Source organism: Eleginops maclovinus, chromosome 20 (genome assembly GCF_036324505.1).
Source record: "Eleginops maclovinus isolate JMC-PN-2008 ecotype Puerto Natales chromosome 20, JC_Emac_rtc_rv5, whole genome shotgun sequence".
NCBI classification, from domain to species: domain Eukaryota; kingdom Metazoa; phylum Chordata; class Actinopteri; order Perciformes; family Eleginopidae; genus Eleginops; species Eleginops maclovinus.
Window position 1 is genome coordinate 8649068 of NC_086368.1, and position 116284 is coordinate 8765351.

Sequence of the window (116284 nt, forward strand, 5' to 3'; positions counted from 1 at the left end):
CTGGAATGGATTTAAATGGGTTTGTTAGCAGCTGTTGACATGACAAACATGTTTTCCTAACGACATTTGGCAGTAAACTGACGTTTTGTTGTGATATTTTGACATACTTACAACGTTGGCTGTACACAGAACGTTGCATAAGTTCAGTGACCTTACCTAAGCTTCACTTTTGTGTATCTTCTATGAAATCAGTTTATAATGCCAATATGGATTTAAGATGACTTTCCTTACCCTTAAAAGCTCAGTTTGCTGTCTTCGTAAGGTTGCCTCTCTTTTTTTTCAACTGTTTTAAAAAAAAAAAAAGTCTTCCACTTTCAGCCTAACTCAGTGGGATTTTGTTTTTACACAATGTTGCCCATCTACGCTTTACATGTACTCGTGGGACTTTCTGTGAGTCATAAACATCAAAACACCCCTACCTACTAACAGGCTTACACTTCAATATTTTTCAGTGTCTTAACAGTTTAGCCTCTTTGCTGCATAAATCCTCCAGCTGCACAAAACCACATCTTATACACCAAAGTGAGTGTGCCCCCACAACAATGTCTCATGTTTGTTTTCCTTGATTTAATGGTCGCAGTTTCATGCAGCTTATATTTATCTTCACTGTCTAAATGTTAGCTTGGATCTTTATGAACTCATTTATCTTCTGGGGTCTTGGAGAGGAGATTGTAAGCAACATGTAAGAGATCATCATTGGAAAATATCTCGAGGCAAACACTAACTTTGAATATCAACTTTAAAAACAACAACGGCAGATGTATAATTTCAGAGTTTGGATAAAGTAAACTGTCATGTTTGGCAAGAAAAGCCAACCCTTAACACTTATGGAGGATCATTTTATAATTCAGTTCATGTGTCATTTTTAGAAGGAGAAGTTACTTCACAGAAAGAGGAAATTTAAAACTAGAAAACTGATTTTGGATACAGGCACATTTCGATGTAAATTATTACATTTATTGCCAAAACTAATATTGCTTAACTTTTTAAACAAGCTGGCAAACACATGAAGTCTCAGTTCATCACAGTTAGACCTTTTGTGTCTTAATATGTATCACTCGAGGACTAGTTCCTTGGAAACCGGAGCAGTAAAAATGGCAAAATATGGTGCTACAAATTCAAACCCGTCGGCTTTTAAAAGATAGCTTGCTTAAGGGAACTTTGTTTATTGCTCAGGTATGAACCATTAGAGCGAACTTTGTTTATTGCTCAGGCCTGAACTATCAGAGCCTCAGATAGCTAATTGTAAGCTAATGCCTGAGTGATGGATGGCTTTAATAACTTCACAGAGCTCTGGATGTGTTGCACTAGGCGAGCTCTTCTGTTATTCATTAGGTACCTAGGTGTGATCGTGAGTGTGCTGCAGGGCGCCATAACAACAGCAGGAACAGGTAATCAATCTCCTGTTATCTATCCCTGTGCCACTTCCTTAATCCTGAATTTATACAGAAAGAGTCAGGTAAGAGCTCTTAGATTTCATTTTGGTGATAATACAATCACATAAAGTGCAGTCATTTTAAAATACACTGTGCATCCATCTAGGGCTGATTGGAAGTAGGGTGCTTGTTTGCTGCAGTGCATGACAGTGATAGTATGCCTAAGGCGAGAATGGGTGATATTTGAGCAATTCACATACGTCAGAATACCTGAAACGTGCACAGAACACCAACTTAGGGTGCTCTGTCAAACAGGAATCTGAAGAGCTGCAGCCTGCATATAAATAACCATGTGTGAGAAAATGCGTGCTCCTTTTATTGTTTTCACAGCAACAATGTACATGCTTGACTAAAAATAAACCAAACATGTTTTACAATCCTCCTCCAGAGCATGGAAAAGCTAAATGGCATTTGTTCTGTTTTGTTATCAGGGTGTTTTCTGCACAGGAAACGTCACTCTGCTGAGAAAAGAAAGACTTTTCCAGTGCTGTTGTGACGTCATAGGTCAGGAGCTGCAGCCTGAGACAACTCTTGCCTTATCTGTGTCCTTTAGGCAGTAACACCAGCGACTGAACACAAAAGATAAATTGTTGGAGTTGAGTGGCTGCATTCATGAATCTGTTTATGTTGAGTCATCATCTCTGCTGGTGTGTTGGCTGCATTTGATATGTGAGCGTACAGCGGACGTATAAACACAAGCACATATTGTACATTGCTCAGGGACAGCACACATGGCTGCTTGTGCCACTGCAGTAAACAACCTCATGCTTTTACAGTACAGATTCACGGCATAATATATTTCCGCAATCCTGATATAGGCTAGAATTGATCATTTCATATCTTGATAAAAATATACATCACGATTAAGCAAGTTTTTTGGTCAGTAAAACTAAAATTATTTGAATAAAAATGATATATAATAATGAAAAAATGTAAAATAATCTCCTGCTAAAGCTTTTTTGTGTGAATTGAATATTAAATAATAAAAATGAATTTAAATAGTTACTGTTGAATTAACAATATAATTTTCAATTGAAATTACTGGGAGAAAATCTGATATATATTTCCATAATATTTAGTTATCACATTACATGTAATCTAGAAACAAAACCGTGTTCTTCAAAATAAATTCCATTAATTAAATTCAGGTCAGCATGTGCTTGTTATTTTTGATTTACACACTGTAATCGTCTATAAAGATATGAATTCAGCACAATTGGACATTAAAATAAAAAGGTAAAAGATCATATTGAATGGTCGGCCGGCCCGTGTGCAACCAGTTGAGATAATGTTGGATCTGAAGGAGCTGTACTGTTTCAAATGGTTGTAGTAAGCGTGGTCATGTTTAGCTTTGGAAGCGTGGAGAAACTGGGATGTTTTCCCAACCTCAGTGCTCTCCTTCTGGATTCACAAAGAGCGGGTCAACTGATGGCTTGACGCCTGAAGAGGAAGTCTTTTTTGCTGTGGTTACTGTCCGTGTCATTTCTCTGTGACAATGAGGTTACGACCCTGAGAAGCAGAAGTAGTATTTCAACGGAAACACAGTTCCAATCACAGAGGTCCTCTTACTTGTCACACAGAATATGATGCTCAGATTGTTTGGCATGTAGTCTTTAATTTCGGTTCCTCTGTGGTCTGAAACCACATCTTGCCCCTGCATCTGTTTGGCTCGCCACGGCGGCTAACTGAGCCACCTCTCCTCTAATGCAAATGTGTTTACTGCCATCTTACGTCAAACCCGCCTATAAATCACTCTTCAATCCACTAAGTCTTGCCAGCTTCATGCCTTTACACTATGCCTTTTTTTCCTTTGATTACATTCTTGTCCTGCTCTCATTTTTCCTTTCAGAAACAAACGGTCAAACACTGAGCGCTGCAGTATGTGCAGCACCCAATCCCAAACACAAACCCGCTCCAAGTTATTCTTGGAGGAATGCCCCTGCACTACAAATAATCGTCTGGTTTGTAGGATCAGTGACGAATTACTGACGCATGATTGTGGTTTACAGCCTCTCTCAAAGACCGCCGCCTTGCGTGGCTTCCAAGAATCGTGGGATTGTGACCCCTCATAGTATCAGCTTTGGAAAGATATCTTCACGCCTTGCGGGACACAATGGGATTTTCACAAACTAGCATTGACCAAAGGCTATTGTTATGGTACTTCCATCGTTTTAATCTCTAAGGGCTCGCAGATGCCACTTGTTGTGAGGACTCCTCAGTCATTTTAGCAGATGTTACTCCACACTGCGTTCACTTTACTCAATGGCAACATGTCACGACAGGCTGCTGACTAAAGATCTTTAGAAGTTGCATTTCCTAGTTCCAGACAATGTAGATCAGGATATGGAAAGGGAAATAATAAATCAGGAACCAAATTCCATTGAAGAAATCACAAAATATCGTTAACAGGAAAGGGATGGCAGCGTTGTCACTTGAGCGGGGATTCGGCACAGGGGGGGGGGGTCAATCTGTGTGGCAACATGCAAGCACATCTGCACAGACCCCAAAGCCAGGAAAGTTTGCAAAAACAGTGATTGTGTGCTGAGGAATGTGTGTGTTCGACAACAACACTGGTTTGTGCCAGTGAATACCGTCGTTTGTTCTGCATTGTGGGCCTCGAAGCAGACCACATGATTAAATCGTAGCCCTGTGTATTGTATAAAAGTCGTTATTGCACGATATTGTATTTTGTACCTCTACTGTGACATGTCTTCATGCTTTAATGTTCAAAAAGCTCTTTATTTTTCTCATACTGCCTGTTCTGCAACGCCTCTTTCCACGCCCTGTCTGAAACCAGAGCCCAGTCTGCTCTGATTGGTTTCGCTGGTCGGCTCTGTTGTGTTTGCCTATCAGCCTATCAAGTAAAATGTGTTGGAAAGCTATCTAATAGAAACGTGAGTGTTACATAGTGATATCATTATGTGACTGAAATAAACAATGGAGTCTAATGGTGGCGTTTCAGGCAGGGGGGGAGTTTGTGCGAGAGAAACTCACTCTGGAGGGAACTTTCGGATTTTTCCCTCCAGACCATTTATATGCACTAAAATCTAGATTATATTACACACTACAGGAGAGGGAAAGCCCCAAAAAGAACAACAGGTCCCCTTTAACTTTACGAGATGACAAAAAGTTACAGATACAAATTGAAATATCATGAAAGAAATCCCAATCGGCCTCCCCCATCCTACCACTCTTGCCATTCCACAAATATTAGAGATAATGTTTGTCTCCAGGATTCTTGGTCTTACTTGTACGATATAATGGTAAAGGGGATGTCATACGTCTCGAGCCCTGGACTGATACCTGCAGTATTAAAGATTGTTGTGACATCCCAACACACTCCCTAAAATCTGAGTTAAAAATAATGTACTTGTCTAATGCAAACAGGACAGTGGGATCTGCATTTGAATGTATAAATGTCTCAGTAACATCCAGCATCAAAGCATTTAAGTATTGTGTAATCTGAGCTACGGAATCACAACTGGCTGATATCCGGGATATCCAGGATCCTAAAGGTAAATAAACATAGTAATTAAAGGCAAATGCAAACAGACAAATAGACATAACCTCCATGTTTTGTAACAGCACACCACCTACAACACCCTTTAATGAGGTGTGGGTTAAACACTGATGGAGAACCACTGTAGTGTGTGTGTGTGTGTACGCGTGTAGAAAGAAACGTCAATAACCCCATTAAGGTCTTTGTGCTCTCAGCTATAGGTCATTCGAAGTCATTTATATAATTGCAACAATTGGTTTGCCTTTTACTTCTCCCCTTCTCCCTCCCCTCTGTATCCCTCACCATTTTAGTCCTCCATCTTTTGTCCCAACAGTCCTTTTATAAGCCGATAATGTGACCTGGCTGGCCTGGGGCTAGGTTTAACACAGTTTGAATACAGTAACAGAAGAAGCGTCTGTGTTATTTTATGTGGTGTATGGGTGTTTCAGTACAGATAAGATCAGTACCCTCCTTGTTGTGTTCCTGGGGCTGATTTATTGGTATCTTGTGTGATGCTTAATAAGAATCTGGTGTGCCTGGAATTCTCTGAAATGCTTGCGATTTTCCCCTGTGTGATATTTATGTGGGGCATAAAGTGTGAATCTGTCACTGGATTGTGTTTGCAAGAAATCTATCTTCATCAAGTAAACATTGATGTTCAGCCACTGGTGTGACCCTGTGGAGGTTAAAGGGGCCCTGTTATGCTTTTTTAGGTTTTCCTGTAGTGTGTTATATATGTTTTTTTAGCATGTAAATGGTCAGCAAAAGGTTAAATCCCAGATTTCTCTCCTACATACTCCCCCACTGCTTGAAACGCCTTGATGGTCTCCAATTGTTTAATTCCATAACATAATGACACTATTTTGAACATTAAAGCATGGAGACATGTCACAGTACAGGCACTAAATACAAATATAAACCTGAAAAGGAGCATAATAGCGCCACTTCTACATGGGAAATTGTAAGCCAGAGCATGAAGGTAAATGTCCAGAAGGAGAGAGTGAGATAGATACTGTAGTCATGAGTAGCCTCTACACTGTATTACATGGGTGTTGAGCAACCAGTCCGCAGTGAGCTGTGTCTCCGTCAGGCTGCAGACAGCTGAGGTTAATTATTACCTTCTTTACAGAGCTGTGCTGTAAGAGAATCAGATGTAAACATGTTTCCCTAGTGTCTCATGTTTCAGTTAAATAAACTTTTGTATTTATTTGAACCAAGATCAATAATATGTTTGATCATCAGAATTACAGGTTTCAGTAGACACTTCAACAGTGGCCAGAATCATTTTTCTTTTATGACCTTTGCTACCTTTGGAATAATATAAAATAGAATAGAAAAAATATTGAATATGAAATATAGGGGTGAAATAATAAAACGTATATCACCCCTATATTAAATAATAATAAAAGATGTATACAAACATAAGAAGGTAAAGTTAAAATGTGCACCATTTACTCCAATATATAACAACAATAAATATGTGAAAATGGGTAAATATAGTAACAACATATAAAGTGGTGTACAACATAAATGTACAGTAGAATGAAAATAAAATAAAATGTGATTAAAACATTCATAGACATAGGAAGTTAAAATATATGGGTCCAATAAAAAATCATAAAATATTTATATAGAGGTAGAGTAAAAATGTGCCCATCTTGCTACAATATATAAAAATACAGTAACTCCTCCAGTGTGGACATCAAATGTATAAGAACCTGCTTACCGATTTTATGTTAGCATTTCAATTAGTTTGCGTCTTTTAAACGTATACTTTTTTTATCATACATTTATTAAAATCCTCTCGATACACTCACTCTTAATGCAGCTCTAACTGCTTGCCTTTAATGAGTAAACATGTAAAATGCCTTGTTTGCATCATGTGTCAGCGGCTGTGTGGGTGAAGGGTTAAACTGGAGAAGAGCTGCCTATCAGGTAACGGTTGCCAGGGGCAGCGACTACAAGCATGTAGTGGGAGGAGGATGTGTTTCACGGGCTCCTCCCCCGAGTGTAACATGTCCTATAGAAAGGACACTGGGAGTGAACTACAAACTGTGAAGCTCCCTCCCCAAATCTAAGTGAAACCATATTGGGGAATGCACTCACACACAATCAATCCCGCACATTTTGCCTAAGTCATGTAAATTGCTCAACTCAGAGCTCCTTCCTGTTTTTCCGCTAGTGCCGTCTTCTCTCGTGCAGTGTTTGGCTGGGCAGGAAGTCCAGAAAAAAGTTTGCCCAGGAAGAGTTGCAAATCTTTTAAAGAGGAAAAGCAGACCCCAGAGGAATTCTCACAAGGACTTTCGTGAGGACGTTGTTTGCTTGTGTTGAGACGTTTGAAACTAGAGTGGTATCTGCCCTACGCCATGGGGGCTGTGAGAGGTGTTGTTGGGGTTGAAGGGAGTGGACAAGTGCTTTTGAAAGGAGAGGACTGACACACTGTTTGCATATTGACTCAGTTGTTTGAGCGGAAGTGCTCCAACCATACAAACCAAATTCCTGCTGATGGATTTTAGAGGGAAACATTGCCCTGAAGCTTCAGACACTGCTGAGGAATAGACACTCTCACACACACATCAGGAGAGGGAGAGGAGAGGGGCCAGAAGAAGAGACATGGAGGCACTGAGAGAATCTTTTCTGAATTTGACTTTTCAGATGTCATCCTATAAGAGAGCCACGCTGGATGAGGAGGACCTGGTGGACTCCACCGCTGACGACATCTACCCATCATCACCCATGCAGGTAAACTATCAAACTGCTGTATTATAAAACAAAAGTAAAATAACACTGCTGTCCTAACTTTTTGAGAAAAATGTAAACTTCTAAATGGGCTTTGATTGCAGATGACAACACGTATTGTAGGTGCAGTCAGACACAAAAGCAGACACTACTGGGTTTAACGTCTGCCGTCAACTTGTGTGATGTCATCTGTAGACTTCTGATGTAATATAAAGCTTCTTGCTTTTTCTTGTTTGATTTTTTTACAAAATTCTCTTCAAACAGACTTTATGCAGCCGAGCCTCTGTTGTGTAGTTCATCGTAGAGAATGTATTCTTTCACTATTAATATGTGGAAACTAGTCACTTATCTTATATATGTTGTATAAGTAACTGCTGATTAACATATTATTTCCATAGCAGGTATTTATGGTTTTAAAGTAGATTTGTGAAATGATTTGCTCTGGGAACACTCTGTAATATACAATCAGTGCCCTTTCTTTCACTTCTGCACCTCAGAATAAGCACATCGTTTAGCACATACTTTATTTGACCAAAAGTATACAGAGCTCAAACAACGTGCTTGAATATAAGCATCCCTCCTATCATTATTATGCCGTGGTTTTTCGGGATAGTAAATGGGATTTTGAAATACTACTTTTGGAAATGGCAAGGGATAAGCAGGGGGATTTTCACATGCACCCACAACACAGTTTAGGTCCAAACCAACCCAACTTTCTGAGCTCCAAGACATTAACAAGCCATTGTGGCTTTTGACATTTGATTTAGTCACATTCAGTTTAAATGTTGAACTCTAATCTAAGCTAATAGCAGTAAATCGGATCCTTATATATACACTAATTGACTTCCACAGGATGTAAGTGAGGTCCACGATCTGGCATTTATTTACAGCGGGGACATTTTAAGACCGGCCAAAGTGCTGAACGCGCCCTCTGAGAGATTTGTGAAGTGGCCCTTGGAATAATTCCTGTAAGAAATGAACTCCCTTTACAGCCTTAACTTGAGCAATATTCTCTAGGAAAAAAAAACTGTAGCAGGGAGTGCTGGTTTTTAAAGCCACTGCACCAATCATTTACCAAAAAATGTTCTGCAGCTGACTCTCTAGCTTATTACTTTTTCATGTTTTCCTGAGAAGCTTCAGAGCAGAACATCTTTAAACTGGTACCTGTTGTTTTACAGTGTTTACTTGTCACAAACAACAAAGCAGGCGTGGCTCACCAGGAATATTGTGTCATATTATAATCCAGAGCAGAAGCAAAATATCTTTCACAAGTGCATGTCATACTAGAAGTCAGGAAACAATAGAAGAATGTGTAACCTTTTCTGTCTAGAAGGGTTGGAAGCGCCGCCAGGGTGAAGCCATTGTGCTTGGAAATAAAACCTGTCATCAAGTCCTCGAGAAGCGGTTTGTCTATAGACAATATTTTCCGCACAGCATTAATTCAACAAAGGAACGCTATTAGGAGTGTGTGTTTATGTGATTTAAAACCATTTTATGTCCTCTAACCATGCTTAAAATGATTATATTTGACTTAAAGGATTCGTTGGAGCTCCTTAAATGTTTTGTTGTGTTCTGTATGTGCAGGTGACACTTCTGCACGGCCGTACTCCCACATGTTGGCCAGATAGGACACAGACAGAGCGGAGGCTGCTGTTTTTAGTGTGTTTCATGTCTGTAGGCATGTTCATATCGCTCATCATGACTGGGGTCTTCTACAAACAGAGTGAGTTCCAATTTCGATGTAAACCCAATGCTACTGTGACATATCCTGAAGAGAAACACCAGTGGTCTCTGTGAAGTAGCCTTAGAAGGGGAATGTTTTAAAAGTATATTGTCAAATCAAAACACAAAGAAGCACACATTTCTGAAAGAAAGAATATCAAAAAGTAAAAGGAGAGTAGTTCAAAAGAATATTTCCAAATTTGGGGAAATACGCCTATTCGCTTTTGCCAAGATATGAGAAGGTTAAAACCACTCTCACCTCAGTCTGTCCATAAAAATAGAAATCTATCTGCTAATAGCCGCTTCGCTAAGCTTGGAAAGTAAGCTTGAAACGGTATAAAACAAAGGAACAAAACAACCAGTCCTTTTTTTAAAGCAATACATTATTTTGCGTTTAATCAGTACAAAAACTTGAAAAAAATATAAATGTACTGGAAATATTTCTTAGCCAAGGAGGAGAAATGTTTTGTATCAGATTGTGCTACCTGTGGACAGAGCTATGCTAGCTGTTCCCCCTGTTTACAGTCTTTATGCTAGGCTAAGCTAAGTTAACCCTACAGTCTTTATGTTAGGCTAGGCCAAGCTAAGCTAGGCTAAGCTAGGCTATCCCTCTGTTATCAGCAGCTACACAGTAGCTACACATTAACTGAAAAAGCATAAGAGTATCATCATTTTTTATACAACTGTCTGCAAGAAAGGCACATTTATCAAATGTCAAACTATTCCTTAAAAGGGTATCGCCTTTTTTAATAATTATTAGGTTGTGTCTGTTAAGCTACTTAATAAACAAAATAAGAATACAAAAGGTGTCCCAAGGTATCACACAGAAGTGCTCAGGGCATTTTCACATCCATCTATCCAGATTGAAACTACAGGGCTGTGCTATTTAATACAGTATATGTGCTTTATGATTATTTATTTTTAGACACCTTCAGCTAAGCTACCTAAAAAAAAAAATCTCTAAATCTCTCCCTTGAGCTTGTTCATTACGGAAAAAGGACTTGTGGATTTACCATCACATCCAGGCGGGGTCTCGTCTGTGCTTGTTTCCTCAAATTTACCTAGGGAAACCTAATGCGACTTCCTCCCATTCAGAACCCCATGTCGGGTCACACTTTGAAATAATATGAGGAACAAGGATGAATTCTCCTCGGGGTACTAAACTCATCGCTGCTCTTAACATTGTCTCCGGATCTGTTATTTACCTTATATGGACAGATGGGGAAAGTCTTTACAGTAAGTCCAGTATTAGAGTTTAGTGGTCCCTGGAGTTGTTGGAGCACTGGCACTTCTCTAAACACTTTGGATGGTTTTGTAAAGCTTGTTTGTGTTTGAACCTTATAAAGTAACACAGAGCTGCCAAAAGCGTCTGTGCTTCCCATCTAATAGCTTTTGCTTAACAATATTTTACACAATACAGATATAGGGCAATCACATTTATTACGAGCCGGTAAAGACCTTGTAAAAACAAAGTGGCTGAATTTTTTTTTTTTAAACATCCAAATGAATTCATCCAGCATCACAGACTTTCACTACCTTTTACCATTTAAAGGGGCCTTCTTTCTTGTTTTATGTGTTTTCCCATTTCTGTAGTCTGTTATATACAGTGTTGGGAAAGTTACTTAAAAAAGTAATTAGTTATAGTTACTCACTACTTGTTCCAAAAAGTAACTGAGTTAGTAACTGAATTACTCTATAATAAAAGTAACTAGTTACCACGGAAAGTAACTATTTGCTTTACTGTAAAAAAAAGTTGCTACAACGGATGTCCACAAAGTCTTCCCTCCTGGACATAATTTACACTTTACATGCAAGTTCTTGCCTTTTGACCTCAATTAATTTGAAGTAGTGCTTATATCTCCACTTTGAAAATGCCAACTTTTCATCGGATTTCTCCGGACTCGCCATTTCTGCTGCTTCCTCGTGTGTGTGTGTGTGTGTGTGTGTGTGTGTGTGTGTGTGTGTGTGTGTGTGTGTGTGTGTGTGTGTGTGTGTGTGTGTGTGTGTGTGTGTGTGTGTGTGTGTGTGTGTGTGTGTGTGTGTGTGTGTGTGTGTGTGTGTGTGTGTGTGTGTGTGTGTGTGTGTGTGTGTGCCTCTCGCATCCTGGCCTGTGTGTAAAAACATTGGCTCCGATTGGCTACCATGAAACATGACTCTGCCTTAGCCAATCATAAATAGCTTATCTCGTTGTTAACCCACCTGGTCTCCTCACTAGCAGTTTGTGTGAACGCACCCCAACCCTCGGATGAAAACAGGCTACGGGTAGTTTATTCAATCAATTCATAGTAACGCAGTGCATTTAACATTCAGTAATGGTAACGGCGTTGTAACGATTAAAACAGTAATTAGTTAGATTACTCCGTTACTGAAAAAAGAAAGGCGTTATTCCCAACACTGGTTATATAGCTATTAGTGCATGTAAATGGGAAAAATCCCAAATTTGCCTCCAGAGGGAGTTTTTGTCCAAAACACCTGAAACGCCTCCATTGTTTACTTCCATAACTTAATGACATCACTATGCAATACTCACACTTCTATTGACTAGCGCTGAAACATATTGTTCGTGAAAGGATTTATCACAATAGAGCCGCCCAGCCAACCAATCAGAGCAGACTGGGCTCTGGTTTCAGACAGATGTTAAAAAGAGGTGCTGTAGCACAGGCAGTATGAGACAAATAAAGACCTTTTTGAACATTAAAGCATGGAAACATGTCGCAGCAGAGGCACAAAATACAAATATGAACCTGAGCATTATATGCCCCTTTAAAATAACAATCAGTTGTTAGTAGTTCACGTGTGACATTGCCTTGTAAAAAGAAAATACCTCACTTTTCAGCTTATTCTTTCGCAAAGATTTCTACTAGAAGAGATATTCCCTCCAGGTTATTTATCTTCTCTGGTAATTAATAATAATAGTTTCCAGATGGAAACTCACATGACTTACCAAGAAATGTTTACCCGCTGTGGTCCTTAGAAACCAAAGAGTTTATAAATTAATTATCTATAAAGTAAACATGTTTTTATTTTTTCTTTCCTCCTGCAGCTCACCCTGGCTTGTGTCTATCAGAGTCCTGCGTTACTGTGGCCAGTGCAGTGATGGGGGCCCTGGATCGAACCGTGGACCCCTGTCATGACTTCTACAACTTTGCTTGCGGGGGCTGGGTGAAGAGCAACCCCCTGCCTGAAGGCAAGTCACGCTGGGGACCTTTCAGCAACCTCTGGGAGCACAACATGCTTGTGATGAAGCATTTGTTAGGTAAGAGGCTTTGTTTGAGTGGGCTCACTGCCTTCTCCCCAGGCAGTGGTGTGATGAGTTTTTCTTCTCTGGCTCATTGTGCACAGCTGGGGAGACTGGCTTGCCTTTCACTCATGTAATGGATTTGACTTCTTTTATTGGGCAGAAAACACAACGATAAAAGATCTGAGTAAGTCCGAGGAGAAGGCACAGAGATATTATCAGGCCTGCATGAATGAGAAAAAGATTGAAGAATTAGGAGCAAAGCCATTACAGGAGCTTATCAGCCAGGTATGTTTCATTTTACTAAAGCATTAAACACTTTATCATATCAAGAGGTCTCTGAACCTCTGCCTTAACATTTCCTTTTTCAGTTAGGAGGATGGTCCCTGACCGGAGACTGGGACAAGGACAACTTCCAGGAAGTTTTGCGTATGGTGTCAGCCAACTTTCGCACCTCGCCGTTCTTCACAGTGTTTGTCAGCACTGACTCCAAAAACTCCAACAGTAACATCATCCAGGTGAGAGGGACCCGGGCTTAAATTATTTGAATGTATAGAAAATGATATATTTACATCTCAGAAAAGGGCTTCTTCACTAAAACCTTTCACCACATTCTTTTAAACTGGCATTCATCATTACATCTAAAGCTGCACAGCACTCCCACTTTCAAATTGTGATAACAACAACATATGTGTAGTATGTTGTAATTTATCATATTCTTGTATTTTGTATTTTAACATTTCTTGAAAACTTTTTTTTAATTGTATAATAGTTTTTGTAATAGTTCTATATTTCTATCAATCTCTACTCTAATCAATCAATCAATCAATCAATCAATCAATCAAAGTTTATTTATATAGCCCAATACCATACATTTTGCATCTGCCTCATTTGTCATTTGTGACTTTACAATTTGTACAGAATATTAATATGTATACGTCACCCTCTGTCCTTGGTCCCTCACATCGGACAAGAAAAAACTTCCAAAGAAACCCCGCAGTAAATGGGGTTGATTTTATCCTCTTACTACTACAACTATAAATAATAATAATCATAATAATACAAAGGTAAATTCCCACCACCTACTTCTACAGAATTCCCTCTAGTAGATTAGATTAAATACAGTTTATTAATCCCAAATAGGGAAGTTATTTTGTTACAGAAGCATGTAAAAGGCATTGCACATGAATAAAAAAAACATATGTCTATACATATTAACAATTAATAAGAGAAAAAAGATATGTATCTATCTAGCGAGTACACAGTATGAAATATATACAGAATAAGATGGAATATAATAGAACTAATATACTAATACCAATCCACTCATTGTCCCAGTGGCCCCGGTTTGACACAAGAGTTCATTCCTCTGCAGGGTGTCATGAAAACGCAACAAATAGCACAGATATGATCTTTGGCAAGCTTCTTCTTTGAGCCTGCATACTGGCAGCGCAGGAATGAAAACAGAAGGTTAATTGTGAGGAGTTGAGATGGAGGCTGATCTGTATGTCATAAATGTTTTTTCTAAAATCTAGGTGGATCAGTCCAGCCTGGGGCTACCTTCACGGGATTACTACCTCAACAAAACAGCAAATGAAAAGGTACTTGTGGGAAAATTGCTTGTTTTACAGTGGCTACAAAGTTTGACTGTAAAAGTAAAGGATATTAAAGCTCATAATTACAAGATCTGGAATTCATGCAATGACAATAAAAAACTGGTTATTAAGCTCATCCAAATATTTGAAAAGATGGATATAGTAAAAGAGAAATATTTCAGCCGCAGGGTGGAAAACAACTCTGCATAGTAGCTTGTGTTTGCATAGATTAGGATTACTTTCCTTATTGATTTTTCTCTCACACCCCTTGTCTCCCTACCTCCACCCCTTTGCAATGCCTGCTTTGACTTACAGTATCTGTCAGCATACCTCAACTTCCTGGTGGAATTGGGGATTCTTCTTGGTGGCTCCGAAGAGACTTCTTCGGCACTGATGCATGAGATCGTGGACTTTGAAACCACCCTGGCCAACGTCACAGTCCCTCAGGACGAGAGACGAGATGAGGAGCTCATCTACCATAAGATGGAGGCCAAAGATCTCACGGTGAGCAATCCCCCAGATTAATCAAGAGTATTCAGATCTTTAAAGGGGCCCTATTATGTGTTTTGGGGTTTTCCCTTTATTGTAGTGTGTTATACCGGTTGTTGTGCATGTCAATGTTCTTCAAAGGCCTAATTGGTTAATTGGACTCCTTTGTTTAATTCTGTAACATAGTGACAACACATTAAACATGACAGGCTAAGGGGCGGGACAGCTCTAAGCGTTTAACCAATCACAACAGAGCCAGCCAGCTAACCAATCAGAGCAGACTGAGCTCTGGTTTCAGACAGAGGGTGAAAAGAGGTGCTGCAGCACAGGCAGCATGAGAAAAATAAAGAGCTTTTTGAGCATTAAAGAATATAAACAGTGGAGGCACAAAATACAAATATGAACCTGAAAATTAGCATAATAGAGCCCCTTTAAGATAATATATTATATAAACGATGATAAAAAGTCAAAAGCTAAGTTATGCGATAATATAAATGTAAATATTCATATTCATTGCAAAAACTATACTTTGTCTCAGTGTTTGTGTTTTACCTCTGTTTGCAGACTCTAGTTCCTGCAGTGGACTGGATGCCATATCTCACAGAAGTTTTTGCTCCTGTGCCACTCAACGAGTCAGAGCCAATAGTTGTTTATGCCGAAGAATACCTCAAGCAAGTTTCGGACCTCATACTCAAAACAAATAAAAGGTCAGATATTGTATAAGCTTTTATAGTTGTATGCATCAAGTACAGTTTACATGTAACAATGTCTGTTTATATAATATTCACTTGCATAAATCCTCCAACCTAAAGGCTCTTTGGTAAGCAATCACGCAGACCGAAGGCAACTAAACAATGGATTTGATATTTCTTTTTTCAGCCTCCTCAACAACTACATGATAATGAAGGTGGTGAGGAAGATGGTGTCCATTTTGGACCAAAGGTTCCAGGATGCAGAGCAGCGCTTCCTCGAGGTCATGTACGGGACAAAGAAGGTGAGACATTAAATTAAGGTGTTTTACAGTCACTGTAATCAAGTATGACACAGATATATTTAGAAGTGATTCTAATCTAGATCATGTATTTTTAGCATGTTTGTAAACTAGATACTATCTGTAGGTCAATTGCGGTTTTGTCATTATCGTTCTGCTTTTAGAAGCCGCGTTTATGCTGACAGGGTAAAGGGCCCAGAGCCAAACCACTAACTTTTTGGAAAACTCTTCTCTTGACTTCTTGTTCTTGTGTGTTTGGCACTCTGCAAATACTTTTTTACTGAATGCAGGAAAAGGAAAATTAGTGCCAACTGAGAAGAAACATTTTCCCTTCATTATGACAAGCTTTAACAAGAACTGTAAACTATCAATCAGTGTTTTTATGGCTAACTGTATTAAACTATATTGTATTTCTTAATCCAATCAAACCTGATTTGTTGCATATATGAGTGACTGTGTGCTTTCTCTGGAAACAATGTCTCCATCAATTTTCATTGGAGCTACTCTCTACCAAATAAATAGTTAAAAAAAAAACAACTCAAAGCAAGGTCTATGTATTTTCCTGTTGTTGGAACATTGTTTCTGGACAGAAATGTTGCTGTCGAATAGAGCACCACAAATTATTTTCAGCTTTATTGTGTTAGGGCGAAAGCAACACTCATTGAGACCATTACCATAATTCCACAGTTAATCATCTGATATGATCCATGTTGCAAGATGCAACTACAATTTGAATAACTTTATATTACACTTTAAATGTGTGAACTGAGATTTAAAAGGTGCCATGTTATGCTTTTTGGGGTTTTCCCTTTTCTGTAGTCTGTTATATAGGTTTTAGTACATGTAAATGTCAATGGTCTGCAAAGTCAAAAATCCCAAAGTTCCCATCAGAGGGAGTTTCTCTCTCACACTCCCCCCGCCTGATGCCATCAATGGACTCTTTTGTTTACTTTTTTAGTACTTTACGTTGTGATATCACGACATAACACTTCCTCTTCTATATTTGCTCCAACACATTGTACGTTGCTACATCTCTAAGCAGTTGACCAATCACAATCACAGGCAATCTGAGAAAAATAATGACCTTTTTGAACATTAAAGCATGTAAACATGTCACAGTAGAGGCACAAAATACAAATATTACCTGAAATTAAGCAAAATAAGGCCCCTTTAATTAGACACGTAGTCAAAGATATTTAGACTTGATCCATATCCTGTCTTAGTGTACATTTAAAATGACTATGCAATATCCTGTTCCCCTGACATTGTTTTAAAATAGGGTTAAGTTGTTAAAACAAACCCAAGCTCTCTATGTATGTCCGTTTTATGTGCGAGTGCCGCTGAGTCTCCGTTTTCCATCTGTGCCTATGTGAACGCATTTACAATTTCTTGTTGCTTGCTCAGAATGCTCCTCATTTCCTCACTCTGACCTTGTTTCCTCTTTATCTATGTATACATACATCCCAATTTGTCCTTGTCCTTCCTTTCACGTGATAATCACTTATTCACATGGGGATTTTTTCTTACATGCAGTAAATAAATTAGCTGTTTGTGTGTGAGATTGTGAATCATTGTTTTAATATAAAGACACATATAGGTAATAAACACAAAGAAAAAAAGCAATAATCAACATGCTTGATTTTCAGGATATTCCTAGAAGTTGTGGCCACACAATATCTTTTAGATATAGAATGTGCACATTAATAAGCACATTTTCAGTCTCAGAAAAATACAAGTTGCTGAGGTGCTACAACCATTTTTAAGTATATTTTTTCTACAAAATAACAACATTGTGAACCACACATAAAAGAAAACAAGTAAATGACGTGTAGAGCAATGTCAATGTAAAGTTGCGCATTAAGTGAAACTGCTCATTTCAAATGAGTCCCTAACTCATTTCCTCAGTCATGAGTGTAAATGACATTAAGGGTGTTGCCATTTTTGACACAAAAAAACAAAAAAACAGCACACAGTCCTTTAGAAAGAACACTTTGTCTTTCAGCCCACAGAAAGATAACAACCTTTTGTAAGATGTATCTTCTTATCTACACAATGGCTCCTCTGTGTTACATCATTGGATACATGTCTATTTAAAAAAAGTTGGTTATGGTTTATGTTTTATGTTACATATGTCCCAAAAGCATAAAAAAAACGATTCTGATGTCGTTCTGTTTTGACATCTAGAAAAACTACTCTATGACCAATACTAACGTCTTTATTACCAATTTCAAGGATATATTAAAAGAGAAATATTTCAGGTCCCCACTTTACATATAGGGATAAAAATCTAAATACATGCTTATCCAGTTTAGAGTCATAGGGGGCCCCTACCCCAGCATGCACTGTGCTTGAAGCTGGAACAGATCGACTCGGTCACCATCTTTCACACGTCTTTGCAGGAGAAATATCTAGTATTAGACTGCGTTGTCTCAGGTGTTTACCATAATGCTTTTGTTTCACTACTGTTTCACCACAGTTCTCTCCACCTACACATGAAGCCCCATAGCGACATGTTGATCGTGGGAAGTGTAGACAGTGACTAAGAAAGTGGCTCAAAAAAATGTGACACACTACATTAAAATTTCAGACTGAAAGGAAATTCCAAAGAGTTGTATCTTCACTTCTCTGATGATGCAATTTTCCTTAATGTATCTTGACTTGTTGATCTTGTGTTGCAGAGCTGCACTCCACGCTGGAAGCTGTGCGTCAGCGACACAGACAGCGCCCTGGGCTTTGCCCTAGGAGCCATGTTTGTCAAAGACACTTTTGCCGAAGACAGCAAGGCCATTGTAAGCATTTCAAAGTCCTCCCCTCAGAAAAGCTGCTCCTGCTGTGTGAGATGATTTGACTCTCTTTTGTCTCTTCTGTGCTCCAGGCTGAGGATATGGTTGCAGGTATTAAATGGGCGTTTGAGGACAGCCTGAAGGATGTGAGTTGGATGGATTCGGAGACAAAAAAAGCAGCCAAAGAAAAGGTAGGAGAAGAATGAAGTTGTTTATTCACTTCTCCAAAAATGTGTCCAACTCCTGCTTCAGGGAGCCATTAACATCTGAATGAGTTCTGTTGTTGTGTGCTGCAGTGGGTGGAAATACAGTACTGCCACCTGCTGTAAAAATGTGTCTCATACAGTTTTTATTTATTTACCACAGGCAGATGCAATATACAACATGGTTGGATACCCAGAGTTCATCATGAATGCCACAAAGCTGGACAAAGTGTTCAATGATGTAGGTAAATGGGGAGGTGTATCATCCTGTTACTTTTGTTTATCACATAATATCTCACTAAAACAGAAAATTATCCCATCTGATTCCTCTCTTTTAGTTTGAGGTGGTGAAAGAACTCTACTTCCAAAATGTAATGCAGTACTACAACTTCTCAGCCCGAGTGACTGCAGACCAGCTGAGGAAAACTCCCAACAGAAACCAGTGAGTTGCCCCTGGTTACCCTCAACCGCCCCCCTCCCAGCCCGGCCAGAGACGAGGCTGCACGCTCCGTCAGGGGCACATTCCCATTATACTGACTCAGCAGAATAATGCTGCCATCCACAAAAAGTTCCCAGGCAACTGACTTCTCTCCGCTGACCTGATCCCTGTCTCTAATTAGGCTGACGAGGGTTCCCATGTATTTCAATCTGATCTGCAGTCAGCCTGGCACTGTAGCGAGGGAAAAAAATCAATATTCTGAATTTGTTGTGACCTTGATGTCAGCCTCACATCTTGGTCCTGTGTGTTCCTTACAGGTGGAGCATGACCCCTCCGACCGTGAATGCATATTACAACCCAACGAAGAATGAGATGGTTCTGCCTGCAGGGATCCTCCAGGCTCCGTTTTACAGTCGTTCCTGGCCTAAGTACGTCTTCTGCATCCCATTTCAGGCTCAATAAATCATGCTGGATGGATTTAAGTAGAATAGTATAGAAAACAGGTAGAGAACTGTTTTTACTTCACAGAAAGCAGAATACAATGAACTTGTTATTAAAACAAAAGTGAAGTATTAATCCGCACTATTAAAATGCACTCTCCACAGGACATGGCCTTTAAACATGTGTCTTGTGGTGTGCAGCAGTTGAAAAATGGTAATCAGACTGATTTGCCATTCTGTTTGACTTCATTGATTATTCTTTTGTTGAATATTTATTGATTTGATTCAATTTGAATTGCCGATATGAGATAAGGGGAACACAGAATCCATAGATGGCAAAACAAAATAGAACCAAACAAACTTTTACACAGATTAAATTACACAATATAAATTGTAAGTGCTGGTGTGTAGATTTGTTTTACATTTGCACATACCATGCTAGTTGTTTTCTCCTGTTAACAGCCTTTATGCTAAGCCAGCTGTTTTCTGGCTGCAGCTTCATATTGATCCAACTGATATCAATCTTCTTATCTAACTGGCTATAAACAATGTCAAAAATGTTTCCTCAGACACAGTTGCTTTAACCATCTTTGTTGTACATGCATACATGTTGAAATGTAGTTATTATGGGTTATAAAGGTATGATTTTTATGGTTTTACAGAGCCCTCAATTTTGGTGGAATTGGCGTCGTAATGGGACATGAACTGACACATGCTTTTGATGACCAAGGTTGGTGAAAGGCTTCCATGTTTAACTGTTTTGACATTTCAACACATGACAAATAACAACTCAATGTCTGTATGCGTGATTCGGCAGAGAATACAGTTATAATTCACACTTCTTTTTTTTTTTAAAGGTAGGGAGTACGACAAGGATGGAAACCTGCGTCCCTGGTGGAAGAATTCATCTGTAGAGGCCTTCAAGAAGCAGACACATTGCATGGTGGAGCAATATGGAAATTACAGCATCAACAAAGAGCCTCTGAATGGAAGGCACACCCTGGGAGAGAACATCGCTGACAACGGTGGACTCAAGGCTGCCTACAAGGTCTGATATCTTATAGGAAGCATGATTAAAGGGGCCATATTATGCTCATTTTCAGGTTTCATAATTGTTGTTTTTGTGCCTCGACTGTGACATGTTAACATGCTTTAATGTTAAAAAGGTCTTTATTTTTCTCATATTGCTTGTGATGCTTCTCCTATTTTCAACCTCTGTCTGAAACCAGAGCCCAGTCTGCTCTGACTGGTTAGCTGGCGGGTTCTGTTGTGATTGTTTACCTGCTAAGAGATGAAACCTGAAAGAGCATGCTAGGGCCTATTTAATGTTTTCTGTTTCTGACTTTCATTCCCTGCTGGAGACAAACAATGAAATGCTGGTGCAAGGGAGAATTTAAATTAAGTATGATTTATTATTATTTATTTTGTTAAGGTCAGACCGCTGCTGTTATGTTTACTACAGCAACATTGACAGATTGCATGTTCAAAAGGTCAGAAATCTTACCAGACGGATCCGATATTTATCCCCTGCATTAGTTTATTCTTCAAGGCCGTTGTGGGTCACATCCATTCATCTGTATTGGAAAAAGCAACTTGCCTGGTTTACTGTGAAGCCTGGAAATGCAACAGGTGGCTAAGAGTGGCCTTGTCAGCCTCTGGTTACTTCTTCACATGCAGACATTCTTTCCATGTAATGAAAGGTCATGAGCTGTGAAGCAGAGGAGCAAATCATATGGAAGCATAAGCAGCCTGCATTATGTGGTACATGTAACCCAGAGGGAATTAACCCTGTTGATCTTCTTCTTCCCCTCGGTCTATCATTTTACATTTTTACACTAGCAAAAATAGGGACTGCATGCTCTTAACATGATCATTTCTTTTTATTCAAAGGCTTATGTGAACTGGGTCAAAAAGAACGGTGAAGAGGCCACGCTGCCTGCACTTGGGATGACGAACGATCAGCTATTTTTTGTAGGATTTGCCCAGGTTTGTATCCCTTGTATTATTTCCTCCGACTTAATAGTGCTAATATTACTGCTGGTTTAACAACATCTCTTAACCCTCCTCTCCAGAGACGTTTTAAGAGATGAAATCTCTTCTATAAATAACAATTTGTGGTTAATCTGATGGGGTTTTAGAGGAATCTACACCCTCTCCCTCCCAAAAATCCATAGTGTATAAATATGCAAATATTATTCAAATGTCTGTTGTGTACATGTAAAACGTGGATTCAAGATGGGCACAAACAAACTTTCTTCCTTTGCAAATAATTGTGATAAAAGCCTACATAAATATGCAAGGCAGGAAAATCTTTCACAATAAATTCAAATTAATAACTTCAACCTAACCTGAAGAAGTCCAAACTCTTTATAAATCTTCTTACAATTTTCCATAAAAAAAGGGTTAGGCGCAAACATTAATCCCTAATTTTGTGTCTCTGTGTCCTTTACCTTTCCTGCAGGTATGGTGCTCTGTCAGGACACCCGAAAGCTCACATGAAGGCGTCATCACAGATCCTCACAGTCCATCAAGATTCAGAGTCATCGGCACCATCTCCAATTCACAAGAATTCTCAAAGCACTTTGGCTGCAAAGCAGACGCTCCTATGAACCCTAAACACAAGTGTGAGCTTTGGTGATGTTTATCAGCAAGGAGAAAAATGGACGTTGGGGAGAAAGGAATGACAAAGTCTCTATGGAAATGGAACGCAAGAACCACTGAAAGTCCTACTGCCTTGCCACTTAATGCTTATCAGGATCCTTATCAGGACAGAATGTGCCTGCTTTGCACTGAGGATTGCAATCTTCGGTGCTTCTCCAAAAGAACTGTTGGTTTAAGCAAGCAGCTTTCCCTGAATTAAATGTAACTATGAATGCGCTTTTTGAACACTGGAATCCCCAAAAATGGTTACAGAAAATGGGGGTATCACTTTCAAATTTTGTTGACTGCCTGTTTTTGACTTGTGGTGATGAATAAGCAAAGTGCTGTTTCTTTTTCCTGTAACTCTTCACTGCTTAGATCTTCTGCCATTTATTTTTACTGTGTTTTATTTATGTTCACAATTTTTTTATATGAAAGTGGACCAGGGACCTGCAAGATTTTTAATCTGATGAAACGTAAAGTTCTACATGTTAATTAAGAATGTTATATGTTTTAACTACAGCAACTGTTAAACCATTGTAAAACTTAATTAAAAAATGTTTGTGTACAATCTGGTCAAACGGTTACATTTTATAGAGATACTGACATGGTTTTGTGTTCCGTTGCTGCTTTTCTTCATGCAGAATTTATGGTCATATAGGCTTAACAATGATTTAAGAGTAAGCGTTTGTCACAAATTATTTTGTATAGTAAAACCAATCTTAAAAACATTTGTTTGTCGGTTGTGTACTTTTCTTTTTTTGCTTGAGCGTACATCCAAATTTTTTTTGCACAGAGATGTGTAACTAGATTCATAAAGACGAGTACCCCCTGCCCCAGATTACCCAAAATAATAAATTACAGTAAATCGGTTATTGTCTTTCTGATTCTCAGATGCGAAGCAGTCAGAAGAACGATAGATGGCGCTAATAACACACACATCCTTACAGTCCTGCTGCTAGTGCAGAGTACAGTCTTACAACTATACCGTGTAAATAGCTAAATACTGAAGGATTTTATCCATGCATACACACTAATTGCTGAAATATTGTGCAAGTTGATGTGATAATTACTAAAATGATTTAGCTATTTAGCAATGCTCAATGTTGTTATATTTCATATTTGTAATATAATGTTAAGATCTAAATTGAGGACTTGCAAAACAAGATATAGATCTTGCAATATATATATACAAAAAGACCAAAGAGGTAATTCAAACACATTTTGGACACATGAGCCATGCTTGTTATCTGTATGTGGTTGTAGGTTAGTTGATTAGCCGAGCGAATCCGTAACTGGCCGAGAATTGCCGAATCATCTGTCCTGCCCGGACTGCTGGAAGCGGCCGCAACGCCATGTTGGCGAAGTCTCTCATCTCTGTGAGGAAAAAATGATAGAAAAAATACGCGCCGAGAAGAAAAGGTAGATCGCCAACGGGGATAGAAGATCGTGGCGATTATTTATTTTTGAAATAAACGGAACCGAGCCGGATCCGCGGAGGTTCCGGACGGACGAGGGAGGCTAAACCTCCCACCGTCCCCATGAATAGCACCGCTGATCCGAACAGCGACTTTCCATGAAAAAAAGACGTTTGTGTTGCTATTCGAGCTTCGTTATACCAGTTCGTTAAAGGGATTTGGGGCCTGCTTCAAAAATCTGCTACGCTTGCTCTATGTATGCAAGCTAGGCGTTGTTTGTATCAGTATTTATTAAGGTGTTGTTTTTATTTGTTGATTTTTTGCGATGAGTTTACCACCGAAAGTGGTCCCCAAAACCGCCGCTGTCGCAGTTAGCGGACCTGGAAGTGGCCCCTCTCCGTCGAGCCAACTGCGGGCTACCCTGACCTCCGTGTCTCTGCCGCCGGGAGCCCCAACAGCTCCTCAACCCGGTGCTGTACCGCCACCTCAGTATCCTTTCACTTTGGTAACATGGACATGTTTGTGATGTTGTGCATTTCAGTCCTATTTTAAAACAGTAGCACGCACACTGCTTATTTTATAAGCGGCAGATAACAGGTTTGATGCAGGGATGATGGTTTCGTTTGGAGGGAGCTGGGATGGGAGGGGACAATTAGCTAGCTAAGTCTGCTAACGTTAGCTTATCAAGCCGGTTATTAAAGCTAACGGAAATGTCAGGTTGGATTTTGGGAGTTCACGCTACACTATCGTTTCTATTTACGTTTGTGGTTTAATAAAGCTGTCACTCAAATATGGTGAGAAACAGCCAAATATAGACTAAGTGACATTAATGGGTGTAGAAAAGATCCATCACCGGCAAGCTATAAGGCTTTCCACACCGGTTACCGGCTTTGTTCAGTTACCGTTGCTGGCTAGCAAGGTGCGGTAGCCTAGTTACCCTGCCAGCAAGCTAAGTTTATGGTAGCCATCATGGCTAGAAATTGTACAAGTCAGAGAATGCAAGCAGTAAATCTTCATCTTCAGCTTTGCAAGGGGCTCATGTTAGCCTGTACAGGGCACGGTTTGTGGGAATTACACCCGCTTTACATTTAACATGAATTTAGCATCTAAAGAGGTGCTCCTATGCACCTCAACAGGCCTGTCAGTGTTTGGGCCGGTGAGCTCTCATTATGACAGCATGTATAAACTAGCAGTTAGAAATGAGCTTGACAGTGAAGTAACATATAGTTTGATATTAGCAGTGTGTTTACATTATCAGGTAATACAATTGGGTTATCCCAGAAATACGTCTCCAAATATAATGTAGTTCAGTTTTCAGTGAATCACACTTTAAGGGTTGTGGGTTTGCAATGTCATTGCCCCAAAATACACCTTTTAATTTTGAGTTTACATAGTGATACACTCAATGTGGTTATGTCACCTCCTGTTTTATTTACAATATGGTGGCAAAAGTGAGAGAGAGGATTAGGTTGACATCTCCTGTCTTGTCAAAGGCAGAGAGATATGTCTTTTGTGATCTGACAGCATCTGTTGTGGTTCGGGTTGAGGGTTGTGATGTCTCAACCTGATTTCCTGCCACCCAGGATTACAGCCGCCCTATATGTCTGACATCTGCAAGGGGCAGTAAGTAGCTGGTTATGGCAGGTGGCAGTATGGAACTGTCTTGCTTAAAGTGTGTTTTTGATTTGTTTGGGGGCTAGCTGAGCAACTCAAGCACAACACAGAAGATAATAGTCTCTGTAAGTGTTGTGCTGTGTCCTGTTTTGACTCATGACATTTGCTTAACCAACTTTTAGATGTGTAATGTGAATGCCTATCAGTTTAGTACAGAACTGAACCCTCTGCATTTTCTCAATGGATGCATTGTTTGGCTGGCATAGAAATACATAATAATGATAATACAAATGGTAAATACACCTTTTTAAGGAAGAGAAATCACACCTTGAATGTATTTTTTTATGTGGCTTTTTAGTTTTTTATGAACTCTGGAGGAAGTGCTGACTTTTGATCTCTAAAATGTTGTTGCTGTTAAATAAACAGGGGCAAACCAATGGTAGACAGCATTAGACAGCCATATAGTGAATAAGATGGTTGCATTCATTATTGTTTTTTAAAATGGGATTAGATTACAGATTAGTTAATCCGTCCTTTATACTACATTTGACAGAATACATTGGTTGGGAGTTGTATCATAATTCATGAACACCATACAAATTAATTGTAAAATGTTCAATACTTGGTGTATAGGACATCACATCCCCACATAAAGCATAAAGGGGAGTGAGGCAAATGCACACGGCAAACTAATCTTCACCTAGCTTATGTACTTTTAATTTAATTCAATGCAACAGCCATGCAAATACATACTACTTTTACAAAGTGAATCAATATTAGTTTGGTTTTTGAATAGGTATTGTTTTTATGTTCAATAGCAGTGCTGCTCAACATTCAGAGTGAGCTTTTCGGGCGCTGTTGAATTGTATTGAATTTTATTAAATGCTAAATTGTTGAATGCCATTAACTATGTTAAGAAAAGTAATACAAGTATATATATTTTTTATTATGTTACTATCTGTGCAGAATTAAGAGTTACCAGAATTACTTTTATTTATTTATTTTAGATAAAGTTGCAATTGTATGACTTGAACTGGGCCTTCAATGTCACTACCATGTCCCCATGATAGTCCCTGGACCCTGTTTTAGACAGCACTGCATTTGATTTCATGTATTACTTTGTCATACATGAAAACAGGCCCTCTGAGTGTCGCCACTTGTCTGACTCCTCACTCTCTCCAGACCTCAGAGGTCAGGACTCTGGGAGCATGTTACGCTCTGTCTGGCCTGGGCTCCTAATGTATGGGAATTCCCACTTGGAGGATGTTGGCGTGTGTGTATATGGAGTCCTGAGATGCACAGGGGTCCAGAGAAGCAAGGTGGTGAGGCTTGTATGTATGCAGTGCTGGGGGGGAGTTTGTTTGTGTTCCTGGTTGCCAGAGAAACACCCAGCGCATGCGTCTGCTGTTGCACTTGTCAAACAATGGCAGTGCTGCTTAGCATTCAGAGCGAGAGGCCAAGGTGGCGCTTCCCACCATCTGCCAACAAAGGCCCAGGTCACCCAGCCTGCCTTAGCCCCCCCTTATTTCCTTCCATCCCCCCACAGCTCACCTCACCCCATTGCTCGCCCAGCTGAGAAATCTGAGGGCTTCTCCCCATTTTCCCCATCCTCGCCGCCTCTCTCAATCCCCTCAGCTTTCATGGTACAGCACTTTCATCTCTCTTTGAAGGTGCTAGCTCCGTTTTCTTTCTCACAACTTTGCAAGTTCTTTTTTCAATGTTCAAATGTTTCCTTATGGTTTCTGTTTGGACAAAAGGTATTTGTCAATAAAAAGCAGTGAATTTTAATTTAACCTGCCAGCCAGGCATACATTCACAGCCAGTGTTCATGTTGCTATCCCACTACGTAATGTTGGTACCCAGCTGGCTGGTCACACAGCACTGTAGTCATGTATTTTAGGACAGGTGTGTGCAGCCGCGTGAGAAGATATTCTCATGAGCATACTCACTTTTGGATGTTATAAATAAACTGCTGAGTTGTTATGAGCCAGCATACATGACTGTTCTCTCCAGAGAGGGAGTGGCCAGTCGAGAAAAGACATTCTGCTCACTGTCAGAGATCTCCCAGGATTTGTGTCTGAAGTGACATAAACACATCATTGCTACTGTTATATTAATCTATCTTGGATCAACGCCTATTTTTTCTCTAGAAAAGGCTTTTTCAAAATACAATTACTTACTTGTCGTTGAAAAAAAACAACTATATTTTTCTGTTTTACTGACCTTGCTTTCAACTGCTCTTATAATCGTCAGTATTTGCAGTGATCTCTTTGTTTGGAGATCCATCCCACCCACACCAAGATGCTGTGAGGTCCATGGTCGAGTTGAGAATGTTCACATCCATTTGTCAGCAAGTAGTGCTACAACATTTGCCAATACAGTGCGAATACTTGTGTTGTCGGAGAAAGAATTTATGCTTTACTTTTAAAAAATGTACAAATGCAATATTGCATCTACTGTTACAATTCACTGCAGCAAAACAGCTTGATTTGTGTGCACTGGTCGTCAAGTTGGCAAACCGTTCTGTCAGCTGTCCTCGTTCTGTTCTTGTTGATATTCATTTCAGTACATGGTTGGCACTTTTTGAAAAAAGAAAACATATTAAAACTTTAATTCCTACTTAGGTACTGTTTGTTAGAACTGATCAGTTTCTAAAAACTGGCTGTTTTTGTTATTGGATGGGTCCGCATTGTAGCACTGGCTAGTACTTCTGGTGTTTCATTATTAACATTACCCAGGCAATATATATTTCTGGCTGCTGTTTCTGACTGCTGACCTGTAATTCATCCTCCGCTGCAGTGTCTCAAAGCACATTTTTAATTTCATAGGCAGTATGTTTTGGATTCTGTAAATTATCTTTATTTTATTATTTTTTTATTTCGAAATAAGATGACTTGTGACTGCTAAACAAAAGGCCAGGTGTCATTGGCTATGGCTGCTGTCTAAATAACAGGAAATCATTTTCACGTTTTAACAAAACCTGCCAGTGTTTCAGAGAAGCAACAGGGGGTAATAAGGGAATCCATCTCAGACCTACCTTACCTTAGCTTAGCTTAGCTTAGCTTAGCTTACCTTACCTTACCTTACCTTACCTTACCTTACCTTACCTTACCTACTGTTACTGTGTTAGGTTTAAAGATTTGTGTATTTCCCCTGTCTTTATTTTTACTTATGATTAATCTCCTGATTCTCTTACTGATACATTTTTTGGTCTATAAAAGTGACCATAAGTAATGAAAAATATCCCTCTCATTTTTCTCATCTCTTTCTTTGAATATCATCACCTCTTGAAATAATTTTCTCGTGTCGGAAGCCAAAACTAATCAGTTTAATATGATATACAACAGAAAAATATCCATATTTCATAGGATGAAAACAGCAATTCCATTTTTAACAATTAATTATTTTTAAAATAGTTTGCATTTACTCTCTGTTGATTGACTAATTGGCTCGTTGACCAATCAATGCAGCTCTAGCTTTTAAGTCATTGAAACTAAGAATGAGTTGCAACTTGAATTTACCCATTTAGCAGTGGAATGGCATACAAATCAACTTTATTTACCAATGTAAGGATATGTTTTTAATTATGGTGAATATTTGTTCTGTATCTACCTCCTTTTTTAAAGTACAGACTGTAAACCTGTTTCCTTTTTATTTTAAAACCAAATCCATTTTTACTTGAGATTTATTTTTTGTAGAGTTGGAGTTGAACCCACCAACCTACCATGTATCATACTGTAGTGAAAGAGCAGCCTCAGCTAAAACAGGCAGGCAGTAAGAGCTTTGTGTGTGTTTGTGTGTGCAGTGGCCAGTGGGCCATCAGGGAGCAGGAGGGTTTGTGTCTGCACCATCTGGGCCGTCTCTGCTTACTTCCTGTGACTCCACTCTGAACCCACTGCTCTGAGGTTTCCAGGTAGCCTGTGTCATCTAAAGGAGGCGTGGTATTTGCTGCATTTAGAAAGTGTTAGTATATAGCAGCGCACATATTATTGTTTGATGAGTTGATATTTACCTACAGAGCGACTAACTTTGCAAAAACAGAGCTCACCTGTCACTCTGACCCTCTGCTGCCTCTTTTTATTGGACGTTCCTTGTGATTCATTCAGGGAAATTGTTGCAAAATACACAGCTGTAATTCATTGATGGTAGGAGTAATGGCAGATTACAGTTTATTGAGCCGTATCATCCTCAGGATCACACCCCTGTTATTTGTGAGGCTGTATTTCCTCTTGTCTTCCCCCTTCTCCCCCCCTTACACACACTCAGCACATTAGTGGCATTACAGTAAGCTTATGATGAAGCAGTAGCTAAAGCAGAAAGCAGACCCCCCCCCCCCCTTCCCTAAATGAGGCTTACAGGTCAATGTTGAATCAAGGGCCAAGGGTGATTGGTTAAAGCTACTTTATGATCTCCTTAGAGAAGCAGCAGGATTGTTTTTTATTAGGTTCTGGTGGGAGACTTGTTTTAGAATAATATGTACCTTGTCAACAATTAACTACACAGAAGCCTAGTCTTGTTGAAGAGTAAATGCAGGTGGTTTTCCAAATGTATTTAAACATTTAGAAACCTGCTCACAGTGTCAAAAGGAATATGAGCTCCTCTGATTATAAAGGTGCCTAATGTGCTTTTTTGGGGGTGGGGGTTCCCTCTCCTGTAGCCTTCATAGTCTAAAATCCTCCAAGTTCCGTTCAGAGGGAGTTCCTCTCACACACACTGAAACGCTTCAATTGTATTACTTTCTTCACGTCGGTGACATAGTTACATCACTATGTAACACATGGATCCTATTAGGGATGCACCGATTGCAAAAATGTCTGCCGATAACGATGTTAAGAATAACATTTTTGCCGATACTGATGCCGATGGCCGATGTTTTACTATGTAAACTGTAATGGTAGCACAATGCAGAATAAGGCAGCCTATCCCTTTAAGAGAGAGAGAGTGGGGGATACGTGTGTGCATGTGTAAGCGCGAGAGAGAAGTTGAGCGAGCCATAGTAAGTTTCTGGAAGTTAATGGGAGTAGCTGCAAGTATAACAAAGTCACAAATATATACGACGGCCTCCCAAGAACACTGAAGAATGGATTTCATTTACCGATCCTCCAGACACCCGGTACACGGGGCAGAAGTCCTGCAGCATGCGCAGAGGAGAGGAGACGCCCCCCCGAATGACTTTAAAGTTACGGGAGACCTACAGTCACTGTTCTAATCCTTTAAAATGATGCCCTGACTTCAGATTTGGTCCGTCAGATTTAAAAACAACGACGCTAATGCAAATTCTCCCGGTCACGTAGCAAAACATAAACATCGGCGACTGCCATCGGTGATGTCACCTTATTTCACCGATGTGCCGATGGTGGTAAATAGGACTAACATCTGCCGATGTCTCACCGATGTATCGGTGCATTCCTAGATCCTATGGCTAGCACTCCAACAAATTGTACGTGATGCGCTAAGAGGCGGGACATTTCTAAGCTGTTGAACAAACACAACAGAGCCGACCAGCTAACCAATCAGAGCAGACTGGGCTCTGGTTTCAGACATAGGGTGAAAAGAGGTGCTGCAGTATGAGAAAAATAAAGACCTTTTTGGACATTAAAGCATGGAGACATGTTGAAATAGACATAATACAATGATGAAACCTGAACATTTGCATAGTATGGCCCCTTTAACTAACTAGTATCCTTGAGGTTTGGCAATTATAGGATTAGGTACCTTCAGCCCTCTGTTCTGTACACTGCGTTTCTTCTCAGTCTCAGCGAAGGGGTCAAATGTGAAGCTCACCATTTATGTAATGTTGTTCAATTGGATGTCGCAGGTAATTGTACAGCCCCACTGATGCTCTTATTCCCTGAAGCGGTGTCCCTGTTGTGATTCTTTAAGTTGACATTGTGGTCGCCTCCTCTCCTCAGGCAGAAAATGAATGGAGATCAAACTAATGACTAATATCTAATTAGTGCGTTCAGCCACTTTCATGGTTGGGCCGGATACATGCATAAGAGCTTGACTGAAAAGCCTCCATCGGGTTTACATGCCCACCTACGTGGACAGCTTGACACCAATGATCCTCAGGACATTTAGTTTTCACAGCGTGATCAAGCAGTACAGTACAAACTGCAAAGATAAACAAATAATTCAATGGTAAAAGTTTGTCATAATGGCATAATTGGACGTTCACTCATGCTAACTGTCAATTTGTGAACCTACACAGAGAGTAGTTGCCCAAATAAAAAATGCTATTAAATTAAAAATGCAAATATATCAAAGTGAGATGTAGCTTCAGTTTGTGTGCAACACCTTTTTAGGATCACGAACAGAATTATTTTGCAAGTTGTCCAGAAGGATAACAAAACTGGATTCTTTTTTTTTGCTGAGAAATTAAATACCTTCGTGTCTTTAACATATTAACCTGCTTTGTAAATATTTATGTTTGTTTAGCGTCTGCTTTTGAGTTTCCCCCAAAACATGATATGAAAAGACTATTCCAGCTAAAGACCCAAGACACGTTTTCAAATATAATGTAGACTAGCAATTTAAAGGGGCCCCATTTTGCTAATTTCCAGGTCGTTATTTGGGATTTTTGATTCTACTGTGACATGTTTACATGCTTTAATGTTTAAAAAGCTCTGTTTTCCTCATACTGCCTGTGCTGCAGCACCTTTTTTCACCCTCTGTCTGAAACCAGAGCCCAGTCTGCTCTGATTGGTTAGTTGGTTGGCTCTGTTGTGATTGGTCGACTGCCTAGAGATGTGTCAGAAATGTCCCACGCCTTAGCTTATCATGTACAATGTTTTTGAGCGCTAGTGTTGCATAATGATGTCATTATGTTGCATAAGTAAACAAATTCCAATGTATGTGTTTTAGGCAGGGAGGGTGTGTGGGAGAGAAACTCCCTTTAGAGGGAACTTTGGGAGTTAAGCCTTTGCAGATCGTTCACATGCTCTAAAATCTAAAGAACACATTACAGGAAAGTTTCTGCCGGAATCCCTGGAAGATTTACTTGCTTTATCTTACCTGGTCTATTTTTTCTTTTGCTTTGCCATGGTTAACAACAGACCCCCTCCTCTTTCATTCCAGTTGGATTTGAGATTGTTGCTCCAGAAAGTTAAGCCTGGGAGTTTATATTTCCCGACACAGTTTCCACACAGAGATCATGTACAGCGGACAGATCAGGTTGCCTCACTTGTTGATGCCCCCCCACCTTTCTGTGACATTCACTGTCTGTCACCCACCAGATCTAGGTCAAGAATCATTTACAGGTGAATATATCATTCCCTCACCTGCTTTGTGGCAATTGATGTACCACAGTAAGATTGTTCAGATCATCACATAAAAATATATCCAACGAGTAGAAGATTTATTTAAGTGTTTCTGGTGATATCACTCTTTTCTTAAATGTCTCCTGTCCTGCACTTTAGGAAAAACAAAGCATCAAAATTGTATATTCTGTGTCTCCCATAACACAGTATTATTCTACTCCTCCTCACCTAGACTGCCATGTCACTGTAAGGAGACAGCTCCTCTAATTACTCCTAATTCTGTGTATGTATACTGGGTGTGTGTGGAGGTGGGTGTGTTGTCATTCTAAATTCCTAATAATAATGCCCCCTGCTGCACTTCTGCTTTTTGGGATAGCAGCCCTCTTTTCTAAAGTTTTTTTTATATATCCTTCTCTCCCTCTTGTGTTGTCGGTTAGGAGTAGCGATGCTGGCAGGGGGCCAAGACAGATGACGGCCCCTGCAGGCAAGAGCAGAGTAAACTTGCTTAAAGGGCCAGTTTACTCCATCAGGAACTGGTCTTTGGATAAGCCAGGGGGGTGCTGTGTTCGATCATTCCTGTAACCTACGATGTGACATTCACACCCACTTAACGGCCTGATTGGCCAGATGCACAGAGGTTAGAGAGAACGCTGGGTTCCTTTTCAGCACTCTTGTTTTAAAAAAAATGTTTTACAACAAGCTGTTCCTGGCACTTTTCATGTGAGATCAACACTGCATTTCTTCCTGGAGAAACTGTCTGAAAAATATGGGCTGATGTCCCAATTTTTGACCACATTGCATCTCCCCCTTATGACAGCTGGCTTTTCACTCTTGAGTTAGGTCATTCTCAACAACAAAAAACACTTTGGATAGTGTGCGCAGACACATGTCGCACAACCAACTTTTTCTCTAGCATGACCCTTCCCTCAGGGGGGAAAGAGGAGGCGTGATTTGAGTGAAAGGAAGAAAGCCAGACGTTCAGTTTCCCTTAAACCATGTGACTGTGTGTGTGAGAGACGTTCTGTCACAGACAACTGCCTGAGCAGGTTACTAACCACAGGGCTTCCTACTTCTATGTGGCTATTAGACATTCCCTCTTTTGTCTCCCTAAACATCTGAGAGATCACTCCCATGTGAGTCTCATTATTGCACGTTTCAGAAGCCCTAAAGAAAGTTGTCTTCAGTTCTGCTTTCTGTTCAAACAGAGCCCATTGTAATAATGACAGTATTATGGGTTTCTACAACTGTTGTGACATATGTTTTTGACCCTACTATTCCACTTCAAAACTGATGTTTGTACCATTATTTTTTCTATTGATTTGCACTTGGCTTATCTGCTGCTGTCCATCTGCCTGAAGTGGTCCAGAAATCCATTTCACATTTTCCCTTTCACACTTGCAAAATGGTGAAGGTACACTGTGTGCTCTCAGAGATGGGGCATTTTTGGGCAGGGTGGGGTGGGGTGGGTTGGTTGGGGGATCTTTGAAATCAGATCCGTAAGAGCTTGAGGAAAGCCCTTTGGATCTGAATCAGCTATATGTATAGCATGAAATCATAGAAATGTACGAAGAAAGTTTTCCCAAATAGGGGAAACTTCTACACATACTAAATCAAGTCCCTTCATGTTGAGTCAGTAATATTTAGATTTAATGTAAGGAAGGAAGGACATTTGGGTACCACTTTACAATAAGACTACCCTTATAAAGGATTCCTGAAGGGTTTATAATTAGGTTATTAATTAGGTTGCAAACACTTTTAATCATTAAGAACCATTTATAAACCAGCTCTCATACACCGACACAGGCTCACTATTTGGCTAGATGACTAAGCCTTATATTGGCTACTTTGGTCTTCTTCATCAGCCAACGTCCTTGGTGTCTGTTGTTCACTGAGTTGATTCTCCCCCTATCCATCTTGATGTTTCTTGGCATCTCTCAGTTGCCCTGTTTATTTCTTGTCTTATAGAAAGGTATTAATGATTTATAAAGTGTTCACAACCTAATTAATAAATTAATTACAAATTATTCGTAAACCCTTTATAAGGGTAGTCTTATTATTGTTTTGATCTCTTATCATGACTTCATGAAATATGACATGCATCCATTATCTGAGCATATCTTTTATCTATCCAAGAGATCTATCAGTGTCCAGTTGAGTTTTCTTGAACGCACCTCTCTCCAGAATCCCTCGGGTTCAGCCATCTCTGGACGACCGGATCTTCCCAACACAGCCCGGAGTCGCTGCAGTCTACAGTGTGAGTCCCTGCACACAGCCCCTCTCCCAAACCTATCAACCGGTACGCTGCAGTGCATGCACAAAGAAATACACACTCCAGATACAGAATACACACACGCAGGGACTTATATCTAGAGTATGGACTGAATGTAGTAAACGCTTGACTGTAAAAACACACACACAGTTGCCAGATTATTAGGTTCACCTGGATACAACTGGCTTATGCAACACTTCCCTTTTATAAAGGTTGCAATGTTTGTTTGAAGTGTTTATTAGAGATGTTTATTTATGGTAATATTTGGAGCTTACCGAGAGGTGTTCTAATATTTAGTCCACTCTCATTGATATAAATAGGGCATGCTAAATATTAGAACCTCCTCTCACAGAACAGTATAACCATGATAATTATGCCCTGATGTAGGCTTCATGCCACTCCCAAAAACATCAACGTATGAGGTGATTCTTTTGCTGTTTTTGACCTGACCACAGAGCGCCACAGACATTGCTGTATTTTTGAGGCAGAGCGCCCAACTGAAGTTCAGTGCAGGAGAAAACCACCAGTTTCCTCCTAAGAACATTGTAACCTTTATGAAGGTAGGATTTATTGCATTCGTTTTCAAAGTGTAAACCCCTTAAAGTGTACCTGATGAACTAGCAGCCGAATGTGTGTTGACTTTAAATATGTCTTTGCAGTTTGGTAGCATGCAAGATGACAGTGCCTGTAAAAGTTATTTTATATTTGATGGGTTTTTTTTACATTGTGTCACATATTTTAAAGGATAAACAAATCCCTGCAAGAGGGTGAATAGCTTTTACAGGCACTGTCATCATGCATCTGTGGGGGGGTTTATTTATTGCGTAAAGAAGAAGGCATGCTTGTTAAGACATTATACTGTGACCTGACTGTTGGGGAAATGTGTTACCTCAGGAGACCTTTGCCATTCACCGTCTCCCTCCAGGGGTTTATTAACATGTCCTGTATCATGGTCTTCGTCGTCGCTTGTGTTGTATTTGTATATTGTTGAAAAGGGACTATTTTTTTTAAGCCACAGAAGAAAAAACAACCCATTTCCTCTGAAATGTTATCCTTGGCTGAACCATTCATGTCTCGTCAGTGACCAGCCGCACCTACTGTATCTCCCTAAAGACCAAAACAAACCTGAAATAGCCTCATCCCTTCCCTCAGAGGACACAGTCACCATCTGGCAGTGGGCATTATGCTGTGATAAGAGTCATGCTGTTTGCAGACCCCGGGCTTCTCCTCTGATCAGCCACATGTGCGTTTATCTTTGTAAGATAATGATTAGTGGGAACCCCACATTAAATGTTTACGACCTAAATTAGAAGAAAGGAATATTGATTTTTCCTTTCACTACACATTTTATTGATTTTCTTTTTTTCTCCGCAAAATGAACTGAGCTGGCCCAATAAATATGGTGCTCACTGAGAATTCCTCCACATTTAAATACTAACATCGTAGTGGTCATTTCTAGGGAAAATATTGGCTAGTGTGTGTTTGATAGCCCTGTGCTGATGTTTTATCTCTTATTAACTTTGTAGCATACTGTAGAATTGCCACTTTGGTTAAGATTTACTAAGATAAGAATGACTTTATTAATCCCAGACTGGGACATTTTGGTTATTTGACACCACAAAGATGTTTTCACTTTGTGGTGTATAGCTGCAAATAGAACAAGAATAATGTATGCCTATAGAGTTAGATTGCCCACTGGAAACACCGCAGGTTTTAGGAGATTTTCTACCTCAGGAAGTCCGTTTGAAAAGCGATAGGCTGCAACAATGATGACACTGGTAGAAATAAATCCCATGGCATGAAACGGTTGTTCTCTGCAGTGGATGTAGGGCTTGTACACTCTGTCCCCCCTCCCCCCCCCTCTCCTTTCATGTACAGCTCCTATACAGCCACTTTGCCTCCCTTCCCCCACCCCATCACTCTGTATGTCCTCAGAATCACTCACTGGCCTGAAGCAGTGCAGGCTCCTCCCCTGGCAACAGCAGCTAGATTAGTTGCTTCATCCCAGGTCATCTGAGGGAAGTGGGCCACACATAGTATATGGAGAGAAGCAAAATTGATCCTATAGAATCTATGTGAAATAGTGTTCAGTAGATTTGAATATAATGCATTTTAAGGTGAAAGAAACATCAGTTTTGGCGTTGGAAAAGCCTTAATAGCTTTAATAAATTGTAAAGAAAAAAAAAGTCTGGCTGGAGAGAACTGTGGACTGCCCAGCTTTTGTGTGTGTGTGTGTGTGTGTGTGTGTGTGTGTGTGTGTGTGTGTGTGTGTGTGTGTGTGTGTGTGTGTGTGTGTGTGTGTGTGTGTGTGTGTGTGTGTGTGTGTGTGTGTGTGTGTGTGTGTGTGTGTGTGTGTGTGTGTGTGTGTGTGTGTGTGTGTGTGTGTGTGTGTGTGTGTGTGTGTGTGTGTGTGTGTGTGTGTGTGTGTGTGTGTCTTGCTGCAGAAACAAGCAGCACCTGCAGTGTTGCCAGCCAACAGCTGCAGCAGCCAGGGCCCATCCCGCTACACCACAGAGTCCAATCTCATCTCTTCCTCCTGATACTGCTCCCCCCCAGGCTGGCAATGAACGCCTTTGAGCTCTTTGTTGGCCCATATTGATGAGACTTGTTCGAATGACTCAGTTGTATCCATTGTATCCGAAGGGCACTTAATTTATCACACATGAGTTGGATCGTGATATGATGGCTTGACCCAGTTGTGCCATATGAGGCCCAGGCATCATTGCGCCGCATAGTTGGACACAGCAGGCTGCAGGAGGCCAGAGGGTCTCCGCCAACCCTTTGCAGACTCCAAAATCACTCCCCAGCACAGGTCCTCACCTCTGCACACATACAGGGGCTAATCCTGGAGCTTTAGCTTCATTGACATTCCTCAGCAGGAGAGAGGAATAATGACCTGTGGAATTTATCTTCCTCCTCTGCATCAGTGCATGTGTGTATGACATAATGTCTTGTTTTGCGTGTCTGTATACATGACCTGAGTATTTTATGGCATACAGGTACCCAGGCACGCTGGCCCTCCTTACACTGCTCATGACATCACAAAGGGACACCCTAACTTGGCGGGCACACCACCCGGTCATGCCCACTCCCCAGCACTCACTCAGGTATCCCTACCCACAGCTTCCCAATATCGCTACCCCAAGGGCTGGGAGGCAGGCGGAGGGGTGAGTTTATCAGTGTGTCCGCCTTCACCCTCTCTGCATGCTCATGATTGATCTGTTTGCTTATCTTTTTAAGACTTTCATCATTAGTATTTATTTTTACCCAATATTATCACATCATGACAAACATATACACACAGATAGTGTTCTTAACTTATCCAAATACATTTAGTTGGGTTTTTTTATTTATCAAAATGTGTCAAATTTGAATAAATGGAACACTTTTTGGAAATGATAGCATTTTTTTTAAGAATGATGTAACAAAACTTTATTTTATAACTTCCAATTCGACTTATCTCCTATTTTGAAATAATGCTGTCAGCTAGAATATTGTTGTCCCGACCCCTTCTCTGTCTAATTTCTTCAGCTTCACTTTATCAGCTTTTTACATGTATTATTTTGTTTGTCCTTTCCATCAACCCTTTCACTTTCAATACAACAGTTAGCCGTGTGTGCATGATTGCCTTGTTTTAATGCAATTCAGATGGAGGTATGATATAAACAAAGACACATTCTGATAGAATAATAATAGCAGATCTAATAGAATAGATCTCTGCACTGGTGCCCATAGACATGCATCGTCTGTATTCTTCATACAGAGTGCAAACCCAGCATGCATGTGGCAAAATGGAGGTAAATCAAGGTTACTGCTGCAGGGCTGATTCATATGGACCACCATGTTTAAATATATGTATGTGACCTGTTAAGATTAAAACTACGGGAGGAGAGCAGATCAGCTGGGGGATTAACACTGGTTTGAACCCAGTACCCTCTTGTACTTGTACCTGTGTGGTTGTAATACTAACCTGCAGGAAGTAATGTTTTGATGTATGAGCCAACTTTAACTGATTTTAATGTCAGATACTTTGTACCCAAGTAAATCAGGTTGTTTGAGGTTATGATGTATGATCAGTTTGCTCAACCCAAATCATTTTTTTACATGTTGGAGACAATTATATTTATATTTTATTGAATATTCCATCCACTGCACTATTATGTATATAATATCCTGCTTTATATTTTGCTAACTTCAATAGTGTTTACTTGTCTGACAGTTTATATATTATTTATCCTCTTAGTTAACTGTGTATGCATATATATAATTCCGGTTTATTTTAATTTTTTAGTATTGTTTATTTTTTAGAATTGTTCTATTATGTGCAATGACTTGTATTGTTTATGATGCTGCAACACAAACATTTCCCCGTCAGGGATTAATAAAGTCTTTCTTATCTTATCTTATTAATGCACCTGCAGCTAAAAGAGGTCCTCTGCTAAACTTTAGCGCCATCAGTTTACCATAATTAAAGCATTGTCGTGTTTAGTCCTCAGTTATTTGGGTAGAAAAGTGTAAAATAATTCATCAGGATTGGGAATACGTTAACAGGGGATGTAGGTGTATCCATGTTTATACTACCCGAGGTTAAGGGCAGAAGCATAGTGATTAACCTGGATTTAGGTAAGATTATTGACTGGATGTTATGGATTTGCGGGATTACAGCCATGATCCCAGGCTGACCTTTACATCATAGAAATTGAACACAAGAAATACATGAATATCAGGACACCTATTTCAAGATTTAAAAAATATATAGTAATTACAATTAGACATGGTTGGGGGCAGGTAAGGGTTAAGGTAAATGGGATTTCCTTCTCTTGCCATAACTAAGGTGAGACCCATACACATGCAATGGAGATAGAATACGGCAATGAAAAAACACAGTGGGCTAAAACACAACAAATAAATCAAGGCTGAACCTGATCACAAGAAAGATGAACTGAACTTTTTCTTTGGTTAAGGCCGCTTTATATCCTCTGCGTAAGCTTACGCAAAAACTAAATGAAACAAACAGTTAAATCGAAAGCTCGATTCCTTGTCAAACAAACAGCTGCTGTGATGTTGTCCTCTGAGTCACACGTCGACTCAGTGACTCAGCTTCCCTGAAAGTATGTGAAACTGTTTGTTCCACTTCACCGTTATAGCCTAATGACCTACTGCCTCACCTTAAAGCAGCTCTCGTATCCCTCTCCCCAGCCTTCTATAGATAGTCCTGCCACCACAAACTTAAATTATCACCGCCAAACCAGCAGCAGCTTAGAGACGAGTAAGCAGATCTGCTTAAACCCACCTCTGCCTAGCCCCACTGCTCACTAGATCAGGAATAAAGCAACACAGGATTGTTTAGGGTACCAATTATCTTTATGCAGCACATAAACCCCAGCTGGGAACATACCAGTAACATCCACAGTACGTAAGTGTTGCTTGTAACAGTGAAATGTCTTAATGAAATGATGTTTTTGGTCTGTGTCTAACAAACGGTGTCCTCCTCTGTCTGTGTTTTCCTAACAGTCTCCATACAACCCTGGACAGAATGCTGGTTCCGCCCCTCTAGTGTATTCTCCCCAGACGCAGCCAATGAATGCACAGCCACAAAGTCGCCCGGTGAGTGTCCCTCTGCTGTTTGGGCTTTGCTGTGGCTTTAATTGAAACATGGGAGATGTCATTGACTTACTGATGGATGCCCGTGGTGTTTAGCTGCCACAAAAAGCTTGAGAATGTTGAACAATCTCAATCTGCTCCTGTCAGTGAAGCATGAGCTGTACCTTTTTTATTGAGATTCGTAAAATATAATGGAATATGTCCCACACCTGAAACTTGTGCTTGTGTAATATTGTGCTTCTTAAATATATAAGTAAAAATATATTACATAGTATTATTCATGTTTTAATAAGCCCACTTTTCAAATAAATAGTCAATTAAAGTTGAAAATGTTCTAACAAATCTTAGTCGACAAAAAAATAGCCCAATAGCTCGATTGCATATCAAGCTTGAAATGTGCCCTTCAGTTTTCTTGAAGCGTATTCAAGTATCAAGCATAATTGACCTATATTTGATTTATTTTGCTAACCTATAACTTTACTTATGAGGCACTATACTTCAACTCTTGTGAGCGGCCCTGCTTTGTATGGTTTTTCTGTATGTGACCCTTAGTGAAAAAAGTTTGGACACCCTTGCCTTATAGACTTGTTGTGGTGTGTGGTTTGAACCATTGGTAAACACTGGTGTAATCCTTTCCCCATGTTACACAATTTAAAAGTTAAAAAGTCAGAATCCCTGTCTTCATTTCACTTTACACTGTCTGAATTTGTTTCATGTAATGCCATGAAAACACCTTTTAGGAAACCTCACACCACAAGTAAGACATTTTGAATATGATATTTACTTTGCCAGCATTCTCTGTGCTCAGACACCTATTGAGCATTATTTATTCATCTTGCCTGGCTCCTGCCCAGCCCCCCATCAGCAGAGCACGGCTACCCAGACCTCAGGAGTCTTGTTTTAAGCCGTGTGGTTACAATGGGAAGATTCCTACATAGGAAATGGGACATTATTTGAATCCCACTACAGTATACAGCACAGCATACAGATTACGGTTTGCATATCATAATATTTAAACAAATATCTGCATCTCGCACCAGGTGACTTGTGTGGTTTTTGTTCTGTATTTACCAGCCTAATCGCTCATCTTATGTGTCTCTCTTATGCTCTGTCTTTCTCCCTGCTTTGCCATCACTGCTTCAATCTCCTTGCTGGACCTCTCCTCCCTCCCCACACCAGTTTGCCACGGGCCCTCGACCAACCCACCATCAGGTAATTTACCCCCGCTGAAGGCCCCTCCTGCTCCCTCTCTTGCATCATCATCATCAAAGCCGTTCTTTGCTGGTACCTGCTGGCTAAAGGGCTGTTTACGGGACGTCTGCCATTCCTTAAATATAAAAAGAAGTCTCCCATTTGAAAAAGTGTCTTGGATACAGTTAAAGAGGTTTTAATTATCATGGTTTTTTTCTGAGCGTGCTGCTATTTAACCAACATCTCCAGCCAGGTGCACGGAGCAGTTTCCTGGCGGGTGGGCTTCTTGCATTATTCATGTTTATTTTTACAGTGAGATTGATCCGAGTTCATTTCCAAGAATTGAGATGGTGTTTTATAGTCTTTTCGGTTTCAGATGTAATGAAGCTTAAGCATGTCTTTGGGCTTTTAGTGGAACAGGTTCTCCTTGTATTCACAGGATGTTTATGATTGGGATTCTCCTAAACTTCTTTACAGCTTATACATTTGCCTCAAGGCCCTTTTACATGATGATTTAAATATTGATCTTACATTCAAACAAAGAGGAAATGACTAGTCTGAGAAATAATAAGTAGAAACTTAATTATTGGAAAAAATAATGCACTTTTCAGGATAAAGAGTGCTTTCAATTGCATGTACCGCGAACACACCTAACTACTACCTTGAGTAAATGGTCTTAGACCTCTGCAGGCCACTTCTATGCAGCGTCATTACTGTGTAAGTGTCTCAAGAGAGGACAGCGAGTCAGGTAGTAGAGCCATCATTTGCAATTATTTGATTTTTGTAATGATATTTGGTTGTGATAACATCCTCATGAGTCTTATTTGTTACCCGTTATTACACCAAGGTACTGAAATGAAATTGGCTGTTTTAGTGTTGATCTTTAGGCCAGAATTGTGTGTCTAGGTTTTTCGAAAACTACATCTGCAAGCCACATTCCAGATGGTCCTGATAATTGGTCTTAAAATACTGAACAATTTTAAAACTATAGTATAATCAAGTGGTGGTAGAGGTAGAAAGCTCCCGCCACTGTTCATGGCTGACACGTCTGTGAATTCAACTCTGTTTCCTGTTAGGCATCTGACACCGTGTGAACCAATGGCATTAGATTATGAAAGGCCTGTTAATGTGTTCATGTCTGCCCGTGGTTTATTTATACTCTCACCTTGTGGATGCTAAGAGTTGCTGACATTCAGTACATGTTACTTCCTGTTATCTTTTGTGCTTGTTTATTAATACCGTGATGTTTCACGCCGCTGCCAAGTTTAAATTGATGTTACTCCCACACCAAGATGTTCCTTTTGTTACTTGTTGTCTAACATCCTCACCTTCTGGATGCTTCTGTGCAGACAGCATTTTAACAGACTATTAATAGTGTCGTGTCAAAGTGTGTTGGGTGTGTTTGCCCTTGCGAGTTTGTACGCACACATACAAGTGCATGCTCTGGCTGTCACAAACTGGCGCTGGGATCACTTGTGCCACCACGGAAGTGGATTCGGAAAGCCGATGAAGCCAAACAGTAGCCTTTTATACCAATGGTGAAAACAGCCATTGTCCCTCTGAAATGCACTCGATGCACAGAAAAGGCTACAGGGAGATCAGAACATTCATTCATTTGGCTTAAACATAAGTTCGTCTTCAAACAAGGCTCATCATTATTAAAAGCTAAGCCCTCCACTTACAGTATGCATGAACCTGACGTTTTGGGATTTCAATCACAGCTTTTGTTTGCGTGTGAACCAAAAGGTCACCGCAAGTGGTTATCACACTAAAACAAACAAGTGTTTTTGTATCCAGAGAGCTATTCAGAGTGTAAATAACACTATGAAGTGTTTTCTCTTGGTTTGCCCCAAGTAGCAGAAGTTTCATATAATCATCCGCTTAACATTTTCATTCATCTTTACATGTGGCATACAGGCCCTGATGTAGACATTGTTTCAACTCGGAAAATCAGAGTAACTTCGCCATGATAAAACCTGCTTCAATCCTGTACGCTGGCAGTATTTGTAGTCAACGTTTCATATTGTTTACTCTGTAACATCAAGCTGGAGAAAGATACAAATGGTGGTTTCGTCTTAAATTAGTTTTAAAGGCGCCCTGTTATGTTAATGTTTCATAATTGTATTTTGTGCCTCTACTGTGACATGTCTCCATGCTTTAATGTTCAAAAAGCTCTTTATTTTTCACATACTGCCTGTGCTGCAGCACCTCTTTTCACCCTCTGTCTCAAACCACAGCACAGTCTGCTCTAATTGGTCAGCTGGCTGCCTCTGTTTTGGTGAACCGCTTAGAGATGTCCCGCCCCTTAGCCTAGCACGTACTGTGTATTGGAAGTGCGAGTGTTACATAGTGATATCATAATGGTACAGGAGTGAGGAAAGGAGCCCAATGGAGGCGTTTCGGGGGGGAGAAACCCCCTTTGGGATTTTAGCCTTTGCTGACCATTTACATGCACTCAAACCTTTATAAGACACTACAGGAAATGTCAAACTCCAAAAAGGAGCAGTGGTTTATTTCATACATTTGAGCTGAGAAGGGTCAGAGATGTGATACCTCTCAGCTCCCTTAGTTATGTAGGTGTCTGTACCACCCCCCTCCCTGGAAAAGAACACTTTGTGGCGTAGAAGCTGCACGATTTGAGAAAAGGAATACCAGTGGGAGGTAAAGTGTGTGTTTGGGTGAGAGAGGATTTTGTGGATGGAGGATATAAGTGCAACCATGCATGTTATGTCAGGGTGGCAAATGCTGAGGTGACATTTTCACTGAAGCTTTTTTCCACTTTACCACCCATCCCCAAGGACACACTTTTCTATTGTTCGAGATATTCTTGCCAATCAAAGTGGCTCAGGACCAGTTTCCGTGTCAGGTGGAGGGAAATAACAGTTTCCTGCCTTGATGTGTATGTGGGTTACGGATGGCCTCCTTGTGTTTGTATCGAGTCACCAGTATCAGTCTCCCATTGGCTTTTTCTCTCTTTCTTGCTTTCAATACTCAAGGGAGGATTCAGGCCCATCCAGGTAACATTAACCTCTGTTTTTACAGTCTCCCTGCAGACCTGCATGGCATGATGAGGATCATCCTCAAATGATCCCTTCCCTCCTGACTTTTATCCCCATGCACCCCCCTCATCTTCACCACAGTGAATGCTCCGTAGAGAGGTCATTTTATCATCATTATTTTGTGTCTTTTATGTGGAGGATCATTAATGCACCTTCATCATTCTGTAGTTTTTCCTCCATTCATTACTCATCTTTAATTAGCTTGCACAACCTAATGAACAGCATGCGGAATGCGAGAGATATTCTGTATCACATGTACTAAGAAAGTGCCTGTTTAAAATGTGTTTTTTTGTATTCCAATTGGAGGTATGTATGGTTTCAGTGTTGCTGGAGAGCACTCTTATTGTTTCGGCGATTTCTTTCAGCCCAAGTTACAAAGCGCTTTTTTTTTGTTGACGGTGTTGGAAAGTTGTTTTGTCTGTGGACTCATATTTCTTGCTTTGCCAGCAAATCTACTGAGACTGTCTTTTGGGTAATGAACAGCTTCCTGGTCCTTTCCCAAATGTCCAAAGGGCTATTTGCAATAAAGCCATTAAACCTGATTTATTATGTTAAAAGTGATTTCCCTCCTGGGTGTTTTTAGACGGGTTTACAGCGTTGTTTATTCTCTCTCACTGCAGCCCGATGTGACTGTGCTTATGGGATATTCCCGGCATGAGCCCTTAGTTGCCTGGAAGTCAGCCAGCTGTTGGTAGAAGTCTTTCTTTAGGTGCGTCCAAACACAGAACCTGCCTAATAATACACTTTTTAACTCATTGTGACGTGCTGTATTAAAAAGTAGCTACAGTCAGTGTGTGAGGCTGGAGAAAAGGCCATATTGCTGCCTGATGAAGAGAGCCATGCTGTGTGTTGTCACACATTCAGTACAACTGCGAAGTTGGCCAAGCTGCTCACACACACATAAAAAGGTATTCAAAGCCATTCAGCTGGCCAAGAGTTTTTATTTTATTTTCTACAGCTGTGCTGCTTGTTTACAGTCGGCAGGCTGGCCACAATAATACAAATAAAAGAGGTAGCTGTGTGTAAATGAGCCTTTAGTTGTGTTCCTCACGAGCACTTTCATCATTGTATGAATGTCGACTTGTAGTATAAAGTGCTTTATTGGAAGACTGTTACATTATTTAAAAAACAGATCTTACAGTGAAGCAATAACAGGCATGGGATATCCAGCCTTGTTGTTAATAAGGTAACAGGGAAGAGAAAGATTAGCCAACAGACCAGTGAAATTAGGAGAGATTATAGCTAAAGGATGTGTTTCAGCCTGACATTTCGAGTATCAACCGAGCTTGCCTCCCAAATATTCAGCTGGAGATTATCCCAGAGCAGGGCAGCTGTGTGGGCAAGGGCTTGACCACCAAGAGTTGTTATTAGATCGAGGAATGGTTACCCGCTTTGAGGGAATGTAAAGGGGATGATTAAGTGTATGGAGAAATAAAGCTGGATATAGTTGAAGGAGCCACTCCATTAAAAGCCTTTAAAGGTAAGGAGGAGGGATTTGAGATCAGCTCTTGCATGAAGTGGTTAATGCAGAGGAATCGTCACCGGTGTTTGTGTCAGCTGCATTTGGGACCAGTTAGAAACCTTTTGTTCCTTGGATAACTGGTAGCTTGTGTGTAGCCTGGCTTTTGAATCTTTTGTTGCTTAACTATTAGGTTCTCAAGGTGTTTAAATTTACCAGAAACATCCCTTAACAACAATACAGTGTTCTGCAGCTAGTCTCCATTCAGTTCGTGAAACACCACCACACCTCAGGGATCAACCTTTTATGTCAGCTTCCCTCCCACCTTTATTAATGGTAATATCAAGAAAATAACCTCCATGATGAATACAGGGCAATTCTGATAACTGTTTAGTTTCACGGCTTATGTGCTCTCCTTTTTAATTTAATGATGCTTTTAAGGCTTCTGTTTAGTCCATCAGATGCTTGTAGGAGGAACTATTGAGTGGTGCTCCCTGCTTTGTCCCTGTCATTTATCTGATTCATGATAGTGCTTGCCAGTTACAATATAACATGTTAGGTGTTTAGTAAAGCAAATCATGGTGGAAATAAAGATTAAAAAGGCATTAAATTCTAGTATAAAATTGTTCATGGCAGTCTAAAAATCACTCTGCCTTTCATCCTTCAGTCTGAATCAGTGTAGAGGAAGTCGTGGTGCTGGGGCTCTTTTTTCCTTCCTTTTTTTTAAGCTGCTGATGGAAACCAGGACTGTCTCACTGAGAAATGTGTAAGCCAAATGGTGGAGACATTTAGAAAAAAACAGTACCCGTTTGTATTTTAGATAAAGGATGGCAGCGAGTGGAAATGAGACGGATGCCTCCGGGATAGCGCTTAATGTCTTTTTGTTGTTCCTCTGTGTTTTTTTCACATGTTGCCTTCAGTTTTTCCAGAGGACTCAGATGCAGACTGCGAGGCCCACCATCCCTACAAACACTCCCTCCATACGGCCCGGCTCACAGACGCCTACAGCGGCTGTCTACCCCACCAACCAACCCATCATGATGACCATGGCACCCATGCCTTTCCCCTCCCCACAGGCTGCTCAGTACTACATCCCACAGGTGACACAGGCAGACTGGGTCTTAAAATTACATTTACTCCTATACTTCAGTCTCAAAAAAAGTGTTATTTTTTATTTATTATGATGAACACAGATTCTGAACATTAGAATTAACAAAAACTATAATTTCACAGATGCTTTAGCCGTTTTAATGATTTGGATTTTACGGAGTAACTAGGAAGAAAATGTTCTTTGGCTGCAGCTGTTACTGGTTAGATTGAACAGATTGAAGTGCAATATTTGAAGAAATTATTTTTGTTAATATGAAGGGTCCGACATTTAACAGTTAACTCATAACCACTCATTTCTAGAATGTTACTGCACTTGGCCAAGAAATAGTCTAGAACAGAACCCATATCAAACCACAATCAGAGGGTTTACACTTCAATTATGATACAACATTAAACAACAGGATACTATTATGTGATAATTAAGCTTTATGAGTCCTGTCTGGCAGATTTTATTATGTTTTAAAAACGGATAGCTATATCCCCAATCTCTTGTTTTTGTGCTATGCTAAGCTAACCATAGGCATCACATCCACCAGGTATGAGAGTGGTGTAATATAAACGTAGCACAGGAAACAGACCTATTCATTCCTCAGTTCCTGCTAAGGTTATGTCTGCTATTGGATGTATAAAAGCCTTTTTGTTTGAATAATTCATTAAATTCTATTTAGACTTAAATTAAGAAAACATCCTCTAATTGAACTTCTGTTAAGCACCTGCAAATATATATTTTTCTGTGCGAGAAAATCCTCTCTGGCTGCTGCTGGTATGGGTTAGATTTGACAGAATTCTAGGAACAACGTTCATATCATTTGTCCACAAAGGATTTTTAAAAAACGGCAGATCTAAAATCTTGCAGAAGGATGATTATGCAAATGTGAGGGGAAAAAAAGATTTCACAGATTGCAAAAGAGAGCAGTTTCTAAAGTGTAGTTTGGATCAGTGTGTGATGATGTGTTGAGCTGTCCCTCTCTCCTTGCAGTATCGCCACAGTACGCCCTATGTGGGACCCCCTCAGCAGTATTCTGTACAGCCTCCGGGGTCCGGAACCTTCTATCCTGGGCCGGGGCCAGGGGAGTACCCTTCCCCATATCGTGAGTCATTAATTTAGCACTGCATACATCAAGTACTATTCCTAAGTCACATTTAGTATCTGAATTTACCACAAAGTTTATCAGCCTTGTTTATCCAAAGCGGTGGAGTGTTGTACTAATATCCTTTTTCTCCTCTTTCCTTTTCTGCATTCAGACCCCCTCAGGTACCACCCGCCTGTCTCACCCTCGGTTCCTGCTCCCGTCCCCACAGCTGGTCCCCAGTACTACCCTGGACAGCCTGTGTACCCCCCCTCACCCCCCATCATAGTGCCTACACCACAGCAACCTCCACCAACCAAGCGTGAGAAGAAAACAGTGAGTACCTCAGTAGTTCTTTAAGTCGGAACATATTTTTCCAAAAAATGTTTTATTGCATTAGACCCTCTGAACCTCCGGCAATCGTCAAATGTTGAATCTTTTAAAAAAGAAGGAAAGTCCCAGGGTAAAAAGGGGGTAAAGCCTTTCAACAGATGCCTTTATTGTGGTTAAATTCTAAAAAGCAAGACAATGCTTGCACATGTTATAGTGGATAACATCAAATCAAACTTTATCTGTATAGCCCAATATCACAAACCGCGTTTGTCTCAGTGGGCTTTACAGATTAAAAACAAACAAAAACATTGTAAACGATGGAGTTACAGCAAAATGGGAAGACAAGATAGTGTGAGTAATACAAATAAAAATAGACATAAGGATAAAAACAAAAGACAATAAAAATGCCTAAAACATTCAAATTATTTAAATTAAGTGCCATCAAAATAACATAAAATGAATCCCATAAAATGCCAGCTCTAACTGAAGGCTGGGATATTGGTGATATGAACCAACTATTTCATGTTTCCTACCAAAAAGCAAGTATAAGAAAAATACAAAATGATCTGTGTTACTAATATAATCTTATCTTCTCTGAAGGACGATTAAGAAGCTGGTCTGTAGCCTCTGTGATCATGATTCCCATCAGAAAAAATGTACATTTTCTAAGTTCAAAAGAGCTCTTGAGAGACGTATTGATTCAGAATTCAAATAGTTTGTATGACTCATTTGCAGATTTCCTCGCCTGCTCTTTTATTCGCTCTAGCTAAACAGCTGGATGATATAGATAAGATTGGTCCCAAATTGGGACAGTATTTGGTTAAAGCAGCATAAAATAAACATAATTAGAAAATAAACATTTAAAAAATAGAAGTATAACGGAACTAAAGAGTACAAAATATACAAGTTGACCATGATAGCATATTAAATTATATATAAATATAAAATGGACTGTAGGAAGTTGTGAAGTTATAAGAGAAACTATGGGGCAGTGAGTTCTCCTCCAGCCAGAGATCAGTTGTTGTGGCAGATGGCAGTTGATGCACAAAATTGTCCGTGTTGTGTCCTGTTTTAAAAGTCCCAAAGCTGACTTGTGGCCCCTCATATTAAATCACATATTGACCTTATCAACATTAAAACAGATGGATTAAAATGTGCATATGCAGGTTTTTTGCTATTGGTTCAGTTAAAACACACATCATTTCTCTTTGTATGTTCTCTGGTGAATTACTTTTTTTATTTGGATGTCAGTGACCCGTTTCTTTTCCTAAAAATAGAACACCCCAGGCTCTGGTTAGTGTAAACTGCTGCAGAGAACTCTAACGTATCTGACGCAGGGTCCCTCTCAAACTAGCATGCTTTAGTGGGTTTTGTTTTTTCTGTGCCATTGTCCTCCCAGATCCGTATCCGTGACCCCAACCAGGGCGGCAGGGACATCACAGACGAGATCATGGCAGGGGGTTCAGGGAGCAGGAATTCAACGCCTCCGGTCGGCCGCCCCTCCTCCACCCCGACACCCCCACAGGTATGGCTCTCTGACACGCTCAGATACTGTAGTTACAGTTAGTGAAGCATTGAGAGCAGCTGAATAGACTGAGCTGAGAGGAGAAGGTGTCTCATGTTGCAGTGTGAGCTCCAATCCTCTCCACCACGTGTTTCACATACAGGATTCAGCCTGTGTGTCTTTAATTTATGCAGCCATCTTGCCTTCTCATAAGTAGTTCATGGTGGCTTTGAGTCCAGAACATGCCTCTGGACTTCACAACATCTTAAAGCACTTGTCTTATTGGTTCTATTACTGTGTTTATATTCTGAAGCAGTCTTGTGTTTTCCCTGTCATATGTTCCTGGGACTTTTCAGCTAAAAATGCCTTAAGAATAATAAAAAAAGAGGGATTTCATTAACATGCATACAACTTATGTTTAGACATACAGGCTGGTAACATGACCACTTAACTCTCTTACAAAAGACTGGTGCAGGGATGACGTATTTGTGTAGGCCGACCCGGAAGTAAGCTGCGCATGGGTTCCCTCGACTAAAAAGCAATGGATTTCTCCATAGGATTTTGGAATATTGTAAAAAATCAGATCTGTGGAAAACGAACCTGTTTGATAAGTGCACGTTTTGTTCAGCAGGATAATCTCTACATGTCTACCCTACTTTTATCATTTTCTAATCATAAATCTAATCGCCAGAAGCAAAATGCTAACGTTATGCTATAAAGGAACTACAGACGAGTACAGTAGGGTTGCAGGGCTTCAACGTCACGCCAACTTAAGATCCTTTCAATTGACTTTCGCCCGCTTGCATGTTTTAACAAAGCTTTTCCTTTTAGCCACACTGAATTGAACTGGAATTCATGGCTGTTTCAATTACCAGTATCAGTCAAACTTAGCTGGAGTGTTTACGTGTTCGGCGTAATGACGTACAACATCCTCGACATCTTCTGTCCTATTCAGCCACTTCTTAACAACCATCATTTTTCAGACACGTAAACTCTTCAAAAATCACCATTTTGTTCTAATGTCGTAGAACAAAACGTGATCCGTCTCTTCAATTTGTGTCAACCACAGACCTTATTTCAAGCTATTTTCCAAAATCCTACGGAGAAATCCCACTGACTTGGGAACTGGAGGTGGTCAAATGCTAACTCACTTCCGGGTTTTAGGACTCGTTCCTGCACCACTCTATAGCTGTTCTAATCCTACACCTGCTTCCTTTCTATCTCTGTTTTACTTACTGCATATGTTCTGTATGTATCTCCTGCGTCCTCTTCAGAATCCTGTCAAATGTATTTCATATCCATTCTGTTCTTTAAGAAAAAAAAAGCCCTCCCGCCCCAATTAGATGTGTAAAATGGAATCCAGCAGGGCTCTGGGTCAAATTACAGAACTTGGAAACCAATGCACTATTGCTATTGGCACATTGTAAAAGCCCAAATCAAACAGCTTCCTTGGATTCTGAAGAAGGACGCTGTGCCTTCTTCCTCCCTGTGTCCTCCTGTGGATGTTAACAGTCTTTCCTCTCTCTCTCTGTCTTTTTGTGCCCCTTTTGATTTATTTCCCTCTCTATCTTCTCTACGCTCCTCTTCCTTTGCATCGTTCTGAGCCGTTCCCCTCCTCCTGCTATTCCTCCCACATTGATCTTTATTTTTTTGTCTTCCATCTCTGTCCTCTGAATCCATCCCCCACCCCATCGGGCTCCTTGTTTTCTGCTTTAAATCCTGCTTGTTTGTTTATTTGTTTGTGTGCATGCTTGCCTCCACATCTGGGCCTGTCTCTGGTTTTCTGTGTTGCTAGTTTTTATGGCCGCACCCTCATTATCCTCACATTTTCTACCTCAAATCGCAGCAGCAGCAGCCGAGCAGCAGCCAGACTCCAGAGCAGCCGCAGTCGCAGCCTCCTCTGCCGCAGCAGGCCCATCCTGGGGGCTACGCGCTGGAGCCCCTGCAGCCGCCGCAGCCACTACAGCCACAGCAGCCGCCAACCACTGCGGCTGCAGACACCAAACCAGGGCCAGGTCTGCACCAACATCCCCCCCTTCCTTTAAAACATCCTTACAATATGCTACCAATTCATTTTTAACTTTGTTTTTATGTTTAAATAGTACAAATATGGCATTAGACCATCAGTAATATTGGTCTATTTATTGCTGAGTCATTCCCCTCCATCGCAGGTTATGTCTTAGGTTTCATTTTAGTCCTCATGTGGAGCAGCCACTCCAGTAACCGTCACTATTGCATAAACAATGATTTCCAAACACATGCTTTGTATCAGTTTTCTTTTCCCCAGAACACACTGCACTTCAAATGCTTTCACTTTCACTTCTCTCACAAATCAGAGTCCTGGCAGCTGGGCTCCCTGTTTGTCCATTTGTTAGCTGGAACATTCAACAAGCATTTTTTTAAGGAAAGGTTTTGGAACCAGTTCTATGATGTCTATGTCGGTACCACTTTACAATAAGACTACCCTTATAAAGGGTTTAAGAATAGTTTGTAATTAATTTATTAATTAGGTTGTGGACACTTTATAAATCATTAATATGCGTTTATAAGACAAGAGATAAACAGGGCAACTCTGACTGGTTGCTTGTAAAATGGTGAGCCCACATTTATCTGTACTGCTAAGCCTTATATTGGCTACTTAGCTTACTTCGATGCCAGAAGTAAGAATCAACTCAGTGAACAACAGATACCAAGATGTTGGCTGATGAAGAAGACGAAGTGAGCTAGGTAGCCAATATAAGGCTGAGTCATCTTGCCAAATAGTGCGCCTGTGTTGGTGTATGAAAACTATGTTAGAACTGGTTTATAGATGATTAATATAGTGTGTACAACCTAATTATAAACGCTTTATGAATCCTTTGTAAGGGTAGTCTTATTGTAAAGTGTTTTTGTTGTTGTTTGGATGGTTTGGTTTATGAACTTAATACCGCACCTTTACACATTTCATCTGCTTAAAGAGACTTAAATATTTGTTTTTCTGAACTGTTCTCCTCCCAGATGATACGCCAAAACTAGAGCCAGTAGTCCAGAAGTCTTCCTCGCCCGGGTTTGTGCAGCCTGAAGCACCCGTAGAGAGACTCGAGGCCAAAGCTCCTGCAACTGAGCCCTCTTCTACCGTCGAACCAGAGCTTCCCTCCCCTGCTTTGATGAGTGCCCCCGTCACTCTCTCTCTTTCAGTGGCCAACAACAGCGAGCGTGCCCCCGCCAAGGAATCCACTGCATCAGCCTCTTCTCCCTCCCCCTCGATGGGGGAGCACAAGCCACCTCAGTCTCCCAACACAGACAAGCCTCTCTCCGACGCCCTACGGACTCCGGCGGCCTCGCCAGCGCCGGCCCCCAAGGCTCTGAACGGCCTTGCAGACTCCGGTGCCGAGCTGGACGCACCGGCCCGTGAGCCTTCTGTCCTGCCTTCAGCTGCACCCCAACCCTCGGCCCCCGCTTACAGAGAGGCCCCTTCCTCCGACGCTGTGCCCTCTGACGTGAGGCCAGAGGCGCCCGTTGCTGCTGCGCTCGCCCCAATGGCCCCTGTGGCTGTGGTGCCAGTCACCCTGAACTCAAGCCCAGCCCCAGCTTTGCCAGTTTCGCTGCCCCCCGGCCTTCCGCCTCTAGTGCAGGCCACAACAGAGGCGGATCAGCCAAGCAAGAGTGTAGACACTAAAGACCTCGTCCCCAGAGCAGGGACGGAAGCACACGGAGGTATTACGGACAGCAACACAGAGTCCCAGCAACAAGCGCTCAGCAGGAAGAGTCCCACTACAGGTACTGAGCTCACTGCAGTCTTTTTGTTCTCTGGATCAGTCTGTTGTGCTTTACCTGCAACAAAGGAGCAATGACTCTTTGGAATGAGTGTTTATTTGGCCAGAATCCAGCCTAAAAGGAGATGCTGTTTTAAAAGAACAATACTTGTTTTATGGCATTATGCCAAACAGCATTAATTGCTCCTATAATTTATGCTTTTTTTTTTACTGAACAGCCATAAAGCAAAAACTGTTTCAAATACACAGCTCTGGAAAAAATGAAGAGACCACTCCAAATGTTTCTTAAATCTCAATTTCTGTTGAATTTAACTCAAAGACAAACCTATAAATACTAAAACCAGAGAAAATGATAACTACTCCAATAATCTGTCGGTATATCGACAGAAAAATATTGAGCAATTTTTTTTATAATAGATTAATTGTTTCAGTCATAATTTATTGAAACTGGTAAAAAGAAAATAGCATATTGTTTCTAGTTCCCACATATGAATTGAAAAGACTTTCTCCTTTAACATCGTAAAATTCATATTTGGGGTATTTTTGACAAGCCACGTTGTCAAAAAATATAATTTAGCTATTGGACGTTTTTTTGACAATGAATCAATAAATCATACAAACAATCTGCAGATATCACTAATGAAAATAATCCTTAGTTGCAGCCCTAGTTCTATGATTATTTTCTCATGTCTGTATTTTTATCTGCCAAGAAAATAACACCATTTGAAACCAAATAATAGTTAACAGTTAATATTTTTGTGAACAACTGTTTTGGTTTGTAAATTGTTCCACAGAGTTGTGAGTGCACCCTGGTTCACAAACATGTCACAGGAAGTAGCTCAGAGTCGGCTGCAGAGCGACACCTGACAAACAGGTTGAGCAGAAAGGTCTCGGGATCATCAGTGCTTGTTGACTCGCTGAACTGAACTCCTGTCACGGGACAAAAAGGGGGGCATCAGCAGTGACCCAAAGTTCAGTTGGTTAAGGTTTGAGCTCTACAGTATAGCGAAGGTTGTCATATAGCTTTCTTAGTTTGACCCTTCAAAATCATGAGAAATCACCTGTTCTTGCCATTTAAACTCCCAACTAATGTATTCCTATTTAGTTTATCAATGTCTTATTTGAGCCCAGAAGTTTGAAATTGAAAAAAGCGGAATAGCATACATCAAAAATTGCAAATTTTAAATGGAAGGAGAAAGGAGGTTTGTCTGTGTCATTTCAGATGTCCTGGAAATCGCCTTAAAACACATATTTTGATTAATCTCTCTCTGCTTTGTAAAACAAGTATTTTTAAATAATGTTAAATATTTGTTTCAGTTTGGTCAGAGGTGGGTGAGGTTAATCATGTTAATGTAGTCCTCATACAGTGACTATGTATGATATGCCTTTTTCTGGCTTTCCTCATATAAATAAATATACCCAATATACATCACCCAGAATTAAAAGCAACCTAACATATTTCCTTATACTGACAAAAATAAATCTGGCATATCATTGCTTTTTAAACACAAATTTCCTTTTAAAATCCAATGCGGTTGTGTTGTTTGGCTGATTGTTTGCTCCCGCTTTTGTATTGCAGTAAATCAGACTGCTTCTGCTATACCAAAGACCTGGAGGAAACCAAATGAAGGGATCTCTGCTGTAGACGCACCCCAGAAGGAGGAAGAGGTAAGAAAAGAGGCCGATAACGTGTGAGAAAGACTCTAAATTTAGCAAGTATTCAAATTCTATACATACTCTGAACTTAAATTATCTGAAAGTTTACATCATTTCACCTTCAAATGTTGACAACAGTCCTGTGAAATGATCATTTCGTGAGATTTTGTCATGTTTTTTAAACAGTGGATATATCATTTTCCGAACAAAGCTTTTTACAATTCCTCAAAAGTATCTGAGGATCAGCACAGAGAGGGGGAAAGAGAGAGTAAAGAAAGGCACAAAGTGGGCAATAGCTCAAGTGTGTGTGTGTGTGTGTGTGTGTGTGTATGTGTGTATGTGTATGTGTGTGTGTGTGTGTGTGTGTGTGTGTGTGTGTGTGTGTGTGTGTGTGGCGGGGGGGGGGGGTGTGCAGACTTAAATGACTTTGGGGTGTTGTTATTCGAGAGCAACAGCGAGGGGTTATCTATCATCTTCATCGCTCACCCAGCCCGCTGTATGTAAAAATCCAGCTCTTTCCCGCTCTCGTTTCCTCTGCTTTATTGTTCGGTCCCTGGCTTGTTGCTGTGGGAAACATTTCACACCGCCACAAACCCATGTCCCAGACTTTCAAATGAGCTCTTTTAGGCCGCAATGAAAAAGCACCATAATGTTATTTTATGTAGAAATACCAAAAAATAAAACATAGCCACCTGCATTTCAATATCTGAGGTTTATTCTGTGTTTATCCAACTTAAAGCCTCACAATTCAAATAGTTACTCAACATGTTTTACCTATACGGTGAAGCTGGCTTAACAATGGATAACATTGATAAGAATATTCCTTTTTTTGATGCTTTAATGGTGTTTCTGTGTAGATAATATTTCATATAAGGACAGTGGACAGTTGACGGCTCTGCACCACTGGTGGTACCGCTGGCTGCAACAGGCTTATTGGTGCTGCTATTTTCTCGCCTCTGTGTTTTGTTTGTACCTGACATTCCTGCCCCCTCTGCTTTTATTCATTCATCCTTCATTTTCCACTCCTGTATTTGCACCCATTCTTCATGTGTCCACCTGTGTCTGTCTGCAGACGACCTCTTGCAGCTCTAAACGGCTGATTGTCCACTTCTATGTGCAGATAATGTGCTGCAAATACATTTCATATAGCTGACGCTGTTAACCAAATAGTCTCACAATATAACGGTGCAAGAATGAGTCCTAAAACCCAGAAAAGAGATTTTCACATTTTTTTACGACTTAAAATACGTCTAATTTTCCAATTTGTGAATATCCGAAGCTACTTTGTGCAATTAGCTAACAAGAGACTAAACAACTAAACAAAATCACGCCATTACAAGTCGCCATCATGTTAGCGGTGGTGATGGACAGCCCTGCAACATGACGTAGTTCATTCACAGCCAAACGTTAGCTTTTTAATTCTGCCAATTGCATTACGTGGAGGTGGAGGTAATATATGGAGATTATCCTGCTGAGTAAAATGTGTTAAGTTTTATAAACGTGTGTTTACCACAGAGCTTTATAACCAAAATTCAATGGTAAAACCCCATGGCTTTCTGTCCAGGGACTCCTTGCAATGCTATTCCCCTGTTTGGCCGAAACACTACTCTATAACTAAAAGCAATAATAACAATACACATTTTAGGATAACAAGAATCCGACCAATACAATAGCTTCAACTAAGACAAACAATTTTTGAGTGCAACCACCTTTTCCCTTTTAATTTTAATGGGTAATGTGCAGTTGAAATTGGTCTGTTTTCAGTCATGTGTAGTTTCTGCTGTCCTGATATCAACAGGGGGCTCATTTCAACATTTAGGAGCCAGGCAATGAGGCAAAGTGAACAGGCTGGGGCGAGAGCCAGGGGACAGCAACTGTTTAGCTGTTAGGAGTTTAATATCTTACTTAATCATAATAAAGCAGCAAATAAAAATCCCAAAACTGAATCTCGCCTCCACACAGGACGAGCCCCGGCCGGTGGAGCATCCTGCTGCGGAGCAGGTCCTGCTCTCGGCCCCTCTGAGCTGCAGCCCGGTGCCCCTTCCAGCAGTCCTCACCTCCACCCTTGCTCCAGCTCCTGCCAGCAGCCCTGAGGCTGACGAGAAGCCCGCCGCCCCCGAGGAGAATGGTGAGGCCGACATGGAGCCCATGAGGAACGGGGCGGGTCACACCTCGGAGACGGAGAGCAGCGACGGTGGAGCCACCCCCGCTGACAAGGAGAACTCCACAGGGGCCCTACAGGACATAGAAGGTTAGAGAGGAAACGCCTTTACTTTAAAATGCAATGATTACAATTTTAAGCCAAACTTTCTTTGCCTTTTTCAGAACTTTTAAATCCAGGAGTTGCTCTCATTATCCTCAGTTCAGTCTCATATGTGTATGTGTTTGTTATCTGTCTGTTTTTCTCACTCCCTGCTCGGTGGTCCAGACCTCGCAGAGTCCAGTGGGAAGCGTCAGTATAACAGGGACTTCCTGTTGGGCTTCCAGTTCATGCCTGCCTGCATACAAAAGCCTGAGGGTCTCCCACCCATCAGCGACGTGGTGCTGGACAAGGTGAGAGAGCTGGTTGCTGCAGATAAATCCATGAAATAGTCAGACCCCATTGTCCATAACCTCAGAGGGCCCAATTTAAAAAACCTTTGAAGTCCAATACAAAACATACATTATGTGGTTTCCGCTTCTGAGTTTTAAAGATTAGCTGCACTTTTTAATTGTTTGGATCATTACAATTTCTATTTCATTTGGTTTTTCGGACAACACTAGCAGTTTTAAAATCCACCTCAGGCTCTGGAAAAATGTGTCATCATTTTCTGATGGTTTTAAAGAAGAAGCGATTAAGCTATTAAATTATATATGGTATGAATTACTAATGAAACCAGTCACAAGTTTAAGTCCTAGTTCTGAATAAACTCCCTGAAACAGGGTTCTTTGTCTGTTGCTCATAGCAACAGGCAGTGTTTGACTTTGTTAGCTTGTGTGCACCGGATCAAAGATACAGCACACAGAGTTGAGTTCATTCCTCTGATCCACACATACGTATGGGTGGAGCATATGGCTCACTGAAATGCTGTTTTGATTAAAATCCCATTGCTATTATGTCACTCTTGGCAGTGTTAAGAGTGCTTGCCCCTCCCCCACCTCTCCAAAAAAGAACAAGCACCAGACCAGTGATGTACAATCCCAAAGTCTGGTTTTGTCTGAGGGTAGCAAGTGAAATCTCTCTGGGAAAAGAGCGCAGAGGAAGTCAAGGACAGCTGAAAGACAAAGAGCTGGATTTGTTCTTCTCTCCTCCCCCACAACTATCTGCCTCTCTCTCCCTCCTGCGTTCCTTTCTTCCTTCCTTCCCCTCCACATCTGGTTCTGACTTCTCTCTCTGAATGGCCTGCTGGTCCCGCCAAGCATGATTTATAAAATGTATCCCCAGTACAGTGAAAAATCATAAACCAAAAGCTGTTAATGTAGTATCAATGTCATTACTACGTGTCACCTTTAAAGGACCACTGAGTTAGAAACACACACACACACACACACACACACACACACACACACACACTTGCCAGGCAGAATCCTTTCACCCTATTGCCACACTTATTAGGATCACTGCTCCCCCTGCTGTTCAACTCGTCATATATATGTTTGTGTGTGTGTGTGATGATGTAGTGTGTATGTTTTGTGTCCTGCAGATTAACCAAAACAAGTTGCCCTCCAGAGCGGTGGAATCCAGGGTGATTTCCAGAGGACCCGATTTCACACCTGCCTTTGCAGATTTTGGCCGGCAGATGACCGGAGGACGAGGCGCTGCAGTGAGTCTCACACACACACACACACACACACACACACACACACACACACACACACACACACACACACACACACACACACACATTCTTAAGCAGCCACAGGCTATCTTTAATTCAAACACATTCGATGTTTTAACAAATCCTCATCTTTAATTGACAGCTTGTTGAGTACGTGGGGGGTAAATTGAATGATACCACAAGTCTTTCAGACGTTAAACTCCTTAAAATATTAAAAAGGCAATCCTAAAAGAGAATAATGGGTTACAATTTGAATTATTTGTTCCTGTTGGTAATTAAGCAAACATCCATAAATGTTCTTTAACTGATTCCACTCTTAACACTGTTTTGCTTTTATCAGAAAGATTTGTTTGAATAGAATAAGTCTAATCGATTGTGGAAACGCGTTTTAGGTGTTACATTTAGTTTTCTGTTCTTCTGGACAAAGCAGGATCCATTTAATCAAAGCCGAGGTCCTATTTCAAAAATGTCATGAGAGAATTCTTGGATAATGTTGTTAATTGTTGTATAAATTACCAGGAACGGTCAGCTACTGCTTTTTAGAGTTATATTTTGTTGGTTTTCATTACACAATGTGTTATTGGACAAAATTGTGTAGTCGGGAACTAGTATCGCAAATGACTCTGCCGCGCTGTTTCCTCTCATTGCTTCCACAGCCTATGAGCGTTGGGGCCCGGCGGCCTCCACCAAGGAAGATCATCATGCACGTGCCGGTTAATGATGAAATTCAGCTGAAAAAATCCGAGAACGCATGGAAGCCTGGCATGAAGAGGCCAGAAGCCGTTGTAGATGATCCTGAGGTGCAAAACACACAGGTACAAATATACACAAACACACACTAAAGACACACAAAAGAGGAGCTTCTGCACCAGACTTTGACTCTGACAAACAAATCATAAAAAGCAATTGATAAAAGAGCGTTTCATAATTTAAAATTGTAACAGAATAAATTGTTTGGTCAACAGTTCAGTTGTAAATACTGTTATTATATTGGTTAGGAAACAACTTAAAGACACCCTATTCTGCTTTTTGGGGTTTTCCATTTCCTGTAGTGTGTTTATATAGGTTTCAGTGGATGTGAATGGTCTGCAAGATTCACGCCAAAGTTGCTCTCCCAATAACACAGTGACATCACTTTGTAACTCTAGATAGCTAGACAGATAGATAGATGGATGAATGGATGGATGGATGGATGCATAGATAGATAGGTACTTTAGGTATATGATTTTTTTGCATTGCGGCAACATAAAGACAAGACATTGTACATTACAATAGCAATAAAGTAGCATTTTAAAAAAAGTACTAAATATACATGTCGGACTAAAAATGTACACAAAATATAAACGAAACAAAATATAAAACAGGATATTATATATACATTAAGTATGTAAGGATTAAACTCTAGTGCTTCTATTGGCTAATGCTCCAACACATTGTACGTGATAGGCTAAGGAGTGTTCTTCTAACATCTCTAAACGGTTGACTAATCAGAACAGACCGGCCAGGTAACCAACCGATCAGAGCAGTCTGGGCTCTGGTTTCAGGCAGAGGTGCTGCAGCACAGGCAGTATGAGGAAAAAAAAGACCGTATTGAACATTAGAGCATGGAGACATGTCGCAGTAGAGGCAAAAAACACAATGTGAACTTGAAAATGAATGTAATCGAGCCCCTTTAACATAATAAGTTATGGGGAGCAATATGCATTTAATAAAATGGTTTCAAAGATTTCCATCTTAAGCGGCTTTATACTGAGATTGTTTTTAATCATAAGCCAAAGAGAATCGTAAACTAAAATGATTGATTGATGTCGTTGTCATTCCCCTCAGGAGCTCTTCAAGAAGGTCCGCAGCATCCTGAACAAGCTGACGCCACAGAAGTTCAACCAGCTGATGAAGCAGGTGACGGACCTGACCATCGACACAGAGGAGCGACTGAAAGGAGTCATCGACCTGGTGTTTGAGAAGGCCATCGACGAGCCCAGCTTCTCCGTGGCCTACGGCAACATGTGCCGCTGCCTCGCCACGGTAAGCAGGTCATTGTTAGGGTGGAGAAGCAGATAGGAAGAGAAACTATAGTCTTACCTCAACTAAGGTTCATTCAAGGGGGGCAGTTAAGTACAACATAAGCAAACTTTGTAAATCCAACAGACTGTGCAGTTTATGTTGTGGCTGCATCTAAAAAGCAATCCAATTTGCATCTCAATGTTCAGTCAACGAGTCTCTAAATGTTTCGGCTGCAAGCAGATCGAAGGGTTTAGATTTATATCAGCCAGATGCAACATAATGCTGTGCAATAAAACACAGTTCAATACAATGTGATGACAGAGTGGCAACATTATCATTTTTTGATGAGCTGCAAAAAAGAAAGCGTAAGATATGGTCCTCAACTGTCTTCAATAGAGGGAGGGGAAAAGAAGGCTTGTTCTGTTGTTACATTTTTTGTAAGTCAAGGTTAATATGTTCAAGGTCCCTTATTATTATAGTCTTTTTCAACAATATATCATAGGTCTCACTGGTACCCTAACTACACTATATAGGGCTTTATATAATTCTTTACAGTGTACATTCAAGTCACTTTTCACATAGCGGGACTAAACCTTTAACCATGTTTAACTTGTGTTTACACTTCTGTCCCCGTGCAGCTCAAGGTGCCCATGACGGACAAACCTAACACCACAGTGAACTTCCGCAAGCTGCTGCTAAACCGCTGCCAGAAGGAGTTTGAGAAAGACAAGGTGGACGACGTGGTGTTCGAGAGGAAGCAGAAAGAGCTGGACTCTGCTGCATCGGTGTGTGCTCCATGAATAACTCTAGTGTGAAATCCCATTTCATGCCGTCCCAAAGCGTTCTCAGTGCGGGGGAAACTCTGGCAGAGAGGTTTTGTGAATAACTTGCAGGGTAAGCATTTCTTGAATGTTCCCCTCAGACGACAGAGCGCGAGCGGCTGCAGGAGGAGCTGGAGGAAGCCAAGGACAAGGCCCGGAGGCGCTCCATCGGCAACATCCGCTTCATCGGGGAGCTCTTCAAGCTCAAGATGTTGACGGAGGCCATCATGCACGACTGTGTTGTCAAGCTGCTGAAGAACCACGACGAGGAGTCTTTGGAGTGTCTCTGCAGGTTGCTCACCACCATCGGGAAGGACCTGGACTTTGAGAAGGCCAAGGTGAGCAGGAGAAGATAGATGATTTATTATCAACAATTCAGTGAGAAAACTTAGTTCTGCTTTGTTTAGTTTTCTGTTGGTTGATGGAAGATTTTTACATTGTGAACACTATAAAGGCGTACTTTTGGTATATTAAATCCTATAAAGTGTGGTCATAAATCATCTTGTCCTTAAGATGAGTTTCATAAAGTTAAAAGGAAGATGTGCCTTTTTTTCTCGTGGATGTTCAATCAGTGTTGATTGAAGCAATACATTCTTCGTAATACATTATTGACCATGAAATCTGAATTTGCAGCTGTTGAATCTTTTTGTTTTGTTTAACAGAAAGCTAGTAAGTTGCAGCCAAAAGCGAACATGGTGTCCCAAAGTTTGAGCTCAGAGGAAGTGATGAACAAGGATACATATTACAGTTTGTTGGCTGACTTAGAGAGTCAGCTGTGTTTATTCAAGCAAGAGGAAATGCAGCGGAGAGAGGCTGCATTAGAATGAACTGTGTATAGAGTGGGATAACAAATTTTTGTAGTCCAACCCGGAAGTAAGCTGTGCATGGGTTCCCTCGACAAAAAAAGCAATGCAATTTCTCCGTAGGATTTTGGAATATTTAAAAAAATCTGATCTGTGGAAAACGAACCTGTTTGATAAATCCACGTTTTGTTCCGTCGGATAATCTCCACATGTCTACTCTACTTTTATAATTTTCATCAGGGTTGCAGGACTTCAATGTTGTCTAAAACTACAATGTTAAAAAACGAAATTGTAAAAAAAACAGATTATAAATTGTACAAGTTGAAGCGTTTGTTTTAATAGTTTGCAAGAGCACAGGTACTTGCTTTCAAGCAGAACAGGGGCAAACAAACTTAGCGGGAGTGTTTACGTGTTCGGCGGAATGACGTACAACGTCCTCGACAACTTCTGTAGTCCTATTCAGCCACTTGTTAACAACCTTCGTTTTTCAGTTACGTAAACTCTTAAAAAATCACCAGTGGGGGGGCACACTGCTGATCAGTTAATGTCGTAGAACAAACCATGATCCGTCTCTTAAGTTTGTGTCAACCACAGACCTTATTTCAAGCTATTTTCCAAAATCCTACGGAGAAATCCCGGAGACGAAGGAAAAATGCTAACACACTTCCAGGTTTTAGGACTCGTTCCTGCACCACTCTATGTGTATACTGCTAATGGGAACCCTTTTGGCTTCTTGTGCATGATGCATCATGGTACATGTAGGCACTGATTCACAAGCAGGATAATTCAGCTTTCTTGGTCAATTTAGCACACACTGAGGAATCCATTACTTCAGTTCACTGCATTTAATGTCAACACTGATTGGACAACGTCAAAAAAAGTGGGGGATTTTCCTTTTAATGTGGTCACTTTTAAACATTGACTGTTTTAATGTCAGGCCATCAAAGTGAATTGTCTGTACATTGTTTGAGTTTTAGTTCCAGTGTATTCTTGAGCAGCGAAGCCTCCGCTCCGAGTTACAAGCTGACCAATCGGTCAGTTCAGTGACACAATGTGGAAATCCCTGAAACAGCAAATTAAATAGAGAGAAAAACGTTCATGTCTCACAGTAACCTCTTCTGTCTCTATCGCCAGCCTCGCATGGATCAGTATTTCAACCAGATGGAAAAAATCGTCAAGGAGAGGAAGACGTCATCTCGGATACGGTTTATGTTACAGGACATTATAGACCTGAGATTGGTGAGTGTGTGTGTGTGTGTGTTGGTGAGTGTGTGAGTGTGTGTGTGTGTGTGTGTGTGTGTGTGTGTGTGTGTGTGTGTGTGTGTGTGTGTGTGTGTGTGTGTGTGTGTGTGTGTGTGTGTGTGTGTGTGTGTGTGTGTGTGTGTGTGTGTGTGTGTGTGTGTGTGTGTGTGTGTGAGCTTTGTTTATGTTCAGGTCAACTCTGGTTCACGATGAATTTTCCCACAGAGGTTTGTTACATTGATCTCTCCGACCTCCTGGAACTTGATATTGAGTATTCTGCACATATTCTGCTAAATGGAGTTCTACTACGCCTCTTGTTATTGAATTTCAACACCTTTTCAGGAAGATTGATGGGTAAAAATAACTGTTTAGAAAAATACACTGTAGAACCTCTTACAGCCGAGACCTGTTATGCTTTTGAGGTATTTCCCTTTCCTGTAGTGTTTTATAATAATAATTATAATACACTTTTTTCATATAGCACCTTTCATGCTTTACAGAGTATGACTGAAAAAAAACTATAAAAAGTGAGGTAAATAATTAAAAACAGTATAAACAAACGAAGAGTTATATCACAGAACCATAAAACAATAAAACATGAACAGTGATAATACAAAAATTATAATTGCCCCAAATAAAAAGCCAAATTATAAAGATAGGTTTTTAATTTTTTTTTAAATTCCAAGATCCAAGAGTTCTAAGATCCAAAGGGAGGCTGTTCCACAGTTTGGGGCCATGAAAACAGAAAGTAGCCCCCCCAGTCGTCTTCTTGTAGTGTACTGTAGGTACTTCTAAAAGTAAAACATTGGAGGATCTGAGTGTCCTTGCAGGTTGATATAATGAGACATTCACTTACATATGTTGGGGTAAGGTTATGTAAAGCCTTTAAAATCAGATCTGAAAGATACCGGTAACCGGTGCAATGATGAATGAACAGGTGAAATGTGGTCTCTTTTTTTGTGTTTGTTAAAATCCTGGCAGCAGCATTCTGAACTAATTACCATTTCTTTAAGGATTTTAGGGAGACCAGTAAAAAAAAGATTTGCAATCGGCCAAGCGACTAGTAATAAAAGCATGATCACCCGTTTCAGCAGCATTTTGAGTTAAAAATGCTCTGATCCTGGCAATGTTCCATAAAATGGCTTAGAAAATTAAGATGACAGTCTTAAATTACCCCCAGATTTGTAACTTGAGTTATATATAGGTTTCAGTGCATGTTAATGGTTTGCAAAGGCTCCCACACAAATGTCTTTTGTGGACATTGTATTAAATATGTTCTAGTAAATTATCTGTAAAAGCAGTTTGTTTAATGTATAATGTTAAATTAAGAAAACAAAGCTGCATGAATTTTAGCTACAGCGGGACATTGTGTGTTAGGCAAGGCAAGTTTATTCATATTTCGGCAGTTCAAAGTGCTTTACAAAAAATACATTAAGAGCATTAAGAAATAGTGCAGGGGAAACATATTATAAAACAGCATTTAAAAACAGTTATTAAAAAGCAAAGAGAATAAAATAAACACAAGACAGGCACAGATAAAAGTTACATTGCAGCGCTAGGTAGTTCAATTAAAAGCAGCGGCGAAAAGAAAAGTCTTCAGCCTGGATTTAAAAGTAGTAAGAGTTGCAGAGGACCTGCAGGGTTCTGGGAGTTTGTTCCAGATATTTGGAGCATAATGACTGAACACTGCTTCTCCATGTTTAGTTCTGACTCTGGGGACAGAAAGCAGACCCATCCCAGAAGAACTGAGACTCCTGGGTGGCTCATAATTTAGCAGTAGATCAGTAATGTATTTTGTACCTTACATCTGATGCATTGTTTCTCCATATGTCACAATATTCATATTTGTTGTCCTGATCAGTTCAAATAAAGCATGGGTATTTCCTGGGAAAAGACAAACAGATCAAAAAGAGCACATACATTGACCCGTTTAGTATCGTGTGAACGTGTAGAGTGGTGCAGGAACGCGTCCTAAAACCAGGAAGTGAGTTAGCATTTGACCACTTCCGGTTCCCTTGTCTCAGTCAATGGGATTCCATAGGATTTTGGAAAAATAGCTTGAAATAAGTCTGTGGTTGACACAAATTTAAGAGACGGATCACGTTTTGTTCTGCGACATTAAAAACATCAGCAGTGATACGTCATCCCTGCACCACGCCATTTACATTAGAGAAACACCTGCATTGTAATTCTCCGACATTAACAAACACAGGCTGTTTGATTCAATGTCCCTGTCTCGCTGTCATCACAGTTTGAAGCCCTGCTGTGCTGCAGTCTGAACATCAGCATTCTGCAATGAAACGCATATTAATAACAAATGAAGGGTTTAAGTCTCTCAGTCACTTCAGATCATTGGCTCATTCATCAGTCCTTGAATTCAGATTATTCCTCTGCACTCCTTATTTCTGAGCTGATATATCTTCTAGGATTGTACAACCATTCACCTCTGGCTGGCCAACAACTCTCAGCTCCATAGCCTCGCTTTGTTAACTGGACCATAACATTCACACTTTATACACACTTTACATTTATATTTAACTTAATATTCCATTCATTGCACTATTATGAATATAATATCCTGCTTTATATTTAGTTAACTTCAGTAGTGTTTACTTGTCTGACATTTTATAGATTATTTATCATCTTGGTTAACTGTATATACTGCTCCGGAGAAAATGAACAGACCTCTCCACATTTTTCTTAAACCTTTATCTCTACATGTATGGCAGCCATTCCAGTGTCTGCTGAATTCCAACACAGAGAAATATTGTCAGTAGTCTCTAGAATAAATTAAAACAAAATGATAATTGTTTTAACTCAAAGACTATGAATAGTAAAACCTGAGAAACTGATAATGCTGCAGGGGTCTCTTAATTTTTTCAGAGCTGTATATATTTTCTCTAATGCTGGGTAATTTTAATTTCTATTTTGAGATGTCTATACTTTGAATTGTTTATTTCTCCTTTTTAATTTCTAATTGTATGGTTTTATGCTGCTGTAACACAAAAATGTCCCAGTGTGGGATTAATAAAGTAATTCCTATCTTATCTTATAAACCCTACATCCCTCGATGTTTAAGGAAATGACATTTGAAATGGCTCTGATCAGGAAAAGGAAATGCTGGAAGCTACTGAATCTGACACTCCTGTTCATTATTCTTCAGCACAACTGGGTGTCCAGGAGAGCCGACCAGGGCCCCAAAACCATCGAGCAGATCCACAAAGAGGCAAAGATCGAGGAGCAGGAGGAGCAGAGGAAAGTGCAGCAGCAGCTTCTCTCCAAGGACACCAAGAGACGGACAGGTCAGCCCCACTCCAAATCCTCTTTAAGGCTTACAGTCCTATCGGCACGGTTACAGTGAGTCAGGAAGCCTGCTAACACACAGACCCATTTCCTGTCCATGCAGCCTGCAGAGAGGCTATTGTGCCCAACAGCATAACCCCCCCCACTCCCTCCCATCTGTTAGCCCGGCCTTTTAATATTTCATCATGTTCAGCACGCAAGGGTCAAAAGCGTGGCTCTGTCAGCTGTCAGCAGACTTTCAATGAATAAAAATGCTATTAGATCATCATCACTGATTTTGATTTAATTAAATATAATATAACCGAAGTCCTGATTATACTGAATTATCTTTTTATTTTTCTACAATTTACTCATGGAATATACTTTTAGAACATGGGATGTGCTTGATTTGTGATTGAAAATGAACACATTCTAACAAAAGGACGGGGCGTTTTCTGGGAAATATATATTTTCTTCCGCCAAAATTAATTTGCAGAGGCACCATAAAGAAGGTGATAATGTCTATTAAAAAATCTTAGATATTATCATACCAGCGTTATATAGGTGGGGAATCTGGTTTAAACCATCTCAATCTTTCTTTTAAAAAGTATCTTGTTTTCATATTTGTGGATATTGAATTTCAAAGCCCCAAAACAAGATTCTCCAAAAAACACGTTTTTTGTCACAAATTCTGTATAAATATAATCAACAAAGCATATTTACTTTAGGAAAGACCGGGCAAAAAAATTCCAATTCATTTTAAAACTGTTTTACATATCTAATGTGTGTTTTTTCTTTCCTCGTAGATCCAAGAGATCAGAGAGAGCAGAGAGAGCAGCGGGATCCCCGCGTGCCGAGGGAAGAGACCTGGAACACTGTGCCCATGACCAAGAACAGCAGGACCATCGACCCCACCAAGATCCCAAAGATCTCCAAGGTGACACCAGCTGCTTCTTTTTTACAAATGATTCAGAGAGTAGGACAAACACACCTCTCTTCTAACATCTGTTCACTTTGATGTGTCAGGGGAATTATAAACTCATCAAATCCATCAACACTTGAACAGAAACAGTCTTGATGTGGATTTTTTATCCACAGTCTTGGTTGAATGTTGTTAGGTCTACCTTGTAATTTAATTGAATCTTTGCGCTTGTTCTTCGTGTCCTGACAAGTTGGACTCAACTTTCATCCAGTGTTTTTCCACTCCTGCACCAGTGGTTGTTGTTGATCTTGCAGTAGAAAAGTGTCTGTACACAGCAGATAAGTGTTTATACAGCACCAAGAGGAATCCTGTGGCTCATCATGTGTACTCAAACACTGTCCCTGCCCTCATCTGATCTACATTATTGTGGTTTGTGTTCAGTAATGCTCTCTCCCTCTGCTGGAATTATGATGTACTGCTCTGTAAACAAGACCTCCCCCTGCAGGAGGGATTTGACCATGCTGTCGGTGTTAGTCAGACTCAGGGAAACGCTCATTTCGCTAATCCTGTCTGACAAATTATGTTATATGTTGCATATTACTGACTGCATCTTATTTGTTTTTGAGTAATATCTTGAATCAGAGTAACTGGTGTACCCAAGAGGAGTTCAGTCAACAAAAAGCAAGCATGGTCACCGAGCAAGCGCACTGCATATATCAGGGATTCATGTTGAGGCAGATTGTGGGGATAAGGTATCACATGCAGTCACTATTTACCAGTGTTGGGCAAGTTACAGTACATATTACTGATTACTGTCTTTTTAAAGTTATAAGTTACATTACATTATTGCTGTCTCTGAACTGTGATGCGTTACCCTACTTTAGCGTTACTTTGAATTACTTTCACCAAAATAACTGCAAAAGTAGGGCTTTCAATGCTAAAATGTAGTTTATAGCAGCTCATTAATTAAAGCTATCTATCTATTGATCTGGCAGTACATGCTGAAAATTAGGAAAAGAGCTAGAAATTATACTCATGCTCTGTTTAAGTGGGCTGAATAATACTTGATACCGGTAACATTATGTCTCTGTTAGTTATTAATAACATGTTAGTGGAGCCTCTGCGCGGCCCTGTAACCTGCTGCATATGAACGAGTCTCTATGGCAACGTTAGCTCACCTTGTCACGCGATGGTTGTGAATTCTTAGAAACAAAACACCACATCATTTAGGGATAAACTGTGTGTTAACTGCGTTACTGAGAATTGTAACGGGTATTATATTACCCACATTTCTAAACTAATGCGTTATATTACTGCGTTACAGCAAAAAGCAATACATTACTGTAACTCTGTTACTTTTGAAACGCGTTACACCCAACACCGTTATTTAGACACTAATGAGTATTATTTAAGTCAGGCATAATCATCAAGACAATCTTGTAGGGTTATGTCTGTCATGTATCGTGTCTGAAATGTTTCTCCGTTTGCTGTCAGTTTTCCACGTCTGCTTGCAGCCCGTTCTTAAATGACTCTCTTCTGCAGCCTCAGATGGATGAAAAGATCCAGCTCGGCCCCCGGGCTCAAGTCACGTGGGTGAAGGGCAGCAGTGGAGGAGCCAAGGCCAGTGACTCAGGTAAGATTATCTCAATCGAGACCACAGTGGCTCCAAGCATTGCAGTAGCAGGAACTGAAACTGTACAGGCCAGAAAAGACTGTGAGTATAATTTATATAAATAGTTTATAACAAAGTGAGGTGTGTTTTGAACTGTGACTCAGAGGTGCCATTTTAAATATCCTTCATCTCTCACTCTCTGCTCAGATGTCGATGTTGAGTGGTTCAACATGCATCACAATTTGAGTTTTAATCATTGTAAACTTCTTTAAAATAATGCTAATTGGGCATTAAACCTCAGTTTTTCCAACTATAGATTAAATTAAAAGAGTTTGTTCGTGTTATTATAGATTATAGACGCACCTTGCCTGAATGCGAGGTTAAGATGTCCTAACAAAATGTGACTGAGTGTAGCTGTCAGGTGTGTCGCCGTCTGTTGTTTTTTTGTGTTGTGGTTTGTTGCTTGTATAATGTATGTCTACTGTGTGCAGTGCTGTGAAAATGAATTTCCCCCTGGGGACAATACATCTAAATCTAAAATATCTAATTTAAAATATCAACTCAGGAGATTTTTCTTCTCCTCTGGATTATATCTTTCAAATGACACATTCAGTCAATAATCCAGGCTCGTTACGGTTTAATTGTTTGCATTGGTTTCATATTATCTCTTTATAACAGAACTATCACGGACGGCTGGCCTCAATCGTTACTCTGCGCTGCAGTCCACTCCTTCCCCTCAACCCTCCACCACTCCTCCACAGAACACAGACTTTGAATCCAGGAAAACTCTGGGAAGGTAAAGATCATCATCAATCACCTCTTGGAATCGGCTTCTGTGTATTTCTGAAGGTTCCCCCTGATACAGAAACATCCTGAGTGGTTCCTTTTTTGTCTCCCAGCAGTCGCAGCAGTGTGGGGAGAGACCGCGGTGAGAAGCCCCTGATCTCCACCCCTCCACCGTCACGGCCTGGACCCTTCAGCAGGGGAGGCAGTTCCAAGGAGCTGATGGAGAGTCCAACCCCAGAGGAGCCGCGGAGAGAGCGGGAGAGAGAGGGAGCCGAGCCCCGGAGACCAAGCATCACCGAGGACAAAACGGAGCCGGAGCGCAGCCGAGTCAGAGAGCCTGGTGAGGGATAGTGCTGCGTTTTATATCCCAAAATCCTGGATGTTAGTTAGCATTTCACCCAATTTAGAATTACATACATAAAGTTCTATAGTCAAATGTAAGATAGAACGAATATTGTGGTTTAAGCTATTTTAAAACTGTTCTTATCAATGTTAACTTTTATTTTGCATTACTTATAAAAAAGTATTTACTTTGGGATCTAGCTACAATTTTAACTACTTTCCAATCAGTTATTCTGTAATACTATAAAGGGTTTTTTTCTAGAAAAATCTAGTACGAGGGCCCTAACGTCACTTCTGGCCAAATTACGGCCCCGCCCACATTCCAGTGAAAATAATGCATCGGAAAATAATAGTTTCTTAATGTCTTAAAGCTGCTGAGTCGTATATCTTGCACCGCAAACAACAAATAAATCCAGAGTTACAGTTTCTTTATGTCCTCTACAGAAAGAAGGACTTAAACATTTTACGGGGAAAATCTGCATTTTTGTATGAGGGTGCACACCGACAGTTAGAGGGCGCAGCGCCCCTGTTTCCTGGTTTAGACAAAACCTGGCTATACAAATCTGGTACAATGTATTTGATATCAATTTCTAATATGATCATAATTGACAATATCAACCTCTTGGATTTCTGTTTGCAAACTGTAAACTGCTTAAATGTCATGAGGAAATCTAAATTTTAACACTCACTTGTAAAACACATGTAAATTCATTTATTAGCAACTGCAAGGTTGAAAACAAAAGGTCAATCCGTACGACATATCAATAAGTTGTTTTTTAATAAGCTTTGGATATTATGAGTTTTATTTAATTTAGTTACAGAATATTTTTTAGAGCAGACTTATAATAAGGCTTATAATCTGTGATGATTATACTTAAAATAATCTAAATAGACTCAGAAATGTGTCAAAGAGAGAAGATCAGACCTGGATCTTCATGTGTCTCTCTCCTCAGACAGACACTGTTTTTACTGATTGTTTTTTTTCGGTCATCAGTGAAAGCTGAGCCAGTGGTCCTGACTCCGGACCGACCTGCTCTCTCTGAGGAGGAGATCGAGAGGAAGTCCAAGGCCATCATCGACGAGTTCCTGCACATAAACGACTACAAGGTACTGAGATTCACAAGATGGATCCAACAGTAGATCCCTGTTTAGTATTTTTGATGTGCATTAACAAACTTAAGAAGGATGTTAATGAGGAATCAATGATTGCTTCTTCTCAGCCAGATAAGAATTCCAAAGCATGTAATGTTTCTGTCCCCCTACACACATTCTGAATCACATTTCTTTGCTTCCCGCAGGAGGCTGTGCAGTGTGTGGACGAGCTGGACCTGAGCTCCCAGCTGCATGTGTTTGTGCGCGTCGGGGTGGAGTCCACGCTGGAGCGCAGTCAGATAACCCGGGACCACATGGGCCAGCTCCTCTTCCTCTTGCTGCAGCGCGGCACCCTGCCCAGAGCCCAGTTCCTCAAAGGGTCAGTTTACCCACTCCTAATGCCCTCCACATCACATTCAAGAACATACTATGAACACGGCTTTATCATTAACTCTTTAGAAGTTCTCTTTCGTTATTGTGTCAGTGTCAGTTTTTTTTCAGTCTCACTTCCTGCTTCATCAGCAGACTTCATTGACATTGTTTTCATCCCTTCAGCCGTTAGGGATTTCTGTTTTTCATCCAGCCAACGAACACCTCTCGTTGGTTTCCTCTCAAAGTATCCCTTATCACTAATTCAAACTCCTGTTTTGTCTGTATTGTTGTCTTGCCTGCAACCTTCCAACAGGAGATTGAAAGAGCTGTTCAGTCTTTTGTTGAAAGTCTACTACAAAAAAAAAAGTAAACTTGCATTTAAATGTTTTCACTAAAGGTGTTCACCTGGGATTTTTAAAATCTGTCTGAAATGTCTTACTGATGTTATCACTTGATGGTGGTTTTCCATTAGAAACATATTGATTAGGAACATAGTGTAATTCACGTGTAAACTTATAGGATGCTGCAAACAGTTGTTTTGCTCATCTATATAAATGGGTTTATAAATGACTCTGTAATCTTAAAATAAATTTAAGGTTAGCTGTTGTTTTGATAATGTAAATCAGTTTATCCAAATTTGAACAGCTCTGTAAAACTTAAAAGTGTATATCTGACATGATTTAAAATGAATTTGAATATAGATCAACATATTGTTGGTTCTTAAATATAATAAATGGTGTATTTTAGCAGCTTGGTGTTTAATTTGTGGTGATACTGACAAGATTTACTTCCAGTTGTCACTTCCCAGAGTACAGCAACAGTAATATAATATTTGATATATATAAATATTTTTTGTTTTAGGTTTGCGGACATGCTGGAGCAGGCGGACGACATGGCCATCGACATTCCCCACATCTGGCTGTACCTGGCCGAGCTGCTCAGCCCAGTGCTGAAGGAGGGGGGCTTCTCTATGAGAGAGCTCTTTAGGTAAGTCATTCACTCGATGCTAAAGGAGAAAATATCATACAAATGAACTCAAATGTGGTGCATTTGCTCAGGAAAATGTGACCAGTGTGGCTTGGGGAAGGAAGTAGCTGAGATTGTTTTACTGTGTTTAACATCACAGTTCCTTTGATCATTATTTTTCCTTAATGAACAAAATGACTTAGTTGATGTCTTTTGGGACACTCTTGTTTATGTTATGGTTTCCTGTGTTCATTTCCCAGATACATTTTAGGCTTGTTTTTGGAGACCTTTATAGTTTGAACAGGAATTTGGAGTTGCACCCTATAATATATTAAGTGTCCTAATGTGTTATTTGACTTTCCCATTCTTCTGTATCAGGTATGATTGCATTTAATCTGTGGTCTTGGTTTGTTCACAGTGAATTAAGCAAACCTTTGCTTCCTGTGGGAAGAGCTGGGATCTTAATTTCTGAAATACTGCACATACTATGCAAACAAATGGTAAGCAACACCTTATTTTCAATTGTGTAATTTTGTTACCTGCTTTCATTGTAAAACCATTAGATTATAGATGGCGGCAGTGGCTCAGTCTGTAGGGACCTCGGCTTTGAACCTGAAGGGTTGCCGGTTCACGTCCCGAGCAGAAACAAAAAAATACGGAGTGTGGCTTGCTACTGGAGAGATGTCAGTTCACCTCCTGGGACCTGCCAAGGTGCCCTTGAGCAAGGCACCTAACCCCCAACTGCTCCCTGGCGCCGGCGAGACTGGCAGCCTTCGCTCTGGCACCTCTCCAGATGCATTTGCATGTGTGCAACCTACAAAAAGAACTTGTGTGTGTGTACTAGAGTTTGTACCTACCAGTGTGTGGTTAATGTATGCATGTAAAACACAGAGTGAAAACTGAATTTCCCCCTAGGGGGATTAATAAAGGATCATCTTATCGTATAATCAATAGCTTTATTGTAGTAAGGTGTGTCCACAGTTAATAGATCATTCATGTATCATTCACTCATACTTTTTTGTTATACTGCAATGGATTTCTGCCGTTTGGATTTGTAGCATACTTTGGCACATTTGGCTCTGCTTGTCCTGGACACCAGACCACCAGAATGAGAGGAGTTGTTTCAGAGAACAGATGTGCGATGTTGTCTGTTCTCATCTCCACAGAGCCATAGGACTGTGGGTTCTTTGTGGAGGGAATCTGGCCTCAACTGGACCGACTTCCTGCCAGAGGGGGAGGACGTCCAGGCTTTCATCTCACAACAGGTTGGTTCTGGTATAATTAAAATTTTGCTGTGTGAGTTGGGGTTTGAATAATATACATTTTGAGATTTCAACGTGTTACAAAGTTTCATGTCTTAAAAAAAAAAAAAGTTTTTAAATACCAAATTATAATAAACAGTACATAAATACATTTAATTAAAGTAAAACAGGAAGAAATAGAATAACAAACATTAGCTGAAAAACGGATGTCATAGCATAATATCGCATCGCCCATTATATTTGCCAAACAAACAAACACAACCTTGCCACCCACCGACCCTTTTTCCACAAACTGACACACACACACACACACACACACACACACACACACACGCACACACACACACACACACACTGAAAGACATGCGACAGACGAGCTTCAGATGGTGTTTCCTAAGATGTTTGGATGCTGGGTGATTTGATTTTTATGGCTCCATGCATTTATACTGTAGATATAGACTTGCTGCTGTTTACTGTTTTTATTGCTATTTTAGTTCATTTTGTTTTATAATTTCTTCTAATTAAAAAGTAAAAAAATAAAAGAAATTAAATTCCTGTACACTTTTCTGCTGCAACAAAAATAATTTCCTAATTATTCCAAATAGTTTGTCCATATTACTGTCTTCAGAAATTGTTCTTTCAATGTTTCATTAACATTTTCAATTTTTGAAGAGTGTTTAAAAAAAAAAAAACCTACATTCAAGAAATATCAATATTTTATTAAGTCATTAAACATCATGTTTCTTAATGGTATTGTATCACAAAAATGCTCCACATTACACTCCCACCCCCTTCTCCATCGTTTCTCCTCCACTTTCTTTTTCCATTTCATGATCTTGTTTTCTTTTTTTTTGGCCCTTTCCCATCACATGGATGTACTCTTGTCTTAATACAGAAACTCCAGTTTGTTCTGTCGGATGGCTCCAGTCTGGAGACGGCTCTGTCTGGAAGGATCTACTCTCCTGAGGAGCTGAGTCAGCAACTGGAGAGACTCCTTCTGGAGGACATGGCCAGTGACGAGCAGATCTTTGACTGGGTAGAGGTAAAAGAAGTGACACAAAAATAAACTAAACCTTAAATGATCAGAGGGGTCACTTTTGCTGTAACGTTGTACGTTTCCACACTGCGTGACTAATAAAGGAACTCGAATTCTGATTATCAATGACTTATAGAACTCTAGCAATGATCATTTTCATAGGCAGTTTTCAAAGCCATGTGAAACTGTATGTGTGTGTTTTGCCTATCTCCCCCAGGCAAACCTAGATGACTCTCAGATGAGCTCATCTCCCTTCCTGAGGGCTCTGATGACAGCTGTGTGTAAGGCAGCAGTGAAAGGTAAGCACTCCACCACCTGGAGGAGAGACTCGACTAATTTCTAAAAAATGGCACCGCTGATTGCCATATTTACTCTCTGCCAAACGTGCGCTCACTCTGCCTCTTGCTTCACCGAACAGATGATAACACCAACTGTCGAGTGGACACGGCCATCATCCAGAGGAGATTGCCTGTATTACTCAAGTACCTTAACTCAGACACTGAGCGACAGCTGCAAGCACTTTATGCACTTCAGATGCTGATCGTCGCCCTCGATCAGCCTCCAAGTAAGTGCTGCGTCTCCGCTTCATTAGGAGTAAACTAAGATTTATATTTCTTCAGTTGAGTTCTTTCAGTAGTTTTTCCAGTTATCATTCAAATACACATAATAAATACAAATTGTAGCCATCACATTTTAAGTTACCTCAAACCATATCAATTCTATTTTGAGCAAAAATGTTATAACACCCTAAAATGAAAGAATACAACTTAACATAAAGCCCCGAAAAAATTAAGAGACCACTCCGAATTTTTGTTAAATCTTTATCTCTACATGTATGGCAGCGATTCCAGTGTCTGTTGAATTCCAACACAGAGAAAGGGTTGTCAGTAGTTTGTAGAATAAAGAGACTAAGAAACATACAACTCAAAGACATACCTATAAATAGTAAAACCGGAGAAACTGATAATGCTGCAGTGGTCTCTTAATTTATTCCGGGGCTGTATATGTGTATAATAATCCCTCACCACACTAGTGTTCATAACTGGTTTTTTTATAGTTGGTCATCATCTATTAGACCGTTTCAAATTAATTCTGTTTACTGTTATATACATTTGTTCTGATCATTTTGTAAAAAAAATTAAAAACCCTCTTAGTTCATATTGGCTCACTATTGCAACAACTTCTGGATACAGTCTGGAAGCATCTTGTTTTTTTACTTAACACATTGTGCAGTTTTAACGTCAACATCGGCAGGATGCCTCCACTTGATTTTTTGAATTCATGGTATACAGATGTTCAGGGGGGTTACTGCAGCAGAATGGAAAGTAATGTTTAAGATAGCCTCATCTCAACTCATCAATCATTTTCAGTGCAAAGAAAATGGTTGGTTCTCATTTTTTTAACAAAAACTATGACTGGATTTGCTGGTCAACAAACTTTTTTCCATGACGAGACGCCGCTGACTTCATTTTACACTAATTGTGACTCTGTCATCAAGCATATTGTTATTTGAGACTAAATATTTGCAAGTGAAAATTATTATAATGCAACACTTTGAGTTTCTACGTAACAGTGAGAATGAACACTGTCAGGAGTAATCCGATTTATATTTTTTTATAAATTTAAAGCTAACGATGACAACAACAGGGCTTTGTAGAAAGACAAGTTGATATTCGGGTTTCACTAGATTGACCGTAATGAACTGTAAATCTTTACCTAAAACTGAAAAAACAAAAGTACGTATCTTTCATTGAAAAGAATATACAAAAATATTTGTTTTTCACTTTTCTCCAAAATGGCCCGACTTTTAACAAAACTTCTTCAACTTAAAAAAATAAAAACAGGATGAGGTTGAATATTACGAACAAAATCAGATTTACAGAAGATTAAGACAAGTAGCTGACAAAGTTAACACCACTGATCTCTTTTTGTTGCAGACCTTCTCCGGATGTTCTTTGACTGTCTGTATGACGAGGACGTGATCTCGGAGGACGCTTTCTACAAGTGGGAGACGAGCAAAGACCCTGCTGAGCAGCAGGGGAAGGGAGTGGCCCTGAAGTCTGTTACGGCCTTCTTCACCTGGCTGCGGGAAGCAGAGGAGGAGTCGGAAGATAATTGACGAGGGACCTAACCGGGGGGGGGGGGGGTGGTTTAGGGCGTAGAAGAACTGCATACTTACAGCAGAACAAACAAACTTTCAAAATGGGTGTATGGGCAGGACGACATGTTTCACGGCTGGAATTTTTTTCTGCGGTACGGTTCTGAAACATGCCGCCATTTTGAGTTTGGATTCCAATGGCGGAAGCACTAAATACCTGTATTATACATAGAAAATATTTTTGTTTTAAATTTTAACTTACGTTTGTTTTGTTACTTTTTAAGAAAAGACTTAAAAGATACATAGGTTCCGGACTCTTTAATTTATTATTTTTTTAAGGACTGCAAATACGAAAGTTATTTAACATTTGCAGATGCTCACAAATGAGAACAACAACAGAAATAACGATATAATTAATTATAATAACAAAATAATAATTGTGAAATAAATAGCCTCCCTGGATTCCGCACTGTTTGGTTTAAAACAGGGTCAACAAAATTATTTTGGGATGAAGGGGAAGCGGAGATAAACAAGGAGTGGATGCACAGAAACTATTAACGTTGTCCGTGTTTGACGTTTCCAGGTCAAAAGTCTTCTCCTAACAAGCAGAAAGTGTTTCCCTCAGCCTTGGCTTGCTCTACGTTGATATGTACATACGCCTCATGAGAGGTTTGAGGTATGCATTCAGGAAGCGATGCAAGTCTGTCCACAGAACTGTCAAAACAAACGCAGATGAACAAACCAGATACATTCAAATGAATCGAGCAAAAAATGCAACATTAAAAGCAAATGGCCAGGGTCGCTCAACGTGAAATGCTTGTAATACTTCAAACTACAGAGCAGATAAAAACTTGTAAATACATTAAAGACAAAAAAGGTATTTAAAAGTTGATTGTCATGATTTGTTCTTTTCATTGTTGGTGTTAAATGGTATATGTTGATATATTTGTTTCTTTTAGTCCCTGTGATACAAATGAATCTGTGCTTTTGTTTTTTCCCTTTTTGGACAGCCACTCCATACACTGATTTGATCTGCTGAGCCTTTAAAGCATCAATTGTTTTAAATGATTTACCTCACTATGAGCTTTTAAATACTTGTGGCACATGTTTTTGGCATGCATTAGCTCACAATGACATCTCACTAGATGTTGTGTAGACCCAGTTGAGTATAGCATTTATATTCATAATATGCAAGTAGTTACATGCTTATCTGATTAGCAAATGTGTCCTAACCGGTCTCGGGAGAATTGTCTTGGCAGTATTTTACTTTTTTTGGATCACAGATGAATTATTTTAAGGTACCCCAAGCAAACATGGTGACTGAAACTGACAAGTGACACAACATTCCAGCTTCACAATTGAAATTATTTGCGGATAAAAATTGGTAAATTAGTTAAACATGAAAATAAGTTACTCCACTTATGGTCCGAATTTAAACTACAAATAATGAGTGGGGTTGTACTTAAGAGTACTGAAGTATACTTATACTACTTATAGTATAAGCAATACTTTTCTGTGTTTTTTCATTAAGGGCTTGATTCAAAACTGTCCATAATGCTGAAAGGATTTTCTAATGTTTTAATGTCTGTTTTACGCCTAATTTGTGACTAATGGTATTCATAAGAGGAGTTGCATTCCTCTTCATTTGAACTTGGTTTATTTTGGATAAATACATCTCCCATGAGTCTTTGCCATGTACAACTATCCAAAACATTATGAGAGCTGTAGTTTTTAATACAGTAAGTAAATAATTGATTTATCTTGATTTAAATTAAGTGTGCTCGAATTATATTAAACTGTACGATAGAAAATGTCGAGTTAACTCAAAATATGGAAGTAATACTTCGTTGTCGATTTGTTTTTAAGCTAGCCTCGTTGAGAAAGTCAAACAAATGTAAGCGTTAATGACGGCGGCCATGACAGTTGGGACCTTTACGTGCTTCTGCGTGACGCTGCGTGACCAACGGTCTTTGGGGCGGGACTCGTAAACAGAAATCTAAATAAAGGATCGTGCAGAATTTTCTTCAAAGTAACACACTTTTTCTCCACTAGTAAAAGGTAAGTTGTGTTTGCGTTATGATACGTTACTAGCTCAATGTGTGTTTGCACGGTGGCGAAGCTGTAGAAAAAAGTAGGCCGGTTTTTGTTCCTACATGCAACTGAAATGAATTTTATCTGCCTTGTGCGACGCCATTACTCTGTGTAAATACCAAACGGACAAAATGGCGAAATTGCCCTAAAATTTCTGGCAACTCATCTACTGGCTCACGTGAAAAATGTTTGAAATGCATCGGCAGTAGCTGGAGGATAAGCTGGACAGCAGTACATGTTTGAAGTGGTAGCATTTTGTAAAAACACTGGCGCTTTTTCTTCTGTTTTAATGATAATGGGCCTCAATGAATGAAGTGGGTTTGGCACTGTCGCCATGTTTAAACACGCACGTACACAGAATGAGTATCAAAACAACGCTGTGTGCTAATGAGCTCTAACTGTTTTGTTGATACAATTTTATTTTCCTAACCCAGGCAAAGCTGGTGTGATGCCTATACGACGAGCAGCAGCGTCTTCCACCCCGGAGAAGGCCCCCTCCGCTGCAGCAGAGGAAGGTGAGGCTTGGGTCGTCCATCACCTGAACTAAAGACCTGTGAACGCACCGTCATCACTGACACACAATTAACTGGCAGTCCGGTACACAGCTCCTGAGTGGGCATGCAAAGTTGGTTTATGCCAAAGTTTCTGGACCTGAGAAATATCAGAATCAAACACTGCATTATGTTTGGTGCTTACATGCAGAGTTTAATTACAGCTGGGTAAAACAATATCTTAATGGAAACCATTGTTTTATGTTTCACAAGCAAGAGGAATCAAATGGGAGCTAAAAACATGTAATACGGAATTATTTGCATATATTTAATGAATTATAACATTCTCAAACTGTGGTTTTTATAATAAACCTCTACAGGATAATATGTGCACCCCTTTTTAATAGCTGCTTACCACGCAAGCTGTCCCTTTCTGGCTTAACCACAACATATAATGGTCTATCAGCAATCACAAGGCCAAATAGTGCACCACAGTATGTAAATCAGTCAAAACAAGGAAAATCACATGCTGAAAAAACTTACAATCCTGCACACCCTCAGTGGCATCAGCCTTCAAACTGTTTCATATGCACATTAAACAGTTTTGAAGCTACAGAAGTTGCTAGCATTTATGTGGTGCGAGCATTAAAACCCAACATGTATTTCTAAATTAATGTACATATTACATTTACGTTTTTTTGTCTGACTTTGCGTTTAAAAATGTGGCTTTCTTTCGATAAAAGTTAATTACATTGTTCATCATTCATTCCTGAAGGAAACAAACACAATAGGATGGTATTTACAGAGTGGAATAATCCTAAAAATAAGTTTTTCTTGCTCTAAATTTCAATGGTTTCCTCCTCCCCAGAGCCTGAAGCATCCTCAGAGGAGTCTCCCTCAGCTGAAGATGAGCAGGCCGCACCCTCAGCTACGCCTGCCCAGGTGAAGGAGGGTGAGGCGGCGGGGGAGAAGGAGCCCACAGAGAACGGAGAGGAGGCTGAAGGAGCCGGGACGGCCGAGAAGGGAGGAGAAGAGACGGAGAAGAAAGAGTGAGTTTAACCAGAGAGCTAGTGTGCAACTCGGAACGCTGCGATATTTCACTCTGATAGCACTTTTATCTGTTTTTATGATCCTTACCTCTGCTGGATAACAGCACACTGCTCCCCTGCAGTGTTGCATTCCCAAAGGATGTGACCTGTCACAGCCACATTCATGAGAAACATACCAGACAGATGTAGCCGTCCCTTTGTCCGCAGTCTCGGAGGAGTCCAGTAGGAGAGGACGTAAGCGTCATGAAAGTCTGGCGATTTGTTAACAGCTCAGTCCACATAAGAAATCTAAAACAACAGCTGCATACATGCAGAATACTGCAAAAAAAACGATGTATTTGCCCACTAATTCACCCAAACATTCAGAAAAAGTTTTCGGTTTAATTTTTGATGATAAAATTGTTTTCACACTTCCAAACCCTTATGGGTAAATTTTATTTTGACCATTTCTCAAAAAGAAATACTTAAATATTTAAAGTCAACAATTGGCGGGGGGAGCAATCTCCAAATTTAGGTAATAAAATATAAACAACATATACCTACAATACCTCCAAACTTCTCCTCCCAGACCTCGACAAAGCAAACATTTACTCCTCTGCACGTAGTACACTAGACTAGCGGTTCATGTGGGCTCGAATTACCATGGTGATCCTTCAGACAGATGTTCTCAAACTTCATTTTGTCTTTTCCGTCGGTGAAAAAGGGACAAATGCAAGGACTGCGCGGCTGGACAGTGTGCAACACACTGCTATGTTCTCCTACTAAGGTGAGGATGTGATAAAGGATAAGGGTGGTAACGATCACAGTGAAATATCGCTTCTAACAGAACCAACCTCTTCACTGACCTCGTGTCTTGCGCCTCATCTTTCTTGGTGGCAGGTTGAAGGATGGCTACAAGTACAAGAAAGGGAAAAGCAAGAAAGTGAAACGGACGATTCCTGCGTGGGCTAGCGTCGCTGCCAGCAAAAAACTTCCTGTTGCAAACTTTGCAGGCACTCAGAACAAAGTGAATGATATCCTCATCGAAGCGATCACGGTGTGTACGAACTCTGTAAATCCACCTAAAGTCAGTCCCGTTTTTGTTGTTTTTTCACTTTTCGTTTAACTTCTTCATGATTTCTTGTCTTCTTTTTTTACAGTCCTGTAATGACAAGTCCGGGGTATCATACCAGTCCTTCATGAAATATATTCTGAAGAAATACCCAGAGATGGACATTCACAAGAAGAAGTTTCTCATCAAGAAAGCAATGAAGAAACATTTGGAGAAGGGCACCATCAAACAGGTAAAGCATGTCAGCTCGGGATGTTGTGTTTAATTTGTATTTTAATGATCTAGATTAAAGCATTCCGTTACAACATATACAGTGGGGAGAACGAGTATTTGATACACTGCCGATTTTGCAGGTTTTCCCACTTACAAAGCATGTAGAGGTCTGTATTTTTTATCATAGCTACTCTTCAACTGTGAGAGACGGACTCTAAAACGAAAATCCAGAAAATCTCATTGTATGATTTTTAAATGATTAATTTGCATTTTACTGCATGACATAAGTATTTGATACATCAGAAAAACAGAACTTAATATTTGGTACAGAAACCTTTGTTTGCAATTACAGAGATCAGACGTTTTCTGTAGTTCTTGACCAGGTTAGCACACACTGCAGCAGGGATTTTGGCCCACTCCTCCATACAGATCTTCTCCAGATCCTTCAGGTTTCGGGGCTGTCGCTGGGCAATACGGACTTTCAGCTCCCTCCAAAGGTTTTCTATTGTGTTCAGGTCTGGAGACTGGCTAGGCCACTCCAGGACCTTGAGATGTTTCTTACGGAGCCACTCCTTAGCTACCCTGGCTGTGTGTTTTGGGTCATTGTCATGCTGGAAGACCCAGCCACGACCCATCTTCAATGCTCTTACTGAGGGAAGGAGGTTGTTGGCCAAGATCTCGCGATACATGGCCCCATCCATCCTCCCCTCAATACGCTGCAGTCGTCCTGTCCCCTTTGCAGAAAAGCATCCCCAAAGAATGATGTTTCCACCTCCATGCTTCACGGTTGGGATGGTGTTCTTGGGGTTGTACTCATCCCTCTTCTTCCTCCAAACACGGCGAGTGGAGTTTAGACCAAAAAGCTCTATTTTAGTCTCATCAGACCACATGACCTTCTCCCATTCCTCCTCTTGATCATCCAGATGGTCATTGGCAAACTTCAGATTGCCCAGGACACGCGCAGGGGGACCTTGCGTGCGCTGCAGGATTTTAATCCATGACGGCGTAGTGTGTTACTCATGGTTTTCTTTGAGACTGTGGTCCCAGCTCTCTTCAGGTCATTGACCAGGTCCTGCCGTGTAGTTCTTGGCTGATCCCTCACCTTCCTCATGATCATTGATGCCCCACCAGGTGAGATCTTGCATGGAGCCCCAGACCGAGGGACATTGACCGTCGTCTTGAACTTCTTCCATTTTCTAATAATTGCGCCAACAGTTGTTGCCTTCTTACCAAGCTGCTTGCCTATTGTCCTGTAGCCCATCCCAGCCTTGTGCAGGTCTACAATTTTATCCCTGATGTCCTTACACAGCTCTCTGGTCTTGGCCACTATGGAGAGGTTGGAGTCTGTTTGATTGAGTTTGTGGACAGGTCTCTTTTTTACAGGTAACGAGTTCAAACAGGTGCAGTAATGAGTAGAGAAAAGGAGGGCTTCTTAAAGAAACACTAACAGGTCTGTGAGAGCCGGAGTTCTTACTGGTTGGTAGGTGATCAAATACTTATGTCATGCAATAAAATGCAAATTAATTATTTAAAAATCATACAATGGGATTTTCTGGATTTTTGTTTTACATTCCGTCTCTCACAGTTGAAGTGTACCTATGATAAAAAATACAGACCTCTACATGCTTTGTAAGTGGGAAAACCTGCAAAATCGGCAGTGTATCAAATACTTGTTCTCCCCACTGTACATGAACAACATCTTTCTTTTCTCCTGCAGCATTAATCAGACACTTATGAGACCTACAACTGAGCACTCGGCTGACTCATTTTAAAACAAGAATCCTGTACACAAGTTTTTAATTCTAAACTTGGTGGCTATCCAGGATATCAAGTTTGACTGGTTTTGTTGGATTGTAAACTTTCTCAAATCCACTGAAGAGCAAGATAGAGTTGCTACTGTTAACCTAAAGTCTGATAGCATCCAGCTTCAGCTCCCACACATATTTTATACATGGCATGTTGCAGAAGTGAGGAGGCCTTTTTTAGTGTTTCTAACCAAAAAATAAAGCACTATGTAGCATTGGGACCATATGAACACTTTCAAAGTTTTGCTTGCCAAATAATGCGCTAAACAATACTTTCCCTATGCCCTTCAAAATATGTGTACAACTTTTTAAATGGTACTTAAAACTTACTGGAATGACTCAACCCAACATTTTGTAGAAGAGACACATATTTTTATATAACATCACAAAAAGGACTCACACATTTTTTGGGGTGGAAATGAAAGCTTCATGAGATAATCCTAAATCTTAAGGCTGCCCTGCTAAATAAATGCAACATTGCGTCGGCCTGTTCTTTCGCACATGTTCGTTCTGTACGTTTAAATCAGGTTATCATTTTCACTTCACTAACATGATAACAAAAAAAACGTTTTGTGAGATTTTTATTACGATCCACATAAAAATTCCTGTACCGTCCCACCCCTACCTGGATTCATTAGTGCTGGATTCATTGTATTTAGTAAGCTTGACTAATGTTAGTTGAAAGTATATTGAGTTACAGCAAACTAACACACTGTTTAAATTTACCTGGACCTTGGCATATGTTGATTCTTAAAGGTAAAACAAATAATCAAATAAATGGTGGGTATGGCTCTCTTACCTGAGCCCCATGTACATCAATCAAACCTTTCAAGAGAAAGCGTACTCCCTGAAATGTGTTTTTGAAGAAGAAGAACAAAATACTGAAAATGTGTCATGTGTGTTTACTCGTGTATTTTGTATCTGTTTCAGCTCAAAGGTAAAGGCCTGTCAGGAACCTTCACCATTGGGAAGCAGACCGCCTCCGCTAAGGTATGTGTCAGCAGGGTTAGAAATGAGGATGAGGTCAAATAGTTATGTTTCCACTTATGCAAGGAGCAGCCACATCCTGCTGGTTCCCTGGAAATGGTGAACTGTTTTTTACAGATTAAACAAATGAGATAAAACATGATGCGATTAGGGAGCTTGTGAGGTGCTGGGAATTTGTTTTTGTTAGACATTTCCTGCATGGACTCTCTATGCTAAGCTAAGTGACTGCTTACATTAAGGTCATATTTAATCACGAGATGGCACAAATTTATTGATCTGTTCCTCTACATCTCAGCAGAAAAACACGTGTTGTTTCCCAAATGTGGAACTCATTTTTAAGTCAATCTATTTTGGACTACAGTGTTAACCACTAGGAGTCCAGTTAAATATTACGAGCAGGAGTAGTAGATTACAGTAACATATCTCTGGATCTAATCTGAATGATGACGTATTTGGTGTTAATGGTTGCTTCTGCGTGGGGTTTCAGAAAGCTCCTCTGAAGACGGAGGCTCTGGGAGACGCTCTGCCTCTCATCATCACTCGGCTCTGTGAGCCCAAAGAGGCCTCCTACCTCCTGATCAAGAAATACCTGGAACAGCACTTCCCCAACTTTAACATCAAGAACAGGTACGGAGCAGTTCCTCCCGTCGAATGTGTTTGTATGTAACTTTATCAGACAGTAAGGGCTGCATCATTTTTATTGATGTTTCGACTGTTATTTGGTCTTTATAAAGTTCCAGATGTTATCCAACCCAAACATATTAAATTGATGTATATGAAATGGAGTAGATGCAGGCAACTTTTTGCATTTGGAAAACCTTAATGTTTAATATTAACCTTGATAATAGTATTAAAATCCATCCTTGATTCAATCGATTAACCATCTCTAAGGTGTTTGATCAATGTTTTTTAGCACTACTAACAACAAAATCATTGATGCTCTCTAAAAGTTCCAGACTTGTTAAAATAGCCACACACTTCATGAGTGGGATGTTCTGTTTGAACTTTTTTCTTAAAGGAAGAGTTAAGTTTATTCTTAAACTGAAAGAATTGAATATGCTAATTATTTACTGTCTTCTGTTTGTTCCCAGGCCAGACCTCCTCAAGACAGCGCTGGTGAAGGCGGTAGAGAAAGGGCTACTGGAGCAAATCACTGGGAAAGGAGCCTCTGGGACTTTCCAGGTAAAACTCCCAATACACAGTTTTATTCATTTGTCAGTTCTGGTGACGAGCGGTTGACAACATAAATTCCTCCGTATGCTGTTAAGATTAAAGTCTGCCGATCACTTGTAGCTGGTCACACAGCTACAAGCTACAGATCTGTTGAAGACAAACTGACGTCATATCCAAACATTTTTTCTGGCCGTCACAGCTGAAGCGTAACCAGATCGTGCCAAAGGGCAGCAACTTTGAGGATGCAATCACAGCCGCCATCACAGCCATGAACGAACCTAAAACCTGCAGCACCACCACTCTACGCAAATACCTGGTGGACGCTAACAAAGACAGAAAGGAGTACCAGTTAGGTGAGACTACCTAAGACTAAACAGGACCGGCAATTAGAAATAATACACAGAGATAAAACGTTTATACCCACATTGTCAATTTATATTCTTGTTTTATGTATTTACTAGAAATCTAAACGTACGGCACGATTAGTGTTTGTTTACAAGGTTTCGGAATCCAAAATGGTGTCACTAAAAGAGAACTCTTTTCTTTAGTGGCCAGTCTGAGGAGGACACTGACGAAGTGTAAAGTACTCGGCTGGATGGAGCAGATCACGGGCCACGGCTTCACCGGGACGTACCGGCTCTCGTTCCCTTTCTACCCCAGGTATGTCAATGCCTTCCAAAAAAAAAGGATGCAATCATTTTGTCCTATAGTTTAAAACTCTCAACACTTTTGGTTTTGGTGTCCCTCAGTGTCGAGCATTTGAGAATCCTTTCTTGACTTTGGGAAACTTCTGCTATTCTTATTTGTTCTTTTGGAGTTATGGGGATTTCTATATCCTAATATAGAGAGTCTTAATAAGATATTGAAGTCATCATTAAGATATTCTTAGTCCTTTAAAGAGAAGGTCTTCATTTGTTCCAGCTTTGTCAATATACTATTCATTTTATAGGGTGTGTTCCATTGTTTGACAACATTGAAACTGCATTTTCAATGTTGCACCAGGAAGGTCAGGTAATTATCTTGGATAATCCCAGGTGAAGACCTAACAGTCAGGCCTACACAGATGATATTTTTATCTTCCTCTTCAGCCCTACCATCCTGTACCCTGACAAGTTCAACAAGCCTGCGGAGAAAAGCCCCGCACCCAAACGGAGGCGGACGGTTGATTCTTCTGATGAGGAAGAGTCAGAGGCAGAAGAGGAGGAAGAGGAGGAGGAGTCTGAGGATGAAGCTCCCGTACAGAAGAGGTGGGTGTTAAAATCTCTACACTTTGTATCCTTAACTGCTGCAGTCAGCATGCCCCTGTGTCCTTGGGAAAGACACTTCACCCCAAGTTGCTTCTCAGGGGATTGACAACAGTATTGAGTGTGTGACCTTTTTTAAAGACGATTTTTAGTTAGTCTAAGTGACATTCAAATGCTGTTCATCGTAATACATTTGTGGATTTCGGGTCAGTGTGGCAGCGCTACGTTTTTAATTGATGCTGTTTTCCAATAACTTTTCATCTACAAGTGATATGTTTATTATTATTATTATTATTATGCTCTGTCCACTGAACTGACAGCTCCCTGTTTAAATTGCTTGTAGAAAAACTCAGAAGAGGCCTCCACCCAAGGCTCGCCGCCCCCCACCAGCCAAGAAATCTCGGAGCCCCAGCCAGTCAAAAGCTAAGGGCAGGGGACGATCCCTCGCCAAGAAGTCTCCAGCCAACAAAGCAGTGTCTTCTGCCAAGGGACGAGGGCGGAAACCAGCACCCCCTAAGAAAGAAACCACAACGCCAGTTAAAGCCACGCCTGTCAAGAGAGGAGCTCCTGCAACAAAGCCCAAAACACCAGCAGTTAAAAAGCTGGCCAAACGGGGGTCCAAACGACCCGCGTCCAGAGATTCATCCCCTGAGGAGGTCGTAGTCCCAAAGGAGACAACGAGGTCCAAGCGATCTAAGCCTGAAGAGTCTTCTCCTAAGGAGCCGGCGGTTAAAAAGCCAGCAAACAAAAGGCGGCCTGAGCCTGTATCTACAAAAGCGCCCGCAGCAAAAAAGGGGGCGAAGGGCGGCAAGCAGACGACTCGTAAGTCCAAGAGAGGGAAAAACTGAGCTGCGCACGCCTTCCACAAACTGGGCTGAATATGCAGCCGCTTCGTTTCAGTGCGCTCTCTTTTTACCATGTTCTCCCCTTTTTCACAGGGCAGTAGTTTTTTTTAATTTCTATTGTAGAATAAGAACGTTATCCTTCCAATTTTACTGTACGTTAAGAGTTTCATGAATTTAATTTTTTAATCACCATGTGTAGAAAAAGCTCAGTTAGTGTTGCTGTTAAAAAAGATCAGCTGTGAGATCGGGGAAGCATAGCGAGGTTCGACAAACTGTAACTAGAGCCATGTAGTAACTACAGTTTTATATCTGTTCCTCATACACTCTTTAGCCGTTAGCAGAACGGGCTCTTATCAAATGAAGTGAGAAATCAGTGTTTTGGACGGTTGCAAAAGTTACATTTTATGTGAAAATGTTGGTTGGAACCCGTAAAGACATATTTTATAAAACACAGATATTATGGTTGTTTTCCTGTGTACTGGGAGTAAATGACAATATGTTTTGTCCGTGCAGTACGACATCAGATTTAAAGTTGTACCCACATTTTTCCTTTAAATATTTTTTATTATTATTATTACAAGCAAATATTTGATATGTGTTATTTAACAAAAAAATTGCCCCAACAAAAGATTAGGCCTACAGGTGACTTGTTTAGGGAAAACAGATGATGAAACACTAACTTGGTATTCATTTCATAAACATAGGAGAAAGTGTCTTTTTGATGTGTGTGTGTAAACAAGCATATACATAAATTTGATTTTATTGCTTCACAGCTGTAATTCAGTATCCTACTGTAAGAAATGTGTCTTGTGAGTACGGAAAAAGAGGACAGTAGCTCATACATACCCTGCATGCATGTATTCCTTGTGTTGTTAAGCTTTTTTTCCAGGTCATTAATAAAATGGCTATATTTGTAAAATCTGCTGTTTTTTTCTTTTCTTTTGTTAAAAGGAGGGATTTAGTTTTATTTTTTAAATGGCACAATTTCCTGATTCCAAACATTAAGTAGCATTAGGTATGAGCTTATACCCTTTTCTTACAGACAGACTACACAGTATCTTATAGTGATGTGTATGTCAGGTTTGCTACTTTTTCTATAAATATAACAAATGCATGACATGTAAATAAGTGACTTGAACAGATCAGAAGGCAAAGGGATGTTGTTAGATATTGTCTTTCTAGATACATTTTAGACTTGGTGGGTTGAATTAAATCTCTCCATAAAGGGAGAGGAAGCTGGACTCTGATGTGTTTTGCCTTAATACCAGTTAAACGATGCTGGATTCATGACCAGCAAAGTTCAATCAATCATTAACTTCGGCCCTCCTGACTTCCTTACCGTTTAACACAGTGAATCACATAGGCATATCAAATGTCTATTTCTGTTCAGTTACATATTTGAAAGCAGTACAGATAGTCTGAGAGCCCTATTGCATTATATTCCATTATGTTTTATATTATATTGTACTATTTTGACTTGATATTTGTTACCTGCTGCTTGATTTTCTTCACAAAGACATGTTCACCATAAATTGAAAAAGTGCCTGTTTGGGGCCCCTGGCCATGTCTCAGGTGTTCAAACAAACAATCTTTCTCTCTAAACTACTAAGAAGGTTCAATTTAAACATTTAAGCATTGAATATGACCAAAAAAGCGAACTTATAGATAATTCCCCAAAATGAAGGCATATTTGTACCGCAATATTATTTTCTTTGTCTTTTATGATTTCATGATCATCACGTTTGTCTAGTGACTTCTTTGAGGGGCCCCAAAGTTAGAAAAAAATAGATTATACCTGTGTAGGCTAGAATAGTGTCGCCTAGACCAGCTCCAAAAGTAAAGGATGGTCACACACATCTGTCTTACATAGGAGCAAAAAACACAGACTTTATATTTGTTTAGCATCTTTCTGTTGTTGTTTTGCCTCCCTGAAGTCAGTATGTATATCTGTATGGTTTGCCCTTTTTGTGGTCTTGTTATTGTAGCAGTAGGGGGTCTCTTTATAGCTATTTTTTAAAATACTTTCTTGTCTATTATTAGACTCTTTGTGTTAACTTGTGGTCGTTTTTAATTGTCTTTGTGTGTGTTTCTTTAGGTAAAATTGTGTAGGTCAAGGCCAGAGGGCGCCCTGACACTTTGAGCCCTTTGGCCTGTCAATTCAAGATGTTCTATATAAGGGATAATTTACTTAAGTGAAAGTACCAATACGAGAAGGTAAAATAACAAGTTAAAGTCCTACAATTAATTAAATTCTACTTAAATATATCTATCAACATCAACTTGAATTATCACAAGGAAATATGCTTGTCCCACAGAAACCTGACTTTCCCACCCCAGGGAGTGTGACGTCACCGCGGTACATTTCGCAATCTGCAGGAATGTGAGGAGCTGAGGGAAAAGAGAGGATTTATAGAAACAGCAGCAGGGAGAGAGAGGGGGGGGGGGGCGTATTCAACCAGTTATCTTCCGCTGAATATCACATCTCTGGAGCCGACGTGTTCACTCAAACCCTCCTTGGCCTCCCCGGTTCCCTCCCCTCGAGCCCCGCCTCGGGCAGCAGCAGGTAAAGGTGCAGGATGTCGGTGTCACTCGGTGTGTGAAGACCCACTGAAGGAGACGCGAGGTGGAGGTTTAACAACTCTGAAAAGTTAGTTTATTTGATTTCAAGACTTCTGTTTCATCAGGGCCAAGGCGCTCCGGTGCACTGTCTGCCTACACGGGGCGGAAACGCTGACAAATTGACGCCGAATGACACTTAGGTTTGTTAACTTGGATTTCGTGTACTGTCGAGACAAATACAAGAGTGAAAAAGTAATATAAACAACTTGCTCGCGTGTAAGAAGGGACTTTGAATCATCTACGTTGCTTGGAAAATTGGATACAAGCCCTGTTTTTAAAACCACAGGTACAAATCTTAAATCACGTCCTCTATTCAAGTAGTCTAATATTTCAAGATGGACCTTTATTTGACAATACGCTGCCAAACGTTCACTATATTACAGCCTGTTAAACCCCATGCAGCAGTACTGTTGTCTGAATGTCTGACTTAGTTATTTGCTTGTTTGCATGTTTTGACAGCTTTTTAAATACGTGTTGTTCTTACTAGGCTTTGCTTATGGGTCTAAGAAATGTCTGGTTTTGCAGTCATGGGTGAGGCACCGGTGGTAGAAGATGGTACAGTCACTCGATCAGCAGAGGTAACTAGAAATCTGATTTAACGTTAGTGTCTTTTGTTTGTGTTTATGTTTTGCCTAACTTTTTGTCTTTGCTTTAAAGTATGTGGGTTCATTTCCTGTGGATGACTGCTGCTTGGATGACCAGATAGAGCAGCTGCACACTCAGCTGAAGTCCCTCAAAGTAAACCCTGAACCTTGGATTATTCCCAAAAGCTGCAATGTATGCCTGTTTAATGGAGAACACCTATATCTTATATGTTTGTTTTCTTCAGACATGCAAAAGAATGAGGCCTGTATCCCTAAAATTCTCGATCAAAGGTGTGAAAATGTACAATGAGGATGAAACGGCAAGTATTGAAACATTAAGCATGCTTCATACATGGACATCTTTTTGTTTTAGGTTCATTCTAGAATTGGAGGACATTTCCTGTCCCACCTGTAAAATTATAAATAATCCATGCTAAAACATGCACTTGTTGTGTTAAATGTAAAATCAGTTGTAGAAAAAGTGGTTTCAAAATAATATTTTAAATGTCAAATGGCATGTTTCTCTTGTCCCTACTTCTTGGTGACCAACTTGCATGTCTAATTTACTATTTAATATAGGGCTTTTACTTGCTTTTTTTTGTTGTTGCTATTTTTGTGTTAATACATCTCTTTTGCAATTGTCATAGCAGTTTGTTAAATCATAAACCTATTTTAAATAACAGTAATTTTAAACTGAAGGTGTGTCTATGAGATGCGCGCAACCCTGTTACCCAAACCAAATAACCTTGGCAGAGGAAGTTAAACATGACACAGAGGAAATAACATTATCAAGCCATGTGCTGCTGCCATGGGTAGACCAAAGCTCAGTCCTCTGTTTTATTTTTCATATTTATGGTATTCTTTCAGTCTAGAACAAGTGTGGCACTCTTACCGCCTCAACCCTGTTACTCAGATTATTACAATGAGACAAAATCAATTAAAAGTGATCTTTCTTTAGGTATATAACTAAGTTTGTCCTTGCCTTGAAAGTAGCATCAAATTCTGCAGCTAGCATGAATTTCTAATTGCTAAAGCTAAAATAAGGACTGATTTGCAACCCTGTTACTATAATTCAATCAATCAATCAATAGGAAGTGACAGAAACAGGATTGTGCAATAGAAGTACAATTTATTATTTTTAGAGAAATTACATTTTTATATATAATTTACATGTTTTAAAATGTTCCCAGATTATGAATTCCTTTTTTTGTTTATTTAAATTGATTGCTATTGATTTTAAAGTTCTAGCCCCCATTGAGCGCTGTTGAAAAGCAACAAATGAAATATCTAATAGAAAGTGTACCATTGATGCCTGAGCTGGCCAAATCATTTTTGTGATGCTTTACTACCTGTTTTTATAAAGTACATAACAAAAAAATAGAAAATAAAGGATTAATTTTTTTAAGTTTTCATCTCAAAATGTCCTCCAATTCTGTGTTTTTCGTGTCTCACTGTCTGCAGAAACTCCTGATGGCTCACGCTCTGCGGCGTGTCTCTCTGTCCACCGCACGTCCCTCAGATGCCCAGTTTGCCTTTGTCTCCCACAACCCAGGCAGCACTGATGCCCAGCTGTACTGCCACATCTTTCAAGCAAGGCATTCGAGAGCGGTGAGAAACTTTGCGTCTAATATTGTTAGGCTAAGTAGTTAAGTTATGTCTAACTCACACAAAACAATCAAGGGCAGATGTGGAACTATGAATATGTAGGATTTTGGGAAGCATCAAATGAAGAATATGTCCTGTATTTTAAAGAAACCTGTTTATTTGGCAAATATCTTTCAATGTAATTGTGTTTTTCCAGCATAAGACGTATAAAAATGTTCACCACCCTTCAAAAAATAATTAAGAAACATAGATAGATGTAAGTACTTTATTGATGGGAATTGTTTGCGTTGCAGCAACATAAAGACAAGGCAGTGTACATTACAATAGAAATACAATAGCATTAATAAAATAAAATAATACTAAAATAATCACCATTGTGCAAAATAATCACAATTGTGCAAAATAATCACAATTGTGCAGTAACAGTAAACAAAGTTAATAAATATCCTTCACAAAAAATTCAAACAATGGTAATCAATAATTGTTCTTAAAGGGTAACTTAACATACACTGAGGGAAACTGTTTGTTTCTATGGAGGAACTTCATTTTTGAAAAAACTTCTAAATATTAGCACCTAATTTAACCCTTCGGTGTAGGAATTTGTCACAGCCCCTGACATTTTAACAATATGCTTAGGAAGATTGTGATAGAATGACACAACAACACACCTGAGATTGTGCTGCCAATAATAATACAAAAAACTGGTTTTAGTCTGACCTAAATTCCCCAGCACACCCACACAGTCTTATCTTATAATTGATAACAGGGTATGTTATCCCGTTGAATGAGTACAACGAAAGCTGTACACACCCACGCAGAATTTTTTTTTGCTTCAGCGGGTGTGTAGAGACTTTAATTCTGCTATCAAAATATCCTATAATTAACACGCAAAACCTGATTTAATCTGGACATATGTGTAAATATGCCAACCTAATATCCAATGGTCTCTGACCTTAAATCAACCATATGTTTTTGTTTTAACAGATACTTAGGTTCACATCATTTTAATCATTTTATTTTTGTTTTATTATCCTGGTCGAAACACACTGACCTGTTTTTCTCTCTTATTCTGTTGCTGCTTAAAGCACTGAATTTCCCCAAGGGGATTAATAAAGGTACATCTTCTTTACATCGCCTACAGCCAGGCGAGTTTGTGGTGATATTTCTTCTAAAGAGAGAAAAAGTGTTTTGTTAAAGTGTTTGTTTTTTAACCAATTACATTTTTACTTTAGCTGAGGTTTCTGTTGGATGTCTGCTGCTCTGTGCACAGTGTAGTTTAAACTAAAGATCCTAAAAGACTTCCTATGTAGGAATCTGGTTATCAAATAACATAAAATTGATGATACAATTTAAGTGGAACAGTGGTGTTTTCTGTGTCCATGTTCTCCCCTCTAGGCACAGTTCCTGAACCTCCTGCTTTGCCGATGTTTCCAGCTGTCTTACTTAGAAAAGCACCCAGAGGAGGCTCAGGGAGACTCTGTAGGCTCAGCGCCTGCGTCGCAACCCCTCCCTGCTCAACCACGGCTTCCCTCTAAGCGTTAGCGCCCTGGTGTCCTTCAGAAGAGCCCCTTTTCAGGGCCTGTTGCCGGGATCTAAGGTTTGGACTTGAACGTCTTCTTATTTTTACCTATACAAGATAATATTATTCCTTTAACCCCATGATTGCCTTTCATTGCATCTATAGACAAATCAAAAGTCTTCCGATGACTTGAACAGCAGCCAGGATGAAGTCTTCCCCACCTCCTCCCCCTCCCTGGTGCGCAAGAAAGCCATCCGCACCAAGGTGCTGCGCTCTGGGGCCTTCCGCTCTTTCACTTTCACGCCGCTCAAACAGCGCAACGTTCAGGAGCGACTGAGTGCCTCACAAGGTGGGCTAAGTGTTCACAGAGTGCTTTCAAGAGTCAAAGAGTTGTGGAGGTAAAGGAAACCCCTCAGTGTTAAGGTGAAGGGCAGCCCCTCACTGTCTGTCGTGGTGTCAGCAGGTAGACATTTAGACACGGACAAGGTGGTGGATCTGGTCTCATGTGGGTCACAACGGATATACATTTTCTTAAAGCTTCTCACTGTTAGAATAACTACTGGCTTTAATGCGTTAAAACACACTTTTGTATGTTTTCTTTCATCACAAACTGCTTTTTTCATCTAAACCTCGTTTTAGGGCCCCGACACACCAAGCCGATTATTATTGGTTTACTTTTGGTCTAGTTTTTGCGGTGTGTCCTGCACAGTTTACACTATTTTAAAATTTCAATCAGTGGTGGAGACTACCGAAAAAATAACTAGTAATTTGATTTGCTGTTCAGCTTCAGCAAATGTGTAGAAGAGAAGTGGATGTAAGGAAAACAAACAACTGAAGTCAAGAGTGTATACACGTTTTGTTGTTCTGCCTCTGGTATTTTTCAATATTGCAACCTGGAATTTAACTGGGTAGGGAGTGAGAGTAGTATAAAAGGGTTTGGCAAACGCTACTTTGTTTTAATGTGTATCCTAAGCCTTTACAGCCCCATATTTTATGGTTTCCCTTTTTTATAATAACGGTTGCTTGCTGCTTACGGAGCGTTATGTCCTCCCTTGCTCATACGTGCTAATTGGCTGTTGGCTGTACTCTCTGCAGTGTAATAAAGTGTGACTTTTTGGCCGAGACGCAAAAGTGTTCTGATTTCCTTTGGTGTGTCGGGGCCTTCTAAACCAGACAATCACTGAGGTTTCTACTCATGGACCTCTGAGCTTTTAACATATGTATATATTACTTAGGTTTTTTCTGTACACCCATTTTTACCCCCCCTTTTTTTTCTACGCTCTTAACTTTTTATGTTGTATGTTCTTGTTTATATTTGCACTGTGGGACTGCCAGAAACTGTATTTCAATTTTCTGTATGTGTAACACATATGGAAACTTTGACAATAAAGTGGACTTTGACTTTTAATCATCTCCAAATTCACACTGATTTTTCTTTTTAAATGTGCATCAGGAAAGGAGCAAGACAAAGCACCAGTGAGGAGATCACGAGCCCCGAGTTTGGCCGAAACCGAAGAAGCACTGGCTCAAGCGGTGTGGTGTTGGGCTGGTATCGCAACGTAAGAGTCGTTCATGCATTCAACTTAGATGCCCACAATATGTCTGTTTTTGTCTAACTGTATTTTTTTTTTTGTTTCAGTGACAGCAGCTTTTCCCTGCTTGCAGACGATGTTCTTGGGTCATACCTCCTGTGCCCCCATCCCAAAAAACCCAAATGTGGCTCTCTTATCATCCGCTTCCCCTCTGGCCTGATCACCCACCTTATCGGAAACACTCACAAAGGGAAATTCCTGCTCGAGGTAAGTATTTTGCTAAGGTTAATTATTAAACAGCATAATAAGCAGACGTTTGTAGTGTAAACTAATTTATAGGACTAGTTTAAGGATAAATTCACAACCCAAAAATGTCATAACATAATATAATAATCATAACATACATAAATATGCAGATGTTTCATGATTGCATAACTACATTTACTTATGAATGTAGATTCCTTATGGAAACATAATCCCCTGCAATTGATACTTATGAACCGAGGGATATTTATTGGGTGTAAAAAGAGTTTTGAAGAGGTCAAATATTTTACATTTTCATGGCAAAGTTTTGCAGGTATTGGGACTTTGTTAGTTGTACACAATCCCGTAAATTGAACACTGAGATAACATATTATCTGTGAAAACTGAAACCAAGAATTTAGTTATGTTGGCATTTGATTTATGATTGTCAAACTGATACTGTTCAACCCTAGCTGTTACTTCTGGTTTTACTGTAATTTTTTTGTTTCTTTGGTTTATCCCTCAGCAATGCAAGACGGAATTCAGTTCCATAGCAGAGCTGATCGAACATTACACAGAGACTCGGGAAGAGCTGCCGTGTCTGCTAAGCTGTGCCCGGGTAAACCACTGTTACGAGTGGGAGGAGAGCTCCAGCTCACAGCAGCTTCTAAATCCACGCAAGAGCCTGAACAAAGCCAGAATTAAAAGTACCGACAGAAAGGACTTGGTTTAATCCCTGGACACTGGAATATGTGGAATGCCAACCTCAGAATGAGTGACAACTTTTTTTATTTGCAAAGGTATCATCTTATATGTTTAAGTCACATTTGGTGTTTTTGGGAGGATTCACAAAAGTGTTGGCACTTAATGTATATAGTTTACAAGTCATTTTATGACAGGGTACTTATTTGTAAAGCTACTTTTTATGTTTTTCAATACAGTCTTTTGAATAGCCCTTAAAGGCTAGAAGAGTTGATTTGTGTTTTTAAGAGGTGAAACCGAACTAATTGAATCTTGAGTAGCAGAATTGTTTTATTTCTTTCAAGTTGCACAAATATATTTGATCAAATTTTAATCTTGCTTTCATGTTTCTCTTAATGTGTTCAGACGTTAGACCTCGGGAATATGTAAGCAGTAATCCTATACAAGATAATGTGTCCTGGTATAAGAAAATTTGACCATGATATTAAATAGTTTCTATATCTCAAAACCTTAATGTTTTGCTTTTCCTGTATCATGGCTTCTAAGAAGGGTCATGCTTTTCTGTGTTTGAAACTTTGTATGCAGTCAAATTTTACTGCTAATTTAAACTGGTACTTTTGGTATGCAGTTTTCTCTAAATGAGGTCTTTTATCATAAGATTGTCTGCTCTTTTTTTTTGTTACTCGTAGAGGTCCATTTCAATGTAGGTACCTAATGTGATTACTTTGTACTATCTATATACACATTAGGTCATTTTCATATTGTTTGAGATTAAACAACCAGGGTTCTCTGATTTCAACCAATTTCCTGCAGAAATCTTGTTTCTCATTATTTATGACTCTACTTGCCACAACATCACCTGTGGCTTTGGTATTGATGAGGATAATAGTATAGTTGCTGCATTGTATTATGAGACAGCGTATACTGTACACACCTTCTAAATCTTAGAGCAGAACTCAGTTGCCAGTTTATGAGGTTTACTTAGTTTATACTCATTATCTCTAAGATTATAAATAAATCCTACATTTATTTGGGTTATGATCAGTTTTTATTATCTGTTTTATAGAAGTTAATTGACCTTAATGATTGCTGTGGCGCTAACATTTTGTGGTGATGTTGTATTTGTATTGCATATTATTATCGTATTATTTATTGTATTGCTCTTATATTGTCCGCCCAATTTATACCAATAATAGTAGGCTTAAAAACGGAAACACCTCTCTGTATTATGTTATCATCTGAAAATATAAAAACTATTGGACACCTCGCAACAAATTTAAACAAAAACTGAACCTTCCAACATTTATGAATGGAGGAATAGATCACATAGGTTTTAGGTAGGGGAAACCTACATAATACAAGCATCTGTTGGTAGCACATTTTATACTACAACTTACATTTACTTCTACGTTATAAGAAGTTCTCTCTCTAAAACAAAACCTTACACTTTGGTTTGTAAATTGTTGTTTTGTGTATCGAAACAACATTACTTCAAAATGGGCAAAGTGCTTACTTTGCAATGTGGACACAATAAGTAAGTGTATTTTCAGTGTCAGGGCTTTAAAAAATTGTCAAATCGTATTGGCTAACTTTAGCTAGCAGGCTGGCAGTAGTTCATGTAAGGTTAGATCTATAAAGAGTCTGTAGTTGTCTTGTCTGAAAAATTAAACGTATTACACAAAAATTGCATAGTAAAAATAAAACCATATAAAATATGTACTCTTATCATTATTAGCCTATCAATGGACCTCACTCCACCCTCACCAAAATGGCCGCCGGTCGAGGACGGTTCGATCCATTGGTCAACGGTTGTTTATGGTTGCTAAGCAATGTCGAAGCCGTGGGAGGAAGCAGTGCAGAATGGCATCGAACCTGTAACGATACCTGACCAGGAATTTAAAGTCTCACTTTTTCTTTTTTAAATCCATGAGTATTTTGTAGCTGGTGTTTGATATCCTCTGGTCGTCAGCTTTTCTCACCCGAATGTAACCTGGATATGAATTGTTATTCAGCCTTTGTCCGCATGCTTGTTATCTTGGTTAGCTAATGAAGCTCAATTCAGCTGTATAACGTTAATATGTGCAGTTATGGATAGCCTATATCTGAATTGAACAGTGTTTTTTTATCTTTTGCTAGCTACTGTATAAGTCCAATACTGTGTTGTGGATGCTGAGACATGGGGTCAGAGTCGGTGAAGGTGGTGGTGAGGTGCAGGCCACTGAATGACAGGGAGAAGGCTCTGGGCTCTGACACGGTGCTCTCCATCGACCCGCACCGCTGCCAGTGCTTCATAGAGAAGCCTGGGGCCGTGGATGAGCCGCCCAAACAGTTCACCTTTGACGGGACCTACTTCATTGATCAAACCACTGAGCAGATGTACAACGAGATTGCCTATCCTTTGGTTGAGGTAAGCTCCTGCACCCACGTTGATTCTGTTTTTCTTTAGTTTTCAGTGCCAACACACAGCAACAGTCTTCAATCCAAGCATTACAAAAGTAGCACACTGGTCACTGGACACCCTCCAACAACAGCCTATATCTTATTGCTAATGACTGCAGACTACATTATTTACTTAACAGGTCGCTGTCAGTCACTTTCACAGGTCAAAAGGGTTCTTTTTAAATAATTCTCTTGCAAAAGGTCATATATGCCAGACTTTTCTAACTTTTTTTTCTTTTTCTTTTTTTTACAGGGCGTCACTGAGGGATACAATGGCACAATCTTTGCCTATGGACAGACTGGAAGTGGGAAGTCTTTCACCATGCAGGGGGTGTCCGATCCTGCAGCCCAGAGGGGGATCATCCCACGAGCCTTTGAGCACATCTTTGAGAGTATACAGGTAGATGAAAATATAAAGCAACACGAAAATAACCAACACAGTTCAGGAATTAAGACATTTTTTACACTAACAATACAGATACCATTATACTGAAAGAAAGACAACATTTTGCATATTTACTTAACGCACAAATAGATGAAAATGCACAAAAGTGACAATTAATTCTGAGGTAATTAAAAAATAATTTGTCAATGGTGTCAGCTTCGGAAGAAAAAAAGCAAGGATCCACTTATATAAATATGTTTGTAGAAAATAACAAGGTAAATGAATAATGTCAGTTTAAAATGACTTTCTTTGTCTTTTAGAAATATTTAGGTAGGTTGGGCAACTAATGAGTTTTCTTTTATATGTGTAGTATCTATATGCATACTTGCTTCAGTTTTATGGTTCTAGTCTCTGTCTGGGCTTGTCCGAGCTTTATTTGCTTCGAGAGACTAATTTCATGTGTTTATGTGTGCAAGCTAGTGTGCAGAAAATACAAAATTCCTTGTGAGGGCCTCCTACTTGGAGATTTACAATGAAGAAATCCGAGACCTATTGGGACATGACACCAAACACAGATTGGAGGTAAGTCTTTTGTTGTTTTAATAAACAAATCAGAAGCCCAAAGGATTATTGCTCTTTTGTAGGTAATGTGATTACTAAAGTAGTTTCTCAGGCTATTCTCTGCCAGTGAGCACCATACTTACTTTTTGTGGACTGTGCATGTACTGTGCAAGTTGCCATGGTGACTTTAAAAGCACCGTAGTAACTTGATTTCTTGAAGGTCAAGGTGTTTGAACAAGGTGACAGATTGGATTGTGTGTATGTTTGTGTGGTTGATGAATACTTAGCTGAAAGAACATCCAGAGCGGGGGGTGTATGTGCGGGACCTCTCCATGCACACTGTGCACAATGTGGGGGAGTGTGAGAGAATCATAGTGCAAGGCTGGGGGAACCGGGCGGTGGGCTTCACGCTAATGAACAAGGACTCCTCCCGCTCACACTCCATCTTCACCATCCACTTGGAGATCTGCAACACAGGTGAACACACAAACAAAGATGCAATACCTTCAACATGTAGAAACATGTGATAATGGCCGTTATGTCTGCATGAAGGAACGTGCTTGATCTCCCTTTCTTTAAAAATGCCCTATTATGCTTTTAGGGGGTTTCCCTGTCCTGTAGTATAGATTTTTGTGCATGTAAATGATGTGCAAAGGCTAAAATCCCTGTGTTCCCTCCAGAGAAAGTTTTCCCTCCAGAGAAAGTTTGCACGAAAACCAACAAACAATAATAAAAGTAATCTCAAATCACCCAATTGCACAAACGCTAATGTTTAATATTAAAATAAAGTGTGACCAGCTTTGATAAATGGAAATGCTGAAGAGGAGAGATGATCATAGACCGGGTCACAGCAGTGGTTTTTCTAAAAGGTGGCTTGTTTTCTTAATGTAACACTTCCAAACTTACATTTTCATTGTCACCCCACATTCTCAGATGCAGAGGGCCAGGATCATCTACGAGCAGGTAAACTCAACCTGGTTGACCTGGCGGGAAGTGAGCGTCAGTCTAAAACTGGTTCTACAGGCGAGCGGCTCCGCGAGGCCACCAAGATCAACCTGTCCCTCTCGGCGCTAGGCAACGTCATCTCTGCCCTGGTGGACGGACGCTCCAAACACATCCCTTACCGAGACTCCAAGCTCACCAGGCTGCTGCAGGACTCTCTGGGAGGAAACACGCGCACCTTAATGATCGCCTGTCTGTCCCCCGCGGACAACAACTACGAGGAAACCCTAAGCACGTTACGCTATGCCAACCGGGCCAAGAGCATCCAGAACAGGCCTCGTATCAATGAGGACCCCAAAGATGCTCTGCTGCGGGAGTACCAGGAGGAGATCAAGAAGTTGCGGGCCCTTATCTCAGGTCAGATGGGCACCGCGAACCTATCATGTAAGTGATTATGTGACATGCCTTTTTGGGAAAAACATATCTTTATTTGAATACTGCAGAAGGACTTGAACGCTATCAAGAGATATGGAGGGGAAGTTCTATCTAGCTTCTTTGCCTTTTATCCTGCTTTTTTTCCTATTTTGCATGCAGCTTTGCTCTCTGGTCACTTCTCTGAGCAACCCCCTGCTGTTCTGACAAGACCACAGTCCAGCACCACAGAAGTAGAGAAGGAGAAGATTAAAGAGGCAACTACAGGCCGTTCCCACACCCATATATCACTTCACACCTATACATGCTTTGTATAAAGAGCAGGTGATTTATATCGGACTGTATTCTGCTCTCGCCACAGGAGTATGAAGAGAGACTGGCCAAGTTGCAGGCTGAGTACAATGCAGAGCAGGAATCCAAAGCCAAGCTGCAGGAGGACATTGCTGCCCTGCGTTCCTCCTGGGATTCCAAGCTGAACAATCTGGAGAAGGCTCGAGCCAGCAGAGGGAGCTCTGTCCCAAAGATTGAAAACAGAAAACCATCCTCCCAAGAACCAGGTGACTCGTTTTTAACTGTGGTCCAGTGCATATACGCATGTCCAAAAAAGCTTAAGTAAACACTATTGTGTCCACCCCCTGTGTTCCAACACAGCTATTGATGTTCTTGCTTCTTAGCATCAGTAAGTTCCAGCTGTATGACGGAGGTCTCAAAAGAAGAGCTCCATCGCACTGATCCCGTTTACCAGAAAACAATTGGGGAAACTTCCCAGACCAAGGTACTGTTCAGTGACACCTTCCACCATTACCAGTCAACATTCAAATGTATGTTATAGTTTCTAAACGAGGTATCTATGGCTGCTTGACATGAATGCCGACATGAAAATACTTCTTGGATATTATTACCTCATGTTGGCGAGCCAGCCTGATGTACCAGCAGTCGGTGTCCTAAAAGGTCCAGACGGAGACGGGCTCAAAGTCTCACCTGATGTCTCTACAGAGCCTCTGGACCAGCAACATGTCCTGGAGAGGTTTGTAGACACATTATACGCACAGAGCCAGCCGTTAGACCTGCTGGCACTTCATGTCTTTTTATATTATGTCTTGTCAACGATTTGCAAAGGATGTGGAGCGTGACACCACAACGTTTTTTGTCTACCAGGGTTCCTACGCATCCTAAAAAAGCCTTAAAAGGCAGTAAATAAATGTATAAAAATAAGGCATTGATTGGTATTGAGTTTTACTACACATTTCAGAAGTCTAGAACATGCTAGGACATGGGAAGTAGGATTGTATGAATATCTTTTTCTGAGGTTACATTCTAAATAATTGATTTATTAATTGGAGACATCGATTATTTTGAAAAATAATTGTAATATCAACATCAGTTACAGTAGATCCTGAAATTTCACCTTAAGATGGTCTTAAACTCCAATTGGAATTTAAAAGGTTGTTGTTCTAAATTGTAGTAACCCTTTGTACACCATTTTCAGATCATGAAAAAGGGGTATTAGAAACTGTCGATATTTAAGTTTTTACAACCTGAAAAGCAAGTTCAGAACATAAAATAATAAAGATAAGATAAATTAAACTTTTATTGATCCCACATTGGGACATTTGGGACATTGCAGCATGTAAAAAAAGTATTGCACATAATAAAAAATAAAAAAGAGTAGAAAATAAACAATTATCTGACAAATAAAACCCTTTTGAAGGGCTAAATTACAGCTAAAATGTCTTACACTGACTTTGTGTTTCCATTACAATTGAACTACAAACATTTAACAAAAAAGAAATGGATGTGTACCAAGACAAAAGTGCATTTGAGCAGTATTTATTAATTGAAGTTTCAGCCAAGAAAATCCAGTATCAACAGTTGATCCATGTGCCCCAGACTGCAGCAGCTGGAACAGGAGGTGGTGGGAGGAGAGCAGGCCAGGAACACAGACCTGCAGCAGAGACACCGGCAGAGGAAGACCCTTGCTGACCAGAGAAAAATCCATCTGATCAGCGCTCTGTCAGAGAAAACTGAGGACAGTGAAAACGTGCTGTTGAATGTCTACAACTCCATCCAGGAGGAGGTCCACGCCAAAAGCCAAATGCTGGTCAAGGTCCAAGGCAAGGTGGGACATAGCTAGGATAAATATAAAGGTTTCTATGGAACCTGCAATGGGTTTGTGTATTTGACCCTTGTCTTAGACATTATGTGTGTTGCAGTCATCTACTCTGTAGTACTCAAAGTATCCAAACTTTGCTTCACCTCACACCATAAGAGACCTCCTATATGTATTTGTTAGGGATAAAAGTACTTTTATTATTGATGCCTTACATTTTGTTGACAACACTTAACTTTTACATCGGTAACATTTTGAACTCTGCTCTTTTAGTGGTAATAGAGTACTGGTATTACTACTTCTACCTGAAAAGTTTTACCCCGCTGGTGACAGATGAAAGCAGCCAAACTGGAGATCCGTGACCTGCAGGCGGAGTTCGAGGTGGAAAGGGATGACTACCTGGCAACGATCCGGCGGCTGGAGAGGGAGGGCCAGTTACTGCACAGCCTGCTGGAGCGCATGGTGATGCTGGTTCGCCGGGACTGTAACTACAGCAACCTGGACCGCCTGAAGAAAGAAGCCTTGTGGGACGAGGACAGCGCCACCTGGAGGCTGCCGGACGTTACGGTGCAGAAAACAACACTGCCTTCAGGTGCGGTACAGTGTGTGTCAGTTTGATGTAGGGCTATAATCCTATGTGTTGGGCAGATTATTGTACTTTAAATATTACTTTCTTTCTCCTTCACAGCAGTGGCTCCGAAAGTTCCAGCTGGAAGAGGTCCAGCTGCTGATACTGGAGAGCCGTCCATGGTGCGTTTATGTTCCACGCGTCATCTCACACACATCAAAACACTGTCACAGAGCCTTAACCCAGGTGTGTTTATTAGCAGATGGAGGAGGACCGGTACAAGGAGATGCTGGCCCGCAGTGACAGTGAGAACATCGCCAGCAGCTACTTCAAGTCAAAGAGAGCAAGCCAACTGCTGGGACGTGAAGCTACCAAGGGGCACGGTAGGAACAGGACAAGCAAACACACATTTACTAATGAGATGCTACAGTTTAGTTAGCTATTTAGCTTAGGTACACAATGGTGCTTTCACTGGTATATATTTTTGTTTGGATTCTGAACTGCATGCAGAACAATAACAACAAAAACAGCGGTACAAAATGATTCAAAAATCCTGATTAAATTCTTACTTAAAATTTAAAAAAATACTTAAAATACTTAAATATTACTTTTAAATGTTAAAAAGAAGACACACTTTGTTCACAAATATCTCATCTACAATAAAAAAGGCCATACAAAATATATTAAAAAAGGACACATTGAACGGATCATTGGCAAATATTCAGTGTTATTCAATGGTACGAATGTACGTAACATTCCAGTAACGCTAAAGCAATTTTCCCATTCGAATGTTTTCGCTCATGTTGATTTTACCCATCTGATGGAGCTCTTTCTCCTGCAGCCATCCACTCTCCACCCCTGGTTAACGGGGCAGCCCACCTCACTGTGAGCGGCTCCACCATGAACTCACCTGTCGGCTCAGACTCCGTATTCCCGCGCCCCTTCCGCCTGGAGTCTCTGGGAGTCCCTGTGCCCAATGCTAAAGTCAAACGCAAAAAGAGTAAATCCCACATCCATAACGAGGGGATTTAAAAGAACATCTTCCAGGTACTTAAATACTTAAACACGGCTGACTGTCCTTTGTTTTTGATTAGTTTTGACAGTTATTTTGATTATATACCCTGTTATTGATCAAATACATTATACATTTTATTATTTGAGGTCTAATGCCCACGCAGCCAACACTTTTCTGGACACTTTAAATTCAGCTGTCATGTGTTTTGAATCCTACTTTAAATTGTTATTTTGAGAAAAATTGACTACTTAAGTTGTGAAACTACCTTTGAATTTTTTGCACTTTACCTTAACTGTGAAACTCTAACTACCATAATATTTCATTTCTAATGTATTTTGCTTTTCTTACCACAATGTAACTGTTCTTTTTTCTATCTTCCAACATTATGCTGCTAAATATCAAAATAAAACAAATGAGTCCTCCACTTTATGGCACGTTTCTTTTTCCTTCTTTTAGACATGGCTTGCTGAGTGTGTTACAAACATTTATGAGAAACAGGATCAGAGTCTGAACGGTTTGTGGTGTTGCAGCAAACTGAGACTCCACTGTCACAATTAGGTCAGGGGGGCTGTTGTCAAGGTAGCAGCGTAAACAGGTAGTCCAACTTTAACTCATGTTACGTATGACCTCTGGGGTCAGCGTAGTGGATTATTATAAGTGGATTACTTAGAATAATAGAGACAAGCTCTATGCAATGTCAAAAGGTTGCCTAGATTTAGTTTGAATACTAGATTATGATTTCAGAAGATCCTATGATCGAGTATCTTCTGGTTCAACACCGTAGTAGCATCTGTATCTCCACTGATGAACTCAATCATTTCCGCAGCTCACTTTTCTGTCCCGGTATCCTATTTCCGAATGTGGCCTGATTTCTTCACCCATTGTTTAATATTAGTTGACCGGCAGAGAGCCGTGTCAGTTTCCAAATTTGACACCCTTTGTTTGCCTGTGCGCAGACATACTATACACACACACTGGCCTAATAGGGCAGCTCCTGTCCTTACCGAGAGATAACCCTTCAAGAGCCAACTGTAATCTCCTCCCACAATAATCAACCACACACTAATTTAAGACTGTTGCGTAACAAATGCCTGGCCATTTAGATAAGTCAGTGGTGGGAATTAGACGTCTTACATGGAAGGGATAGTGAGAAAACAGAAAGGAAGACACTGGTGTGCTCAGAGGTGGAGCTCAGGATAATCTGGTAATGGAAGATCAGCTGAGCATGCTTTCTCGTTGCTCGAGTGGCGTGTAAGATGAGTAGTGTGACTGTAAGTGGAGTGCTGGATGAAGCAGACACGTAATGCCACTGTGCAGGTTTACAGGGATAATAGTTTGACTCAATCAAAGGACCTTTGTCTCTCCGGCAGCAGTAACTGCAGAATGTTGTTCAGCAGCTCAGTCTGAAGAGCAAACAAAGTTAATCACACTGGAATCACAAAATGTATAAAAGATGTGAGGTTAAACATAACAATACACAGTATCTAACATGCAGATGTTTTTATTCTCACAGGTATTCCTGGAAATGGTAAAAAATCACATAATCACTTTTTTCCATTCTGGTTGAACTCATCCAGTATTTAGACAATAAAGGCAGGGACATTAAAAACCATCTACACCATACATGCTGTAAAAATAGAAACAAATCAGGAGCTTGATTCATAGGATGTACTGCTGATATGTTTTAAAGGTTGGAAAACAAAACAACCCAAAACATTTTCAAAACCTTTTTTAAAAATAATTAATATCTTTAAGGATTTGCTCCAATGAGTGTTCTCAACAATCTACTTATAGGCACAACCAGGAATTGTAAAACAATCAAACGTGTACACAATTCAGTTGATTTGGGTTGATGTTTACTCTTTACTGTACGTACAAGTGCAGAGGAGCAGCATATTATGTGCAATATAATGGAGAGCCATAATATGGCCCGTACAATGATTTCATGTGCAAAATAGGTTACCTACAGTATATATTGTTATTCTCTTGGTAAATCAGGACAAATACTTTCTAACAGCCATACATTTCTGGTGCATACTGTATGGAAATTAGTATTAAACACTCCATTCATGTGTAATCTAAGGCTGATCAGGTGTGGGTCTTAAAAAAAACACATTTAACTGAAATGTGTTTAAAAAACACAATAAGAATTCCTGATTAGATGGTGTTATATCAATATACCATTTAATCCACATGTACAGCCTTAAAGAATTTAAGCTGCATTTTATAGATTGAAACCTACAAAAGAACAGTAATGGAGAAAAAAACTAACCTCATGTACCTCAATCCAGTCCGCGGTATTGCAACTTGTATTAAAAGATCTGATCTTGCCCTTTGGATCTCCCTCTTCTTGATCCTCTCTACTGCTCGACTCCAAAAGTCTGCCAAAGTACCAAGTGCCAAGTTTCCACTCGATGCTCTAATCTCTTAAAGCTGCTGGTACTCTTGAGCTCTGCTCACTGCATTGACTCAGACAGATTTCTGCTGTTTACCTGATTTAGTCTTTGAGCAGTCCAAGCTTTCTGAGTGCTTCCTTTCGATCAACTCCCATCCCGGGCACAACCATTACCGTATATCCCACTGAGTTGGGGGGTTTGTGGGGTACAGGCTGTGCGCTTTCAGCGTTTTTGTGGTGGTCCCGTGTAGCAGTGTGCTTTAGGCTAGCTGCCTTCAGTCCGCTGGGTGGAGCGGAGTGTGATGCAGACGCAGGCAGCTGGTCCCGTCTGGAGCAGTGATGGAAGCTGGCACTGCTCTGCAGAGGCTTGTTCTTGGGCTCTGTAGGCACTGCAGGGAAGGAAAACGATGGGCTCCGTGATGGGTTAACATTATATGGACCTATTGTGAATCTGCTGGTCGTCAGGTCCAGAGAGGAGGGAGATTTAGTGGGAGGCAGTGGGGCTACTATCTCATCTTCCGGCTGTTCATCTTTCAGGAGACCAAGCTTCTCCAAAGCCTCCAGTCTGACCACCTTGGGGTCCTTTGCATTCTTTATGATGTACGAAACCTCTGCTTTATTTGGTGTTTTTACAGATTTCTTGGCTGTTATCTCTTTGGGTTTTGGGGCCACAACCGGAGGGTCTGTCTTGGACTTAAAAGCCTCTGAGTTAAATCTGTCAGATCTTGGTATTTTTCCAAAGTTTGGGCCTTCCTCTGCGACAGGAAGGTGCTTGTTCACGTCTATTGTATGATCAATTGTGGGACAGAGAGGCGTCTTCTTCGTTGAGGCACTCCTCTGCAGATAAACCAGTGCGTCATAGGACAGGGGACCTCTGGGTAAACATCCAACCAATTCCTTGGGTTTGGTGGCAGGAGGTATCACAACATTAGCGTTGAAAGAAACATGGTGGTTGACAGGTTTCTGCTTGTGTTTGTGATCCGGTTTGTTGCTCGAAGGAGTGAACTGAGACTTAGAGCTGGGGGTTTTGTCAGGAGGGAAACCTGCCTTTGCATTTGGTATGGAACTTGGAGAGCTGCTAGCGATAGCAAATGGCGTAGGAACCAGGTAGCTGTGCATGGGTTTGCTGTCAACATTCTCCGTAAGGTCTTGTTGCTGCGAACCTAAAAGATAAACACTGGTTGGTCACTAAAAAGTATTTAATTGAGAACATTTAAGGTCATTCTGCATCTGGGCCTTGACATTAACTCACTGTTGAGCTTGGTTTTGCTCATGGAAGCCGACAGGTCAGCCAGTTTGGAAGCAAGGTTGCCCACGCTGGGCAGCTGGTCCGGTTCGTCATTAGACATTCCGCTATCCTCCTCAGTGTCCAGAGAATCTATGGTCTCCTCCAAAAACATGAGGCAGGCCTTCTCTTCAGCAGAGAGGTGCTCCAGACTATCGTCACTCTGCAATACATAAAAAGAGGATTTTCCATTTGACAACAAATCCATCCATCTAAATTTGAGAAATTGTCAAACTGAAGAATTGAGATTTGACATCCTTTTTTATCGGAACAATCCTTGACTTTTAAATACACATACCTATGAAGACAACTAAAATGTCCCATGTTGTTTTGCATAAGGAGTTGTAGTAGAGCTAATGTTTTCTCATATTTCTTAACCCTAGAGGTTATTGTTAGTAACTTACAAAGATAGAGTTGGTGCTGACAACGCTGTCACAGCTGCCAGCGCTGTCCATGCTGGTCTCCAATCCAATGCCACCTGGCCAGGTATCGCTTTTAGGCATCTCTACTGTCCCAATTTATCCAAGGTTAGCGGTTGTTGCGTTTGACTCTGTGAAAAAGAAAATACATTGTGAGTTAAATAAAAATGGTTTCTTTAAAAGCTTGGCATGGTAAAATTGATAAGAAATGTTGTATTGGTTGCTTCTATTTCATAGATCATTCTGGTTTGGCTGATTTGAGTCACATTCTCTCAGCTTTATGTGTCTGTGTACCCTATCTCCCAGACAGTCATTGGTTTTCATGCATTTCTGCACAGCCCAGAAAGCACCACGTTGGGAATTCTCTTTAAAATACTTACCTATTGCCTTCTCCTGCAGTACCTTTGACTTCAATATCTCGCAATATTTTGGTCTATCTGCATTTTCTGTAATCTAGTGCTGACTTATTGCACTTCACTGTACAATATTTAATCTTTAATCTTACATTGTATATTCTATTCTATTTACATGTACATAGAATCCTGCATATCCTTGGTCACTGTAAACATTCCATGCATAATTTAGCTTATTGTGTTTATTTATTTTTTCTGACATGTATATTCTTCTGCACTACTTAAAACCGGTCCAACAAAATACCTGCACTATTTTAAACCTTTTTAAAATACTCTGTTTCATTTTGCACTATTTTTTAATTTTTATTTGTATTCTCTTATTTTCTTATTTTGTCTTATGTCCTATTTATAATATGTTACATTGTTGGAGGAGCTCGGGACCTAAGATTTTCATTGCCATAACTACACTGTAGCTTCTGTGCATTTGATAATAAAAACCCTTGAACCTTGTGCAGAAATGTATAATCAGTATTAAAGAAAATCCAGTTTACAAATACCCAATGTGTGTGCAACCTAACAATATCTAATTACACGCTTACATGCTCTAAATTTGACTTCAATTTAAAGGAAACCTATGAGCAGTAAGTACCAATAAGTTGGTTCTTGCTATGGATAAATTAAAAGAGTCCTACAATGTGCAGACCTGTGAAGAACAGTAATGTGGGCGACTGTGGCTGCGAGGGAGTGCGGTCGTCTTACAACCACAAGGGTAAGGGTTCAATCCCAGCCCGAGCAGTCAACATGTCGATGTATCCTTTGGCAAGATACTTCACCTGAGTTGATCCTGATGGCATGGCCAACGGTGTGTGAATGTGTTTGAAAGTTCCTAAGTTCCTTGTTCCTAGAGCAAGGTGCACTGTCTTGCATGAATTACTTGTAGTATGTAAAGTGCTTTGAGGGGTCAAGAAGACTGGATAAAGCGCTATATAAGTACATTCCATTTACCATTTAAAGATTAAGAAAGCAGAGGTTTACCCTGAATACTGGTTCAGAAGTTCATGATGCCAGAAGTGTAAATACTCTATAGGGCTTAGGATGAATTATTGATCTCATAGTCGGACATATTGTCAAAGCAGACCATTTAGTAACATTCAGTATTTTCTCACTTGACTCTATTTTTTTATACTCCAGACCTTTGACCACATCTGATCTGATGTAAGTGCCATATGATATTTATTTGTAAAGGAATTTAGACTTTGGCTTCCAATGTGTACAGAACCTGGTTAACAATGCGTGGCTTGGAGCCAAGTCAGATGTTCTTTTATTCCCACAGACGACCGGACAGCTCCAGATTTGGCTGATGAGTTAATAATTGAGAATTCCACACAAACAGTGTCAACCTGAAGTTATACCAAACAGGATTACAATTATTCCTTGGGTACTTTAATATTAACATAAACTGTAAATATTGAGTGCATGTGTTTGCACAATAATCTGATATGATATCCAGAGGTACGAAGTAACTAGGTACATTTACTCAAGTACTATACTTAAGTAGTATGTTTAATCAATCTGCAGTATACTAAGACATTCAAACTAGCTGCACCTTTACCAGCTTTGATAACACTTTAATGATCAATGATTATAATCTAAACATATCATAAATATTATTCTGAAATGGACCAATCTGCAGAATGACTGCTTTTACTTTTTGTGCTTTAAGCATATTGTGATGCTAATAGATGGACGGATGGACGGACGGACGGATGGATGGACGGATGGATGGATGGACGGATGGATGGATGGATGGATGGATGGATCCCAATTTGGGAAATTGTTGCATTGCAGCAGCTCAATAAAAATAAAATGGCAATACAAAAGTATAAAATATACATTCAAAATTAAAATATACATACAAAATTAAAATATACATACAAAATGTACACAAAATATAAACAAAAATATAAATATAAAGTATCATATTGTATATACATTAAGTGTTTGAGGAATGGAATATTAAATATGATCTATATAATTTCCTAAATGTTTACTAAATGATCATATAGTTAACTTTCAAACAAAATTGGCAATACATTATTACCATTTGCTGCCTGAAAGTTCATCAAGATGATTTTTGACAAATGGTTCAACGTAATTTAAAGGAAACAGTGTCTCAAACCTCTACAAAAGCGCCTGCAGAAGCTGATGCGTTAAAATGTTGGAGTAATGTTTGAGCAATTAATAAAATAGTTTCTATCTCATTCATATGTTACCTTGTTGGGTTTTACATGCACGTGAGCTTTGCAGATCCACAGGGTATCTTGGTATCTTAGCTCAGAGTGTTTTTGGCAGATATCTAGCTAGTCTTCCAACTGCATGTGACTCAGATTACGGGACGCATGCCACTCCTAATCTTCCTCAACCGGATCAGTTTCAGAGAGTGTGGAGGGCAGCAGCAACGACCCCATGAAAGCTATATGATATCCATCTTGTCTTACTGCAGCACAATTCATTTGGATGTATGTTTATCTATAGAAACTATCATTGGTGTCAGATCATTTAAATAAGCAATCCAGGTTAAGGGATATATTTACTCCTGGGGATGGAAACATTTACATTTAAAAACAAGCTTACAAATTTAATGAACAGTTGTTGAACAGCTTCTTGAGATTTCTACCAGAAAACAAACTTTTTAGACAAAAAAAACATACCACTTTTCTGCTATACAGCTGGAAGTTTAGTATAAAGGAACATCTGTATGTAGTTAGAGAAATGTACTTTTGGATAAGATTCAACTCCTGAGAGGGAAGGCTTTCTAGATAAGCCAAGAGAGGCACAAAGGCACTCCTGTTCACTGTGGTTGCTTTGTCATGCCATCCCATCACTATCGCCTGGCAAATACGTAAATGTTCCCATATGTGCTGCTGTATGTAAGTCAGGATTTGAGACTGTGATAACATTTATTGTTTTAAACTGACATAATCTGTTCTGATTTGCATGCAAATAACAACACTGAGTATTTGAAGCTACTGATTTTCGGTTATCTCTTATTAAGTATTATAGTGCTAATAAGTGAGACTGTGTTTTTCCCTTGTCATAACAAACCTTCAGACTACTAACAATGTAGTTAGTCATTAACCCCTGTGGACCATTTCCAGTGTAGGGATGCAGATAAATATACAGTGCATCATAATGTTATCTATACTGTACACCTATCAACAAAGTAGCTACCGCCAAAACAAGACATGGACAAGCAGAGATCAAGGTAATAATTGCTGTGTCCAAATCCTTGGAACATTATCTCTGCTATTAACACAGTGGCAGTTGTTTTATTTATTGTATCTATAAAAGAGCAACTGGACAAGCTTCTATTTAAGCATTGTTTGAAAGGGATTGTGCAACTTGGTTATATCATCACTGTTTTAATTGTATAGCTTTTTTATGCCCTTAACACTAAAAGTAAATTAGACTTGTCATAAACTAAATAGACATTTATCAAAAGGCGCGTAATGTAAGACTTCTAATTCAGCCCCAAAAGACAAGTTAACTAAACATTGTAAAGAATTTCTTAATTACAAGAAGTAGACTATAAGGCATTATACACACATATGGCAACAGAAGCTATTTATCACGGAGATTTAGTTATGGAATAAAAACGGTTAAAGCCAACATTTATAATTTACCTTATGCTCAGGTTGGTCAGCTCTCCACAAGAAAACACGATTTTAACTCAAATATATATAATAAAGAAGTTTGAATCTGCGTGCATGTGTCCTAGTTATCCATCTTCTGCTTCTTGTGCAAGTGAAGACGCCAGTAAATGAGAGATTGGCTCTACGTTACCTGCACGAGGGACTTTGTGCCCTAAGCTTTCAGCCAATCAGAGTGCAGGATTCTCCTTAAACCCTGCGAGCTCTGGTTGTCATGTTACCTACAACTGCATTAATCTGCTGATCAGTATCTGCTTCAGACTCTCTCTGCTGACTTGGCTGTGAAGTCGGGCTCCTTTCTCAAAAAGTAACTTGTTACTACTGTTAAAAAAGTGGATTACTCTTGCGATAATTACTCCCAGATTTTGGGCTGACCTGTATTTATCTTTCACGTGAGACAGATAGTATAATAAGTAACCCGTATTGGATTGATATTAAGTGAGACACAACAGAGTGAAGTTAGCTTGAGGTTGGATATCAATACACATTCATTGGTCCTCTTATCCACTTCTTATCGGACCACCAATAAATTGGCTGGTGTCTATAACTTTTTCCATCCTGCCAAGACTTTGTTCATGATATAACATATGACATATTTTTTTGACATACTACACTATGACTTTTTCATTGTATTTTTGAAAGACAATACTATGATTTAAAAAAAAATCTTTTCATATAGGCCTACTATAATATGAATTTCATATTTTCGACTAGTACTTGTCTGATGTTAGTTCCGGACATAAATACATGTTCCCTTATAAGGTGTGTTCAACACATTACAAATACATGTCTATGTTTCTGTATTTTCACATAGGCCTACTATTGTAACCAGGTTGAAAATAACCCTTACAGTGATATTAAAACAAGATAATAAATATGTAATTTAGTTATACGTTTGGTTAAAACATCTAGTTCCTGCAAAGATGACGATTAAAATATATTTCTTAACAGTTTAAAAGAGAAAGTGTAATACGTATGTTTAAAAGACTAAAATGTATAATTATAAATAGTGTGTTAGTTTTGAAAATTCATGGTTAAAAGAGGAATTGGTGTTTGTGAAAATGCTGGTCACTGATTGGTTCAGGGGGTCGGGTCGAAGTTCGCAGAAAGTGAATGGATGGAGAGAGGGTGAGTCAGAGTGGTGGCTGGACTGACAAATCGCGGCACCAAGAGTGAATTAAAGGTAACAGTTTATAGCAAATAAGTATGTAGTTCGTGTCCCAAGATTATCAACTCGACAATCTTCATATGGATTCTTTTCCTACACACCGTCTGCAAGGAACTGGTTACCTTTCTACTCAAAGTTTGTCACAGAGTTACCGACCTGTGTATATTAGCTTGTTAGCAACTGAGTGTTAGCATTCATTAATAAAGTGAATGTACTCTTAACCATGTTATAGCTAACTCAGCTTGCGCTATTGGCTTCAGTTTGGGTTTTTTCGGCATGAACACCCTGAGGATCTTTATCAGTTTGGCTGCAAGTAGGTGACACAGTGAGGAGTTTTGGACAATACGAGAGAGCTCGTGGTCGCTGGACACCTTCCCGCCGCCGTTGATCTCCATCTGAGACTGAGGGATCGGTGCAGTTGCAGTTTAGAGTTGCAGATGTTCAGGTATCGCTTTGGTGTTATTGCTCATTGGAGTGAAGAGGACAAATAGTTTTGACTTTCAACGCTCTCAAGCATCACATCAGGCCTGCAACGGGAGGGGTTTTATTTCATTTTATTTTCCGGCGTGTGTGTGTGTGTGTGCTGAATGAGTGTGGGCCCACTGAGTTTAGTGTGAAATTGACACAAAGGTGACCTGAACAAGTTTGATATTATAATAATTTCCAGTTAAAGGGATTATTAATCTGACATTATTGAAGGCACATTCTGACTGTATATTTCATGTGGTTTGTTCACAAGTATACAGTAAATAATTGAGATCTCTATTAAACTGATT

At 40.0% G+C, this 116284-nt stretch overlaps 6 protein-coding genes across 25 annotated transcripts; 5 read left to right on the forward strand and 1 right to left on the reverse strand.

Annotated features, from left to right (window-relative positions):
* The first annotated feature begins 7058 nt into the window (after window positions 1-7058).
* ece1 (endothelin converting enzyme 1) lies at window positions 7059-22945 on the forward strand. The gene is made up of 18 exons (XM_063910875.1): window positions 7059-7677; window positions 9259-9397; window positions 12440-12652; window positions 12798-12922; window positions 13006-13152; window positions 14170-14235; window positions 14545-14733; window positions 15283-15425; window positions 15598-15712; window positions 18388-18498; window positions 18585-18683; window positions 18859-18936; window positions 19034-19137; window positions 19452-19562; window positions 20237-20304; window positions 20432-20622; window positions 21465-21560; window positions 22036-22945. Exons 1-18 carry the CDS (start codon window positions 7549-7551, stop codon window positions 22210-22212), a joined length of 2301 nt encoding a protein of 766 aa, XP_063766945.1. The 5' UTR covers window positions 7059-7548; the 3' UTR covers window positions 22213-22945.
* Window positions 22946-23547: 602 nt separating this feature from the next.
* eif4g3a (eukaryotic translation initiation factor 4 gamma, 3a) lies at window positions 23548-78863 on the forward strand. 17 transcript variants are annotated; one of them, XM_063911411.1, is made up of 37 exons: window positions 23548-24121; window positions 34687-34801; window positions 35230-35334; window positions 37774-37941; window positions 40289-40381; window positions 41558-41590; window positions 44566-44586; window positions 47008-47187; window positions 48177-48288; window positions 48443-48603; window positions 49991-50125; window positions 51951-52119; window positions 53102-53863; window positions 55439-55527; window positions 57478-57766; window positions 57944-58068; window positions 59199-59318; window positions 59990-60148; window positions 61161-61358; window positions 61976-62122; window positions 62260-62496; window positions 63939-63995; window positions 64096-64200; window positions 67367-67505; window positions 68292-68422; window positions 69950-70040; window positions 70698-70815; window positions 70919-71145; window positions 72142-72254; window positions 72446-72618; window positions 73473-73598; window positions 73996-74077; window positions 74744-74842; window positions 75735-75881; window positions 76093-76174; window positions 76294-76440; window positions 77813-78863. In XM_063911411.1, exons 1-37 carry the CDS (start codon window positions 23958-23960, stop codon window positions 77992-77994), a joined length of 5601 nt encoding a protein of 1866 aa, XP_063767481.1. In that variant the 5' UTR covers window positions 23548-23957; the 3' UTR covers window positions 77995-78863. The 17 variants fall into 17 exon arrangements, with proteins under 17 accessions (XP_063767481.1, XP_063767482.1, XP_063767488.1 ...); XM_063911412.1 differs by having other exon boundaries at window positions 50000-50125; XM_063911418.1 differs by having other exon boundaries at window positions 37774-37881.
* Window positions 78864-79918: 1055 nt separating this feature from the next.
* hp1bp3 (heterochromatin protein 1, binding protein 3) lies at window positions 79919-89843 on the forward strand. 3 transcript variants are annotated; one of them, XM_063911779.1, is made up of 13 exons: window positions 79919-80031; window positions 80499-80579; window positions 81424-81604; window positions 82308-82370; window positions 82484-82640; window positions 82744-82887; window positions 85604-85663; window positions 86148-86287; window positions 86752-86842; window positions 87033-87186; window positions 87382-87493; window positions 87922-88080; window positions 88421-89843. In XM_063911779.1, exons 2-13 carry the CDS (start codon window positions 80513-80515, stop codon window positions 88923-88925), a joined length of 1833 nt encoding a protein of 610 aa, XP_063767849.1. In that variant the 5' UTR covers window positions 79919-80031; window positions 80499-80512; the 3' UTR covers window positions 88926-89843. The 3 variants fall into 3 exon arrangements, with proteins under 3 accessions (XP_063767849.1, XP_063767851.1, XP_063767850.1); XM_063911780.1 differs by lacking the exon at window positions 79919-80031 and adding an exon at window positions 80199-80378; XM_063911781.1 differs by lacking the exon at window positions 82308-82370.
* A 1648-nt stretch (window positions 89844-91491) lies between these two features.
* On the forward strand, window positions 91492-98529 carry sh2d5 (SH2 domain containing 5). Its single transcript, XM_063910778.1, is given in 11 exon segments — window positions 91492-91827; window positions 92029-92119; window positions 92199-92279; window positions 92371-92445; window positions 93587-93733; window positions 95126-95227; window positions 95229-95327; window positions 95415-95598; window positions 96703-96808; window positions 96889-97048; window positions 97551-98529. Coding segments are annotated over 10 exon segments (1230 nt in total). The 5' UTR covers window positions 91492-91827; window positions 92029-92050; the 3' UTR covers window positions 97758-98529.
* Window positions 98530-98734: 205 nt separating this feature from the next.
* On the forward strand, window positions 98735-106595 carry kif17 (kinesin family member 17). Of its 2 annotated transcripts, none has more exons than XM_063910775.1 (14): window positions 98735-100133; window positions 100419-100565; window positions 101031-101132; window positions 101399-101588; window positions 102045-102497; window positions 102648-102742; window positions 102847-103042; window positions 103160-103260; window positions 103406-103512; window positions 104376-104604; window positions 104929-105187; window positions 105284-105345; window positions 105423-105546; window positions 106005-106595. In XM_063910775.1, exons 1-14 carry the CDS (start codon window positions 99903-99905, stop codon window positions 106193-106195), a joined length of 2487 nt encoding a protein of 828 aa, XP_063766845.1. In that variant the 5' UTR covers window positions 98735-99902; the 3' UTR covers window positions 106196-106595. The 2 variants fall into 2 exon arrangements, with proteins under 2 accessions (XP_063766845.1, XP_063766846.1); XM_063910776.1 differs by having other exon boundaries at window positions 105426-105546.
* Window positions 106596-107694: 1099 nt separating this feature from the next.
* Window positions 107695-114440, reverse strand: zgc:158258 (uncharacterized protein LOC791186 homolog). The gene is made up of 4 exons (XM_063910146.1): window positions 114314-114440; window positions 110263-110408; window positions 109826-110021; window positions 107695-109736 (listed from the first exon to the last, which is right to left on the reverse strand). Exons 2-4 carry the CDS (start codon window positions 110359-110361, stop codon window positions 108676-108678), a joined length of 1356 nt encoding a protein of 451 aa, XP_063766216.1. The 5' UTR covers window positions 110362-110408; window positions 114314-114440; the 3' UTR covers window positions 107695-108675.
* Between the last annotated feature and the right edge of the window lie 1844 nt (window positions 114441-116284).

Excerpts from the sequence above, each read along its gene's own strand:
- ece1 (XM_063910875.1), top strand. The coding sequence starts at position 7,549 with ATGGAGGCACTGAGAGAATCTTTTCTGAATTTGACTTTTCAGATGTCA. Across the intron at positions 14,236-14,544 it reads ACAAAACAGCAAATGAAAAG|TATCTGTCAGCATACCTCAA; the intron begins GTACTTGTGGGA and ends TTTGACTTACAG. Across the intron at positions 18,937-19,033 it reads TGGACAAAGTGTTCAATGAT|TTTGAGGTGGTGAAAGAACT; the intron begins GTAGGTAAATGG and ends CCTCTCTTTTAG.
- eif4g3a (XM_063911411.1), top strand. The coding sequence starts at position 23,958 with ATGAGTTTACCACCGAAAGTGGTCCCCAAAACCGCCGCTGTCGCAGTT. Across the intron at positions 34,802-35,229 it reads TCTCCCAAACCTATCAACCG|AGCGCCACAGACATTGCTGT; the intron begins GTACGCTGCAGT and ends ACCTGACCACAG. Across the intron at positions 37,942-40,288 it reads GCTGGGAGGCAGGCGGAGGG|TCTCCATACAACCCTGGACA; the intron begins GTGAGTTTATCA and ends TTTTCCTAACAG.
- hp1bp3 (XM_063911779.1), top strand. The coding sequence starts at position 80,513 with ATGCCTATACGACGAGCAGCAGCGTCTTCCACCCCGGAGAAGGCCCCC. Across the intron at positions 82,888-85,603 it reads AGAAGGGCACCATCAAACAG|CTCAAAGGTAAAGGCCTGTC; the intron begins GTAAAGCATGTC and ends TATCTGTTTCAG. Across the intron at positions 87,187-87,381 it reads CAGAAAGGAGTACCAGTTAG|TGGCCAGTCTGAGGAGGACA; the intron begins GTGAGACTACCT and ends TCTTTTCTTTAG.
- kif17 (XM_063910775.1), top strand. The coding sequence starts at position 99,903 with ATGGGGTCAGAGTCGGTGAAGGTGGTGGTGAGGTGCAGGCCACTGAAT. Across the intron at positions 105,346-105,422 it reads ATACTGGAGAGCCGTCCATG|CAGATGGAGGAGGACCGGTA; the intron begins GTGCGTTTATGT and ends TGTGTTTATTAG. Across the intron at positions 105,547-106,004 it reads TGAAGCTACCAAGGGGCACG|CCATCCACTCTCCACCCCTG; the intron begins GTAGGAACAGGA and ends TTTCTCCTGCAG.
- zgc:158258 (XM_063910146.1), bottom strand. The coding sequence starts at position 110,361 with ATGCCTAAAAGCGATACCTGGCCAGGTGGCATTGGATTGGAGACCAGC. Across the intron at positions 110,022-110,262 it reads TCAGCACCAACTCTATCTTT|AGTGACGATAGTCTGGAGCA; the intron begins GTAAGTTACTAA and ends TATGTATTGCAG. Across the intron at positions 109,737-109,825 it reads GAGCAAAACCAAGCTCAACA|GTTCGCAGCAACAAGACCTT; the intron begins GTGAGTTAATGT and ends TTTATCTTTTAG.